This window comes from Thamnophis sirtalis, unplaced genomic scaffold (genome assembly GCF_051295495.1).
Source record: "Thamnophis sirtalis isolate CommonGarterSnake01/CBP01778 unplaced genomic scaffold, rThaSir2_p1.2 scaffold_3, whole genome shotgun sequence".
In the NCBI taxonomy this organism is placed as follows: Eukaryota; Metazoa; Chordata; class Lepidosauria; order Squamata; family Natricidae; genus Thamnophis; species Thamnophis sirtalis.
In genome coordinates this window covers 65,208,359-65,352,537 of record NW_028261383.1, presented here as the reverse complement: position 1 = coordinate 65,352,537, position 144,179 = coordinate 65,208,359, and the positions used below count along the sequence as shown (strand labels likewise).

General features: G+C 37.1%; 2 protein-coding genes across 22 annotated transcripts; one reads left to right on the top strand and one right to left on the bottom strand.

Moving 5' to 3' along the window:
* Positions 1-1,842: 1,842 nt before the first annotated feature.
* Positions 1,843-35,114, bottom strand: DENND6A (DENN domain containing 6A). Its single transcript, XM_014057182.2, has 20 exons — positions 34,747-35,114; positions 31,696-31,734; positions 31,576-31,618; positions 27,934-28,046; positions 26,164-26,244; positions 24,908-25,013; positions 24,536-24,615; positions 23,222-23,284; positions 20,003-20,058; positions 18,787-18,909; positions 17,197-17,292; positions 14,332-14,426; positions 11,606-11,671; positions 11,451-11,515; positions 10,543-10,632; positions 9,724-9,777; positions 9,528-9,637; positions 8,456-8,558; positions 8,057-8,131; positions 1,843-4,620 (listed from the first exon to the last, which is right to left on the bottom strand). Exons 1-20 carry the CDS (start codon positions 34,933-34,935, stop codon positions 4,495-4,497), a joined length of 1,773 nt encoding a protein of 590 aa, XP_013912657.2. The 5' UTR covers positions 34,936-35,114; the 3' UTR covers positions 1,843-4,494.
* Positions 35,115-54,790: 19,676 nt separating this feature from the next.
* SLMAP (sarcolemma associated protein) lies at positions 54,791-138,566 on the top strand. 21 transcript variants are annotated; one of them, XM_087709013.1, is made up of 25 exons: positions 54,791-54,923; positions 55,095-56,466; positions 92,897-93,044; positions 94,285-94,357; positions 95,029-95,065; positions 99,235-99,297; positions 101,674-101,769; positions 101,949-102,020; positions 104,345-104,485; positions 106,360-106,497; positions 109,395-109,563; positions 109,649-109,699; positions 110,137-110,187; positions 114,937-114,999; positions 119,805-119,861; positions 123,761-123,841; positions 124,035-124,094; positions 124,803-124,925; positions 125,498-125,572; positions 126,529-126,849; positions 128,025-128,142; positions 128,810-128,981; positions 131,949-132,083; positions 135,331-135,420; positions 136,771-138,566. In XM_087709013.1, exons 2-24 carry the CDS (start codon positions 56,269-56,271, stop codon positions 135,412-135,414), a joined length of 2,526 nt encoding a protein of 841 aa, XP_087565139.1. In that variant the 5' UTR covers positions 54,791-54,923; positions 55,095-56,268; the 3' UTR covers positions 135,415-135,420; positions 136,771-138,566. The 21 variants fall into 21 exon arrangements, with proteins under 21 accessions (XP_087565139.1, XP_087565138.1, XP_087565136.1 ...); XM_087709012.1 differs by having other exon boundaries at positions 119,802-119,861; XM_087709010.1 differs by having other exon boundaries at positions 119,802-119,861; positions 124,800-124,925.
* The last annotated feature ends 5,613 nt before the right edge of the window (positions 138,567-144,179 follow it).

The following is a 144,179-nucleotide window of genomic DNA, read 5'->3' as shown; positions in this document are numbered from 1 at the left end:
CCAGTCGGTGGTTGAATTTATGCTCTGCAATAAGCCATGATGTGGGAATGTATCAGTTCACACATTTAAGCCAAAATCAAATGTATTGTGGTTAAGCAGAGCATGACTCAGCCCAATGGGAAAACACACTTCAAGTGTGAACAAAATTAAATTTCCATTCTTTGGAAATGTTGCAGCAATAACCAACCAACCATACTTCCCAACATCAGGAATTTCCTGCAGTTACTTTCTTGCTTAGTTGTTTAAATTGAAAACATTTAGCTGAAATGAATATGCAAGTTGCAATTGTGTTGGAAGCCAGAGCTGTCATTAAGTTGCTTGTATTACAGTCAAAGCAAAAAGCAATTGGGATTACTGAATGGATCCATAAGAGCTCTGCCAGATCTTCCTGAACCTGACTGTTGCCAAATTTGGGATAGTGGTGGTGATGGAAAGCAGATGTGATGCTATCAGCACAAAACACAAGCAGATTTTATCCTTCACTTCTTTGTCCAGGGAATCCAAAGGCTTCCATCAGTGGCCATTTTTGGTTTGGCAGGTTATGGAGCCCAGTTGATACTTTTATTTGACAAATGTTAATATGAGACTAATTTTGAAAATTTCCTCAGCCCTAGGAAAGAGGCAATGGCAAACCACTTCTGCAAAATCATGCAAAGAAAGCTCCAGGGGCTAATCCAGGCAGGCACCAGGAATCAACACTGACTGAAAGGCAAGTGCATACACACACAAAAATGAACACAACATCCAGTATATACAAGATCCTTGTGGCAGCTCTAATTATCAATAGGTGAAGGACTAATCAAGTTGCCGTGTCCATCATACTACATGCTCAGCAAGACACCTTAATGAGACAACATGTGGCCCTGTTCCCTTCACATGACTTCTTTGTTTCCAATTTATTAGCTACCTCATTTTGGTTTAGCAATTGTGGTTAGATAATTTAAAATGTAGCACAAACACAACCAATATGGGCATTTACAGAGGAAGGGAAGTGATGAAACATGTAACGACACACTAAATCCAGGACAAACGTACTTGCAGGAGATGCCAGGATACAAGAACACAAGGGCAAGGATTTTTATCATGTCACCACATGTGCCATCATTTCTGCATTACAACTTGCTGCCTGCAGACTTTACTGAGAGCCAGTGATGAAGTCTTTAAAACAGCTTTCATTTTGGAATCTATTAACCTGATTACTGTAGGCAATAAAAACCTACAATTATCAAGCTTTTCCTTCCAGAGAGAAATCCCTTAAAGATTCAAGAGGAAAATCAAATAATGAGAATACTGCATGATTTACTGAGGCAAAGTTTGGAAGCCATAACCAAAAAAAGTTCCAACAACAACTGTATTGAAATTTAAGGACAAGTTTCGTATACAGAATTCATTTTTAAATGTTACAAGCTTTTGCTTCCTATTGCATCTTTTGCAATTTGACCCCCATTTTGGCAAGGGTCTCCATCCATCATATTCATAGCTGATTTACTACTCTTTTTTCTGTTACAAAAAACTTGTCACCACCCTCATATTTTCAATTTGAATTTAAAGGCTCTGAGTACTTTTGAAAAGTTTAAATGACATGATGACAATATTAATAATCTAGGGCTGAGCTGTCAAACTCCCTGCCCATGGGATGCATCATGCACTAACCATGCCCAGTTTAGCGAGGGGGGGAAGTTGTGATATGTCACATGACACTGCCATGATGAAGTTTGACACCCCTGATCTAGGCGGGCTAGAGCTGAAAATACTGGCATAGAAGTTTATTGAGGTTCCTTGAGTGTCAGAAGTACACCGACCAAAGGTTTTCTATCACATAACACACTGAATAAACGTAGAAAGTTTCTGTAAAATGATATTTATTTCATTTAAAAATACACTTGGAAAATAAGCTAATGTAGCTAGTTCAAATGTACTATGTAATGCTTCAGTTAATGAAGATTTAGTGTCCATTATTTAAAATGTGCAAAAAGAATGTGTGAGACAATAATGCAATAGTAACATAATTGCAGAAGTCAGCTTTTTACAATTCAATTTCATCTTGATTTGGAATTCATATAAATGAATATTAAAATACATTTTCTTAAAAATACAGAGGGCAGTTTGGAACTAAATCTAAGGACTCTTAAATAATGGTACAAAATGTCATTCAGAGGCAATTCTCTACAAAAGGCCTACATGTTAATCTTACTCAAAATGAATATTCAGTGAAAGCAATAGTTATGAAATCTCTGTGTTATGAATGTACATACGTACATATAATTTTGGACACAGAAGAACAGGTTTAACATTCTTGGAACAAATCCTCCAAGTCCTATTTCACATACGTTATAAAATGCTTGTTTGAACAAAAAAGTTATACATTAGCAATAATTTATTGCCTGTGAAAAATGGCTCATTGTGTGAACTTAAAGAGTACAGACAGATGTGATTTGCATAACCTCTTTCAAGAACTGTAAGTTAAATTAGTATAAAGTAATAATGAAATACTTAAAAGTTTTACAACACTGGAAGAGACAGTAATTTAATGCAAATTAATGTTCTTTCAGTAGCTATGCAGCAGACATAATTTGGAATAACTGTTAGTCCAGTCCAACATGAGAAAACTACATCTATAGTCTTTCCTTTTGGATCAACTGCATATGCATGAATCTGCATAGAATCTGGGGATTGTTTAATCCAAAAGAGTACCTGTACTTACATGATGTGCAAATTATTTCTGTTAATGAACACTAGTATTTTTCTGTTACTTTCCTATTGCATATGATTTTTTCCCCCTGAAGTTGGCAATTTACTGCGTTTTATGGCCGAAAGTGACTGTCATTTTGGATTTTCAGAAACCAGTGTATAACCTAAGAGACTACAGCGACAAAGTCTGGTTTCCATTCATCCACAATCGTTAGTTGAGTAGGATCTGTGTGATGCAATACAGTACGGCAGAGGGGGAAGAAAGTAACATGGCAGCAAGAGCATGCTCACTTGTCACCCTTACAGTTAATGTGTCATGTGAATTCACATAAAACATTAGGCCGACTTTGAGGAACCTCTTTACATTACGAAATGTCAGAAGGGACCACTTAACTTATACATTTCACATAAGGAAACAATTTTCCCCCAATATAGTAGCCCATTTGGTGTCTAATGATTTCTGTAGCCTGATGTGTGTATATTCTCAAAAGTATTTTAATGTATATTTACATACTTATTTGATATGTGTGGTATTTTACATAGGACATGTAGAATGAGTATGAAGGCTGTGTGACTGCTTCTTTTATATCAACTTTGGCTCATTTTAATAATATCTAGAGATGGGAGGTAAGGACTGTTTCAAAAGTTTCCCCAAGAAAGTGATTAGTGGTGTTTGAAGTAAAGAGAGGCAGCTGATCATTGCATATAGCTTTCTAATTACTTACACTTTGAAAATGGATGCTAATACTACAGTTTAATTTTAACTGCAGTACTACAGTAAGGCCTACTGCTGTAAAGGTCTAATTAAAAAGGCCTTTAGTGAGAAATACCCACTGAAATCTATAAAAATTGAGGAGAGGTAAACTAATAATAGTGTGTTTATAGGTTTCTAAAAAAGAAAGATATTTTAAGAAAAAAGCATTTAATTATGTTATGGTTTTAGCTAATTAACTTCTAGAATTAGTTATATGATCAAAGAAGTAATGTACTGTATGCACCAACAATTAGCTTGATTCAGGTGACACAAAGCAGATGTGACTAAAAGCATATATTTCCCTTTTTTCCTTGACCTCTTTTCCCCACCATGAACTCTCCTCACCCCCACATTAATTAATAACATAATTTGCTAGAGAATCTAAGCCAGATAAACTGGGACTGCTGGAATCAAGTGCCTTCCAAATTGCGGACTAAAACCAGGATCTGAAGGGGTTTCAACCTCAGTTCAGATCTCTCATTGCTTATAATTTGAACAGGATATTTATCTGACTACAATTAATGGAGGCTCTCAAAAGATAAGTAGAAGAGCGGGAGGCCTGTACAAAGTCACAAGGTGCTCCCAAATACCGAACCATAGCTTGGCAAACAGAACTGTGATGTCTGAGAAGAGCTGTCAAGATTAGGCAGCAATTTGAGATTGTATTAGGAGATAAAATAAGAAAATACCCACTGGAGAATATAAGCTATCATCTTGAAGTGGGCAGTGTTCCAAACCAGCAGGAATATTGCTTCCCCTGAGTGGAATAAATTGGGCAGAGCACCACCAGCTGAAGCAGCTCTGCAACGCCAGCATTGCACATCCAATTCTAAAATACATTAAGATTCAATAAGAGCACTTAATTTTACACATAATTGACACTATCTTCCTTCTGTATTCAAGTTGAGTGTTAAAGTCTGCTTTAAAAGGCTTTTTAAAAAGCATTCATGTGTTTCCATAACAAGATATTTTTCATGATTGCAGTTCTCCAAGTCTCCTCTTTAAGCCTTTGAAATGTGTGATATGATAAATATGGCGGTATTCACTAGTCACACAGAACCAGTTTTGGTCAAAATACCCTGTAAATCTTCCGGCTGTGCAAGTATAATTGAATCAATGTGCTTCTTTAACTTTTCGATAGTTCCAGGTTTCACAGGCAAGTTTTCTCCATCGGTCTATAATTATAAAAATGCAAATTAAAATATTTTACTATGTTATCACTGCTACATCTAATATCTATCTTACCTATTTCTAAAGTTCAGTAGTAAAATAAAAGATCAAAGGCTCAACATTTCTAATATTTCAAATAAATATTAATATGTCAAATGAATGTTGGTATAAAAGTATAAAAGCAAAGAAGGGTCTTTTTCTCATCTGTGGTAGACATGTGATCAAGCAAAAAAAATTGGAATATGATTCATATTTTAATACAGAAAAATTTGAAAATGGAGATAAAAATGAAATCAGAACTTAATAGAAAAAGAACTGGAGAAAAAAATTGGAACTTTGCTCCCATATACCGTTGGCATAAGTTGACAGCAGAAAGACTATTGTATGCACAAAAAAATGGAAGGACACTTCGATTCCTACCATGGAAGAATGGTTGCAGAAGTTGAAATGGCAAAACTGACTACTTTGATTAAAGTAAATAACATACCGTATTTTTTGGACTATAAGACGCATCGGAGTAGAAGACGCACCAAGATTTTGAAGAGGCAATTTTTAAAAAAAAGCTTTTGCACTCTGCAGATGTCCCAAAAAACGGCCCATCTTTCTTTCAGAAAAAGGGCATGAATAGCCTTTAGGGGGCTTGTAGAGTGCGGGGGGGGGGGGGGGTTTGAGCAAAAAATGGTCCGTTTTTTGCAAAAATGGGCCCATTTTTTGTAAAAAAAAGAGGGGGGGCATGCATAGTTTTTAGGCGGTTTATAGAGTGTTCCTGGGGGTTAGGGGGGCAAAAGTGAGCAAAAAACGGACCGTATTTCACTCATTTCTGCCCTCCCCAGGCTCCAGGAGCACTCTGGAAGCCTCCTAAAAGCTATGCACAGCCATTTTGGTGAAGGGGGCAGGGTTTCAGGAGGCAAAAAATGCTGTATTCAGTGTATAATAGCAATAGCAGTTAGACTTATATACCGCTTCATAGGGCTTTCAGCCCTCTCTAAGCGGTTTACAGAGTCAGCATATCGCCCCCACAGTCTGGGTCCTCATTTCACCCACCTCGGAAGGATGGAAGGCTGAGTCAACCTTGAGCCAGTGAGATTTGAACCGCTGAACTGCAGATAGCAGTCAGCTGAAGTGGCCTGCAGTACCGCACCCTAACCACTGCGCCACCTCGGCTCTAAGATGCACCCAGATTCTTAGCCTCTTTTTTGAGGGAAAAAGATGTCTTATACTTCAAAAAATATAGTAAGTACTTTTGTTTCCACATGGAGACCACTTCTGAACTTCATGTTCTATGTGGAAAAGAATGAAACGCTGACTTTGAGTTTCACATATTAGACCGATAGATCTTTATAGAAATGGCTTGTTTTGATGTTAATTCCTTATTTTACTTAAGAGGGGGTCAGAAGTCAATGCTTCTTCCCCATATCTTTCCTCACTTCTCTTCCCCCTTTCCCCTCACTGCTCTTCTGTCATTCAGAGGCACGGGATAAGATACCACCAATACGCGGACGATACGCAGTTGTATTTGTCCGCCCTGTGCCAACTCAATGAAGCGGTGGACGTGATGAACCGGGGTCTTGAAGCCGTTAGGGACTGGATGAGGACTAACAAGCTTGTACTCAACCCGGAGAAGACCGAGTGGCTGTTGTGTTTCCCTCCCAATAATTTGGCTAGTGTTCCATCACTCAGGCTGGGGGGCCAAATATTATACCCCTCAGACAGGGTTCGCAACTTGGGAGTCCTCCTGGACCCACAGCTGACCTTCGATCACCATCTGTCGGCTGTGACCAGGGGGGCATTTGCCCAGGTTCGCCTGGTGCGCCAGTTGCGACCCTACCTGAACCGGGAGGCTCTCACAACAGTCACTCGTGCCCTTGTGACCTCTAGGCTGGAATACTGCAACGTGCTCTACATGGGGCTGCCCTTGAAGAGCATCCGGCGACTTCAGCTAGTCCAGAATGCGGCCGCGCGAGTGATTGTGGGTGCTCCTCGGTTCGCCCACATAACACCTATCCTCCGCGAGCTGCGCTGGCTACCTGTTGATCTCCGGGTGCGCTTCAAGGTGCTACTTACCACCCATAAAGCCCTTCATGGTAGTGGATCTGGGTACTTGAGAGACCGCCTCCTGCCAATTACCTCCTCACGACCAATTAGATCACACAGATTAGGCCTCCTCCGAGTTCCATCTGCCAGCCAGTGCCGACTGGCAACTAAGCGGAGGAGAGCCTTTTCAGTAGTAGCTCCGACCCTTTGGAATGACCTCCCTGTGGAGATTCGTACCCTCACCACCCTCCAGACCTTCCGCACAGCCCTTAAGATCTGGCTATCCCGCCAGGCCTGGGGTTAAAGATTAGGATCCATCCCCACCCGAATGATGAATGAATGTTGCTTCTATTTTTAATTATGTATCGTCTGTTTATGTCATTATGTGTATCCCCTCCCTATAGGTTGTAAGCCGCCCTGAGTCCCCTCAGGGAAAAGGGTGGCCTATAAATAAAAGCAATCTAAATCTAAATCTAAATCTACTTTTGTATTTTATAATATTCTATAACTCAATAAAAATGCTTATATAAAAAAGATTTCTAATATTTCAATTTGGAAAGATATTTGTCTGAAAGTGGAGTGCTACTGTCAGTCGCTATATGGAGAACTTTATTCAAATATTTGGACTGATGATATCGGGTACCTTTTACTAATTCATTTTGACAGATTTTCAATGTTTTCCACTTCATGGAAGTAAACTTAGTTTTACATTAAATGGAAAATAGATTTTCCCTTCAACTGCATTTGACCAGCAGATGGTGCTGTGAACAAATATATTATTCCAATAAGCACTTTTTTTAAAAAATTGCATCAATACACATTTGGTAGTAATGAAAATAAAAAGTGCTACACTTTTATACACTGCAAGGAGGACAGGCAATGTCTGGGGGATGTTAAAATGGGATGTTAAAATGCACCCAGCTAACGCCTCCTTCTCTAGCTGAATTTCGTTTTAATTAATAATATTTGTTTTAAAAAATGGGAAGCTGCCATGCTGCACATTAACAAGAAACCTCCTGGTAAAATGGGTAAATGGGGTTTTTTTGAGCTCAAAATTTCATCAACGTCCATTGGTCTAAAAACAGTTGCCTATTTCTCCATCTAAGGAATTAGAGCAACTTGTATGTTTATGTGAAATAGCATTACACATGTTCAACAAAGATGCCAGGAAGAAAAACTATCGACAGGGGAGTAACAATGCTGGTTAGAAGGAATTGGGAACCTTGGTTATGGGTCATCAAAAGTCCTTCGCATTATCCTTTCACGGATGGGAGAATGGACAGATATACAATATGGTTTCCTTGAATCATTCTAACAATTTATGTGTCAACTGGAATAATTAAAAAGGCAGACAGCATACAAACATTTGCAAAGGCATAACAATTTTTTTGCAAATAATCTACATACCAATTTAGTTTTTAATTTTAGGACTAGATCCACTGTTTCCACTTCAGTATGTTTCTGACTCCAGAAAAGCAGGTCCTAGAAAAAGAAAAAAATGTGCCTGAAAATTAATTACATCCATAAATATTACATCAAACAAGATACAAGAAAAGCAAACCAATTCTAAAACAACTAAATTATTAATGATTTTAATACTACTCCTTATACCAAGATTCTACAATGTAATTTAAAATCAGTGGCGGGAAACTAACTTCAGCATTTCGTTATTTCAATTTCTTCAACACTTATTTCAATTTGATATGCACATTTTTCAACTGGACTTTCAAGTAGTGTATAAACACTGTTTTGCACTTTTACAATGGATAGATGAGAAAAATCTTGATGTAAAGCCACTGATCTAACCTCATTACACAATGCTTCCAAATGCAGTGCCTCCAGCTTCCGTGTCATTTCTTTCCGCCGTGTCCGAAACCAACCATCAAAATTGTAAGATTTCAGAAAATGCCTATAAGACAAAGGGAAAATTTGTTTCACTACAGAAATATTCTGCAGTCAAAGCAAAATATCTATTTATTTAATTTCCAAATGATATGTATCCAATGTGAACATAAGATATATTTTTGAATTGCTTACATTTGTATGCTGACAAAGAACCCTCTTGTAATACGTGTCTATTATATCTCACAACAATGACTAATAATTAGTGTTAGGGTTAGTGATAAATATTGGTTTGTTACTTCTATATAAACTGCCAGAGGAAGAATGGACTGATTCTTATGAACTTCAGCGTTATATTGCTTTGAAGACATACTGTAACATTTTGAATGTGGAAGAAACTTCCAAAGAACTATCCCACAAACCAAAATACTATGAACTGAAGATGTTTCAAGAATGAATGATATATAGATGCAGATGCACTGTTTAACATACTATTGGGAAACCTGTTTTTAAATAGCAGATGAGTCATGAATTTCCTATCTCTCCTTCATCTACATACTCCATTCCCAAACTATAAAACAGTTAAAGCTTGTCTTATAAGGGGCTGAATAACTGATTTAACTAGCAACTGGAAAGAATGGCCCATTATGTTTTGCGCTGGTATACTCTTAGCATGATTAGTTAGGAAGCATCAAAACACATTCAAATACCTTAGAAATAATAGTCTCCATAACATTTTGGCATTAGCAAAATAGATTTTTTTAAAATATGCATTTCATAAGCAAGAAAGAACAACTGTAATGAGATGGTTCCATTGTGTGTAGGATGCTGCTTCATTCTCCTGCAATCTTATTCATACTTATATTTAATTCTTGTTTTAAATATGTTTTAACTGCTTTATTGTACACTGCCCAGAGTCATTTTTGTGAGATATATGGCTATATACATTTGATAAACAAAATTTAATGTAGCTGTACACGGCCTACTAGAACACAATGAGCATCCTGCTAAGGCTTTTTTAGTACAACAAAATTACCTGTACAATCCGATCCAGTCCCCCTTTAACCGAGAGGTAAGCTGAGGCCCCGTTTTCTCAAGCGTTTTCATAAACTCCTCTTTGCTGAATGGCTTCAACTGTGGAGGACTCTATGAGAAGACACAACTATAAGCTAACAGGGCATGGATTGTGAGTGCATATAGAATAAATTCTTAGCTTCTAAAAATATTCTCACCTTCCAAGGTGATATGCTTTTTTGTAGAGGCATTAAACTTGCTACGTATCGTTCCTGAACAAAAACAAGATGTAAAAATAAGATACTGTACAGAAAGGGAGGTATTAAGCAACTCTAAAATTGTGTTTTATTTGATTCAAAAAAGTGACTAGAAGAGCTGTTTTGAAATAAAAAGCGTAAAATTGGCATCATGCTAATTGTAGCATCTATTCTATGAAAGACCAAATTTTGAAGTGCGGCCTTGCACAATAGTACATGTCTAAGTACAAGATTTAGTACTTTTTATTCTGAAAAAACTCTTAGAATTTTGAAATCCTAAAATGAACTATGACATAGACATAGTACAAAATAAGAAAAAATAGCTGTGTTTAAAGTTGTCTTGGAAGCACAAGTAAGATCCAAAAGAACTTATTGATAAATATGATTTTAATTCAGATTTGGATTCCTTTAAAACAGGGTTTCTCAACCTTGGCCACTTTAAACTGTGTGGACTTCAACTCCCAGAATTCCCCAGCTAGCCATGCTGTTTGAGGAATGCTGGGAGTTGATGTCCACACAGCTTAAAGCGGCCAAGGTTGAGAAACCCTGCTTTAAAAGAATGTGGCAACTAAAAAGAAACTTTCTTTAGAACTTACCATAATCATTGACTGCATCCCGGACTATGATTTATTTATTATCAAACAGGTTTTGTACAATTATTTCTTTATTTAGAAAGAAAGTCTACTGTTCAAACTGTCTTCATTCTAGTTCTACAAATAAATGATGAAAAATACAGCACCCACTGAGAAACAAATAGGTTTCTCATTTATATCCACTTACTAGGGGAATAATGAAGCTTTGAGTCAATTCCAAGAAATAACGACGAAGGATTATGTTTTGGGCTTCTGCAGGACGCTTCTGTTGTACTCCCTGAAAAACAAGCAATTATGCTCACTGCAGATACACTCAACTGAAATGAATAAGCAACTGTTAACGTACAATGTTTATATTCATAATATTATACAATATAATGGGGGGAGAGAATGTATGCCAGAATTTCTGACAAATTATTTAAAGCCACAAATTAAACCATGCTATAAATCTTTAACATAAAATAAGGATAAAATGGGGCCCACTGAGGTTCAAGACTCATAACATCCAACTCTTGCCCTGTGTGTAACACAACAATAGAGCGCAAATTTGTGAATAATGGAAAACACTGTGATGCTGATATTGTTGAGGGTCAAATTCCCATAGAAATAATCTGTTGGGGATTGCAAGGTAGATGAACCTGAAATGAGCAATGGGTAGGACCAGAATACAGACAAGATTGATGACACCTTCTTTGACATTATTTTTAAAAAAACTTTCTGCACACTCTTCTCTCTCAGCCAAGTAGCCAGTCACAGGGAAAGGACAGTTAAAATGTTTTAATTATAGGTATCTTGCAGCAGGTGGACCGAGGTGAAAATTAGTTGAAAGGTTGTTGCAGCTTTAAGGCCACAACTCAGTCCTTGAGTACCTCACCAGCATATAAATACCAAACAAGACAACAATTCAAATAACAAAGGGACATGGCCATCTTCTGTTCTGTACAAAGTCAGAAGTTCACAGGAGGGCAGTGCCTAATCAGGGAATATGTGAAAATAGAACATTTTTGTTCAAAAAAAAAGGGAGAAAACAAAGTAGATAAGCATTGTCTCTGTCCAGTATCAATTACTGCTAATACTTCATGTTTGAAACAGTACCTTTTGTAATTGTTTTATGATTTCTTCATCTTTGTTTAAGTATGATTTGTATGATGTATAAACACCTAGGAAGGAAAAACACTAATTTTATATCTGGGATTGTCCCACATAAGACTCCAAATTGGAAATTTATAATGTAAAAAAAAATGTATTACCTGGTTTGGAATCCAAGGTTTTTAAATTCTTCAGTTTTTTTACTTTAACCTGCTTTGGAACTTCACCTGCCAGATCGCATAAAAAGGGCATCTTTTAACGTTCCAGGATGCTCATTTTCTTAAAAGTAATTTTTGTATGCTAAAAATCTTTCCATTTTAGGTAATGCTGACATAAACATGGCAATCTGATTCCAGGACCCACAAGCGGGGAGAAGGGAATACAAAAGATAATACCTGCTTCCAACGTTTTTAATGATCAGGTTGCTGAAAATCTTCCCTGATAAAATCTCTGTGCACAGATGTTAACCATCCAGCTCCCAAGATAGAATAAAAAAAAAAAAAAGAGCCCTGACTTGGGGTGGAAGGAAGACCTGAATGGACTCACTATTTTGGTAGATCTATTGAGAGGGCCAACCATGTTAGCCCACATCAGCTCTCACACTATGGTTAAACAGGCAAGATGGTGATGACACCAGCATGATCAAACTTTGTACATGCAACGTATCAGTTGGATTTAACCACTGTTATCCACACCACCTTGACAAGGAAGCATGCTTTATATTGCGCTGCCCTTGAAAAATAGCAAGAAACTGCAGTTGATACAAAATGCAGTGGCCCATGCAAAGTACAGCTGCCGTGTGTGTACCACACTTATTTTATCAACGTTTAACCCAGTGGTGGGTTTCAAAATTTTTTAGAATCTATTCTGTAGGTGTGGCCTGTTTTGTGGGAGTGGCTCGGCGGTCATGTGACTGGGTGGGAATGTCTTGGCAGTTATGTGACTGAGTGGGAATGGCCAACATGGAAAATGTGGTGAAATTCACTTAACAACATCCTTGCTTAGCAATCAAAATTTTGGGCTCAATTGTGGTCATAAGTCAAGGACTATCTCTGCCTTCCTCTGCACAGCAGCCTTGTCCTAGTAAACTTCTTCTCCTTTCTGGCAATTTTCCTTTCTGTTAGCAGCACCAAAATAATCCAGATGATATAAGGTTTTCTGCTGGGGCAAGGGGTTGGACCAGATGACCTCCGAGATCCCTTCCAGCACTAGATTGCTGTGCTGTTTCAAAGCACTTTCTAAAGCCCTGTCTAGTGCCAGGGTTAACAGTCCGTCCTTCCTCTCCCTTCTCTTTCTCTCTCTCTCTCTCTCCCTTCCTTCCTCTTTCTTCTTTTCTCTATCTTTCTTTCTTTATCTCTATCTTTCTTTCCTTTGTCTCTCACACACATTTTAGAAATCACATTTAAAGGACCTCTAGAAATCTTGTTCAAAACTGATTGTACTCCGTGACAAAAGCTCTAGCTCAGATTCGTTAACTTGACTATAAATGATCCATGTAGATAATTTAGGGTTTTTTTTAAGAATGTGGAAATGAGCAAAATAATATAGAGAAATAAAGGAAGGAAGAAATAAGGAAGGAAGAAGGTTGGAAGGATGGAAAGAAAAGAAAGGTGTTCAGTTCTTAATATTTGAATGTATCTTCTTAATAAACATACTAGTAATAATGTATTAGAATATTTCCTTTCTCCCAATCCTCCCTAAAAATTATTTGGGGTCACATGCAATTCTTCCTTCTTCCACCTCCTTCTATTCTCCTTCCTTCCATCTCATTTCTAGCTCCTTCGTTTCCTTCCCTCCTTCCTCTTTAATGGGGGGTGGGGGTGGCTGGATTTTGGGTTCTCACGCTCCAGTTCCCCTAAAAATCCACCGCTGGCAAAACCCACTTCTTCCTTCCCAATCTGCTGGGTGTCAAAGCCCCAGCGATTCTCCTGTTAATTTGATCAAAGCAGCGGGGAAAGGGGGAGGGGGAAGGAAGTGAGTGGAAAGTGGATGGACCCAGGCGCTTCTGCGCACACCTTTGGAGACAAATAATTGGGAAGGGATTCACTCCAGAAGCTTATAAAATCTCCCCACCACCTCCCAAATAGGCGTGTGTGCATACACACATTCTCCTCCTCTCTCCCCTCTCTCCCTTTCTCTTATACTGGATTGACTCCGAAATTCTTAAAATCTCCCCACCAGCTCCTGAATAGGCATGTGTGCATGCACACATTCTCCTCCCTCTCTCCCTTTCTCTTATACTGGATTGACTGTTCCGATCGGCACTTGAATCAGCTGTAGCCGCTTGACAGGGTAATTACTGGCCATGCCACGAGGTGATTGATTTTGTATCAATATCTCCCTGAGGTTTTTCTTTCGGCTGGCAGAAGGAGAGCGAAGCCGCTTCAGCCACTCTCTTCCAGAAGCCCCGCTGGGACCGAAAAGGTGCCCTTTTGGCCAGGAAGAGATCAGCTGCGGATGTGGAACCATGCGTAAGCTGAGCAGAAGGAATGGCCCTTCCCCACTCCAGACCAACTTGTATAAGGCAAGACAGGCAGGCGGGTGGGTGCGTGACTCTGCCTGGGAAAACGTAGAAGGTGCAGAATCAGCTCTGCCAGAAGGCAAAAAGGCTTGGAGCTCCCTCCGTGCATCCACCAGCCAAAACCTCCCAGAAGGCTTCTGCTGGCAGGCGAGTGGGGGTGGGGGGAGCAGGCCAGGGGAGTGACAGTTCCGTTACGGGGCCCCTGGAAGCCCCGCTACGGGAAGGCATGCTAAATTCTTTCAACCGGTACGGGTGTACCAGACAGAAACAGCTGAAACCCACCTCTGATTTAACCACAACAGAAGAATGTAGGTTTCACTTTCTGTACACCTCAAAACAAATCGCCAATCAATTTAAACACTTTACCTGAGACCTTGATATCTCCTATTCGAATGATGTGCGGCCAATGCTGCAGCGTTTTAGCAAAAAATGGATTTGTCACTCCTAATATGACAGAAGGCCTGTAATACACAAGGTGCTTAAATGAGACCAGTGAGAGATGGAAACTTGCTAAGCCCCAGAGGGGAAGGCATAAATAGAAAATATGCAGCATATTTTATATTAAGTTCAGATCCAGTGTAGCCCTTTCCCAAACAAAAGGGCTCATTTTGTATATTCATATTAAAAGAATTTCAGTTCAGTGCCAATGACAGAAGCTGTTGTTCACATAAAGGACTGTAATTTTGCAAATTCCTCTCCAGCTTGCTGTGCTTCCCACATGCTATTTTTTAAAGCCAATCTGGGAGTTATGAACAGAGTTGGAGGGGGAAAAAACTATTTCCCAGTTTCTCTTAATGAGACATGTTCATGTTTATAGATCACCCATAAAGGGGGTCTGCCAGAGATTTACTCCTCAAAACAGTGACAGCTTCCTGAGCCAATTTTGTTAGCTGAAATTTGAACAGAAAGGGGAGAAGGGAAGAGTTGGTAGCAAGTGCTGGAGGGTGAAAGCCCTTGTAAACATAAATGGTGGATAAACACATTGTCCAAAGCCATGATTTGCTTGATCAGACTCTGTCAAATCCAATACAATGGTTTGAACTCACACTACACACCAAGCCATAACAGTTTATAAACCACACTGGATTGGGATTCGGAAGGCACAGATATATGAACGCCCCTTTCCTTTGCTGAAAGTGCACAAGCAACACACAAGAAAACAAAGGAACCCCAGCCTTTTCCTTTATTCCCTACCCCCTGAACTGAAAAGAATGTGTGTCCTTTTCTGCCTCTGATCCTCAACAGAATTGACAGATTCGTATTGTTTATTATTACCCAACTTAGTTCTGCTCTTTTCTTTCTGGGGACATTATGGTTCACAGCTTAAGCAAATGCTGTCCCCATTAAAGCTGAGGAGTACAACAGATCCCCAGAGAACTAGCTGCCCTCACAAGATCTGGAAGATCCTATTTCCATGCTCAGACCCTTCCCTCGTGACTGAATCCCAAGTGAGAGCCTGCCATATCCCAGTACATTCCATGACCTAGATCAGATGCATGATGGTTTATTCTCAGCTGAAAGATCTTGCTGGTTATTCACCTAGATTTTGCACATCAAATTGTTTAGTTAACCATGCATATATATCTCTAGAAACTGATGCTAAGATCAGACAAATGTAGACATCATTATAAAACCCAAACAATTGTAAAGTAAAAGAGCAAATGAGATTGGAAATAAAAAGAAATGGGAATATTTTTTAAAATGTAGAAAATCTAAGTAAAATAATGCAAGCTAAAGTGATTTTTAACAAAGAACTACAATAAAAGCAACTAAACTTAACCTCTATCATGAGAAAAGGGAAAACCAATGTAGTAACTTATCGTACTTGATAAAATCATTTACTTGGCTACATTTTTACCAATTTAATTTTAAATTGAAATAAAGATAAAGAAATTGAGATAAATGAAATGCAGGTATCAACCTGCTGAATTGGCATTCGGTAAACCAGTAATATTGCATGATACCTTTAAGTGTTGATTCAACATGTAAGGAATGGTGGAGCCAGCCTCCCCACCCTCCATAAATTAGATTGGCGATGTAAGTTAAAAAACTGGTCTCCTTGCTTATAGCCAATCGCTTCTATCAACTCTATAGATGATTTCTTTCTTCTGAACTGCAGTTCTGAAAGTGGATGATTCCCTTTTACAAGGAAACTTCTGCATGCATTTGAAGGCTCCTTGTGGTATACATCCATTTATTTTACCAACAGATTAGGAGATGGTTGGGGCTGGTCACTGTTCCTTGCATGTTGAATTAAAACACTAATGTAATATCTCAACAAAATCCCAGGAATCAAATTACTAATCATAAACCTGCTGCAATGTTTTTTCAATTCCCAGAAAAAAGCACATTATCAATACAACAACTGGGAATAAATGCAAACCTATACTAATCTGGGGGAGGAGCGGGAAAGAACTAAAAATGAAAACGAATAAGAGATTCAGTGTTAAGTTTATCAGACTCAAGAATCCTCCCATGTTTCTTAATAAATCAGGGCATTCTAGGGCAGCTTTTAAAACAAACATTACTTTATGTTTTGATGAGCTTAACTTTAGTTTACTATAAACAGTTTAGACATGATTTCATCTCCCTCTCAATTTATCAAGAATTTCAACCAACAGTCCTAGTAAATTCACACACAAACAGAATAATCTTTTGAAAGTAACTATAGTGGAAAACTCCATAGATGTGACAACTGGAAATGCTGCCTAGACCACAAAGAAGTGTAGACCCCAAAACAAAATATTCAGAGAGATGTCAGCTTGGTTTGAAATAACAGTGTATGCTAAGCCACAAGTTGCTTGATCTTTTACTTTTGTTTAATGGGGTCATCAACATTCCAAACATTGCTTTGTTTCAGTGAGGGTGGTAAGCACAACACAATTTAATTTCTAAAAAAAACTTGCTCAGAAATATGTTTTCCATATTTGGATATTTAATCATTCTGAATAATTTTTTTAAACAGTAAAATTTACTAAATAAACAACAGTTTTTCTTTTTTCCAATTCTCAATTGAAATTCAATTAATTATGGATAGTAGAACTGAATAATACATTCCTCCGTTAAAACTTCCTCTTTAAAGGTTCCTAATCTTTTCAATCAATATTCCACCACCAAACTCAGTGAGATACTTTTGAGTAGAAAGGCAAAAGGTCCTTTGTCAACCCAAAATTATATCATAAAAATTATTCTAACAAACAAGCTGTATAACATAACCATACATTTACTTACGGGGTCTGTGTACGAGTGGTATAGTCTTTGAATTCACTGTCATGTATTGTAAAATAAGGTCTAAAATCACTGTAGTACTTCAAAGGTGAGATACAACTGTGAAATGAACATATAGGAGATAAAAGTTTCAGTTTATTACATATTTGCTAGCTAATCTCAATAAAATTTTCCAAGTTGTAGCAATTTTCTACTGTCTTTCAACACATATTTTCCTGAACAGCTAAAGCAATTTTACAAGAGTTTGTCAAATGTTTTGAATTTAAAACACCTCATTTCAAATTTGAAATAACTAAGATTCAAAACATTTTGCACACTACTCTTATTAACAGTAAACAGGATCAGCCATTTAGTGCTGGAAACAATTACTGAGGGAGTGTCCAGTTTTCTTTTGCTGGATATATTCAAACAGACATTGAACAACCATCAGTCAGGGATCTTTTAATGTGGCTTCTTGCACTAACAGGATGTTGGATTTGACTATCTAAATAGTTTTTCAAATCCTAGTTTCCAAGTCAAAACCTGCACATATAACGAAACAGTTGTATATGTAGAAAAACTAAATTTAACAGGTTGGAAGGAATTCCAAGGTTTGCAAGAAACAAGAACAAAAACAAAAAGGGTAGCTCTCTTAAGAGAAAGTTCAAGGAGGGCTGAACATAATATAGCAGAGTAACAGAATAACAGAGTTGGAAGGGACCTTGGAGGTCTTCTAGTCCAACCCTCTTCTCAAGCAGGAAACCCTATACCAGTCATGGCTAACCTTTTTGCTGTTGCGTGCCCACACCCATAATCCAATGCACAAGTTCCCCCCCCCCATGCATGCGTATGCGCCAACACACGGCCAATTTAGAGCCTAGCAGCCTCCCTGAAGCCTCTTGGGACCAGAAATGAGGCACGGGAGGGTGCACTGCACCCCTGTGCATGAACAAGTGACACTCCCTTTCCCCCCGTGCATGCATGCATGCATATCTCCTGCATGTGCCCCACGCCCCGCAAATGCACAGCAGAGACCCGACAATCAGCTGGACGGCGGAAGGCAAGCATACATGCATGGTGGAGCTGAGTTGGAGCAACAGCTCCCGTGTCTGCAGAGAGGGCTCCGTGTGCCACCTGTGGCACGTGTGCCATAGGTTTGCTATCACGGCCCTATACCATTTCAGACAAATGGTTGACCAATCTCTTCTTAAACACCTCCAGTGTTGGAGCACCAAAACATCTGGGTGGCAAGTCATTGTTTTAACTGTCAGGAAATTTCTCCTTAGTTCTAGGTTGCTTCTCTCCTTGATTAGTTTCCAACCATTGCTTCTTGTCCTGCTTTCAGGTTCTTTTGGAGAATAGAAAAAGCAACCAGTTTTATGGCTTATGAAATCCGATCCAAGTTTTTCTTTTCTTTTTAAAAAAATAAATAAATTGTATTAATTTTTTATTAATTACATTTCTTAGTACTTAATAAACATCGTGTTGTCTGGGTAGTTTTTTTTTCTTTTTTAATGAAAAGTTAAAGGCTTTTATCCCCCTACAACCTTTCCATTCTGTGATTCCCTCCAAGAGCCCCATCCTATAGCTTTTTAAAATACTCCATATGTTTACCTCACAAGCGCCAAGACAGTTTCTGAAGATTCTGATGGTGATTGTGCCATGACAACTAATGGTTCCCCTAACAACACTAGTTCCCACAGCATCTGGATGTGAAAGAACACCGGCAAGAAACATCTGAAACAGATTTACAAAAGTAAATATTTTTTTCCCTTGCCCTACTTATATAAGAGACAGCAGAACCAAAATTTGCAGTTGAAATATAACTTAGCTTGCACACTCAAAACTCTTAAGGAAGAATAATTATTAAAACTTCTTGGAAAACATAGAAGTAGAAAAGCTCTGCAGATAAAGTATGATTTGAACTGTATGGTTCAAACCATAGTTACCAGGTTCCTACTTTTAACCAGCTATCAGGACAAGATCAGAGCTGCCTTCACTCATATTGCAGCATTCACAATGGGAGATCACACAGAATATTAAATTCTCAAGAAATGACTTTCTGACTTCTTTTACTGCAAAAAGAAGTCACTTTCCAAAATACAGTATAACCATTTGCATAAAGAGAGCAAAGAAAACTTACAACAGGAATTGCTTTCCTAATTAGTGGATAGAGTTCCTCTCTAACCTCTCTAAACCCACCTGTAGGCTCATTTTACACAAAAAGAAATCTGACCAAATTCAAGTAACAGTATGTTAAAGTTAATGATTATAATGTGCATCAACCAAGGATAGGTAATTTTCTTGGACTGGAGTCAAGAACTTTAAGCAGATGCACAAATGGACATGGTATATGTCTGTCATCACCCCTCCCACCTCCTCCCAATTTTGCCCCCACCTCTACAACACATGGTGGAAAAGCTGTAATCCCTACTAATCCAAAGCGTGGGTAAAACACGTATTTTCTCATTGCTATTAGAAGCAAGATTAAAGTTTATTTAATTTTAAAAGTTCTTCAGTGGTGATTGCAATGAAAATGTTGTCTCTCCACAGTTAAAAGAAAGGAAATAGCTATCTGTTTTTACTGCCAAATGGGCAGTGCTAGTAGAAGAGCCAAAAATGTAGGAAAATAACATTATGTGTGAGAGCACATAAACAGCTACACATGACACAAAGATGCATGTAACGTAAATTAAATACATGTGTTTCATAGGCTATCTTATCTCAGTGTCTCTTTGCCAATTAATCAATTCATGGTTTCATTTCCTGAAATACTTTGATATAATGTGCGAACTTCAAGTAATCAAATCAAGATCTTTTTCATTTTTACCTAAATAGATCTACTTCATAGACAGATGGCAAAGCAATGGAGATTTGTGAATCTGCCTAAAAAAGAAAAAAAAACTTTTGATCAGAATAACAAAATAAACAATTTTTAAATAATAAGCCGATCACATAAATTTGTAAGAATGCCTTCACTAGATTCCTTACTTTTTTATTTCTCTACTTGTACACAATCTCAGTTACAAAATTACTCTGGGCAGTTTACACTATAGAATTCAAACAACTAATAAACATAACAAAAGGATCAGCTCAAAAACAGAATAATGCATGGCACATAGAAGAAAAAGGTCAACTAAACAAACTTAGTTCCAACAAGCATCAGGGAGCCAATCACTACATCTATCCCAGGGTTTGTTGAAAGAACCAGATTTTTATGGCTTTAAGCCAGTGTTTCTCAACCTTGGCAACTTGAAGATATCCGGACTTCAACTCCCAGAATTCCCCAGCCAGCATCTGCTGGCTGGGGAATTCTGGGAGTTGAAGTCCGGACATCTTCAAGTTGCCAAGGTTGAGAAACACTGCTTTAAGCCATAAGAAGCCAAAAAGTCAGACCCACGCAGACCTCAGAGGAATGCTGTTGCTCAGCATCTACTGAGATGATGTATCTCCAGAGTCCCACAAGATGAAGTGCTTTACAGCTGGGACCTGGAGTGTACCAACTCATCCAGAACTTACCATCTGGACAGAAATAACAGTAGAAAGACTGGCCTATTGGTAAACAGTGAATGGTTACAAGCTTCAAATAGAATACATAGAGTCCAAATAGTAGGTGATGATAGGGTGATTGAGTAAAAAGGCTTTTCAGGAATGGACAAAACTTGCACACAAGATGGCCATGGCTACTACAAGTCTCTAACACATATCTGCTTCTGAACAACTAGATTTATTCCACTTCAATCTTTTCTTTAATGAATACACTACAGCACCCTTCCCCAGCTGCATGCTAAAAAAATTCTGAGTTGAAGTTTGCAGATCAGAAAGGTGCCAAGCGAAGCCAACATTAAAGCTGCTAGAAAAGCTCCTTTGGGGAATTTTATGCTTATTATCCTCTCCTTAACTCAGCTTTCAAGTACAGTTTTCACCCAGATACGATACACATCTGAGATGGGCAAATCTCATCTTGCTGCAGTGAAAGATGGACAAGAAAAATGGGTGGAAGTTTTACAGTGAGAGATCCAAACTGAAACTAAGGAATTTCCCAATTGTGAGACCTGTTAAGCGATCAAATAGCCTGCCTCTTGAAGTTGCGGGTGCCACCATCATTGGAGGTTTTCAAGAATATATCGGACAGCCCTTTATTCAGAATATGAGGATTTCTGCAATGGGCAAAAGTTTCGACTACAATGCCTCCCATCTCCTTGATTCCATGAAAAGAAGGTTTGGGAGCCTCTTATAGCCATTTGAATCCTGCAATACCCCGATCAGAAGTTTAATTTAAGTCCTATTAATAAACTGTCCTCATTAAATAATCAATACATACATTGATATACTTTGTCACATTGTTTTCATTTTCTTTAACAAAGCTACCTTTCACTGCCCTATCCTGCATCTATAGGTTATCTTGATCCCTTTGATTAAGTCTGGTTCAATCCTTTCTTGCTCCTTGGTGCTGTAGCAGAAAATACAGGTTGCTGCTACGCTCCAGCCACACTTCCTGGTTTCTGCTGCTTCCACCCAAGGTCTCTCCATATATTTTCTTGACTTTCCTTGACTCCCCTGAACTCAATTATGCTTTGCTGCCTTCTCCTACTAGGGGCAGCTGCTGCTCTGCTTGTTTTCTGCAGATATGGCTGGCTGTTGACTCTGACGGACTGCAGCTGCACTTCAATCAGCATAGCCTTCAAAGTCGCCTCCTGGATCTCCTATATCTTATCATTTCAATAGAAGTGGGGAGAGTGTGAAGGGAAAATTAACCAATTGTCCTTGTTTTTCTAGCTTAATCATCTAAGACTTCAACTTTTTCTGCTGTGGTCTCCAGGGAATTTGTCCCACTTGAGCTCCTCCTGGCATCATGCAATTGGACTCAAGTCTTCTGCAGTAAGATGTGTCTAGAATTTCCTCTTCAGCCTCCCACTCTCCACTTCCCCAAACATAGGCTTTCACAAGCTGCTGGCTGCCACAGCATCTTTGGGGTTGTTTCTTGTATTTTTATTTTTGTCTCTTTTCATCCTCTTTAACTTTTTCTTTTTTCCATCTTCTAATACTTTGAAATCCAGCCCTATCTCTCCTGCCAGTCCAGCAAGTTCCCTTTCTGAAACTGCATAACTTTAAAAGAGAATGTTTCTCTTCTCTAAGCCCTTCTATCAGAGCAGAAGAGAGGAAAGGAAACAAGAGTTTTCACCTCCACCCCCATCCTCTTACAATATTATCTGTTTAACCAGAATCTCATCCTCTATTAATTGGGCTTAGAAGCAGCTTTGTTCACCTTGTAGGTGACCGAATTGCAGGATTAGGAATCGTTCTAAAGGCATCACAATATTTTTCTCACTCCTTTCAGGCAAAAGAGATCAGGAAAACAATGTGTAGCAGGCTGAAGAAATAGGAGGGCCTGCCACATTTTTTTCTCTCTTACAAGGCAGGAAGTTGATTTTAAAGGGATGGGCTGAAAATAAATGACATCAGCAAGATGTATAAAAGTGAAAGTATTCTCTAGAACAGTGCTGTCAAACTCCCTGCCCACAGGCCGGATGTGTCACTCACTGGCCATGCCCACACCCAGTTTAGCAAAGGGGGGGGGGAAAGTCCCGATACGTCACGTGATGCTGTCATGATGATGTTTGACACCCCTGCTCTAGAATGATAAAATCCCTTCAATATTTATCTAGATTCTATGACATGGCTTTTAAAATATGAAATGTTTGCAGAGTAGGATCCACTCACAGGAGGAGTTCTTAATAGCCAACTTTTGCCTCCTTTGTTTTCCTTTGAAGCTGAATAACTTATGTTTGCCAAATCTGAAATGCTTCCTTCCTTCAGCTCCCAAGACTCATTGTTGACAAAGAAACTCGTTTTAGAAAATATTATAATATTAAGTTGCATTATCTCATTTATCTCCACCCAAAAAGATAAGTTTTCTTTTTCTGTTATAGTTTTCCTAGCTTGCTTAAAAAAATATACTCCAGAATTACCAACTAAAATACTAGGAAATGAAGTATTTGAAGTTAGAGCTTTGTATTGAGGGAATATTATTTTGCTAGTGAACTACCTGATGTGTCATCTGTAATACTTGAGTAGTTCCAGGCGTGTCGTGACAGGTAGGAATCCGCACCTTAGGAAAAAAATTATATGCATTCTTCATTCACTGCAAATGTTAACTTTAATTAGCTTTAAGATTTGAGATATTGTTCAAGAAAGCAATATTTTGCTAGATTTACCCGTGAAAATATACTGCTCTAAACAGTTCCTTCTGTTTGTGTGTGTGTGTGTGTGCATGCAGGTGTCAGAGGTGGGTTCCTACTAGTTCAGACCAGTTCGGCCAAGTAGATAGTAATTCGGCCTGCCACGCACGCAAACCGGTTCTTTCGGCGGCGGTGCCGTCTTGATTTTCAGTTCTGCACATGTGCAGAATAATCTTCATTGTAAAAGTTACTTTTTTCCCCTTTTCTAACGATGTATGCACGTGCAGACCTTTTTAGGTGCAAAATTTTTTGTGCGCTGAACCGGTAGTAATGCCGGCAGCAACCCACCCCTGGTGTGTGTGAGAGAGTCTATTAAAAATCAAAGTCTAGCTGTACCAATTGAAATAGCTGTCTAAGTTGTTGAAGAGGTGTAAATGTTCTACTTAAGTAAATTCATCAAAGACTCACACAAAGATCAACTAAATAACCACTGCAGAGTTCATTAAGAAATGACATGCAGTAATTAATTAAATTCAATGCTCAATTAAAAGGCCTCATACATCCTACAGAGCAGAGGTGGCATTCAGCAGGTTCTGACCAGTTCTGGAGAACTGGTAGTGAAAATTTTGAGTAGTTCAGAGAACCAGTAAATACCACCTCTGACTGGCCCCACCTCCAACTATTCTCTGCCTCCCGAGTCCCAGCTGATAGGGAGGGAATGGGGATTTTGCAATAACCTTCCCCTGGAATGGGGAGGGAATGGAGATTTTATAGTATCCTTCCCCTGCCACGCCCACCAAGCATGCCATGCCCATCAAGCATGTCACACCCACCAAGCATGCCACACCCACCAAGCCATGCCCACAGAATCAGTAGTAAAAAAATTTGAATCCCACCACTGCTCCAGAGGCAAATAAATGCACCTTTTTAAATTACAGGTCTAAATTGAAAACAATATTTAGAAACACTGTTCCTTTAGGATTTTACCTATACCAAGTTCTCCTTTAGGCACTCTTTTCCTCTCTTACTTGTGCAAGTATGAAATAAATATACATTTAGATGACTAAGACTTTATTTTTAAAAAGATGATGCTTTATACCTAATAAACATATTACATACAAAAACAGATATTGTTGGCTGAATTCAAGCAACAAAGAATAATGGAATAAATTTAAAATTACCTTAATCACAATGCCCATAATGGGCAAATAGAGTGTTTTCCCTGGGACTGGTAGTGGCCATCGATCAATATCACTACAAGCTAAAGCAAAGGAGAAGTAATCATATTTGTAGACTTTATTAACAGTGCTCCCTAACATTTGTGAATAAAAAGATTTATCTATTGAATTAAATTTATTCAGGTTCATCAGATGATCTGGATCAGATGACAAACCGGCAACAGCATCCTCACTAATATGTCAGAGGTAGCAATTTTGAAGTCAAAGTCAGTGTTCTTCCACTAATATTCACAAATTATAGACTAGTGAAAAGTTGTAATTAATGTCACATTTTTTGAAAATATACAATATCACCAAACCATCAATATTACCAACCTGCTTCCAAGAAAGGTTCATTTTTCTCAAAATATTCAGGTGCAATTTGTTCAAGAACAGTGTTAAATAAGTGGATATAAGGCAACTTGCTAATCAGAACTAAAGACTGTAAGAGAAGCAAAATAATTCATAATTAGTTTTTCCAAAACCACTATAATTTATATTAAGTATCATATTAGTTCATAACTAAATTCAGTTATTTTTTCTTGTAGGAAGCCAAAAGGAAATGTCAGAAATTGTGGTTCTGACTGTGGAGCACTGTGGCTCACTCAGCTTGTGTAGTCACAAGCTGAGTGATCGGATCATAATTATACACTACAATGTATAATTGTAGTGTATAATCCACATTGTAGTAGTGGATACACTACAATGGCTGAAATTCTGAGGATTGGTCATAAGTCTCCCTCATTCAGTGCCATCATAACTTTGAACAGTTGCTGAATGAATGGACATACCTGAGGACTACCTGTATGTATTTACTTTTGAGGGGGGGCTGTATATTCACAAGTTGATTTTATAAGCTAATTGGACCAACATTTTCCAGTGTGATTTAGGTGAGAATATTAAAATAAGATGATCTCACAAGAGTTTAACTATTTTTTTAAACAAATACATTTTAAAATATTCTTTATTTAATTTGGGGAACCATGGATTGCAGCCACCTCAGCTAATGTCCATGCATTTTTTGATAGTACGTTTCATATATGAAAATAATGATAAATGTAGAACAGGACAATGGGTTAGGTAAGGCAATTGGTTTGTTGTGTTTTTGAATGTCTTTGAGTCAGTATCCTTACAGTTCTTCTGGCAATATTTCAGAACTGTTTTGCTCTTGCCCGTTTCTCAGAGTTGAGAGAGGTGGACTGGCCCAAGATCACCCAGATGACTTTCTGCCTAAGCAGGACTAGAACTCCCAGTCTCCCAGTTTCTAGTCTAATTCTTTACACCAAAAAGTTATCACTTATTTTGCTTAAGGATATCTAATTTCATTGGCTATGACCCAAATATATATTGCAGATAGCAATATATCTGCAGGACTAGAACTCCCAGTCTCCCAGTTTCTAGTCTAATTCTTTAAGTATTCTGGATTTTCAGATTAGCCAAGGTAATGTGTTTATAATTGAGGAGTGAATATTCACGCCTCAATCTTAAACATATTATAGGCAATATTTTCCACTGATTTAAATGGAGCTTATTTTTTTGTCTTGAGTATATTTAGAAGATAACCATGAACAATTCAGCTAAAACTAAATTACCTTCTGAAAATAACCACGTTTTAACGTCTTGTCTTGTACTTGTCTAAAATACACATATCCAGAAAAATATGCAGGATCCCTCTGTAAAGAAAAAGAAAACATCCCAAAACACAGAATCTGAGTAATGCTATATACTTAGCAGGTGTTCTTTAAGAAACTTTGATTAAAATCACAGGAGGATTATTCAGGATATTTACATTTTCAGACATGAGGTCACTGGAAACATTTTATCACACACATCTAGCTCATGTCTATGAAAATTAAGAACCTACAGGAGCTAACATTCCCTACACAAGTAGCCTTTATAGGTAGTCCTTGACTTATGACCATAATGAAGCCTTCCCATTACAGTCATAATTCACGACAGTCATAAACCAGGTCACTTTTTTCAGTAGTCATTAAGCAAATTGCCATAGTCATTAAATGAATCGGTGGTATTTAAGCGAATGCTATGGTCATTAAACTCATTGTTGGCTACAGGGAATTTTTACTGAAAACTGGAAGTAAACACCAGCTTGGGGCAAAACTGAATTGTAAATTGTAGTCACAGAACCATGAGACACTGCAAATGGCCAAAAATGCAGGCCAGTTGTCAAGTGCCAAAAAGGGTCTAGGAACTTTGGAACTGGGTTATAATATCTTTAGGGGAAATCCATTATAAATCTGAATAGTTGCTAAGAAACTGGTTAAAAATTAAGGGGTACTTTTTTAATATATACTTTGTTTCTCAACATTTTTAATATTTACAGAAGACAAACAAGCGTGGCACGACAAAACCGCGCTCGTCAAAATAGCGGTGATAAAACCGTGTTGCTAAAGCCGCGACATCATCACCGCGCGTCATCACCGCCGCGACAACAGCACGGCGACAGAAGCGCGCTTTAAAACAGCGCGGCGGTAAATTAAGGTTAGTATTAGGTTTAGGGGTTTGCTTTAGGGTTAGGTTTAGGGTTAGGGTTAGGTTTAGGGTTTAGTCTTCGGAAGGTGCGGATTTGCCCTCTGCCCTTATGTCAGCGCGGTAAGGTTGCATTTGCTTTAGTGATTCGGACTGCGCGGATTAGGGTTCGCGCTTATGTCTCCACGGATAAGGGCTTCGCGGTATTGTGGTGGAACCACAAACAAGTACTGTTACATAGATTATCTACAATCTGTGACATTATTATGTCACTTATGATAAGTTTCCATGAAGAAAAAGCAATGCTTCTTTCCCCCCTCCCAATTTAATTTGCACTATAGGCATTTTTGAACCACAAGTCTTTATAACTTTTACATAATTGTAAATTACATAATTGTATGTAATGTTGGAGATACAGTACTGCACTAAAATGTTAACGTGTAGCTTTTAAATAGTAAACAGAAGTGTTCTGAACTTTTATCCATTACAATTTGCCAGCCCCTGAAGGGCTCGGGTATGTCCTGAGATCAACTGGAGATCAATAATTCCCAGAATCCTCAGAAAAATTCAGGAAGGATTCCCTGAAATCTAAAACAGCTGAATATAACAGCATTATAATAAACCCCCCTCAAAAAAACACCTCCAATTGTAGACACAATTAAAGCTGTTTTAATTAGTAGTATTTCAGCAGAAAGGATAATTAATATGTTCATTATTAAAAGTTTTGAAAGTTATTGGCCACATGATGCAGGACAATGCAGCATGTCTTATCAGGAACAAAACTTAACAATTCTACCATTAAATACCATCACAATAATTAGAATTCGAAAGACACTATCATGCCTGGACAAGATAAAACATCCTACTTTCCCAACCTTCAAGTAAATTGGTAGATCTCTGTCCAACTGATCCAGCAAACAGTGCCACGAAAGCTTTCTGCTAGAAGACTGCCGAAACCTAAAACAAAATTGTGTGTTTCCAAGGCAACCTAAACCAAAAAGGAAAGAGGAGAAAAACAGCAAAGGACTATACTGAGATGATAATATTTTTAAAAGGGTATATGTAACTAGCAAGTGCTTTTAACAAATATTATTAATTTTTGTTTAAATGCTCCTTAAATGCCAAACACAGTTCTAGGTAACTCCATGCATAGAAATCAAACCTACAGTGTTTACGCTCGAGAAAGACAGTGGTATTTTCTCCTAGAAGACTTTCTACTTGACAAAGTCCAAGTATGATGCTGTCCTCTCTTGTTGAATGTAACACAAATACTATGGTTGCTGCAGATTGTACCTCTTTTTCTCTGCCAATAAGGAGTGTCTACAGATTACAGTAAAAGAAAGTCTAGTGTAATCAAACCTTTGCCTGTTTTTAGGTGCAACCCACATTAAAAAATACACTCTGTGGATAGCCCTGCTATCAAGAGAATACAAGTTTGCACCTTCAGGCTGGCTTTCTATAGAGTTCTCTTTTTTGCCCTGTTGGAGTTACTTAGCTTCTAAAGAAGACCCAAGTAAACTGGCAGAAAGAGAGCAAATGCCAGTAATCAGTGCTGCTACTCTAATACTGACTGTTTTTTCCCATTGTCCTGCCTACTACTGATGTGGTGCTATATGACTGCTCATCTCCTTCTGCCTAGATCAGTGGTTCCCAAACTTGGCCACTTTAAGACTTGTGGACTTCAACTCTTGAATTCTGGGAGTTGAAGTCCACAAGTCTTAAAGTGGCCAAGTTTGGGAACCACTGGCCTAGATGACTTAACAAGAACCTGTAACAGCAACCGAATTTGAGTTGCCAATTAAAATCATTGCAGATTCAAGCTTTACATCAAAATATTTCAGGGTAGCACTTTGTAGGAAGCACCATTTTAACTTTAATGTGATTTCAACTTCATTTCAAATCAGATGAAACTGGAAATCCATATACACTTCCCCAAATGGAAATGTCAAAAAATACCAAGGTATTTTCTAAAAACTTCAAGAAAAATGAATATATTCCACCCAAATGCTCGTGGTGTAAATTCATACTTAACAAGATTCACACTACAAAAGGTTTACACAACTGATGGCTACACAGATTTCAGTATTTAAGAATCACCTATTTGTGTAAAATTCTAATCATATAAATTAAAAAACATAAGCTAATAACAGGCCTTTTCTCTTTCTTTAGCCTCAACCTGATCCCCACAAAATACATTTCACTAAAACTGTTAATAAAAGAAATCTTAAGATATTGAGATGGGTGGCATCTAAACTTAATAAACAAATTTGATTCATAATAGAAATAATCATTTTTAAAATTTCACAAGGCGGAAATAATTTAAATTATCTTCATAAATACCTATAAGGTAAGATGAGAAGCCAGTGGGGAGTTATATAATTTGATGAAATATTCTTGAAACTTCATTAAATAATTGTCATTCAAATTGACCCTTATCCAACATATTTGAGCAACCAATTTTAATCCAAAAATCAAATTCAATCAAAACTATTTCTGGTAAATGGACTACATGAAAAAATATCTTTCTCTCAAATACCAGTAAATAATTGCAACATAGCCTGACCAAGGCAGAATACTTGCATAAGAATATTCATACAAAATAATTAATTCTTACATTCTTACTTTGAAACATTTTGTGATAGAACATTTTTACATACTTGGGGAGTCCAAGCCAAGCCAAGCCAAGCCGAACCCTCTCAAGCATATTCTAGGCTTTTTCCTTAGAGATTCTACTATTGTTTTCACAATAATGGTAATAAAGATTATTTTTATTTTTGAAAAATTAAAAATAGTCTAAAATATTTACCAAATTGCTGGCAAAAATAGAAACCCTGTAATCTATATTCCAGGAAAACATCTAAAGCTTTTGTTACAACTGGCAAGTATTTTACATTTATTTAAAAACATTTTAATACATTCAGTAATTTATAAACAGATTTATTTAAGTAACCTCATGTTTAGGTCCCAAATTAAACTACTGCTCTAGGCTAGGGATTAATCTGAATCCTTTTGAATATTGCAAAATATTCTTAGCTGCTGGTATCCAGTTAACTATGATTATGCCAAAAGGACACAGGTACCTGTTCTGATGATTCACAGCAGTTAAGTGATTACAAACATGTAATTTGTTTCTTCCCATTTGTTTCCCATGGATGCCCACATTCTTATCATTTGTAACGTTATGTGTTGCCCTCAAAACAGTATAATCATCTTAAGATTGTTCAAGCAACCAGGCAAACACTATGTACTTTGAATATATATAAAATTTCTAAAATGAAAATTGTGGTTTATCAAACAAAATATTGAATAATCTCAGAGTTAAAATCTGTAATCAGTTAGAGCCATCAGCTACAATTCCTCATGTAAAATTCCAGGTTCAACCACTCCAAATACTTCAAGATTTTTTTTTCACGTGCGCTACACGCATGCAATTTTAAGTTATTGCTAAGTGATTTCTAATCATTACGGTATCTGCAAAACTCTTACCCTCAGTGCAAACTGAAATTATTTTATTGAATGGATATAAAAAGTTTCCAGCACTATACTGTGCACATTATTTAGGAGCAAATCTCACAGATTCCAATGGGACTTGCTTCTAAATAGGTACACACAGGATTTTACATGCAATCTTTGTGTCTAGGACATTTGCAGTGCATGTATTAGAGGGGAGGTATCAATGAAATCAAAATGACAGGTGCAAAAGTGCAGTAGAAGCCCCACCCTTTTTTATCCTTTTGACATTAATGAAATACATTAAGAAGGGATAAGGCTTTGATTGTCACATTGTCCCCACCATTTTGATATTATGACCCTCTTCTGGATCCTTCTTTTTGCAACTCTGCATTGGTACGGTTGGGTTTACACTCAATGTTAAATTACAATTTGCTTAACCACAATTACTGACTAGATTAAAGCTGGCTGGATTGGTACAACATGCTACATTATAGTTTACTACCTAAATTGCTTCTCATAATATGCAATATTACAAAAAATCAAATAGCTTTATGGCTTAGTACAATGTATGTCTTAAGCCTATCATGAATATTAGTAGGACTTTGTGAAGCATTGAGAGGAAGTTTCTGGAGCAAGCAAAATATTTGTCAAAATTTCCTGCTGGGAGTATTGAGGCTGCCACATTTCTTAGAAGTTCAACATTTCCAGGCCTTCAGGGAAGACACGTGCATGTGCAGAAGGCATTTCTGCTGGAAAAGGCTTCCAAGCTGTGACCCTGAACTTTTAAGAAATGCAGCCTTCTGAATACTGCAAGCAGTTGTGGAGAAAATCCTCTTCCAAATATTTTACATAATTCTGACATCCAATTACACCTTCTACACAACAGCTTCCTAGATGTTGACTGTCTGTGAAACTTTCAGATAAAAGGGTATATTCTTATCCCTCATACTTCACTTCATAAAACTCTGAAATAAAGATAAAACAAAAATAGTTATTGCACAGTTCTAGCTAAACAGAAATATTTTATACAAATATATATGTAAGTAACATACATATCTGATTACCTGAATTGGAATCTGGGAAAGACAAATAGCAAATATTGGTTTTCTAGGGGAGAAAAATAAAAGTTACATTTTGGAGGGGAAAATATATTTTATAAATGTCTTCTTAATGGTCTTACTCACCTCTTTATCTGTAAGTTTTGAATGCTGTGGATATATAACCTGTAAACGAGAATTTTCATCAGTCGAGAAAAGAAAGTATTCTATTAATTTATCACATAGTACACAGGACCAGGTATCAATATGACTGGGCCCTGGTTATTACCAAAAAGCAGCCCACAACTGCTAACCTATATTCTTAATTCAAAGAGACTACATATTCAACATCATATGCATCCAATAAAACTTTTCCAAACTAATATTTCCCAAAACAGTTCCAACAATAATGTCAAATAAAGACTTGACATGCTTAAAAGATTTTATAACCAATTTTGACTGGCTTCCTAACACAGATTAATACTTCACCTTAATTATTACAGCATGTGAAAAGAAGTGAGAAACTGCCATACTTTTTATATTAAACCTATAGCATTCTTTTGATTTATAAAAATGTCTTTTACTCTTACTTGGGCTTCAAACCGGTATTTTTAATGGGGGGGACAAGCTGGAGAAGTACTCTTTTTGTGCCATCCTGTCCTTAAGAAAAGCAAAAGCAAGATGGGGAAATTAAGAGGATTAAGGGAATGGCTCGATCAACTTAACCGATTAGACTTCTGAACTTGTTATAATATGTATGGGAAATTCCAAATCTGCTCATCAAATCCAAAAGCTCACCAACTTGGGTCCTAGATTACTTAATGCCCAAAAACTAGATTAATGAATGTTGTTGGGGAAAAAAAGACTTATGAGATTGTGACTTGTAATCACAAGATGCTTATAATTTCATTAAACTCAAATTTAAGATTTATTTAGTAAATACAAGTCACAAGTCCTTTTTCATCTAACAGCTCTCAGAGCTAATACTTAACAGTGGGCTGGGATTTGTTTATACAAAACAAATAAAAATGGGGCTAACTAATCTATTTACTGTATAGTTGAAAATTATAGCAATTGAAATCTTCTAAGGGTATCAGGTTAGGAAACACCACAATACTACAAAAGTGATACAGTGTGAGAAAACTGTATACAGTTTTCAATTTGTAACATAGATCTATGGGGACATTTCATAAGTAGAGACAAGGGCAAATAAGAATGGTAAGTTTAACGATATATTAAATGTCACTCTAAATTTATCAACACTATACTATGCTGCATTGAATAAAATTAGCCTTTATCCCTATTTCTTTTGAACAAAAAAACCCATAGTTTTATTTCCAGCTAAGTCAGTCCAGAGCAAACTCATGTTTAGTAAACTTAGTATGGAAATTAACTGGCCTGATTAAAGCTGATTCATATTCAACTCCTGCCACATGCTCAATTATTCCTGTTTGAAATACAAAACCTAGTATAAATCACAAATATTAGCTTAATACAAGTAGCAACATACGGAACATTATACTTTCAATGTGGCTTCTAGGCAATTCATTTGCAACTCTATATTCATTCAAATCCCAGATTATCTTCCATTCTTCTGTCTAACTCTATTCCATTCTTCATTGGCTAATCTTATCCCTTAACGTATGGTATGAATGCTCGAAGGCACCCTGCACTCATAACAGAAGAAAAGCAAGACCTGCAAATTGCTGCCCCTGTGATTGCACTGCTTGTCCTGGGAATTTAATTAAACATAAACATATCTTCATATCTGGAAGGCTTACTAACTTAGGAAGCTCAAACTGCCCAAGGAGCTGCTGATTCAATTCTACAGAGGAATTACTGAGTTTGTCATCTGCACCTCTATAACTGTCTGGTTTGGTTCTGCAACCCAACAAGACAGACACAGGCTTCAGAGGATAATCAGAACTGCAGGAAAAAACAATTCCTGCCAACCTGCCTTCCATTGAAGGCCTGTCCACTGCATGAGTCAAAAAGAGGGCCGAGAAAATATTTACAGACCCCTCACATCCTGGACATAAATTGTTTCAATTCCTACCCTCAGAACAACCCTATAGAGCACTGCACACCAAGACAACCAGACACAAGAACAGTTTTTTCCCCAAACGCCATCATTCTGCTAAACAAATAATTCCCTCGCTACTGTCAAACTGCTCAAGAAGGCTGCATTACTATTAATATTAGTCTTCTCATCGTTCCTATCACCCATCTCCTCCCACTTATGACTGCAAGACTAACTTTGTTGCTTGCATCCTTATGATTTAGATTAATATTGTTTCCTGATTATTTGTACCCTATGACTATCATTAAGTGCTGTAGCTTATGATTCTTGATGAATGTATCTTGTCTTTTTATGAACACTGAGAGCCTATGCACCAAAGACAAATTCCTTGTGTGTCCAATCACACTTGGCCAATAAAGAGTTCTGCTCTGTTCTGTTCTACTAAGTAAGCCTAAATTGTGGAATAACCATCAGCAATGAAATGCAACATGTGGGATTGTTCACGCAGGTTCCTACATTTTTCAGGGATGTCTCTAAAAACTACAGCCATTCTGAACACCACATTTGGACAAAAAAAAAATCCCATATCAATAAATCATTACCTAAATTGCCATAAGCAACCTAGAGTTCTTTAGAAGGGGAGGAATGAAACCAACAGGCAAATCTATTTGAAAGAGGGTTTTTTTCCCTCGAAATACACCGGTATGTTTATTTTCCAGGCTGTATGAAAACACCGCTTGTCTTAAAAGACTCCAGACAGAAGGGTTCCTTATCATTCAATGACAAGGTGTCCCCCCCCCCCCCGCTTAACTCCATAACGAAGTGATGGTGGTGGCCCTGGCTGCTCTTTTGAGTGCTGCATATTGGAAAAACGCTGCGGAATTCTTGCGCTAGTTGTTTGGTGCACACCGAAGGGGAGAAGAGAGAGCGTTCCCTCCTCGCTTTCGGGATGCCTGGCCTCTGCAACGGACCAAACCCCGTTCGGCGCCGTCTCAGCGGTCCGCACCTCCTAATAAAAGCCCAAGGCAGGAAAGGCTTCCTTCTCCTGGGTTTCTTCCCCGGGCGACCTTCGGCAAAAGAAGCGCCGCCGCTTCTCCGCAGAGCAGGGCGACTCCTGCCGAGGACGGGCTCGGGCGAGCGGCATACCGGACCTAGCCTTCTCCGGGCGCGTCACCCACCTCCACAGCTTGGCCGAGCTCCAGATCAAAGCCCACCACGCACACGCAGTGCAGCCAGGCCGAGAAGCGGTCCCAGGGCAACACCGGCGGCGGCAAGGACGGACTGGGCGAGCCGTCTTCGGCTTCCTCCGCCCCCGGGGAATCCGCCAATCCTCCGCTTCCGCCCTCGGCCGGCTTCTGCAGCGACATGGCGCTCGGCAGGGTTGCACCGGCGGCTGCCTCCGCCTCCGCCTCCGCAGTCAGTCTCTACTACAAGCGGCCGAGCTCCTCTCGCCCTCAATTTAAGACGCGGCTGGTGTCGCTTCCTAGCCCCGACTCCGGAGGAAGAAAGACCGCATGACGCACGTCTCTTCGGGGCCACCGCCTCCCCCCACTCTCGGTGGGAAAGTCCACAGCGACTCGAAAGGAGGGAAATGGAAGAGTCCAAATGGAAGCAATGAGGGGGGGGAGGGATGGAGCGAAGGGCGGGGACTGAAGTACAATTGCGCGGAGAAAAGGAAGTTTCTAAACCAATGTGGTACAAAGGGAAGATGTTGAAAAGTCCTCTGTCCTCTCCCTTTTCATGGAATGCAAGATTCTTGGGAAACAGCAAGGGTGCTGTGGATGCAGGAAAAGTCCTTTTGTTTTCAGCATTCCCATTTGAGTTCAACCCAGAACTCAAGAAAGCTTTAAGAACTTGTTTCTTAAATCCGACACATTGGTACTCCAGCTTGGATAAGATAAAATAACTTTGTCTTTTTTTTTTACTACAAGAACACACACCCCACATTAAAAATGAAATTATGTTGCCTGCTCTCAAGAGAAAGTGTATATCTAACAAACAAATACATAATACTTATACTACACATGGTATTGTAGGAAGTTAGCACCCTGCCGTCCCCTAGGAAAATGAATTATTTTAGAAAATATTAAAAAGGGCAGAATATTTCCCCTAAAAGAGAGGCAGAAACTCAGCCCCCACACCTTTGTCAATAGGCCAGTCTATTTTACATAACAAAGATCTACCTCTTTCAGGCAGAGCCATAATAGGAATACCAAAGCCCTTTCATTACATCATCATCCAGCAAGAGTCAACCAAGTTTAGGACTCAGGATGGCCTACAGAGTTGCCCCTGCATGGCCCCATGGGAGCCTGACAACCAATCAGAATACAAGCTCAAATTCAAAAGCCAGAGGGCATAAAACCCAGAGATGCTCTCGGCATCTCTTCGGAAGACTCTTCCCATTTTTGCCCAGGACCTCAAGCCATGTAGTTCTGTCCACCATTAAAACCATTTTTCCAAACAGCCACCATTGTTTCCAGTGTCTTTCTCCCCATTTGGACCTGAACCCAGATGGACAGTTCTTCCAACACTATATACGTACATAAATATACACCTGCTCTGTCTGTCTGTCTATTAATCACTGTCCATTTTGAATACTTAGTGGAAAGAGGAAACTTGAGAGTTCACAAGATTGTTGCTATATGGAACAAAACTTGTCTGCATCTAGATGTTCTGCTTTGGATACCACGAAGTCTCTTCCCAGAAAGTAACAAGGAAAACAGGTCATGAAGAGGACGTGTAGTATCCCAGACAATCCTGCGGACTCTGCTCAAACATCACTTATGTGCTATGTCCTGGATAGATAGAATTTTCTGCCATCTTCAACACTTTCTGCACCGCCTTCCTGTCTGAAGCAGTAATGCTTCCAAACCAGACAGTAATGTAATATGATAGGATGCTCTCAATTGTCCCTCTATAGAAAGCGATAAGGACAGTAGAAGGAAGATGAACTGGAATATCCTGACATTTGGTCTAGTACTTTGCAGCAAGGCAGGATTCCCCTCTCCACTCTTCTGATACTTTCTAGATGGGTAGGCCTTTTCTCTGTTGATTGAATACTGCACTGTAATTAAGTACCGTGTTGTTTTCTAGGCTTCATTTGGTAAAGCGCATCAGCATCACAGCTACAGCTATTTGCATGCATGTTGTTGTTGTTAGTTACGAAGTCATGTCAGACCCGTCGCAACCCCATGGACAACATTCCTCCAGGCTTCTGGTCCTCTACCATCCTCTGGAGTCCTGTACGCGTGCATAGAAGATAGTTTTGTGTGGCTAAAATCCATATCCACTGGAGATAGCTTACTTACTGATTCTTCAGGCCCTACATAATACAATTAATTTTCTAATAAAATAAATGGAAGTTGTTGTCCTTCAAGCATTCTGGTTGGCTTTACAATACAATAGGAGAGTTGGAAGGGACCTTGGAGGTCTTCTAGTCCAACCCCCCCATTTTCCAAAAGATTAAAATGGGATATGCTGAGGCATTTATTTGTATGGTTTGGGTTTAAGAGTGCTGCATCAGCAGGGCCATTCAATTCCGAAACTATGTTTAGGGATCAGTCTGCTTAGGAAATTCACTCCTGTGATTGAAACATTCATACTGAAAAACCATCTGCATGATATGCTTACTTATCCTTGGTTTATTCTTTTTAAAAAACCTCAATTTTCTAGATTGCTATGTTACATTGGACCATAAACTAAACCTATTGTCATGGCTCAGAGATGCATAGCATTGTTTTCCTCTAGTTTTTCTACATCATTCCAGAACAGGTAAGACAATGACTGGTTCAAAGTTTTCATTTCCATGGCTAAGGTACTTTTCTAGTAGAAGTCACAATCACATAGTAATGTAACTATGGGCATGTTTAGTGTATTTCCCCATAGCATTTGTGCCCATTGGTTGGTTATAATAGCAATAGCACTTGGGCCACTTTATTCACTACTGAATATAGTATTCAGATAATTTGCCAGAAAAGCATCCTCATTCAAGGTTTCGTAATTGTATCTGTGTCATTTAGGATTAACAGTTCATGCAAAAGTCAACCTAAATCCCATAGTGGAAAGGGAAATGACAGATTCTGGGATAATTGGAAATAATTGACATCTGCAGCATAGAAGCGCTATGAGAGAATCTGCCTTTGATCTATAATATGTTGTAAATAATAGTTACTATGAGTAAGAAACATGATTGTGGTTCGTGTGCACTTTACATAATGAACTTATGAAATCCTATTTCAATGAATGGGACTTGGAATTCACTCAAGAGTTCCACAGTGGGTGTATCTTGGCTCAGGAAAAATTACCATTGCAAGGTTATTTGAGATTTCATTGATGGAAATGAAGCTTCTTTCAGAATACGGAGAACAAAGTTGGGAGGGACTTTGGAGGTCTTCTAATTCAACCCGCTGCTCAAGCAGGAAACCCTATACCAGAGTTCCCCAACCTTGCCAACTTTGCAGCCTGGACCGGGGGGGGGGGGGAGAGAGAGAATATTCACACACTTGAGCATTACTCACATAAGTGGAGATGCGTGTGCACATTTGCTCACCACTTCAGGATCCTGGGTCCAAATGGCTCAAGGCCTGGGACCCCTGCCTATAAGACTTCAATGATGAAGCACCCACAATTTCTGGAGGCAAGTGGTTCCACTAATTAATTTCTTTCTCATATAAATGACTACAATTTTATAATTCTTGAATGAATGGATCTACTTGTATGTTGAGCAATTTATGCTTTTTGCATTGCTGTGCTGTCTAACAAGTTTTCTTTCCCTTTTGTAATACAAATAACGGTGGTTTTTTTTTTTTTTACAAAAAAGCAAAATTAATTTAAAAAACAAACAAACAAGAAGTATTGGCTAGCACAGTTAGATGCCACAAAGGTGCTAGGATACTATCTAAAATAACAAGTCAACAGCAAACCAGAGCTGATTTTGGTTTCTGCATCATCTGACACTATTCAAATGGACAAACGACCTACCCATTGCTGGCACCAGATGGAGCTTAATGTTTACTCTCAATGTGAAATGTCAGAGGATAACAAGACTAAGGCTTCTTAATAGTGAAATCCAGTGATGAATGAGGACATGAGATTAAGCCAGGGGTTGTTTGTTAAGCCATAGGTATTGGGTTCAGAAAACACACTAAGCTAAAGTCACATAATAAGGTGCAGTGTAATGTGTGAATCCAGTAAAAAAAAATTATAATAGGACTAAATTATGAAATAATTGTCATCCACACATTGCATTAAATAAATCTGAACAAATAAAAGGACGATAATAAGATGAAATGTATATTACAGGTATTCTAGTTTCTGATAATCCTTCCAAAATTGCATTCATGATATATTATCAATTCCTGCTATTGTTTACTCAAATATTTTTATTGTTATTGTGCCAGGTTGTTAGCCTTTCTAGAATGGCGTTCAGTAGAAATGAATTCTTACACAATAATAATTTATATTTCTATCTTTCAATCTACTCTCTTATTTCAAGTAAAAGTTTTTTTTACCTATTTATAATGTTGCATTTTTCAAGGACTGAAATCATTAAATATTCGGCACTTTAAAAACAACTTACAATCAACAGTTAAAACTTTACCATTTTAAACATATGGCTGAGACCCATTACTGTTACACCTTTCACATGGAGAATAGGGATGAGCAATGCCATGGACTGTAGTTGCTAAGGGGATACTGTACTCCAAAACATAGACAGGCCTGGGAGGAAGAAATGGGCAGAGTCAGAAAGCTAACAAAATTTGATTTGCTTTCAAGTTTGATTTTAAAATGATTACAATTTAATGTAATTAAATGCAATTAAACTTATTACTCCTCTGCTCTGTATTAATTACTGTACAGTATAGAGATAATTTGAATTTAAAATGATCCCCTCCCTCTTGGATAAAAATCCTCTGGAAAGCTCAACTTTTCAATCTTGGATCACCAATTCTAGCTGAAACTAATCCTAGAGGCTTCACACACTACCCAGTAGATGTATGTAAAAAGTATATTAACTGAGTTAATAACTGCCAAAAATCGGTAATTGCTTGAAGAGAAACATCTTGTTCCTACAATTGTTTTCATCTGACATGTATTTACAAGATCTGGCTGGGCCTGGTGAGAGGTGGCCCTTTCGGAAATATGCCGAACTAGATTTAGGGTTTGGCACGAGCTGAGACCCCACGGCAGGGGAGGAAGGGTATCAATTGTAATCCAGAAATCTCTGGTAGCCATCAGGGACCCTGCTCCACAAGTTGCTAGTTGGAGACTGTTAGATACCAGAAACATTGGTAATGGTTTACACCAAGGTCCTCTGTTCCGGCGGGAACAGAGATTCAATCTGATTGGTTGAAGGGTCTGACAGCTCCCTATAAAAGGGCTGCTGTCAGACTGAACCTTCGCTGGATTGTACATAGTTGACTTGTGCTAATAAAGAGCTATTTGTTGCTCTGAAGCCTGAGTGTGCCTTCATTCACCCGATCTAACAGAGACCATGTTCCTGAAGTGCCGAGGTGGCGCACTGCTTAAATGCAGCACTGCAGGCGGTTCCACCACAAAACCGCGGATGACAAAATCGCGGTCGACGAAAGCGCGTATGTGACGTCATCACAGCGCGACGAAAAAGATCGAAAAATGTAAAAATAAAGCAAAAAACTTACCCTAACCCCCCCCAAACCTAACCCTAAACCTAACCCTAAACCTAACCCTTAACCTAACCCTAAACCTAACCCTAAACCTAACCCTTAACCTAACGAAAAACCTAACGCTTACCCTTAACCTAACGCTAAACGTAACGCTAACGCTCTAAACCTAACCCTAACCCTTAACCTTATCCCTAACCCTAACCCTTAACCTAACCCTTACCTTTATGTGAATCGGCTTGCTGTAATTTAATTTTTATTTCAATTTTTCGATCTTTTTCGTCGCGTTGTGATGACGTCACATACGAGATTTCGTCGACCGTGCTTTTGTGGAACGCGGTTTTGATGGGTCACGAAAAAAAAAACACCCTGTTACCCTCCTACATTGTTCTTGAATTGCTCTAAACTTTAAGCAAAATACTTTTTCTGCCAGCTCCAGTAGCACTAAATTGTCCAAATCTTTCTCCATCTGTTTATAACTTCTGCTTATTTTCCAAAACTTCCATTGGATCAATAATTTGTTTAAAGTTTGTAGCCAGTTGCACTACAGATCCTTCAATCGTCTTAGTTTCTTTCAAATCTTTTTTTATTCCTACAAGATCTTCTTCTGCTTCCTTTTTAACCACTGCAGTCATCTTTTTGCCAAATTCTTCAAACATTTTTTGAAATAAATCTGATGAAATGACCTTGTCTACAAGTTGTTCTACTGAACCCTTCCCTCCTTCTCCTAATGTAGCAGCTTTTCTTGCAATTGTTATTGTGAAAAGCAAATGTGTGTTGATTTTTAAATTCTTGTTTTGTTTATCAAAATTTTAATGATTGACTGGGCTTGCACAATGCCTTAAACTATAATTCATTGTCATCGTGGGTGGGTTTGTATAACTTGCTAAACTAAAGCAAAACCACATTTTAAGTTACTGTGGTATGTGAATCAGATCATAAATACGCACACAAGTAAACTTTCTATTTTCTTTCTGGGTCTTCACATGCCATATGTTCTTACTCTGAAAGATAATAATATTTTGCCCACAAGTAAATGTTACTGCAGAACCACATCTTAAAGTATATATTTTATTTTTAAACAAGATATATTGATTACTGTACTATACAAGTCTAGTTTTAGCTCTCTGAGATGCATTTGATCAACATATTTCAAAAGCCCCTTTTTACTTTTCATAAGTCAGACTAATAGAATTTTTTGGAAACTTATAGCAGGGTGATACTCCTAAATCATTTTAATGTGTCTTATCTATTTTTTTTCTTTCTGAAAGGATAAAAATAGGTGCAAAAATGCGGATAATCAGTAGCAATGTGCCAGGCAGCAGCAAAGTCTTAACTAGATTACTGAAAGCAGAATTGGTTGTCCATACATAATTTGTCCAATACATAATTTTTTAAAATATATTATTGCCTAAATTCAATGTTTTCTTTTGAAAAATTGATTTTACTTAAGTCATATGTCGCATAATACTTTAAGAACTGACCTATTTTTGTACACAGCATTATGAAGTATTTCTATTAATTTAGAATCTAAACCCTGAGCTTTTCAATTATATAGTTTTAAATTTTAATCTCCACGCACATGCATACACACAGATTTATATTTAATTTTTCTCATTGCTGACAATAGCTGAATATCAACTCTAGAACCTTTTTTGCGTGAGGTAGCAATTCTCTTCTTTCTTTTATCCTGTGTGTGTGTGTGCGTGCGTGTGTGTGTGTTTTAAAGGAGAGACGCTGTAATTATAGAAGCAAACAGGAAATAACAATTCTTCCCAGAAAAAATGTACTCAGATCAGCACATCTGGGAAACATCCATTCATCAAAATATGCATTTTGTATAAATACAAACAAAAGTGCAAGATTTGTATATGTCAAAGCGACTTTATTAATCTTTGTTGGAAAAAGCACCTTTGTTCAACATTTCATTAAGACCACACCAAACCCACTCAAATTCAAACTTTTTTTTACTACATATTATAATATTTTAAAATGCACTGCTACCAGTAGGAAATCTCATTTATACCAATATTGATGTTATCATTTGTATTGAAATAATATGAAATGTTTAATAAGGGGAAAGCAGGAAATAGACTAATTTTTAATCTTCGCCTTAACCAAACATAATCAATTTCTCCAGGACTTTTGCAGAAAATGTGATTAGCCAGAGGGGAATTTAACTTAGTTAAGAATAATATGTTTAATTTTATGTTCCTAAAGGAGTCCATTTTTAATTTCCAACTTTTCTGTGTGCCTGCTACTATGTATGGATAAGAACCATCAGAACTGGCTCCTAATTTAGCCACTTGCTAAATATTTATGCAAATGAGGATATATTCTAATTTTCACAAAGCTATCAGTTTCACCTATAAGCCTCAAAAACATTTTTGAACCCTCCTGCAAATGTCTTCTCCTCTGCTTGTCACACAGTCCTGGGAACTTTTAATGGAATACTGTGGAATATCTGCTAATGGAAGGAATACTACTGTAGGCAGCTGTCTAGTATTCCTTCCAGTTGACCAAAAGAGAGTACAAGATGTAGTAGCCAGCCAGGGGCCTATACCCTACCCTGCTATTTGCTTTGCAGCATATCATGGGATAACGATCAAATGCTGTTTAAGTCATTCATCTGATTAGTTTCCTAATAGCTAATCAGAATTATTTGAAACTGAGTAATTATGTTATACACAATTACTTATTGTGACCACCTTCACACCGCACCCTTTGGCTCTCTGATGCCATCTAATGGTTGCCCAGATTTTTCCAACCTAATGTGATAGTCCTATATTGTATTGGCTCAACCTGAAAACAGTGTTGAGATTTGCTTTCTCTTCCAGGATCTGGGAACAATCATACAGATGGATGCTCACAAGGGCATCATAAAGCAGAACTGTTTCTGTAGATCTTTTTTACACATTTTTACACATTGTATCTCATTATAATCCCAGTTATTTTAACCCCAGTTGGACCATTACAGTTTGTTTGAAAAGTTAGACAAAATAATTAGAACTGTCATGACATGTGAACAAAACAAGTTAGTTCTCCTCTCCTTCACCATTAGTTGATTTTAGTTAGAACAAGAAGTAATATTATAATAGTGATATTATAATAATGGCAGATTCAGTCAGCTGCCCCGTTTGAATTCAGCTAATATATAAACTTAATGTAATTTTAAGCCACTGTTAGGAATCATAAGAAAAGCAAATTTTGTAACTTTCTCTTTGTCAATGAAGTGAATAGTTTTGCTAGCCAGTTAAACATGATCTTGCAACAGGTGTTATATTAAAACTAAATAGACAGTTATTTTATTTTAGATATTTTTATGATAGCTCACTGTTCACAGATGGGCATATTTTCCCCAAATTAAAACAATTGATATATTAAATTTCAAACTAAATATCTATCTTTTCTAAAATTAGCTAATTATCCTGAGATTTTGAGACAATTTAATGTCATTCAAATGTTCCTATTCTGTGACATACAATATATGGAGTCTCCTTATCTTACTGAGATGACTGCTATGTTAATCTTGTTATCTTATCATTCTTGGAATGGGTGGCAAACGTCTCTATCTTTGTTTTGCCAGCTCCACCTGAATGAATGTGAACTAGCTATTTAATTATAGCAAACAGCTACTGAGGATAGCAAATAAAAATCTGTTGAACAACATTTACTTGTTTTTCCACATTGGATAGTATAATTATATTCTACATGTGTTATAATTAGCTTCTTTAAATCATAGAATATGAAACTCCAAATTCTTATGAATTTCCTTAATTACATTTGTAATATTTTTTATTTTACTATGTTTTAGATAACTTTTAAAAGAATAAGGCTATTTTCCTGCAAAGAGCCTGAGTGTATATCTAATTATCTATATCAAGCAGGAATAAGGGATCAAGTAGGTGCCACAAAGTTTCAAGATCCAAGATTTAATACAGATATACCTTTACTTATGATCAGTCCAGTGATGGGTTCCGGATCCGGTATGGTGCAACCGGGCCGGGCATCCACCACAAGAATGTACGCAGTGCATGCGCACATACGTGCAATGCGCCCATGCATACTTACTACCCACGATAATCCACAATGCCTCCACGATGCTCCAACTGCTCGGTGGAGTGTTGCACAGGTGCTGTACGCTCCGTGCGCATGTGTGGAAGCCCCAAAAACTTCAAATACTGGTAAGGAGCACGGGTGGGTGGGCTCTCTGGAGCACCATACCAGAACGGTACCTGGTACTCCCAGCAGGCACCGGTACACCCGTACCGGGGTGTACCAGTTGTAACCCCACACTGGATCAGTCACCTAATGATGTTCAAAATTATGATGGGGGCTACCTATGATCCAGATTCAAGGTTCCAATGATTGGGTTCCCCTTGTGGCCACATGACCAAACTTCAGTCACTCAGCAACCAGGCCCAATTTATGTCTGTTTGTAATGTCCCATGCATGCATACCAATACCTAGCATTTTCTTCTGTTTTTTGGCAAAACTGCACCCATAGCAAGCCGTTGGTTTACTTCATGACAACAACATTTGCTAAATGACCACTGCAAACAAAGTCATAAAATCAGATTTGTCAACCCATTTTTATGACTGTCATGAATTATGACTGTGATGGGTAGAGTCAATTATATCATATGTCTATACAGGTTTGTATTTTATTAATAACTTGAATGTATGACTAGAAAGAATACTTATCACATATGCAGGCGATTAATAACATAGGAGGAGGATAGTTAATACTCTATAAGATCTTAAAAGGGATCTTACAGGTTGGAGAAATAGGTTGAAAGGTTGAAAGTAATAGAGTGGGGCTATATAAATAAAACAATTAAACGTACCAGGATATACAAAAAGAAAAACCTTGGGGTAGTAGTCTGATTACTACCATGTTTTCCCCAAAATAAGGCAAGGTCTTATTTTCTTTTGACCTCCGAAATAAGCGCTTGGTCTTATTTTCAGGGAGGTCTTATTATTTTTGAGGTGCAGGAGGAGGCGAGCATGGTCACCTCATAGCTGCTGCTGTGTTGCAATATTTGGGGGATGTTTTATTTTAGCGCATGTGCTCAAAAGCCCGATTAGGCTTATTATCTGGGGAGGTCTTATTTTCAGGGAAACAGGGTGGCTAAATACAAATTTGCAGTGACTGCCAAAAATGCAAATGCAATTTTAAGATGTAGCAATAAAGGCACAGTTCCCAATAAAGGCACAGTTCAGCAGAAAAAAGCCATTTCTTTTCTGCATTAGTGGGATCCTACCCTGAGGATTAGTATTGGTCACTGTGCAACAAAATTGTATGAGGAAAGATGCCAAGAGCCATGTACCATGGTGCTTAAATGTTTATGAACCTTTTTGAATTTTCAATTTTTCTGCCCTGTCATGTGATGAAAATTGTAATCAAGGTGTAAATACAACCAGCATGTAAGTAGGAGATGACCAAGCTAAGCCCAAAGGAGGGATCAAATGCATAATTAGTCTTGTGTCCCTTCATTTCCACAAGAGATCCTAGTCCAGCCTACCTTCAATTCCATTAACTCTTAGCTATCTCGTCTAATGGAGATTCTCAGTCATCCAGGTCATGGTTGTCCCAAAGGTGCTTTTTCAAGAGGCAACTGGACTTTTTCTTGAAAAAGCATTTTTGGGTCTTAGTTATCACCAACTCACTTTTTCTGATAGTAGTTATGATTCTTCTAGAGTTTTACTCTGCAATAAAGTTATATATTCATTTAAACTGCATGGACTCCTGATTTCCTGTGATTGACAATGTATTTGTGATGGTTGCACTGTTCTCGGGGTCATGTGATTGCATTTGGGGCCTCCCCAGTTGGCTTCTGACCAAGCAAAATCAGTGGGGGAAGCTAGATTTGCCTAAAGATCACATAATTCACCCAACAACTGCAGTGATTCACTTAACAACTAGGGTGGGGGAAGGTCATAAAATTGAGTGCAACTAATTTAACAACTGCCTTGTTTAGCAATAGAAATTCTGGTCTCAGTTGTGGTTATATATTGAGGATTGCCTGTGTGTTTTTGACTCAATTATTATTAGATAAGAGTTTTAGGATTTGTGTGGAGAACAGATCGTGTTTTAGGTCATATTTATGCAGAAATGTTGAAATTAAAAAGAGTTTTACAAAATTTTAAGTGCAATTGGCTGTTTAGCCTTTGAATAGGAGACTGAGAGGGATTATAATCTAAAAATGTAGCCCATGGAAGAATGCATGACCTGTTTTTATTCTCCTAGAACCTGATTTAAGTTTAGGATAAAAATTCTGTACTCAAAGCAATAACCTAGAGAGGTAGAAATTTGGACGTATTCCAGATAATTAATTTGGATTCCTCCACTGAGAAGGGTGTAGGAAATGATGGCCTAAATTTTCTCTTCCAAATTTGTGATTCTTTGATAAGGGAAATTATACCTGCGGTACATTGTGCAATTAATGCAAACATACTTGCAGAACTGGGTTTCAGTTTCCCACAGATAGAAACACATATTTATTTCTACATAACATGTTTGAAACTACATTTATAATGCAAAAGTTACATTTCTAGAAATGAGCCCAACATTTCTATTGAGACATTTGTTAAGTCAGTTTTGCCATATTTTACGACCTTACATGCCACATTTGTTAACTGAATCATGGAAGTTACTAAGTTAGTAACATTGTTGTTAAGCGAATTTGGCTTTCCCTTGACTTTGCTTGCCAGAAGATTGCAAAAGGTGATTACATGATCCCAGGACACTGCAACCACCATAAATATGAGTCAGTTGCCAAGCATCTGAATTTTGATCATGTGACCATGCAGATGCTGCAACAGTTGTGTGAAAAGCGGTCATAAGTCACTTTTTTCAATGTTGTAAATTCGAACGGTCATTAAATGAACTGTTGTAAGTCAAGGACTACCTGTAGGTGTATGTGGAGAGAGCTGAGGTGGCGCAGTGGTTAGGGTGCAGTACTGCAGGCCACTTCAGCTAACTGTTATCTGCAGTCCAGCGGTTCTAATCTCACCGGCTCAAGGTTGACTCAGCCTTCCATCCTTCTGAGGTGGGTGAAATGAGGACCCAGACTGTGGGGGCAATATGCTGACTCTGTAAACCGCTTAGAGAGGGCTAAAAGCCCTATGAAGCGGTATATAAGTCTAACTGCTATTGCTATTGCTATTGCTATGTATCTGAAGACTGGGTTGAGACGGTAACAGTTCATAGGATTCCTTAGGGGAGCACTCATCTGTATACACTGTAGATCAATGAGTGAAGCTTGATAAAGGACATTTCTTTTGTTCGTAGGAGACTACGATCCTACTGATAATGCTGATCAACCACTTCTGACAGCCATCACTGCTAGCTATGCTGGTTAGGGATATTGGGTGTTGTAGTTCGACAACAGCTGATGGGACAAGATTGCCTATCTTTAGCTATGCCTGCATGTGTGTTACAGAATTATAAAGAGAAATGCATCAAGCTTATTCTGTTGTAAGAGGAGAACCATGTTAGTTTATGATGGCAAAAAAGGTTGTTTTCTAACGCATTTTATTAAAAGGCAATTTTATCAGCAGGCATACAGTTCACAAAAGCTTATGACTTTTAATAAAGCGCAAATAGAAGTGGTGCTATCAGACTCCTGAGTTTACGCTTATGATAGCATAGCCTCAATGCAGCAAGGTACCAGTCACAAGCCTGGAACAAGGTCACAGAGGCTATGGCTTTTAGGCTACTAGTTGAAAGTGTGTTGTTTTAAAAGGAAATGCCTCTCAGTTAACATTTGTTATGAAACCTGCATTGTAGAGTGCTATTTATACCCTTATTTGTGCTTATGAACTTTCGGTTACAAATTCTGTGCTGTGCGAGTAAAACATTTGACTGGATCGACCTTTGCTTTGTGCCAACTTGGCTCTTATGATAATGTGAGCTCATAAAGTGGCATGGATGTTGTCCAAAACATTCCCACTCTTTGGAGAGTAAAATGACTAGCATGTTTGCTAGGACTAACAGATCTGGGTAGCAAAAGTATGGATGATGCCTATGTGACAATGAAGAAATGAAGAAAACCCTGTTTGCTCTAATGTACCAGTAACAGTGTGGGTCTTCCAGCTCAATTCTGCCAGCTGTAATATTTGCATCGTGCATCGTGAAGGAAAAAAAGTGGTTTACTGGGTCAAAACCTCACATGGGATCTATAAGAGCAGTTGTAAGCAGTAGACACTTGTTTCTTTTGCTGAAATTAATACATTCGTTTGCAGATTCCTTCCAGATAGAATTCAAAGTTCTGGTATTGATTTTTAAGGCTCTGAATGATTGGGGCCGAGATATTAAAGGATTGCTTTTTCTTGTATAAACCTGTTCATTTATTGACATTATTTTTAATGTGTTGCTTTATTACTCTAAAGAAAGAAGTGAAAAATATTATTTAAAAGAATTAAAACATACTGATGGATAAACATATTTAAAAACAACAGACAACCAATGTTTAAACCTTAGCCACATGGTAAAAATGGATCAATTTGTCAATTGAATCACTATAAAAAATTCATAGGTAAAGGGTATCATGTCACATATCAACAAGCCAGCATTTAAACTGGGTGTAATAAGAGTCTTTGCAGAGTCTTTCTTATCTGTGCTCAGTGTGTTATCGATTCAGTTTTTGATGAATGAATTCCAGATTTTCAGTACATAATTTAATGAATAATTTTACACTTTCTCTTTCTAACATCATATGAATATTCATATGAATATTTCAGAAATATGTCACTACAGAATAAACCCAAATTATATATGCCAGTACCCCTTTATTAGATTAAGTTTCCAACAAGCTGAAATTGTCATTTAGTCTTTTATAAATATCCTTTAATTGATAAGCATAAACTAAACTCACAAAATGTTCTATTGAATTATTTTCATCTAAAAGTCATATAAAGAAAGTCAGTTTGATCTAGTGGTTAAGGCACCAGGTTATAAAGCAGGGGGGCATGAGTTCAAATCCTGACTTAGCCATGAAAGCCAGCTGTGTAACTTTGGGCCAGTCACTCTCTTTCAGGCCAACTCACCGTCTAGGGCTGTTGTGGGGAAAAATAGGAGAGGAAGGTGTGTTGGACAGCTTCTTTACCTTATTTGTAAAAATAATAAAACGTGAGATACAATTAAATAAATAAGAGATACAATTGCTTTATTTAAAATTCTATTTATTGATTTGTTAAAAGAGAGTATGTCAACTCTACAAAACTTCTTGCAGATATTCATTTTACTTTAATACTCCTCAATTGTCTTCAAAATATGGAGTTAGTTTAGTAGCACTGAAAACTCTTTCCAGTGTAATATAGGTTTTAATTTTATTAATAAATTAATAAAAGTCATAAAGCCAGAGACAAGGCAACTGCAAGTTGTGGAAAAGAACATGAGTGAAAAGATCATGAAGGAGATGAAAAAAATGTTGAGGAGAGGGGTAGGGAAGCTTCATATATACTGTGTTTCCCCGAAAATAAGAGAGTGTCTTATTTTCTTTTGACCCCCGAAATAAGCGGTTGGCTTTATTTTCGGGGAGGTCTTATTATTTTTGAGGTTCAAGAGGTGGCGAGTATGGTCACCTCTTGGCTGCTGCTGTGTTGCAATATTTTTGGGGAGGGCTTATTTTCAGGGGAAGGTTTATTTTAGCAGTTGCACTCAAAAGTCCGATTGGGCTTATTATCCAGGGAGGTCTTATTTTCAGGAAAACAGGGTAGGTTAATAAAGCATAGGGAAAAGATAGGTAATGTGGTGCCCTCTAGGTAGCTATAGAGAGCACCAAGTTACCTATCCTTTCTATGCCTTCCTTTAAAACATCTGACTCTAGGCCAGGGACATGCAGTCAGGGGAGGCAGGGGAGGCAGAGCCTCACCACTGTCATCATGAAAAGAAAAGAAAAAGGAAAAGGAAAAAGGCAAGAGCTGAGGTCTGTCTGAGCTAGTTGCTGCCAGAGTCACCGTGGATGACTCTGCTTAGTGCTTAACTGTTTAAAAAAGCCTCTAAAAAAGCGCCCTCTACAGAAGGCGGCAGGAGAACGACGTGTCTCATCTAGTCTGACTTTTTATGATCACTTGAGCAGAGTTAAACAAGTGTTAAAAGCCGAACAATTCCTGACGTAGATGAGGCACGTTGTTCTCCTGCCTCCTCCTGTAGAGGGTGCTTTTTTAGAGGCTTTTTTAAACAGTTAAGCAGAGTCATCCACGGTGACTCTGGCAGCAACTAGCTCTCCTCAGCTCTTGCCTTTTTCCTTTTCCTTTTTTTTCTTTTCATGATGGCAGGCAAAAGCAGAGTTGAAATCCTCTCTGAAACAGCTGGAAAAGGTATGTATGGGTTGGAGGGAGGGGGAGGAATTCAAACGTCATCCTCCTGGTGCAACTTTGTGTGTGTATGTGTTTGAGAGAGGGAGGAGGGAGGGAGAGAGGGAGGAAGGAGGGGAAGGGAGAAGAAAAAGAAAAAGAAAGAAGGAAACTTATTTAGCAAAGGAGAAAAACAAATGCTGTCACTTTAAATCGGAACTGAGCATGCCTGGCTGTGGAATTCTGGGAGTTGAAGTCCACAAGTCTAAATTGCTGCCTTACCAGCCATAAACCTCACCGCACGTCACTGCTCTAGGCATATCTAGAGTCAGATGTTTTAAAGGGGCTAATTTTGTTCTGTTCACCGACAAATGCGCGCTTGACAAAAGCGTGCTGACAAAAGCGTGGTGAGAAAAGAGGTCAAAATCGCGCCCACAGAAGTGCGCCAATAAATGCACGCTAATGAAAGCACGCCATCAAGAAACAACACGAAAACAACGTAATAACCCTAACCCTAACCCTTACCTTAACCCTAATCATGCTTTCGTCGGTGCGCATTTATCGGCGCGCTTCTGTGGGCGCAATTTTGACCTCGCTCTTTTCTCGGCGCGGTTTTGTCAGCACGGTTTTGTCGGGCGCGCATTTGACGGGTCACGATTTTGTCCAACGTATCATTGCTATTTTATCTATGTTTTATAACAATGACTAACTTTTCTGGTTTTATACATCACAACAGACCATAAATTGACCATCTCAGTTGACACTGCATAAAACACTTAACTGAATGTAATTGCTTCAGAAATGATTAAAAAAGAAGTGCTTTGGATCTTGAATGAGCATAACACCTTTCGGTAGCTCATTAAAATCTGAGTGTCTTTTTTCAGATTTTTTTGTGCAAGTGTGAAAATGATGTTGCTGCTTAAGAGCATCCAGAAGGAAGGGCAAATGATGAAAATGGCCTTGCAGTGAGGCAATACAAGCTCTGCCTCTTCTGTGCAAGCTGTGCCTGTTATAAACAAGCAGGCATGGAAGAGGTAGAGGTTGCATTGCAATGATGTGATGTTATGTTCAACTTTTTGATAAAAGTTCTCAATTCTCAGGATGCCTTTGCTACTGCTGTAATGCAGTAAATTATTAAAGCAGTATATGTTGCATGCAATTCTTAAAAATAGCAGCATATTTCTCAGACTCTCATGGAAGCCGGGAAAAAAGGTTTGCATGATTTAATAAAGCATACCAAGGTGCTATGTTTGAGCAAAGTCCAAAGCAATTCTTCTGAAGCTGTGCACTTAGCGTAATGCATTTAGTTAGGTTGTAGATTAATGCGCTGGTATGAACACAGCTGGCTTGTTTATATGACAAAGTAAGGCAAATTCAGCATTAATCATCATTAAGGGCCCCACCTAGCAAACTACAGACATGTTTTGACAATTCACTGTTTCACTTGGTAACCTAGTAAATTTTGTTGCGCTTAGTAGGTCAATCATTCCTTTTTATTTGTTTTTATTTATTTCACTTATTGAAACAAACAAATCATGGTAGTTCAGTGAGGCAATATGCATGCAAAACTAATTCACTCCCTAGCCTCTTTGTTTTGAAAATAGCTCCTTGTGCACCTGGGGATGGAAACAGCAACGAAAAACAGACAGAGGAAATACTATACATGACTACTCTGGTTTGCGATTGTATTGCTTTCTGCCCTACAAAATGTTTATGAGGAAAATAATTTCTATATTGTAATTTAACCAACAGTCACTTGGGCATTTTGCAATCGACATGTGTTTAACATACTTGCATTGGCCCAGAGTCCCATAACTGCCATTTGCCACCGTGCCAGCTGGATTCCAACAAAGCAAATTCAATGGGGAGGAAACTGAATTTGCTTAATGACTGCAAGATTTACAACCACAGCAAAAAAGCTGTGGTAAAAACTCTGGTAAAATCATTCACTTAATGACCATTTCACTTAGCCACAGAAGTTCCAATCCCAACTGTAGCCATAACTCCTAACTGTATATGAACAGAAACTAGACAAACGTGAATTGAGTCTAGACACTGTGATCAAATCATTTGTTATTCACACTAAATCACAAAAATGGATCAGTAAAGACCTATATGGATTCTTAATCACATTTGGAGCTTTATCTGAGGCTTAATGCATCATATAATCTTGAAATTGTTACTATTTTGGACATCTGAAACTTAGAAGTGAAATCTTCAACTTGATTTTAAATTGCTTTTACATATCTAAAACTGGACTTGCTTAAGATTTAGATATATTACCATATTTTTCTGAGTATAAGACACACCTCCCCCCCCCAAAAAAGTGGGTGAATATCTGGGGGTGTCTTATACACTGAATACAGCATTTTTGGCCTCCCGAAACCCTGCCTCATGGATCCCGTTTTTCATAAACATGGATGTGCAGAGGGTTTGGGAGGCCTGCAAAGTGCTCTTGGGGGCTGGGGAGGGCAAACACGAGCAAAAATGGGCCCGTGTTTCACAAAAACTGGGCTGTTTTTGCCCTTCCCAGCTCCCAGGAGCACTTTGCAGGCTTCCCAAACTCTCTGCATGCCCCTTTTTCACAAAAAACGGTGTGTGCAGAGGGTTTGAGAGGTTTGCAGAGTACTCCTGGGGGCCGGGGAGGGCAAAAACTTTTTTTAAAAATTTACCTTTTCAAAATCTTTGTGTGTCTTATACTCTGGTGCATCTTACAGTCGGAAAAATATGGTAAATAAATCTCTATTGTTGTAAAGAATTATATATATTCCAGAAAGGGGAGAAGTAAGAAAATAGCATATTTTGCATTTTGCAATTAGACCCTGACATCAGGATTGTAATCTATATGGAAAAAAGGAAAAGTGTTGGCAACGATTTTTAGGAAGGACTGTGATTGAGGGAGGATGCTTACATTTAAGACCAGCTATTGTGATTTGAAAATACTTGAGCAATTGTAATTGGGATTTTATAGTTGTTACAAAATTATATATATTTAAATAGGTGTGTTTACAATGACATACTTAACCATTGTTACCTTATTGGATTCAAAGGATATGAACTATGTAATTACTCATTAGCAGAGCTCATATAATCTAGACAGGTATTCCATATTCAATGTGTTCATGTCAACAGAGCCAGTGTTTAATTTTTTAATTAACTGGTTTGAATGTTGAATATGAAAAAACAGATTAATTTAAAAACAATGCGATAAATATTACCAAGTGACTATATTTGCATGACAGTCATAAATTAGTTATTTTAATTTAGCATGTTGTGTGAGCGCAGTTCCTGGATCAATTAATGCATCATGTGAATCCAGGAAATTGGGCTGAATAACAATCCAGTTAACTATAGGCGTGTTGCACAAATGCAGCCTTTTTCGTTCAGTGGAACTTACTCTCCCCATGAACAAAGCAGAATTGGACTCTAGCCCAACTAATTTAAATGATGTTCTGTAACCAGTTATCTCCTGCCCTTGTACCGTTGTTTCCTCAACATTTAAGTTTGACCTTGGTTTTGCTAATGTTGCTCTTGTTGATTTGTACTCAACCTTCCAGTTCAAGATAATTTTAAATACTGTTTGGTTTGACATGTCTGGTATCATTGATGAAAATGCAGGAGGCATTTGTGGCAAAGGGAACGAAGGACTAAAGAACTATCTGCAAACTGATCCGCACTTACACTGGAATAAATCTCAGGGATCGTATAAACTGCTTAATAAACAATATATATATACTGATATAATAAGAAACCTCTATTCTATATGAAATTACTCCCAGGCAAATCAATACTGGACAAGGTCTCCGCCTCGATTTCTTGCTGCAACGATTTCGCAATTTTTAAAGGTGTCAAATAAAAGTTTTCCCACTCGTTCCGTGGAGTAACGATATCCAATTTTGCTTTAGATTTCCCGTCTTCTCAGGTAAACCTATTGGCTGCCCGCTTTTCCACCCCTTGCCATTCAACATGCTTTCTCCCCTACCTCCCTTCTTTGGGGGAACACCCACCCCCCACCCCCAGTATTTGCAGAACTTAAATTTCCTTTAGGGGCCGGGGCCTTTCCATTTAGTCCTCTGGTGAGCTTTTACCCTTCTTCTTTTTTTTTAACTACCCGGAAACAGCGCCAGCAGCGCATTCCCAGAGTACGGGCAACCGCGGCTTGCCAGTCTCCAACCAAGAGCTTCAGCGATTCCCTCTGCGCATGTCTCCCTGTCGCGCGTTCCCAGTTTGCACCTGCGCAGAACGGCTGGCCGGCCGTCAGCCTTTCTTTTGGTCAGGCCCATTGCAAGGCAGCTCCACCCCTCTCATTCCCTTTTCCCCTCCCCGGCAGCGCGGCGGCAGCGGCGGCGGCGGCGGCTGCTACACCGGGTAGGTTTCCAGTCAGTATGGCCGCTCCTGCTGCTGCTGGGAAGGTAAGAGCGCGCGGGAGAGCAGGCGGGCGGGCGGAGGGCGCTGAGGCTCTCGCGTCCCGCTGCCCTTTCGCCCTGGCGCGCCTTGAGCGAGCCGAGAAACCCCGCGAGGGGCGGCTGAGCCGGGGCCCGCCTGAGCTCCGGAGGCTGACCGGGTTTGTTTTGATTTCACAGGTCGAGGGAAAGTTTTCGTGGACGGCGGCCGCTTGACACCCAGCTCGTAAGGCGTCCGGCCTCCAGGCCTCTCCCGGGGCGGTAGCGGGACGGAGCTCCGGCAGGGCGAGAGCAAAAGGCGCCTCAGGAAGGGAGTGAAATTTTTCGCCCTTTCGCTGCCACCTGCAGTTCCCGAGTCTTCGTCGCCCGCGGTGCCACCGGCCTTCGCCCTCCCAGTTTCCTGAGGAGATTCTGCCGCCGTTTGCCCCGAGACCTCCACAGCGAGAGCCGCCGGACGGCTTTCTCCCCCTTTCCCCGATAAGTTATCTGCGTCGGTTTAGACCCTCAGTGGAAGGGACCCCACTAGAGCCCTGCTTTCACCCGACGTCCGCATCTGGCTGATCAGCCTCCTGTCCGTTTCTCTCTCTCTCTCTCTCTCTCTCTGCTGGAGGAGCCCCGTGTTATTCAGTGGCTCGGATATGTAGCCAGGTGTATTGCGCTAAGATGTATGGGGAAATACTTGCATTTCCTTCATGATCGCACTGGGGTTTCCGTTGGCTCCTTGAAAATTGGAGCCTGGGCCTATGCTGCCTAGGGAGGGGGAGAACCTGGTTTTTTTTTTAGCAAGGCATCCTCCCTTTCCTGATCCTGCTGATGTGTGAAACGATGAACCACAGACTTATCCCTGGATCATTCTCCAGTTCTTAACTCCTGTCTTGTGAACCTCTTCAGTCCCACTCTCTTGAAATTTTTATTGCTTCTCTGGTGAAGAAGAGCTTGGGCAAGTGATTACGGAAGAGGATAAAAGTGCGCACATCCCAAACAAGTATTTTTTGTGTGAGTCATTCACTTGGATTTATAACTATCTCCACCTTAATTTGAACAAGTTCTGTTTCTCTTTGGAGTGGTATATGCTTATTCACATCATTGAGGGAGATGGATTAAAGTGGAACTTCTTAAACTTGCTACAAACCTTTTTTTTAAAAGAAAACAATGGGGCTTCTCTGTTGGATTATTGCCTGCCTTAGTTCACAGACTGGAGGTATGAGTTGTTAGACCTTGATGGCAGGTAATGTTTGTCCTGCTTTAATGTGAAGTATTGTGGGAGCTTTGCTTATCAACTGTGGAGGGGGACTTGGATCAAGAAGAGTTTCTCTTCTTTCCTGGTTGGTGTGGCACCACATATCTATCCTCAATGCCTTCAGCCTTGGCTATCTTTACTTGCCGCCCGAACTCTCATCCATTTCAAGAACGCCATGTCTACCTGGATGAGCCTGTCAAAATTGGACGATCAGTGGCTCGATGTCGACCGGCTCAAAATAATGCCACCTTTGACTGTAAAGTCCTGTCTAGGAATCATGCACTTGTCTGGTTTGACCACAAGACTGGAAAGGTAAGACATTTTAAATTTCTCAAGAAAATTTTATGAACATGCTTTCTTTAATATTAGTTACTTTAGTGTTGCTAATTCTTTGAAGACTGAAATTTTGATTTACATGTTTCAGATTTTATTAAATTTTGCCCAAAGCATTGGTTTTTAAGAAATTTATCAATAAATAGGCCATATTAGCTTGTAAAGTGTTTTTAAAAATTGTTGAATTTATTCTGACAACAACCTTCTCATTGCACTATTATATATTTGAAACTAAGAAATGTGCAGATACTGCACATCCATCTCAAACAGTACTATTGACTTATTGTCTCCAACACTGCTTTATAGTACTATATAATTTGATGTCTGAAGATAGCAGATATTTTCATGCCTGATCAGAAGTACCTTAGTCATTAGTTCTCTAATAAATCATTTAATTTAAAAAATGAATCATTTTTTATCTTCACTATCTACACTTAGATGGTTTTTTTTATTGTAATATGATTTAAAATTGGGCAAATATTCCAGTTTTTAAAAAATGAATGCTGTAGCTAATGATGCAGCTAGTTTTTTGCTTGTCATTCTGAGGAAAGTAATACTTAAGTGAAGTAATTTTTTAGTATTCTGAAGCTATAATATAAACCTCCAACTTTACATGGCAAGCAGATGCACATTTTATTGAGGATTCCTTTGGGTAATTGTTATATTCACCCTTCATAAAATATAACTGATTGTATCTGAGCAATGTATCTTTATTTGCTTTGTATGTTTTAAAATATATTTAAGCAAGAATGTTCCAGTTTTAAGAATACACAATTTAATTTTAAGTATTTAACACAAAAAATTGGAAATACCTGTACAGGGTATTGTAGTTTTACATTCCATTAGTACCATAATGGAATGTGTACCGGGGGTTGCATACAAATCAAACTTTTTAAATCAGTGGTACACAAGGTACCGTATATACTCGAGTATAGGCCGACCCGAATATAAGCCGAGGCACCTAATTTTACCACAAAAAACTGGAAAAGTTATTGACTCGAGTATAAGTCTAGGGTGGGAAATGCAGCAGCTACCGATAAATTTCAAAAATAAAAATAGATACCAATAATGCCATTGCCCATTGAATAACATATACAGCCTGCCTGTGCCCATTAAATATACAGTAGCCATTGTAAAAATTTGCCTTGCATAACAAATTATTATCACACAATACCGGTGTATTCAATGAAATACTTCACTCACCTCATGATGCTGATGTCCCGCTGTGATGATGATGTCCCGCCTCCTATGACACACAGCACAGTGATTCCTATCATTGGATCACTGTACCAGAGGAGGTGGGACATCGCTATGTGGCTGCTTGCCATAACAAGGAGGAGGTGGGACATCGTTGCAGAGTGGCAGGAGGGGGAGGAAGGGGAATCGTAAGATAGCCCTGCATTACATTAGAACGTGAGGAGGGGGGATGGTGCAGTGCACGCTGCGCGGCAAACTGACACAGAGGGAGGGGAAACTCACAGGGGCGCTGGGCCATTCACGAGCGTCACCCAGCGGCATGGCCCTGCCCCTTTTTCTCCTCCATTTCGGGCAAATTTTTCACTGACTCGAGTATAAGCCGAGGTGGCTTTTTTCAGCCCAAAAAGTGGGCTGAAAAACTAGGCTTATACTTGAGTATATACAGTAAGTCGTAACTAAGATTTTGGTGCGATCAAATTTGTGATTAATGTCATCTAAAACATGTCAATCATTTCCTGAAAGGTACAATGAGAAGTCTAGGCTTCTTGTGAAAACTTCTTTTTTCAACATAAGACTTATGTTGGATTGCATAGGCATTCTGTACTATTTTAGCTTTAGCTTGTATTAGAAGTTTTTGTGGCATAAAGGCAGATACTCTTTAAATGTTAAGCATGCCATAATACCTATCTTTCTCAAGTAGAAACTAAAGTAGAATATTCAGATATTGTAATATGTTCACATCAATGCTTTTGCTATCCAAGTTACATTCATTAAAGTACCAGTAGTCATCAATTTACGATCACAATTCATCCAAAATTTTCCTTTGCTAAGCAAGATAGTGTTAAGTAAATTTTGCCCCATTTTAAGACCTTTCTTGCCACCATTATTAAGTGAATCCCTTTTAAGTTAGTAACATGGTTGTTAAGTGAATCTGGCTTCCCCATTGATTTTGCTTGTCAGAAGGTTGCAAAAGGTGATCACATGATCAGGACACTGGAACTATCATAAATTCATGTCAGTTGCCTAGCATCCAACTGACATGTGATGCTACAATGGTCATAAGTTTTAAAAATAATCAAGTCACTTTTTTCAGTGCTGTTGTAACTTTGAACAGTCATTTAGTGATTACAACCAGTCACTAAATGAATGGTTGTAAGCCGAGGATTGCCTGTCCTATTTTTTAGTGACTATAAAATAAGTTTTTAGTGTCAGGTATTAGTATACATTTATTATTTTGAAAACACTTACACTCTTTTGGTTTATTTTAGTGAAAGCTATTAATTAACATATTAGCAAAAATTACCACCTGGCACAGTATGGCATGGACATGATAAGGATGCTTATTTTCCTGCACATTATGCAATAGGAAAAAACAAACAAACTGAAAGTTGAATAAGTTGTAACATGAATGTCATGTGACTTTAATGTAGAGTAACTTGTATTTAAGGTGCAAATTAACAGTTCAAAATATAGAATCCAGTCACACTTTTTGTAATATGTTAAAGATCAAGCGTTTCTAATGATACTAAGAAGCTTGAAAGACACTAAGATATTAATTCAAGACCACCAGGGGAAATGGTAATGTATCAAAGCAACCATCCCAAGATATTCACAAGACTTAAGAGAAATTCTGGTTAAAGTCAATCTAGGTCTTTGAATTATTTTAGTAGTGAAAATTAACATTAAATAAGGAACAAAGTATTAAAATAATACTGGTTAATTTGTTTGTATAGTCTGTCTTCAGTCCTAAAATCAAATCTTTCTAGTTTGACTAAATATGCTGAAATACTTCTGCAAGTGTGCGTCTATATTTTTGTCGTAATTTATTCTATACATTATTTTAAAACTATACTACAGTGTTGTATAGTAGCAGATTGTTCAGCTGAGGTACAATTTCTAGTTTCAATATGGCTACTACAATCTTGGAACAAATAAGAGATTTTGCATACTCTGCTTTATTTAGTTATCCATTTTCACCTCAGAATCAAGTGGATGCACTTATTTGACTTTATCTTCCTACAGGTTATCACAGGTATTTATCTTAGTTCACAGTGTGCTACATGTATCATCTTTACCTTTGCCCTCTCGAACATACCATATTTTTCACACTATAAGACGCATTGGACAATAAGACGCACATTAGCTTTAGAGGAGGAAAGCAAAAAAAAAAAATTCTGCCTCCCAGCATCCATCTGGTATTCATCTGGCTAGCATCCTTGCACGAAACAGCAAGCAGCCTGGTCAGCTTCAGCATGTTATCGCAGCCTCAGCACATGGCTCATCAGGGCTTTGCTCTTTTCCGGCCACTACCAGTCAACTGACCTGTGCTGCTGCCGGTGCCGCCTGGGAATGCTGGAGTCTTCGCTGCCGAACAGCTGATTAGCGGTTGGATCAGCCTCTTGCAATACCACTGATCAACTGTTCTAAGTGGTGGAGATTGCTGCCACTGCTAATTGCCGCCATTTGGTAGCGGCGATCGGCAGTGACGGCAGCAATCCCTGCTACCTAGAACAGCTGATCAGTGGTATTCCAGGAGGCAAATCCAACTGCTAATCAGCTGCTTGGCAGTGAAGGCTCCAGCGTTCCCCGGCAGTGGTGAATGGTGGTGGTGGTGACAGGAAGCAGCAGGGAATGCCACCATCGCAACAACCCCCTCCTCCCACCGCAATATTTGCTCTATAAGATGCAGACATTTCCACCCACTTTTTTGGGGGGGGGGGAGTACATCTTATAGTGCAAAAAATACATTAATTCAATATTATGAACTCTTGAAAATAGGAATGGAGAACAGTGGAGCTACCATACAGTTGTAAACAGTTAAATTTGGAAAGCATACATATTGTAATGGTTGCAATGAGATTGAGAGCTGTTTAATCTGAATTTAAACATTAGGTCTTTTAATGCTTTTATAGTTGGTTGCTGTTCTCCATGATGGCCTTGAAAGATAAAATGGCCACACTTGTACTCTATTTATCTGGCATAGTCACAATAGTGATAAAGAGTATTAGGTGCTACCATAGTTTTAACTAGATTTTTCACTTTGCACAAGGGTAAAAAGACAGATTTCATATTATAATTTGGAATCTCTGGCACGCTTTGGCCCCAGATATCATTGGCTTCTGTGACCGCTGGCACTAGAATGATTTGCCTAATCTGTATTCTCTCTTGTGTAGCAGATATGTTGGCAGAAAGATGATCCTTGCTATGCTTATATTTTACATATTTAGATTATATTAGCACTCTGAGCAAATATATTGTATCTTATACAATTGTATTCTGTGATCATTAATCAGTTGCTCATTATCAAGACTATGATGATCTTGGAATATCATTTGTCCATTACTAAATATTCTATATATTATATCTGAATACTTATGCACAGTAAATTAACATCAAACCAGAGTTCAGGCTTTTGCCACATTTATACCAAATCTGATGAATGGTAAATCTGTAAGTATTAAACATTTTAAGAATTGAATATGTCTGATTTAGGAATATTTATAGAAATACCTAACATGTAATGCACTACAATATCTTAAACAACCAAAGTTTCATCAATAAAAAGTCTTTATTTTGGGATAAAAAGTACAATATTTTGGTCAGATTTAATCTGTGTTCGTAAGTGTTGAAAGCGATTTCTTTTTCCAGATATTGAATGTTCTCAGAAGCAGTGTCTAGTTAGTAATTTACAGAGAAAGCATTAGTTACAAGAGGAGAAAATTGTTCCTCTTATATTAAATTAAAACAGCTTTACTGTTAACTTTGGAATTTGGAAGAGAAGTAACATCAGCAATTAATACCTGGGAGATGTTACTGCCTACTGATCAGGATTTTCCTGCAGAGATACTAATGTGGTCATTGCTGCAGAGCTAATACTGTAATTGTTGGAGATACTCCAGTATATTCTCTTCATATTGTATGATATCGTTTACATACAAAATCTAAATACGACCTTACCTCATTGTTCATTTAAAACATAATTGTATGTAAATCAGTATTACAGAAAGTAATAACTAATAATATGGAATATTTTTGATATTTAATATTAATTTCTGTAATTCTCATTTGTACATAAAATTATTGATGTTATTACAAATGATTAGTAATACTAATATCACCAATAATATTATCACAAAATATTTCATCCAACATTTTACATAACCTAACATTAAGATTCTGTGCCCAGTCCAAATAGGAAGTGACTGTAAAATGAAGCTCAGTAACCACACATACTAATCCAGCCTAGCCTCATGCAACAGGAAGGGATTATTATGGAAGCTGTCAGTGCTTATTGTGGTGCAAGCAGTCAAGTTCTGAGAGAGCATCTCTCTGAGCATCGTCCCTACCTTCCTTAGTATAGTGGTTCAGGAAAGAATAAAATACATTTGTAACTAGCTGGATACCCATGCTGTATCCAGCTAGTTACAAACTGTAAGGAGCCCCAGGCTACTCCTGAGTGAAGGAGTGGAACTTAGGTAATGGAATGTGAGGCAACTAGCAGTTGGAACAGAGTTCTTTTCAGGTGGGGAGGGTGAGTAGAATGCCTAAACTCACAGCCCGCAGGCTGGATGAGTCATGCACTGGCCACACCCACACCCTGTTTAACGAAGGGGTAGCAACAGAGCATGTTACTATAAAGCAGCTGGCAGTTATAAGAAATACTGATGATGTGATGGTCATTTTAAAAAATCCTTTTTTACCGAGCACTTAGAAGCCAAGAGGAACATATGTGCTGAATTTCAGGCTTTGCAGTTCTGGAGATTTTGTGATGAGTGAGTGGCATTTGACTTTTATATATATAGATTAAATTGTTGTCAAACATTCATGCTTATGTCTGTATACATATTGGAATATATTGAGAGAACCCTAAATATTGAGGTCAGATTAAATTTAAATGAGAAAATTAAATGAGAATAATAATTAACCATAGATGTTTACTACAAATTTTACTATAAGCTTTCACAGGAGAGAAGAAAGATGTATTATGCTTGCTCTGCATGATTATATCAAACAGATTGATATAACTGCTTTATAATTATGATGGAAATAGTAATTCTGTCAAAATTGGAGTACCATAGAATTCGCTTCAGTGTGGTTGGAACAACCTGTTCTGAACTCAGAATCATAAAATGTTTTGTACATCTTTAGTATTTTTATTTTATTTCAAAGTAAGGGAAAACAAATACTTTTTTATTCTGATTGACATGTTGGCTAATGTTAGATATAGGGTAGCCTCATGTATTTAACATTTGGTACACTGAATTAACATATCACACACAACTATATTGTGATATGTTTAGGTTCACACATTGTACTGCTAAACCTAACTGTATTATGATTGAGTGCTTTGCATATAATCCAACCAATTTTTTAATTAAATAAATGGCTGTAGATTAGCTTTGTACATTGTACTAAGCTATGACTTTCAGTCATGATTTATTGAACAAACTAGTGGGTTGATTTGCACATAATGGTGAACTATAAGACAAGGTTTACCAAAAGCTGGTAGTATAATAATCGACTTCCGTTACAAAATTTTGTTATTTCCAGATCCAGCTGTTATCAGTCAGTGATGAAGAAATGATAGCTAGTTAACTCATTATGAAGTTGAAAAACATGCTATTTAGATATGCATAATATACAATAATGGTTTCCAGATGCAGGTACAACGAAGATTTGCCTGTTCTGATGAATGATTTGCTAATGAACATTGGAATTGTGTAATTATATATTGAATATAACAATTGAAAATTGTCCAAAGTACTTAGATTCAAGAAGAACTACAGACTTCACTTAGGATTGCAACAGTTTGGGATAGATTCAGGTTGGGGTTCAAGAAATGTATCTTTTAGGAGAAGAGCAGACAGAGCTGATGAGCAGAGTTAAATATGTTATCTTTACAGATGCCACAAAGGATCCAAGTCCATTCCCCCACCCCTGAATTATGTTGAGCCTATCTAATGCCAATTTAGTGCTGACCATTAGTTGAATAGATTGAATAAATCTTCTGTACTTCAGCTTAACATATGGTCCTGATACTTTGAACCCAACACCTCTGGAGATAAGTAAACACTGGACACTTTGCTTTAATGTTGGCTAATTAAGTCTCCTACAGAGAAAAATGTATCTGTTAGTCACTTGAAGTTGAACAAAGCAACAACACTCACAGGACTGTAAAAGACCTAAAAGGTCTTCTAGTCCAACCCCCTGCTCACTTATACTATCCCGGTCAAATGGTTGTCCAGTTTATTTTTGAAAACCTTCAGTGACAGAACACCCACAACTGGGAGGCAAGCTATTCCATTGATTAATTGTTCTTACTGTCAGAAAATTTCTTCTCCCTTCTTTGTTAGATCTCTCTTGAAGGAATACCATCATCATCTCCTCACAAAGACCTTGATTCTGAATGATAGTTATACAAGTGATACAAGTTCAAAAATAATGCTTTGACCTAAGGATTTAAAACTCAAAACATCATACATGATGTCTGAGAACTGGTTCATTAGTTTAAAGATAACATTGAAGCCTTTTTGTATGTTGATACAAAAGTCCTTACCAAGTCAAAACGAGGAAATGAATATCAGATAGTCCATTAATCATACATTTAATAAATAAAGCCACATTTCCTATAAAAGAAAGTCATTTCATTTTGGCAATTTAGCTGGCATAATTTTTAATTAACTACTAGAACAATATTTGGTTTTACATCCTGAGATGAATGCATCCTTAGTCTCACTTGCAATTATTCATGTCAGTCATGATATCAATATTCATTTGTTAATTTGAGAAAACTATATATAATTTTCTCAAAAACTATAGAAAACTATATATAGTTTTCAAACATTGCTAGTATTTTTTTGCAGAAGTAGTATATAACTTGGCAACTTTTTCTGGAAAGAAAATTGTAGAAATCTGTCTGTCCATCCATCTCTTCCTCTCTCTCTCCTCTTCTCCTCCTCCTTTGGAGAGTGACCATCTGAGGAGCCTCTGCCTTGCTGCTTCCTTCTCCTTGCTATGACTTCAGAGAGGTGCAGCTCTGCATTGAGGCACTACCACAGCCAGGGCTGGAATGTGCTCCAACCTCTCTAGCTCCTCCTTGTGCAGCCAGGCCTGAACAGTGAGTTGACAGGCCATTAACTTATTGGCACACAAGATAGTGGTGATCCACTATAATTAGAAAGCTAGATTTTTGGTTCACAATAAGTTAATAGAGAAGACACATCTTTTGGAAAATAGTCTGAAATTGCACAGAGGGTTCTTACTTGCCTAGGGAAGTATCAGTAGGAGAATGATTAAAAAAATAGAATTAATGCAGTGTCTAACTAGAGCAGCTATCTGTTTCTTAATTCAGTTAAGCTGAATTATGTAGTCCTTTGTCCCTAGGCTTACCCTGTGTACTTGGGATACCTCCTCCAATCATTTATCAACCTGCTGAAGAGACAATGCTTTCTTCCTGCTTTCTGAACTCAGATAGAAAAACATCTTGTTTCAAATCTCTAGAGGTCTGCCTTTTCAAAGATCAAAACTTTTTCTGTTACCTAAGAAGGGATCTTATATATACAGGGTAAAGGCCATGCCTAAGAGTAGGTATGCATTCAGTCTCACAGTTCCTAGACTAGCAAGGAGACTAATACAATATTGTGAATGCTGGTGGGTTATTCACATCATAGGTATTTAATTATTTATTTACATTATTTATAAAAATATATAAATGTATGTGCAGCTGATATTGGGTTAAGTAAAAGTCTTCTCCCAGTTGTTTCTCCCTGTCTAATTCAGTCAGGGATATTTGACCTGCTGCAAGGGTTGTCCACTGGGGACGAGGAGATATGTCTTGTCTGCCGCTTTAATTAGTGCCATACATATTTATTTTGTATTTTTTTAATTTTTAAAATAGTTTTATGTATTATAATGTATGTCGCCCAGAGTCACTTGTGAGATAGGAAGCTTTAGAAATCAAATAATATGGTTCATGTAGTAATGCTATCAAATACAATACAGCTCAATCTAGGACGGGTCATGTAGTGATTGTTTGAAGTTATGATGGACCTCTTCAAAGCTACTTACAACCCTGTTCAAAAATTTGGGAACCAGAATGGCTACTTTTTGCATGCTCTGCAACTGGCCAGCCTTTACAGCTTTTTGGACATGTCCTGCAGGCATTTGATTGTGATTTACAAAGTTTTTGCCGGAAAAAACGTATTTACTTCTGGTTTCTGACAAAAATATGGCCATGATGAACAATGGATTTGCTTAACAACTGTGCTGTTTGCTTAACAACCATGGCAAAAAAGATGGTAAAATTGGTCAGTCACATGATGACCCACTTTATGACTGCCCTGATTTATTCATAATTGCCAGGCTCAGTTACAGTCATAAGTCAAGGATTTCCTGTATTGTTTGGGAACAGGAACCATTTACTAATAAATAAGGCACTGAATTCACTTTCTATTTCTGTGAAAAAACATTGATTCCCCCGCTCTTTTTTCTTCCATAATAATTTCCTTCCTCCACCTCCTCCTTCCCCCAAGCTATTGACACTTTTAATCTCTAATCCTAACCCATTTATATCAATCCATTATGTAACAAATTGCTTAAATGGCAGAAATTATTTCTGCCTTAAACTTATGGGGCTAGAAAAGAATGGTCTGGAGTTTTAGTGCAAATGCACTATTCTGTTTATTTTTTCAATGGTGATGTAGATTAATAGTATGTTGTGCTTTCTGAATAGCAGTGCTAATATCAGCAAAAGTTAGCAGAGAGGATAATACTGGCAGAATTTGATTGTGCCTTTAGAAGTTGGACTATTCAATAAAATATGAAGGGGTTGGTGTGATAGAATGGCCAAGTATGTTCGATAACAATAGTTGCACACTGATGATTTAGGGTTTCTCAGACATTGGACTGGGCATGTGTTGGACAAGCTTTTGTGTAGAGATAGATGAATGACAGTTGGTCGTACCTGAACTGTTATTTTAAGAGGTGTTTGCAGGATGGGCCAGGGATGGTATTATCACAGCCAATTGGCCACGAGACAGGGTGGAAGCTGAAGCCACTCCTCTGGGCTCCTCTCCTTTGACTCCAGTTTCAACACAGTATGTGCTCCCGAGATCCTGAAAACAAGTCACAAAGGAGACACCTCCACCCCCCAATACTGTCTATCTAACCTAGGGTGGGAACTGGCCCATCCTGCAAACACCTCTTAAATGACCAACTGTCATTTTCCAGAGTGGGTTTGCAGGATGGTCCAGTGATGGGACATACCCAAGTTTCCGTCCCATAGGGTGGGCTCTCACTCATCTGACAGGACCTGTTGCAGGACCCTGCGGCCGAACGCCGCATCAGAGGATGCGAAAGCATCAGTCTGTAGTGTCGGATAAAGGGCGACGGGGAGGCCCACGTAGCTGCCCTGCAGATGTCTTCTATAAGGGCCTGGGAGGCCCAGGCTGCCGAGGTGGTTCCGCTCCGAGGTGGGGCGTGCCGTGATTCCGGCTGGAACCGGCAAGTTTTGTACCTCGTAGGCGAGGGCAATGGCCAGATGAATCCACCAACTAATGGTGGACGGGGAAACCCTCTTCCCTAGCGATGAGGGTTGGAACGATACAAACAGAGCCTCAGACCTCCGGAACTCATCCGTCTTAAGTAGATCCGTAAGGCCCTTCTTACATCTAAGAGGTGCCACCTGTGCTCCCACTCCCTGACTGGATCTGGGCAGAAGTCTGGGAGAACCACCTCCTGGGCATGGTGGAAGACCGTGTTCACCTTGGGCAGAAATGTCGGGTCAAGGCGAAGCACTACCCTGTTGTGAAATCTGCATAGATCCTCCCTGGAGGAGGGGGCTCCCAGTTCTGATACTCGCCTAGCCAAGGTGATAGCCAGCAGGAACACAACCTTACAAGTGAGTAGCTGCTGGCTGACCATCCGGAGCAGTTCAAAGGCTTGGCCATAAGGGCCCATAGCACCATGGGAAGATGCCATGTGGGAAACCTATGGACTGGTGGTGGATGAAGTTGGGCTACCCCCTTGAGGAACCTCTTGACTAAAGGCAGTGGAGTGAGGCCCTCCCCAGGAATCACCGTGGCTAGTGCTGCTAACTGTCTCCTAACTAGCTAGGGACAGTCCCTTGTACAGACCCTCCTGGATGAAATCCAACACCTGGGGTACCGAGGTCCTGGTAGGGGTCACGTGGGCAGTCTGACACCAGAAAACAAACGTCAACCAGGTGGCATCGTAAATCTGATTGGTTGAATGTCTGTGGGAAGCCTCGATGGTTCTGATCACTTTCTGGGGCAGGAGGGTGTCTCTCAGGCGCTCCCGCTCAATCTCCACACGGCCAGTTGGAGTCACTGTGGATCTGGGTGGATCAACTTCCCCTGTAGTAATCTCACCTCCCCCCGGGGAATCCTCCACGGTCTCCCTGCCGACAGGCTCAGCAGGTCCGCGAACCAGGCTCTCCTGGGCCAGTAGGGGGCCACTAGGATTACCTCCACCTGCTCTCTGACTGCCTTCTGGATGATCCCGGGAAGGAGAGGCAGGGGGGGAAAGCATACAGCAGCCCGACTGGCCCCCTGGAGTGAAGGGTGTTGACCACCTCCGTTCCTCGAGCTGGAAACCGAAAGAAGAACCATGGCAGTTGAGCGTTGGCTGGAGTGGCAAACAGGTCCACCACCAGTCTCCTGAACCTCTGGCAGATCCTCTGGAAGAGCTCCTTGGACAGACTCCACTCTCCGTTGTCTACCGTCTCCCAGCTCAGCCAATCCGCCTGATGGTTGTCGATGCTGGTGATGTGTTCTGCTCCGATAGAACTTAGGTGTTTCTCCGCCCAGTATCCCAGTGATAGTGCCTTGGAGTGCAATGTTCTGGATCGTGTGCCCCCCTGTCGATTGATATACGCATTTGCTGCAACATTGTCTGTTAAGATGAGGAAGTGGTGACCTTCTACCGAGTTTTGGAATCATCATAGGGAGAGGTGGACCACCCAGAGCTCCAGCAAATTTATGTTGTGTCGAAGGTCACTCTTTGACCACCGGCCTTGTGCCAGCTGGGAGTCTAGTGTAGCCCCCCAACCGAACAGGCTGGCCTCTGTTGTCAATATGAGGTGCTCCTTCTCCCTGAATTCACAGCCCCTGAGCAATGCTGGGGACATCCACCACTTGAGAGATATCAGCATCTGCAGCGTTGCTGGTACATTGAGTGTCAAGTTGCTGGAATCGGCCCTCTGATATGGCAGCAGCCTCCATTGGAGTGTCCTGACATGTAGTCGTGCCCACGGGACCATTCCGATGCATGAGATGAACTTTCCCAGCAAGCTGGAAAGAAGGGCTACGGGAACACAACAATCCTTCCGGATCTGGTTAATTAACTTCAAGAAGCTGGACCTGCGGTCCAGGGAGAGAAAAACCTGACCCAACCAGGAATCAACGACCGCCCCTAGGTGGAGGATTTGGGTGGCTGGAGAGAGAGTACTCTTCTCGAAATTAATCGAGAACCCCAAGCCCTGGAAGGTATCAATGACCTGCTTGAGATCTGACCTAGTCTGGGCAGGAGACGCCTCCTGAACGAGGATGTCATCCAGGTAACAAAAGAGCCTGATGGGAATCTCCCTCAGGTGGGCAGCCACTACCGCTAGTACCTTGGTAAAGGTTCTGGGGGCCGAAGCCAACCCAAACGGAAGTGCCCTGTACTAGAAGTGAGCCCCTAGGTAGGAGAAACGTAGGAAACGCCTATGCTCAGGGAAAATGGGGATGTGCGGGTAGACTCAGTGAGGTCGATGGATGCCATATAGTCCCCCTCCTAAATCCCTGCCAGGATAGACTTGAGAGAGGCCATTTTAAAGCATCTGTATACCAGGAATTGGTTCAGGCGTTTTAAGTCTAAAATGGCTCTCCATCCCCTCGATGATTTTGGCATTAGGAAAAGGTTAGCGTAGAACCCCTTGCCCCTCTGGTCCCCAGGGACCGCCTCTATGGCCACAATGTCGAGCAGGTGCTGGATGGCCTTCCACATCTGCAGATGCTTATCAACATTCCTGGCCGGGGGAACACCTGTAAACAATTGGGGGGAGAGGAAAAGAACTCTAGACGGAGACCATATGTCACAGTACTGAGGATCCAGGTATCTGTGGAAATCTGTGCTCAGGCATCTGCGAACAGAGCCAGGTGGCCTCCAATGGGTAGGGTCGTAGGGACTTACTTGCCCCAGCGGAAGGAGTGACCCCCCCCAAAAGGGCCCTTTGTTCTGGGGCTGGAAAAGGGATCTGTCCCAATTGAATCCCCTGTTGGGTAGCCTATCCAACCTGTCAGGAGGATACCTGCTCTGGTGAGTTTCCTGCTCCTGTGGTCACTGTGCAGACCTGCAGTAGTAGGGCATGGTCCTCTGCTCCACCTTCTTGGTTGATGATGGTAGCACCTTTTTCTTGTTCTTGTCCTCCACCAGGATTGGGTCAAGGGAAGCTCCAAAGAGGGAGCCCCCTGTTTAGGCTGCTGAGGCCAGCTGCCACTTTGCCTTGTTGTCCGCCTGCCATCCTCGGAGCCAAAAGAGGCGACGCGATGCAACGAATGATGCCATAGCCCTGGAAGAAAGCTTCATAGCCTTTAAGGTTGCGTCAGCCAAAAACTGAGCAACTGTCACTAATTTGTTTAGGTCCTGGTGTAGACGGACATCCTCTGGTGGAATGCGCGCCAGGATCTGCTCCATCCAAAGGATGGCCGTACGACAGAAGAATGATGCAGAGGCCACCATCTTAATGGCCCAAGCCGATGACTGGAAGGTCTTCCTGAAGATCATCTCCGCCTTCCTGTCCTCTGCCTTCAGGTTGTCTGCCACATCCTTGGGTACCAGCGAGGCTGGGGCAGAAAAGGCCATCACAGGTGGATCCACAGAGGGCATCTGCAATGCTTGAGAGGAATCTGGTTCAATGTTATAGAACCATCTGTCATTACTGCCTGGAGTAGGGAAAACCCCGGGTGTCTCCCACTGCCTCCTAACTATTTCCAGGAATAAATTGGGAGCTGGGATCTCCTTAATAGTTTTTAGCTCGGAATAGACTGGGCCCTGGGGTTTCTTTGCCGGCTCCCCTTCTTTTGTCCCCTTGTCCCCCCCCCCAGCTGTGCCATGGCATGTGCTCTGTGTAGGAGGGACAGGAAATAGGGTAGGAGGGAACAACTCAGTGAAGGCAGGGGGGGTCAGGCTCCAGATCCTCCTCATCCTCAGAGAGATCTGGGTCTCACTGTGCCTTGTCCCCCAAGACTGACCCCTCGCTCACCAGGGAAGGGGACCCAGGAGGACAGACCGGCAGGGTCGGGCTGGGATGATGAAGAACTGGGGACCATGACCTCTCCCTGAGGTACAGGCTGAGGCACTTGGCGCTGCATGTCTGTAGCCACACCTGAGGCAATGGCTCTTTCAATGAGATTCTGGAGGCCAACAGGCAGATCCTCCATATCTAAGGAACCCCAGCTGGGTCCCACTGGCACCTGATTAAGGCTGGGTGCCAGGAAAGTCCTGGATAGGTCTCTCCCTCCCCGCTGTGTCTCTTGAGAAAGAAACTCAGCCTGATTTTGTACTTGGTCAAGATCCTCCATGGAAAGGGGGGGGGAATGGGCGCCCCCACTGCACTCCCTCAAGGAATCTGATGACCTAGGGGGAGAATCCTGCCTAGAAAGACCCCCTAAGGGTGATCTGAACCTGGAGGGGGAGGGGCTGATCCTGCCCTGCAGAGCCCTCAACCTCTCTGCCGTGGAAAAGGTTCTCACTAGAGCCCTGTGCCTCCTAGCTTCGTCTCTTTGGCTGGCACGGGAAAGGCGAGTGTCAGCCGACACTCCTGGAAGAAGCAGTGGGACGCTGCCTGGAGGAAGTCCCCTCTCCAGGGGACATGGGGGGGAAGGGGATCTATCCACTATCACGCAGCTACTTACGACCACTCCTCATGCTTCCTGTGGTTCCCTCCTCACCTCCACCCCGCAGCCAGAAGGATATCGGTCCTCACTCCCTTCGCTGCAGGCCCTAATCTTTTAAGCGCTGTAAGGGCTTGTTTCGGGGTTGTCGTGGCTTCTTAGGGAGTCTGCTGCTGTTGCGCACCTTACCAGCTGCTTCTGTCGCTCTTGGAGCTTCTGCAGCCTTCGCGCTCTTCTGCGCCCTCTTTTAATCCCGCTGCAGCAAGGCACGCTCTGTACTAGGCTTCTGGGCTGTCGGGCTGGAAACCAGAGCCCTTTAGACCCCACCGGCTCCAATCTGCCCGCTCAAGGCTCCATGTGGTTGGTGGCCAAAATTGCTGCTGGGACAGTGACCCAGCCACTGGAGCCTCCAAGCCTTGAGATTTAACCCTCGAGTAGCTGGAAAAAAACCACAGCTATCGGCAGGGACTTACTGGGAGGTAAAGGAAGGGTCTCCTTGTGAGAAGGAAGCAAGCTGAGTCGAGGATGGTCCAGAAAAGGTAAATCAGATCAGGAATCAATAAATTTCAACCTCTCTTTGGCCAGACTGGATTGAAACTGGAGTCGGAGGAGAGGAGCCCAGAGGCGTGGCTTCAGCTTCAACCTAGTCTCAAGGCCAATTGGCTGTGATAATACCATCCTGCAAACCCATTCTGGAAAATTCACCTGTTCTCCTTACTCTTGCTTTGTTTTCCTGTACTGGGATCACTAATTGTAATATTGCCTTGCTGTAAAACGTAGAGGGTATAGGAGTATGACCATCTCACAGCTTCAACCAGACGTAGGAAATTGTCATTGCCATTCCTGCTACAATCCTTCAGATAGGATTGGGACCTTGCCAACTCTCTTAGCTCTTTCTTATGCAGCTCCATGTGTTAACAGCACCTTGACAGGCTTGGGCATTTCATTGTGAGTCTAGCCTCTGTTGCCTGAATGCTATGTTTCCCATTCTAAATCTATAATAGGAAGGAGCTATTGCAGTGGTGGTAAAAAATGCTAGTCTGCCCCAGCTAGGGTTACAAGTTTGAGATCCTTGCCATGTTTTTTTGTCAGCCTAATTTTCAGTCAATCAATCACTCACTTAATCAATCAATCAATCAATCAATCAGTGTTGGCCTAATAACAGACTAGTAAGTTGCTTTTACAGTTATTGCTCTCCTGCTGTATATGAACCTACAAAATTAGTTGAAGCAGTGGTGAAATTCATTTTTTTATACTACAGGTTTTGTGGGCGTGGCTTGGTGGGTGTGGTGTGGCTTGGTGGGTGTGGCAGAAGAAGGATACTGCAAAATCTCTATTCCCATCCCATTCCAGGGGAAGGATACTGCAAAATCTCCATTCCATCCCCTCTCTGGGACAAGTCATAGGTGGCATTTGCTGGTTCTCTGAATTACTCAAAATTTCCACTACCGGTTGTCCAAACTACTAAATATTTCCACTACTGGTTCTCCAGAACCTGTTATAACCTGCTGGATTTCACCGCTGAGTTGAATATATATATATATTTAAAATCACAACCCCTGGTATGCCCAAATATGGGAGGAAGATCACTACTTCCATTCTCTGTCCTTCGGCTCGTCACAAGAGACCATAGAAACCCAATATTTTTTACTGTTGCCTTTTTGTTACATTTGTTAAATTTGTGCTGATAAATAAATAAAGGGAGACTAGTATAGATATATTTCAAGCTATTTAGCTCTCATCAGCTAGCCATACCCATACACACACACACACACACACACACACATGTTTTAATCTAATAATTAATCTTTTCTCCCTGAATTTTAGATTGACTGGCACTGTGCTTGTGAAATTATAAACGGAAAGGCATCTGTATTTATTTAGGCTTTCAGTGCTTTGCATATAAAATAATTCAACTTAACTGGATGAAACTTTAATTACAGCAAAGACAGGTTATGTAGCATATTTCTTTTGGGTCTTTTGTGTGTCTGTATATATGTGTGGAAACCCCCTCCCCCTACAGAAATCATAATGGATGAGACTAGTAACAAGGAAATAAATTGCAAGCAATGGTGTCTTTTGGAACAAGTCATTAGGGCAAAAGGACATAGTAGATAATGATTTTATATGCAGTTGCTTTCATTTTATCAAAAAGTATGGGTTTCTGCAGAAACCTGATAAGGCTAAAGTCATTTAAAGAGTGTGGGTTGGAATGGGGATGGATCTAAAGATATGGCATCAAATGTTTTTGAGGAGAGGCATCATAGACCTTCTGGACTAATCCATAGCTGTTTCTTCCTCCACAAATAGAGAAGGTTGTCTTATCTCCGATGAAACATTCAAAAATTGACAGTTTCTTAACACTGTCAATTAACAAGGAATAATTGCTAATAGCAATATAACATTAGGAAATGAATTTGTTAGATACATTTGAAATGGCAAGGGAGAAGGAGCATATTTTGTATATTTTAGCATATAGTTCCAATAGAAAAGGATATCTGTAACTTGGGGTTCAATGGACGTGGTCTCTATGCTTGATTGTTTGCAGTTACCATCATTATCTGTTATTTAGCTCAAGGAAGAAATGCCTGCAAACAAACAACTAAATCCAGAGAGCAACAAGAATTCCATATAGTTATTTTCTGAATTTATATGTTTAAATTATATAAAGGTTTTTGCTGAACAATCTTATGTATTTAAAATATATAATTACCTGAAAGTAGACAACACCTAATCAAAATTAGTGGACCAGAGGAATGCCATCAATATAATTTACTTGGACTTCATCAAGGCATTTGATAAAGTAGACCATAACCTACTACTAGATAAAGTAGAAAAATGTGGGTTAGACAGCATCACCACCAGATGGATTCGTAACTGGCTGACCAACCGCACTCAATGTGTAGTCCTCAATGGAACTGCATCTACATGGAGGGAGGTATGCAGTGGGGTACCCCAAGGTTCTGTTTTAGGCCCAGTACTCTTCAACATCTTTATCAATGATCTGGATGAGGGGATAAATGGGGAACTCATCAAATTTGCAGATGACACCAAGATAGCAGGAATAGCCAATGCTCCAGAAGATAGGTTTAAGATACAGAAGGATCTTGACAAACTAGAACATTGGGCATTAACAATATGAAATTCAATGGTGAAAAAAGTAAGGCAAGAAAAACAAAATGCACAGGTACAGTATAGTTGGTACCTTGCTCAATAATAGTAACTGAGAGGGATCTTGGAGTCCTAGTGGACAACCATTTAAATATGAGCCAGCAGTATGCAGCAGCTGCCAAAAAAACCAACACAGTTCTAGGCTGCATAAACAGAGCGATAGAATCAAGATCACGTGGTGTTAATACCACTTTATAATGCCTTGGTAAGGCCACACTTGGAGTACTGCATTCAGTTTTGGTCGCCACGATGTAAAAAAGATGAGGAGACTCTAGAAAGAGTGCTAAGAAGAGCAACAAAGATGATTAGGGGATTGGAGGCTAAAACACATGAAAAACAGCTGCAGGAACAGGGTATGTCTAGTTTAATGAAAAGAAGGACTGGGGAGACATGATAGCAGTGTTCCAATATCTCAGAGGCTGCCACAAAGAAGAGGGAGTCAAACTATTCTCCAAAGCACCTTAGAACAGAACAAGAAGCAATGGATGGAAACTAATCAAGGAGAGAAGCAATTTAGAACTGAGGAGAACTTTCCTGACAGTTAGAACAATTAATCAGTGGAACAGCTTGTGCCCAGAAGTTGTGAATGCCCCAACACTGGAAGTCTTTAAGAAGATGTTGGATAGCCATTTGTCTGAAACGGTATAGGGTTTCCTGCCTAGGCAGTGGTTTGGACCAAAAGACTTCCAAGGTCCCCTCCAACTCTGTTATTGTATTGTATAATATGCTTGTAATCTATATTTAAAATTTTGAAAATTAAAGTAGAAAGTGGGATATAAAGTTAATATTAAAGATGAGAAAAAAATCAGTGTATCTGCTGCTCAGTGAAACAAATGCTTACAGGTAATCTCAAATGCTTATAGGCAATGCATAAAAAGAAAAATGTTCACCTTATAGTTTAGTTAAATTTTAAGTGTTCTGTGATTATGAAGAGCAAGATAAAAAGGGGAAGGATTGAAATTTGATACAAGAAAAGGAATACTTGTTTTCTTTTGAATATGCTAAAATTTCTAGCTAACTGAAGAGATGTATGATTGGAAGAGAAAAACTACTATCTTTAAAAGGGGAAACAATAATCAGGGATTACAGATCAACCAGTAACATTTATATCTGGGAAGATTTTAGAACAGATTGTAAAACAATCATTCTGTAAGGATCTTGATTTTTAAAATATTTTATTACTTGATTTTTTAGCCTACCTAAAATTTAGAATGCATATACCTAATGTTTCTATCTTCTGTTTTCCCCACATCAACAAGCCAGTGTGGTTGGTCTAGGGAAAGTGATTGGCCCAAAATAGTACCAAAGTGGGGCTAAAATATTGGTATGGTGACAACTTTCTTTATTTCAGCAAAACATTTGAAAAAATATTATCCATGACATTCTGATTAACATGCTAGTTAAGTGTGCACTTAATAGTATGAAAATGTAGTTTTCCTTTTTAGTTCTGCGATTCAGTCATATCTGAAACTTGGAATTTTCAGAAATTAATTTTCTTTGCCTCCTTTCTAGGACTGAGAAGGTGACTAGCCAATTGTCACCTAGCTGGCTTTGTGCCCAAGATGATACCAGAACTCAGTCTCCAGGTTTCTAGTCTAGTGCCTTAACCACTATACCAAGTTGGATCTTAGTGGATAGCTAGTTAGTTAAAATTGTACTCAGCAGCCATAGATAATCTGTAGAGTGAGTCTGTGATAAGAAGAAAAAGGTCAACTAATCTCCACAACTTTAATTTTAACTCAGAACAGTTAAAATTAATTGAAAATTAACAGTTAAAATTAACTGATCATGCACACAATTATGGTGAACTTAATTTCACCAAGTCATTTATGCTGTGAAAACACCTAAACCCAACTAGTTAGATTGTTTTTCATTCTTAGTTCACCAAGAAGACTAGCTGTAAAATAAAACTGGTAGAAAATTAATAACTAAGGCCTGATGTGCAGAATATACTGTACCTCCTAATACTAATTGCTTAAAATGTTTAAATCTGTTGCCTGTTAGGCCAGTGGAGAAGAAGATAGTGTTTGAAAATATTTTTTCTGGTTCAGAGGCCAAAGGGATATTGGCCTCTGAACCAAGGCACTTCTTGGCCAAGGCACTTCTTGAAGAAAGTAGCAGGAAATATATATTCTCTGATTACTTTTGACCTGGTGACTGTGATATGTCTGGCCACAACCATTGGTAAGATGATTATTCCGTTAATGACTTTCATGGCCCTATGTCAGTGCTGACATCCTTAGATATGCAACTTCATATCTAATCTATCATAAAATCCTTGCTCAGGGAAACCCATAGGACTTGTGCTGCTATAACCCATGACTTCTACTGCTATGGTAAACAGCATCCCTAGACTTCATCACTGATATATGAAAATCTGGGGGACAAACATATTTCTTGAGGCAGAATTGGTGTACAGTTCAAGGATTCTATAGGATTTGTGGCTCCTGCTCAAAGAGAAGATGGTATCTGTGACCGGGAAGGTTTGCAAAATTTGTTTATTCAGTTTGTATAGTGTGCTAGCCAATTTGTATAGTTACATCTTGTGTGCCAATTATATTTATTCCTTAATTGTAATGTGCAGCTTCATGGTCACCTGTGCTGTAGTCATCACTTGATTAAATTGTTGTAACATGCATGACATGTGACTGTCCTTGATGAGTGTTTGGAAGTGTAAACTGGTATAAAACAGTGGTGTTTTGTGATTTGATATACTACAATATGCCATTATTGCTATATGAGTAGAACTGGTTTAAAAGGGGTTCTGGATTCATTTCAAGATCTTAGTTGCCCTCTAAAACCCTTTGTGGACTGCTTATCCCTAGTGGTTTCAGTACATCCTTCTAGATCTGACAGAGTGGGTGTGCTTTAGTTCCCATTTGTGAAGCAGCAGCATCCTGTGGGTCCCAAGAAGCATTTCTTTTCTATCATGGCTTCTGTTTTGTGGAATAGTATCCCTTTCAAGATATAGCTGACCCTGATACTATTATGCAGAAGGCTGTTAAGATCTTGCTTCCCAATCACTTGGGCTGGGTTGTTGATGGAGGTCTAGCATGGCTGTGGTTTTGCCAATATGTTGACAATTTCCTTAACCCAGTTTCTGAGCCACCTGGCTCTTAGTGGTGTTATTGCTTGTGTTTTAATCTATTTTAATCTATTTATTATTAAATTTATCTTGGCATGGGGTTACTCTGGCAGATTACAATAGTACAATTGTAGAATTTAAATTGATAAAAAGTGTAAATATAAAACAATAAAAGAGCAAAAATAAATGATGAAAGTACTGCAATACGAATTAAAAGATGGCCAGGGAGGTAGCAGCATGCACAGGGCAGATGGGATCAGCTATTAGCATAATAACAATCTACAGTGGTTTTTGGATTAATGTCCTATAGTCGTAAATCTGTGTCAGTTGCCAAACTCCCAAAATTAAGTAATGTGACTTGGGGATGACATTTTGCTTCCTGTTGAAAACAGATTCTATTGCCTGCCCACTTCCAGATGGTAAAAAATTATCCATTGTGATAGTTATGTATCTAGTGATAAGTCTTTAACATTCAATACTTCTTTTAGAAACTTAGTGTTGGAAAGAACCTTAAAGTTCTCCAATGTGGTTGCGGGAAGGTCCAACAATGGGATTATCATGTCCTTATCTGCCCAGAGACTAAGTCATTTAATTGTAGCCACGCCTCCTTGACTCTCCTTGGCCCCAGTTTCAACTCAGTCCAGCCCAAGGTAGAACATAATTTCTTGGCTCTTTCTCTCTCACATCACTGTCCGCAGACAGGTGGCAGTGCTGTCTACCATGTTAGTGGGTGAGGGATGAGAGCATCTGGCCGGCCAATCTTAGACCTCCAGTAATTCATAGATTCCCCCCCCCCCCCGGAGACTTGACCACGATTCTACAGGCTCTCTCACAAAGGAGCCCTTCAAACCTTTGAAGACAGTTAGCCTTCAGTTTTTGACTCTTAAGGTAGTGTTTTTGGTAGCTATGACATCAGCTAGACTCATTTCAGAGCTGGGCGCTCTTTGGTCAGGGTGGACCTTTGCATATTCCACCCAGATACAGTGGTACTCTGCCTAGACCCCACCTTTATACCAAAGGTCAATTCTCTATTCCATAAAGCTCAGGAGATCATCCTTTCTGACTTCTGCCCGTGACCTTCACATGATAGGGAACGGATGTGGCATAGATTAGATATTAGGAGGGCACTCTGTATCTATATAAAACAGACTGCCTCTCTCAGGAGAACGGAGGCTCCTTTTGTATCCTTCCAAGATTCAACCCTAGGATCCAGGGTTACCCCTTCAGCCATAGGTCGTTGGCTGAAGGCATCTATAGCACAAGGCTCAGGATTTACCAGTGCCAAGTGGGAGTACAACCCACTCAACCAGAAGCGCCGTGGCTTCAGCGCCGTGGGTTACCCAGGGTCCTATTGAGGAGATCTGAAGGGCAGCTTCCTGGGCTTCACCATCGCCCTTCATATGGCACTATAGGCTCGATGCCTTTGCATTGATGGAGGCTTCCTTCGGATGAAGGGTTCTTCAAACAGTGCACACTTCATTGGGAACTCCAGACCAGTCAGTTCCCCACCCTTAGGACAGCCACTTTGGTATGTCCCACTGTTGGACCCTCCCGCAACTACACTGGAGAAGGAACGTTGGTCCTACCTGACACGTTGCTTCTCAGTGGGTTGCGGGAGGATTCAAACCCGCCCTGTAAATAGTAGGTCCGTAATTCTGGGACCCTACACAGGGTTTTGTTCCACTATATCATTTGTACCCAACTGCATCCTCATTGAAACTGAAGCCAAGGAGAGTGTGGCTACAATTTAATGACTCAGTCTCTGGGCAGATAAAGGACATGATAATCCCATTGTTGGATCCTCCCGCAACCCACCGAGAAGCAACATGTCAGATAGTACCAATGTTCCACTTATTTTGCTGTAGTTTTTTTCCTTCCTCTGTGGCTATAAAGCAAAGAAGACAGGACCCTGAGGGAAGGAGGAAGAGCCTGTGCCAAGATAACAATCAGATAAAAGTAGCAAAGGGCCCGAGTATGGGCAAGAGTGAGTAAACTTCCCAGACAACTCCCCTGCAGTTCCCACAAAATAAAGGGAAGATTATTAGTTTAGTCTTCCTTGAAGAACTGATAGTGGCTGGTTTCATTTGGTGTGGATTGGCAGAGAGACATTCACACTTGGTTGTCATTCCCTTTTTGTTTAACATGAAACTGCTGGGTGGGGTTAATTATTGATTTCGGACCATTTAACATCAATATGCTGATGGTACTCCATGCATATAGACCCTGAGTTGATCAAACAGTGCTGTCAAAATCTGGAGGTTGTGCTGGTCTGAATTGAGAGGAACAGAAATAGGTTCAATCCTGATAAGACTGAATGCCTGTGTTTATTAGGGCCATCCTGTTCTGTGGATATTCCATCGTTGTTTAATGGGTCATGCTTCCCCATTTGGGACTTCTATGTAATCTTGGGGACCTCTTGGACTCACAGCTCCTGCTCAAAGAGCAAGTGGCTACCATGGTTATGAGAAAACCAAAATTTGTACAACAGGTTCATCTAGTACCCCAATTGCTCCTGATCCCGGGTACTTGAGAGACCGCCTGCTGCCAATTACCTCCCACAGACCCATTAGATCTCACAGGGTTGGCCTCCTTCGGGTGCCATCTACAAGCCAATGCCACCTGGCTATTACCAGGGGGAGGGCCTTCTCTGTGGCAGCTCCGGCCCTCTGGAATGAACTCCCCGTAGGGATTCGGACCCTCACCTCTCTCCAGGCCTTCCGAAAAGCCGTCAAAACCTGGCTTTGCCAGCAGGCCTGGGGGTGATGAGTTCCCTCCCCTCTCGACATGTATGGTTGTGCGATTGTTGTCGACTTTTATTATTTGTATTTTGTCTTTTATGTTCCCCCTTATCCCCTTTGAATTGTTCACCGCCCTGAGTCCTCCCGGAGAAGGGCGGCATACAAATAATAAAATACAAATACAAATTCCAAAGGTCTTTCACACAGTCACTTCCAGATCACCTTTTTATTGGATTACTGTACAGGTAGTATTTAGGTGTTTAGGACCATAATCGACCCTGAAATTTCCTTTGCTAAGCAAGGCAGTTGTTAAGTGAGTTTTTCCCCATTTTACAGCCTGATTTTTCACAATTGCTAGATAAATTGCCTCAGTTGTTAAGTTAGTAACATGGCTGTTAAGTGAATCTGGATTCCCCATTGACTTTGCTTGTCAGAAGGTCACAAAAAGTGATTATATGATCCTGGGCCACTGCAACCGTCATAAATATGAGCCAGTTGCCAAGCATCTGAATTTTGATCACATGACCAAGGGGGTGATGCAATAGTTGTAAGTGTGAAAAACAATTAAAAATCACTTTCTGGTCCCATTGATTAACAATAGCATTTTTTGAGAATCTTTGTCTGTTATGGCTCTTGCCCTCCCTGATCCCTACCACCCATATAGGTTTGGGGGGTTTTTTTGTTTTGTTTTTTTAAAGTTCTTTTCATTGACTAATATTTTTATGTATATTCCTTTTTTTTACAGGACTAACCTTAACTTACGATCATAATTGAGGCCAAAATTATGGTTGTAAGACATGCTGATGATTTGAAGGTCACCATGTGACTGCAACTGATTTTACAACCAGCTTTGCAGTGGTTGCTGTGGGTGGGGTTTTTTTGTTTTGTTTTTTGTCAAAACCCGGAAATAAATGCAGGTTTCCAACAAACATTGTAAAGCGTGATCACATGACCTCAGGATGTTGTAAACAGCTGTAAATGCAGTTTTTTAACATCCTTTTTAGATAGCAGTGCCCAGAATTGATATGCTATACTAAGTGAAGCCTGTTTAAGCAAAGTAGAGAGAGACAATTACTTTCCATTCTTCTGTTTATACATAATCAATATGTCTTATTATCAGCTGCATCACATTGCTGTCTTTTATTCAATTTTGCCATCTTTTCTTCTAAAATGTTAGCCAGTCTTCTAAGTATTATGTAAATATTTAAATATTAAGAGATAATTGCTTTCTTTGAATGATATGGCCATTTTATATAACCTTGTTACTCCTTATTTGTTTGTGCTGAAAATAGGTAATAGGTATATTTGTTATATGAAACAGCATAAAAAGGGGAAAGTAGTTATTCCACAAAACTATTTATAAAGTTCTTATAGAATATTTCCCATGAACACAGTACCCAGTTTTTAGGGACTTTTTCCTTATTGGGTAGCAAAAACATGTGAGGAAGTTGTAGTTCTTCTTTTTAAGAATTATTTGTGATAAAGGAGTAAAATCTTGTTTCCTAAGTATTTTTGTTTTGATTATAAGGGAAATTATTCACTTCATTAAAGAAACACATCATTTTCAAGATATTCTTGTTGCGTTTTTGCACTAAGAACTATAATTGGAAAGGCCGCACCCTTCTTTAGTTGCCTCTGTTTCCAATTAATTACTCATATTCCTGGTGGAATGCTTAAGTTGCAAAAGACAGGATGGAAAATGATTACAAAAGTTAAATATAAAATCTTTTTAAAAATCTTAACATATAGGACATAATATAAATACATTTTAAGCTAATAAACACAGCAGGAATTCAATGTGTATTTTATATGGACAGTTATGTACACACATACTTGGTTTTCAATATGGTCTTGTTACAACTGATTTTTAAAATCTTTTGAAAACTATAATTTAAAAACATCACTGTATACTGATTAACAAAAATTTGCATGCTGTAAAGAAACAGAATCTAACATTTTGAAAAATAAACTTGCTTCTGGGATGTAAAATGTCTTAGTAAATAAAAACAAAGCAGACCCTAAGTTAATTTTATTATCCTAAATAGATCAATTTATAAATAGAATAAATTCTGAACCAGTATGGTAAGGTAAGGTAAATCTTAAAAACCAACACTTATCTATATCTATAAACACATTTGTATTAGAATAATGTTTATTAAAACATACCATATTTTTCAGAGTATAAGTCACACCTTTCCCCCCCCAAAAAAGAAGATGAAAATCTGGTTGCATCTTATACATGCAGCATTTTTGGCCTCCCAAAACCCTGCCCCCTTTAAAAAAATGGACGTGCAGAGGGTTTGGGAACTGTTTTTTGCAAAAAAACAAGGCATACATAGGCTTTTAGAGGTTTGCAAAGTGTTGCTGGGTCCTGTGGGAGAGCAAAAATGAGCAAAAAATGGCCCATTTTCACTCATTTTTGCCCTCCCCAGCCCCCAGGAGCACTTTGCAAGCCTCTCAAACTTTCTGCATGCCCCATTTTTCACAAAAAATGAGAGATGCAAAGGGTTTGGGAGGCCTGCACAGTGCAAAAACTTCTTCTTAAAATTTACCTCTTCAAAATCTTGGTGCGCCATATACTCTGGTGCGTCTTATAGTCCGAAAAATAGGGCAAGCATTTTGTGGAATATGGCTATATCTTCATAATAATAGTCTATGTAAATAAAAATGTTATGGTTGTTTGTTCAAAATCACTAATCTTTGAAAGTTCTTCACCGATTGCTTTGAAATTTTGACACAATGTTGCATTCGAATAAGCGAATGTTTTTATATACGTATATTATATAGATGTCACACCTGTGACAGGTAAAAACATGATTTTTTGTAAAAACATGATTTTTTGAAAACCAGCGCCATTTGGTGGACGTAAAAGCAACACATGCTATGCTAAATATTTCATGATTCCATTTCAATGTTTCCAGCGCCATCTGGTGGATGTAAAAGCAACACACGCTATACTAAATATTTCATGATTACATTTCAATGTTTCCGATTGCATTGTTATATTGAATTTTCATAGATTTTGATTTATTTTCATTTTGATTTAATTATTTTGTGTGACATTGCGTTGGAATTGAGCTGTGTCATTTACCATAGCATTCATTTAGTGAGTATAGTATATTTGGAACAGTTCAGCCTCTCTCCAGCTTCATCCCGACGGTTCCTTTATATGTGTGGCTGGGCTGCAGTTGCACCCTTTCCCCTTTCCACCCCTCTGATGAGCTTCGGTCATTTCCACCAAGGGGAGCTGAAGCCCTTTGACCTCCCCCTCCCCTCTCTCCCCTCCCCTCCCACCAGGCCTTTGCTGTCTGCGGCGGGGCACCACCTGCGCCATCCCTCGGCCACCTCCCTCCGCCCTTAAGCTGGCCTACCCCCAGCCAGCCCAGTGGAGCTCCAGAGGAGGCGAAGCGCCTCCTCAGCCTGGCCCCCTCACAGCGAGCCAGCTACGGCCTCGCCAAGGCAGCTCCGACAGAGTGGCTGCGGCGGTGTCAGCATGAGGTGCAGCGGGGCTGGGGTGCCCCCTGGGCGCCCCATGAGGCGGCACACCGAGGACTCCTCCTCCTCTGAGATCCTGGACGTCTCACTCTCCCGGGCCACCGACTTGGGGGAGCCCGAGTGCAGCTCCTCCGAGGAGCTGCTCAAACAACTTCCATGAGGTTGACAGCCCCGGCACCATCTCCCCCAACCAACCTCGCCCACCCAGCAGCCCCGAATCCTGACAAACGGCAGCACCCACCTTCTGCCCCACTACGCCCAGACTGGGCCACAGCAATGCATGGCCGGGTACAGCTAGTACTAAATAAGTTTAACATGTAAACTAAAATAGGCTTATCATTCAGGACAAATTAAAATTCTTATTTCTCAATAAGGATGGAGATAGCATCCATGCATGGGTTGACACTGTCCATGCTCTGATTGGACTGAGTCTGATTACTAATTAATTAAACCCCATATAACCCGCTTCCATGAGTGGTACCACCCAGTTTCCGACTCAGTCCATTCTGGGACAGTTGTGTTATCCTTTCCATCTCTGATACATATTGCTATGAACCTGATTAATTCAAAATTTCTGCTTTCATTGACTGTGAGTACTGCCAGATTCAGGGCTCTGAAGCCTGACTGCCGGCTAATTGCAGGCATGCGTGAAGTTCTCCCTCGCTCTGGCTCACTGTTCCCTCTAAGGTGCATGCTTGCACGGCCGCATACATGACTGCAATACGCCACTCAGTAGTTTCTAACTGCCATGCAGCGTCACGTATCTGCTGGACACGAACTACAGAGCGGCTACGGAATCACAATCAAAAACCCCTCCAGCTAAACCTTTCCTACTGCAGTACATTGCCGCCTGACTTCAGGATTCTCCCTAATCAGTGTGGGTTGAAAAGAAAAAAGGGAAAGGGGCACTTAAAGGTTCAAAACACTGGAGCAAACACTTCAGAGGCAACAGTTTTCACGGGGAATTAGAAAAGAGCCCTGGAGTTTCGCTGCCCACCCAGTCGGACCTCGCTTTCCATGTGTGCTGCGTGATTGGGTAATTTGCTACTGCCCGGCTCCCCGGTTAAATTTTTGCTTGTGGGGGAGGGGGAAGCTCCTTGGCCTCCGTCTCTTTTTCTCCCTCCTCGGCCCCACCTGACTTCATGATTCTCCCTAATCAGTGTGGGTCGAAAAGAAAAAAGGGAAAGGGGCACTTAAAGGTTCAAAACACTGGAGCAAACGCTTCAGAGGCAACAGTTTTCACGGGGAATTAGAATAGAGAGCCTTGGAGTTTCGCTGCCCACCCGGTCGGACCTCGCTTTCCTCACATGCCACGTGATTGGCTAATTTGCTACTGCCCGGCTTCCCGGTTAGATTTTTGCTGGGGAGGAAGCTCCTTGGCCTCAGTCTCTTTTTCTCCCTCCTCGCTTCTCGGGGCTCCACCAATGGGGGAGCAAAGCCCAGCACCAGGCTTTGGGCTAACACAGGGGTCTGCAAAGTTGGCTGTTTTAAGACTGGTGGACTTCAACTCTCAAAATTCTGGAAGTTGAAGTCCACCAGTCTTAAAAGAGCAAACTTTGCAGATCCCTGGGCTAACATGATTGATGCCCTCGGAGTCGGAAAGAGGCGAGAGAGCCCGGTCACATGACATCAGCTTTGTGACCACATTGCTGAGTAATAAAAATTCCAGTCCCATGTTTTAATGGAGTACCTATATTTGATAACTCATTGGTATTTTCAAAGTCATTGAGAATATTTTTGCTTTTAATCTAATTAAACTTCCTATCTGTCAGTTTAAAATAGTGACTTCCATAGTTAAATCATTTGGAGCAAATTAAAACCACTACTTTATAAACAAAAGGAAGGTGTTTTTTTTCTTATTTGTTATGGTATAGCCATTTTAACAATCTATTTATATTTGCAAGTAGTATGGAGTTTAGAAATTTTTTAGAATTAAAACCTTAACTACAATATAAGTACTTTAAAGTCATTCACGCAGTTCATTGGGTTGTAGGAGGAGTAAGATTTGAAAAAAGTGTGGCTAAAATATTTTTCACTTCATTTTTTTAGAGTTTGGGATAATGCAATTTCCTATTCTGTTTAGCTATTCATTATTAGAATGTACTTTTTCCAATAGCAAGTAACTTCTGTGTGAGCATTCATGAAAAAAAAATAAGATTTTATGAGTCAAATTATTTTTTCATATTAAAAATAATAAAATTTAATGTTTTGCTATTAGTTTTGCTATTAGTTTTGCAGTAGTAGTAAGTTACTGAAACCCCCTGTACAGAGAGGAACAAATTCCCACAAATTTTTAAACAATCAGCAAGCATTGTTGAACATGCAGGCAATAAATCCTTGAGTTTACAAATTAATGATGGAAGAAAACTGTTAGATGTGAATGAGACTTTATGTATGGAGATTTTAATAATTTTACTCATTTAAAATAGCAAATTGCATATAATACATTCACAGAAGCATACAGTATATAGACAACTTTTGCAATTGAATGTTAACTCATTAAAATGAAGTATATCAAGTGAAATTCATTAAAATGAAGTATATCAAACATTTACTATTTTAATATTACTGGTATTAAGTGCCATTCATTTCAAAGCTATTTTTTATTTAATCCAAAATGAATTTGAAAAGATAATTGTAATAATTGATAAACCCTAACCCTATAGGTACATCATCAGTCAGTGCTGATGTTGAAACGTAAAGCTGGAGTAAATGTTGCTACGAGAAAAAAAGTGCAGCTGGAAGTTTAAACTAGAATGGTTGGGAGAGTTAGTAGAGACTGAACTGCCAACTTCCCCTTTGTATTGTAAGCCGCCCAGAGTCCTCCGGGAGTGGGCTGCATACAAGACTAATAAACTATAACTATAACTAGCTATAACTTTATGTAGAAAACAGTTAACAAAACTGGGTGACATCTTCACTTATCGTGAAAGTAGTGACGACATTGTTTGCCAGATATGCCAAGAAGCTTGTACAGGCAGTGCATTCACCACTGGAAAATGATGGAACGATTGGAAAATTGATTATTTGAAGCGTCATATCAATCAAAAGATTCACCTGGATTCGATAACTAAACTACGATGCCAGAAACCTGGAGGGCTGCCGAGGCTACTGACTGAAAGTGCAGAAGACAGAGCGAACAGAAAGAAGTTTCACTGCGCAGAAATGCCAATGCTGATGAAGTCAAAATTAACCGATACTAGCACAGATCATAATCCCTTTCAGGATCAGGTCCCCATTGGAGGCAGGTTACTTTTTTTCACTGACCAGTGGGATGCTACAATTACTGATGCCTGGGTTAGGACCACGGCCAGGTTCGGTCTGACCCTGGAGTTAGTTTCCCCTCTCCCATAGTTTTTCCTTTGTTGCCCTGTTTCTAGCAACCCCCAGAGGCGACTTCTCATGCAATCAGCCATCCAGCACCTGCTGGACATTAGAGCCATACAGGAAGTCCCTGCGGACCAGGCAGGCTGTGGGTTCTATTCCATTCTATTTGTCATACCAAATTCTTCGGGTGGTGGTGGTGGAGGGCCTTCCTTGATTTGAAACGGTTGAATAAGTATGTTAAGTACAGATGTTTTAAAATGCATTATTTAATGTCCATTTTGGAAGGTATTCTCAACAGCTATTTTCTTACTTTGATCGACCTCATGGAGGCGTACTTGCATGTACCCATCCTGAGGGAGCATCGTCAATGCTGAGGTGGCGCAGTGGGTAGAGTGCAGTACTGCAGGCTACTTCAGCTAACTGTTATCTGCAGTTCGGCAGATCAAATCTCACCAGGCTCAAGGTTGACTCAGCCTTCCATCCTTCCGAGGTGGGTAAAATGAGCACCCAGACTGTTGGGGGCAATATGCTGACTCTGTAAACCCCTTAGAGAGGGCTGAAAGCCCTATGAAGCGGTATATAAGTCTAACTGCTATTGCTATTGCTAATTCTTACATTTTTGTTACCAGTCATATCATTATCAATACAGAGCATTACCTTTTGGCTTTTCTTCTGCGCCCCAAGTTTTTACTAAAGTGTTGGCGGTCCTAGCGGCCCATCTGCGCACCATTCCTATCAGGGTACAATTTTATTTGGATGACATATTGGTACAGTCAACCTCCAGTGACAGGGCTGTGGGTGATCTCCATCTCACGCTGAATGTGTTAAGGACTCATGGGTTTTCCATCAATGAGTTTAGAGCCACTTTACACCCACAACTTGTATTCTACATTTAGGGGCTTGGATAGATACTGTGGCAGGGCATGCTAAGGCTTTGTGAAACTGATTTAAAGAAAGGTTTTGAAACTAATTAGATTATTTGATGTGTGAAAAAGTGTTTTGCTTATATTTCAGTGCAAAACAGGACTTTGAAAGTTGATTACTAAAGCACATGATGGCTTTGAACTTTCTGTGTGTGAACTGTTTTAAATGAAATTAAAATTTGTTACTGAAGGTGAACAAACTCATTTGAAGACACTTGAAATGGATTTTAAGGTGGACTTAAAAATCATAGCTTACAAGAGGGTGGTGAAAATACTAGCTGTATAAGTGAATTGGATGATCATTTAAAAACAAAACAAAAACCTTCTTACCAATTAATGTACTAAGAGCAATGTGGAGTAGGCTTTTATATTGAAATATAAGAGAATTGCTTCCGGTGAAAAGATGGCCAACTAATTACATGGTAAGGGAAGGATCCCTGAGAGGTTTCCCCTGAAATGTAGCTTCTTCAACTATCAACAGAAAAAACTGGCATTCCTTTAGTTTATATGACTTTCCTGGGTTACAGAAAGTTCCAGAATTATCCCTCAAGATTCTCTGATACAGCAAAAGATCTGCAAGCAGCTTCAGGAGCTGCGCTTTGAAGCAGCTTGTGTACTGACACCTGAAGGATCAGGCTACAGTCAGTTGGTGATTGAAGAAGCAGCCATTATTCTTTGACTAAACATTATTCTTTGACTAAACAGTTAAGAAGGAGGAGGAACAAATTATCAGAGATGTATTTGAAATTTTCAAAAAATAAAATACATCAGTTTATAGAACAACTAGGCTCCAAGGATGTTAAAAAGACTACTCAAACTTTTTCAGAGGTGCAAATATGTGTATAAAGTAATCAAACCACTGAGGCAATTTCACAAATAGTTGACAATGCAGAAGAGTCAACTGTAATTTTGGAATATAAACCTGACACCAATTTTTATTATGATGGTTTAAGTAGAAGTCTCCCAACACAATTGAAAGAAAAGCTTCAATGCAGATTGCCTCTTATCCTTCCATTGAGGAAGCATTTTTAAAGGAACATTTCTAAAATGGAGCCCCTCAGATGGAAAAATGGCCAGATCCAGATAGTTAAGAGATAGACAGTTATCACCATTCCTATGGGATATATGGCTGTTTTATTTAAGAAATCAGCTTTATGGTCTTTAAATTTGCTAATGAAGAGAAAGTGTGTCTTTTGAAGTGAAGATACTCAACTGAAAACTGGAAAAGAACTACATAGAAAGTAACTAAATTGTAATTGTGATGAATATCTCGTGTGATACTTGTCAATTCTTATGGAGAAGAGTGACAAATTTTAGGAAGGAAAAGGTTTTAAGTACTAATTTGTAGCTATGGAGACAAGTCTTGCAGTAAGATAACTAACTAGCTAGATGCATACATATATACAGATTTACTTACAGAATGTTTTCTTTTAAAATTCTTATTCTTTTAATAAATAAAGTTAAATAAATAAAAGTTTATGAATCCTGTATTCCATGGGACCATTTACTTCTGATTTTAATTTAGGTAATTTAATGTTATGTAGTATATTTTAAAAATTCTACTTAAAGACATTATTATATAATAGGTTAGTGTTTTCCCTATTACTGAACATTTTATACAATAACAATATATTTAAATACCTACGTATTTTATGTATAATTTGCTTGCTGAAAGATATTAAGTATAATGTTCTTAAAACTCAATAAAATTATTTTTGAAAAATATTTTCATTAGTACAGATTATAAAATAAAAAATTAACTTTGTGGTGACAGAAGTAAGTTAGCAATCAGTTCAGTTGATTCCCATAGAATGGAGGGAGGGACATTTGGTGCAATTTATACATTTATAGCAATGTTATAATAAAATTTATAATCCCAGGTAACACATACTTTTACACTCTCACTCAATTCCCTGAATACTTTTTTATATTAATGACTAAACAAGTATATAAAAATACATTGAAATCTAGAAGCCTTTGATAAATGAGTATTTAGGTATGGGTCAATATTAATTATCTTTCCACCTTTCAGAGGCTTTGTTCCTAATGGTCAATGAAATGTGCAGTGATTTGAAAATAGCAGAAACAGTTCAGAATGAATAACTTACCCAGTCACTAGAACCTATAATAAAGTATATCAGTTTATTATATGTTGAATCTAGTATGGATAGCCTCCAAGGGGACTATATCTACCACACAGTTCTAGGTCTCACCTAGGAAGAACCTTCACTAAGAGATACTTAATGAACTCATCTCAGGTAGACATTTTGACAATAGATACGAAACATCTCTGACCACTTACTGAGTCGAATCCTTTGAAAGTTCTGAATTCTGAGTCCATGTACTACTTGTATTTTGTGCTATATATGTACAGTGCAATTGAGAAAAGCCATTGTATTGCTCTAGTAATATCTATTTCAATGAATTAACAGTTCAGTTGACTCGGATTGGGTTTAAACTGTCATAATAGATAAAAAGTAAAATAAACGACATCCAACAAACTTTTTACTGTAAACTACAATTGCAGTTAGGCAAAATTCAGAGACAAACTTGTGTTTAGATTTTTTAAATGCAGGAATATGTATATTTTTAAGTTATGAGCCTCGAGAAGGAGTGAAATAGAAGTCTTGTAGAAATACTTTGTTACATTCTTATTGTATTTTTATAATTTTATTATTGGCATGTAATCTATGTTGTTTTGCTTATAGAAACTAGATGATACTATTATTTCACACAGTTTTTTGAGAGCTACAATGTGATATAATCATTAATTACAATTAATTATAATAAAGTTCAATGTAGACAATTTCAGCTTTGTTTAAATTCCATAAATAACAGATGGTAACAATTAGGTAATGAACGTAATAAAAATAATTACATCCTGCAATATTTGGCTATTCTAGTTTTTAATGCAGACTTCATTAAAGCTAACAAAAAATAAAATATTTCATTTATTAAAATGTTTACACTAATATTATTTATTTTTGGATAAGCAAAATGTTACAGCCCAAACAAACGTATACACTAACAATTCATATATACAATTTATTGACTCTAAATGTGCCCAGTATTTCTGAAATTATTATAAAATTGATCTAAAATATTTTTGCTTACCAATTTAAATTGTGATTGTATTTGTTTAAGTGTTTAGAGATGAACATGCCTCAAACTTTTAACACACTTCTACTGCATGTTGTCGGACATTGTGTGCTCACAGAGATGACATTTCCATCAGAATTGATCTAAAATGAAGCTACTGGCGTTTTGTTTCAGTGGCATTCCTTGTGGAGCTATCATCTGCACATATCTGCCTGCTTATGTGGGGAGGCCCTTAAGGCTGCAAAACTAAACCTAACAGAAGATGTAGTGCATTGATATTTCAAATAGGATATTTGTGTAAGGACTGCTCTGTTAAATGCTTTATTACACATTGCGGTTAAAAAGTGTAAGTGTGGGGTTCTTCGTGCTCTCTGATTTTGGTAGTTTTCTTGCAGACATTTCATTATCAAACTAGGTAATATCATCAGTGTTAGAAGGAAATGGGAGCTTGTTTTTTTTCTTTCAAACTTGAGCTACAAATATTCTCTTTTATTGGCACCAATATAAGTAAATAGCTTTTGATGTGAAAATATTGGGTGATCTTGTATGAAACATTTTACTTTCATTAATTCTATGTTTTATAAAATCTTTTTCCCCTCACAATGTTTATTTTGTAAATGAAATTGAAAAAAAATGGGTGGAGGACATTAATGGATAAAGCCTTTCTTACAAAGTACTGTTATTCTTAATTTTGTTTCCTTTCACTTTTTTCTTTAATTTTAAACATACTTGTTACGAAGTGAAAATACAGAATGACTGTAGCTCTTTCACCCATGAATAGAATTCCAGATACTTACATTGATTTTTAAAACAAACTTCTATAAATTCTACTACTTTGCTGAGGGACAGCACTGTGCTCTCAGGGAAGTAGCAATAGCAATAGCAATAGCAGTTAGACTTATATACCGCTTCATAGGGCTTTCAGCCCTCTCTAAGCGGTTTACAGAGTCAGCATATTGCCCCCAACAACAATCCAGGTCCTCATTTTACCCACCTCGGAAGGATGGAAGGCTGAGTCAACCCTGAGCCGGTGAGATTTGAACAGCCGAACTGCAGAACTGCAGTCAGCTGAAGTAGCCTGCAGTGCTGCATTTAACCACTGCGCCACCTCGGCACCTGATGGAGAGTTGGGGTGAAGAAGAAAAAAAAAAAGAAAATTATTCAGATGGTACATAATTTATTAAAGGTTATAATAAGGCTAATTTAAACATAAATTTCTAGATAACAGAATAGAGGTGAATGCAATCCAATGAATAGGTGATCAACTGTGGGATTCTTTCATTCTCAAAGTGTAAGGGATAAACTCATTTATTACTCTGCTGCAATTATAATATAGATATTATCTGTAGTGCACTTGAATGATCATAAATATCCTCTTTTAATTTTCAATTAGTGAATTGTCTGAAATTTTAATCTTAAATTTGACTTAAACTTTAATACGTCAGAAAAAAATACAGACTTTTTCTGTTTATCTTATAGTTCTATCTTCAAGACACTAAAAGCAGTAATGGTACCTTTATAAATAGTCAGAGATTGAGCAGAGGATCTGAAGAGAGTCCACCATGTGAAATTCTGTCTGGAGATATTATACAGTTTGGTGTAGATGTAACAGAGAACACACGGAAAGGTAAGAGTCTGGATCACTTTCTTTTCTTCTGCCATTGTAATATCAAATACATTTAATAACAAAATAAGCTTTAAACAAATAGAGACTATGGGTGTTTGAGCTTGATATTGTAAAGAATTGTCTTGAATAAGTTTCTTCAAGAAGTGAGGCAAGTATACTTCACTTTCTTGGATGATGATGCTCTCCCCATTGTCCAATGGTTATTCTAACTCAGCTAGTTGGGATAAGTACAATGCTGATTTAGAAATCGGCCAGATTGGAGAAACTGAGATTTTATAGACTTCTTGGTATTCATGAGAGTTGACTTAGGTCAGTGATGGCAAACCTTTTTGTAAAGGCGTGCCAAAATTGTGGCCACACCCACAATGGAATGTGCCCCATCCTTCTGCACATGGGCGCACGACCCCCCGATGCATGCGCATACTCCCCCCCGCACGGGAGGAGTTTTCTCCCTCCCCAGGCTCTGGAGGCTTTCCTGAAGCCTGGGGTGGGTGAAAATGGCCTCCCCCAGCCCCCAAAGGCCCTCCAGAATTCAGAAACGGATTGTTTCCAAATGTCTGGTTGGCCTGTTGGGCCTGTTTTTCGCCCTCCCCAGGCTCCAGAGGCTTTCCTGAAGCCTGGGGAGGGCGAAAACGGTCTCCCCTGGCCCTCAGGAAGGCCGAAAATCAGCTGACATGCCAGAGCTGACAGCTCGCATGCCGGTAAATATGGCTCTGCATGCCACCTGTGGCACGCATGTCATAGGTTCGCCATCACGGTCTTAGGTTATATCTGGTCATGCTTATAGTTGGACCTAATCAGTAGATCTTTTAATCTGTGACAGTCTACCTCTAGCATATCAGGTGAGAATGGGTTTGAGAGGCATCATTTTACATTAATTCCTTTCTTTCCTTTGAAACCAATTACAGAAGGTGACACTGGAAGCCTCATATTCAAACCTCTGGAAATTAGAATATCATAATGAAATTATTGGACTAAGCTAGTGAAATTGATATTTTCATACCACAAGGTGGGAAGTAGCATAGGACTTAGGTCTTCCTGATGTTTTTAAATGGCTTGCTATTTTTTATTTTTTGGGAAGAAAGAATTTGAATTTTCTTTTCCCCGAAATGTTCAGTTTTCATTTGTGTATTGCTTTTGTTCTGTCTAGGTAACATTTTTACAATTATCATAAATTGCTTTAATAATGTAATTTTTAATAACCGGATACTTAGAACTTAAAGTCTTTTTTTTTATACAGTCACTCATGGATGCATTGTCTCAACAATAAAACTATTTCTCCCTGATGGTATGGAAGCTCGTCTACGGTCAGAGTAAGTGCAACTTCAACGTTATTTTAATGCCCAATATATTCAGATATTAGAGAAATTCCCTATATATAAGGACAGCCTGTTTTTTTCATTCAAGAATTTTAATACATGAGCCATGGCTGGCATCCATGCCGCTACCCCTTCTATTTATTTCATTTCCATCCTATTTTTTTTTCCTTTTTGATGTTTCTTGATAAAAGGAAGGAGGCAATTTTGTAATTTTTTTTCTATGTACAGTAGGTCTGCATTTTTATGTAAGACAATGGTTGATATGTGCAGATAGAAATCAGTAAACCTGATATCTTGATTATTCATCAATATGCTTTTTCTCTTAATGCTCTCCTTTTTTGGGAGGGAGTTTCTTGCAAATATACATGTGCACATATATACAAAGCATTACGTTCATGCTTTATTGTTGGTTTCTCTATAATTGGCATCATTGGTTTTGGCAGCCATAATAATAGTTTATTGCATGTCGGATTTTGTTGATTTTAGAATGCTGTGTGTGTGTGTGTGTGTGTGTGTGTGTGTGTGAGAGAGAGAGAGAGAGAGAGAGAGAGAGAGAGAGAGAGAGAGAGAGAGAGAGAGAGAACGAACTAACTCAAGGTTCATTTCTTCTTTGCTAAATGTGGTGGAAATATTTTTTTAATTGATAGCTTTTCCCCCCTCTATAGTGTCATCCATGCTCCATTACCAAGTCCTGTTGATAAGGTAAGCCTTAGAACATTTCTCCTTCAGTACCCCAGGTTGGCAAGAGAGACAGGATATTTCTCACAGATCAGAGCTATGATTTATTGTCTTACATACTTCCATAACCCTTCAAACTTTAGCCACTATTAAACAAACTAATGATACTGTAGTATAAATGTCGATGCCTTTTTGTGGTATTCCTGTTTAAGATAAATATACATAAGTAAAAAAATTATTGGATGGCCAGTGCTTCCTGTTATGCTTTTTGCCTATTGTCAAACCTATGTAATTATTTCAGATTACTTAATGAAGGCAGATTAACATCACTTAAATAACTATTTCACTTGCTGTTGTACAAAATATATTAAATGGCATGCAATAGACTTGAGTTACGGTATCAAATAGATATTTGTATGCAGACTATAATTTTTGAAACTTCATGTCATAAGTTAATTAAAAGATTAAATTAAATCTTTTTAATTAACCAAAATTAAATAATTAAATTTTAATCCTGAATTTTGTTATCTGCTGAGAAACTAAAATAAAGCATTGTTATTGTATAGTATATTGCTTACGTTTTACCTTATTTAGAATGTATGGAGTATCAAGAGTTGTAGCAATAACAATCTAATTATAAGTACCTTTGATTTTTAATCTTCATACTAATAGAGGCTAGGTTAAAGACCTATGTGGATTTGAAAGTTGACTTTTGCAGTGCAGGTACATTCTGGTGTATTTTGCAGTTGGCTATGTGAAAATGATTTCTTGAACATTAAACATTCCAGAACAATGACTAACAGTATATTAAGTACTCTACCAAGGTAATAAGCATTTTACTAGATTATTTTCTTCCATATAAGGAAGAAAATTGAGCCCAGAGAAAGCCGCATTACTTTTTTTGTAGTCTTTTATTAGACTTAATACAATGTTATATATGGCTTCTCTTGGATTTATATTATCTGTATAGCTAGATAAAGTTGTCAAAACTATTTCTGTATTATTAAAAAGGGATTTTGATAGGCATGTGATGTAGAAGTCATTCAATGTTCAAACTCATTTTTATGAATGTTGTATCTTACTACATTTGATTTTTCCTGTGTTTAATTCGCCTCATATAAATTATTCTGAATACAAACAATATTCACCCCAATTTTCTTTGTAAATGTTTACAAATTCAAAGTCATTTCTGATCTTTTTCTTATTGAATCAAAATAAATACAGTGGTGCATAAAGTTTTGAGAAATCTTTTGAATTTTGAGAATTTCTGCATAAATATGCTAAAAGGTTGTCTGTTCTCCAAAGAACTAGATCACGGATGTCAAACTCTCTGTGTCATGTTGCCATCACGTGACATTACGTGATCTTTTTCCCATTCGTAGAGTTGGGGTGGGCATGGCCTGCACGTGACACATCTGGCTTGTGGGCCTCCAGTTTGACATCCCTGAACTAGATTAAAGAGAACCCAATTAAACAAATGTATCAAAAACATTGCATGTTCATTCATTTACTGAGGACTTTAGTGATTTTTTAAAAATCATCTCTTGTACTATTCTGAACAATTATATCCATTTTCTATATAACTTTGATGATATTACTTAGCCTGGTAATGAAACATCCATAGGAAAATAAGCAAGCTAAAGACTAAATATGTAACAATTAAACACTAATATGTACTCTATTATTGGAACATAATACAGTCCTTTAGACACTTGGAAATAGCTTATCATACACATAAAATCTGTACTTCCAAACATTCTTTATGGGTTTTTGCTTCTAGGCTACTTACCTAATTTTAATTACAGTCCTATGATAGTCCTATGATAGTCCTATGAATTTGAGAATTTGACAATACCCTTCCTATAATGTGGTGCCCAAAATTGGATGCAGTATTCCAGGAGTAGTCTGACCAATGGAGAAAACAGAGGATCAGTGACTTCTTTTGATTTCACACTATATTTCTTTTGAAATAGCCCAAGATTCTTTTTTTTTGCAACTGTATCAGGCTGATCTGCCAAGACACCCAGATCCTTTGTGAATATATTTCTGTCAGTATCATTCTTCCAACCTACATTTTTGTCTTTGATTTTTCCTACGCAAATGTGGGTCTTTCTGTTTTATCCCTATTGAAAGTCTTACTGATATCTGTTCTTTGTTCTAGTTTATCACAATGTTCCTAAACCTTGATACTGACCTATAAGTTGTTTGCTACATGTCCATGTTTGTGTAATCTGCAAATTTCATAATTATATTTAACCCTTCATATAATTTATAAATTTGTTGAACAGCATGGGGCTTAGAATGGATCCTATGGGATATCGCTTCTTTTTTTCAGAGTCATTGTTGTACAGTCATTGATACAGTCTTCTCTGTACCATCCATCCATCCATCCATCCATCCATCCATCCATCCATCCACACTATATTGCCAAAAGTATTCGCTCACAACTGCTTCTGATTATGTGGATGGGTGAGCGAATACTTTTGGTAATTTACTGTGTCTGTCTGTCTGTCTATATCTGTCTGTCTGTCTGTCTGTCTGTCTGTCTGTCTGTCTATCTATCTATCTATCTATCTATCTATCATCATTTATCCTTTTAATTTTGAAATGGCATGTCTTTTTCACATGGGGACTCTAATGTTTCCCATCCTCCTTACTACAATCTCACGGGAGATTTTGTCAAATGCTTTGCTAAGATCAGAGTATTTTTACTCTGAGTAGAGTTTATCTACCACATCCCAAGGTGGCGCAGTGGTTAAATGCAGCACTGCAGGCTACTGCTAGATCAGCAGGTCAGCGGTTCAAATCTCACCGGCTCAGGGTTGACTCAGCCTTCCATCCTTCCGAGGTGGGTAAAATGAGGACCCAGATTGTTGGGGGCAATATGCTGACTCTCTGTAAACCGCTTAGAGAGGCCTGAAAGGCCTATGAAGCGGTATATAAGTCTACTGCTATATTGCTATCCCCATTGCCAACTAAACTATTGTAATTAAAGGAGAATAGATTGAATCGGTATTACTTGTTTTAATAAATTTCCATTTTGGTTCCTACTAAATACATTTCCCCCTAAATGTTGGCGAATCAATTTAATAGTCTGTTCCAGAGCTCCCCCCCTCCTTCCCATTATTTGTGGTCACCTAAGTTTTCTTTTTATTTTCTGTTACTCTTGGGTGGTGGAGTCATGTAATTTCTAGTATAAAATGCATGATGTAAGATAAAAATTTTGTGTTTCAAGTCTGAGAGCTCAACATATAAAATGTTGATAATTAATAGAATGTGCCTAATTGCTAGTATATAATTTACATCCATAGTGATTACAGCCATCATCCATTTCCTATGCATTCTCTCAGCTCACACACAACTCTATATTGCTTCAATTTCTCTTTTTATAATATCTTGATTTCCAAAATAGCATCATTTTCCTCCAAAGTTTGCCATTACTTTTACCTCTTGAGTTACCTTTCTTTATTGCTTATTAGTGAACTAGAAAAACAGATCCCCCTGTATCTTCTTTACTCTTCTGTAAATAAAACAATTTTAGGGACCTTTCCATCTTGGCTAAGGTTATCAGTCTACTAGCAGAGGTCCATGTAATTGAAGTTTACCATGATTATGTTTGCCTTCAAAAAAATTATGGGCAGCATTGTCTGGTCAATAAGGACTTTATCTAGATTATGTGTCTAGTTTGGTGATCAATAGCACATCCAAAAAAATGTTCTTCTGCTTCAAGAGTCATCTTTACTTTAAAGAATACATTGCTTAAAGTAGCAATATATTTTTACAGGCTCATACTTTAAGAAAAAGCAGAGATCTATGCTTGACCTTGAGTGGGCTCTGAAGCACTTTTTGCAAATAATTTCTGCTATATGTTTTGCTTTAATTTGACAGACCATCAACAGTGACATATCCACTGGATATAATATGAAGAAGTTATTTGTAAATTAAAAAATGGAAGCTACATAATCAAAATAAGGGAAATTTAATGTAATATTTTATTAATGTAGTATTTATACACATAAAAGCAAATGTGTTTTAAGTTCCTTGTTGCTGCTATCTGGAGGTTGTCTGAAATTTGGCAGCTGAGATTTGGTAGCCCAGAATTTATTTAATATGTAAATATTAATATAAGGCACTAAAGAAATTAAATCTGACATGAAATGAATAATAAAGGCTTTTGTTTTCCATTTTTATAGGTTGCTGCTAACACTCCCAGCATTTACTCTCAGGAACTGTTTCAGCTTTCTCAGTATCTTCAGGTAATATTATATGTACAGTTCTGCATAGACTCATAAACATCAGATTTATAAAACTATATTATAAAATTTAAATAAGAGCTTTAATATGATAGTTATGAGAAATTATGGTGAAGTCTGATAATCATATACAACTAACATTCTCACGTAAAACTTGAAAGACTGCTAATCTAAGACCCCAGGTGCACAGCTAAATAATAGCAGAGCATTAGTCATGGTTTGTCAAATTAATTATATTAATCTAAACATGTAGCTATCATATTAATAACTATAGTGATAAAATGTTAACATTCCAATCTCCCCCCCTTGCTGGTTATATTTTCAAAGCTATACATAGCATGGAGCCTGTTATTTGAGGGACTGCCTCTCTTCTTCTTGATGGATACATCTAGCCATCCTACTAGACTCAGCAGAGAGACTGTACGTGGGTCCCATCTAGTGGAGTATTTCATCTGACGGGACCCAGGAGGGGAGCATTTTCTACCATGGCATGTGCCCTATGGAGCATCATCCCCCCAAGTTTAGATTGGACCTGACTCTACTAATTTTCCAGAAATCCCTTAAAACCTGGTTTTCCTATTGGGCCTGGGGATCTCAATAGAAACAGGGTCTCAAAATAGCTATATTGTCTGTAAGATTTTGATTACACTTTCATGTATTTTATATGCATAGTTTTTAAATGGTTAAATTGTTTCTAACATACTGTTGTAATTGTTAAGTAGCTCTCTTTGACTTTGCTATTTTAATTGTGTGATTCCCCTAGACTCATGTATTTGAAATGTGTGGCTTTATAAATTCAATAAAATACTTTTTAAAAATAATCTCCAGTTGTCTGTAAAAAGACATTACATTTCTGCTTTCTTTTGGTGACATTCAGGTGGTGGTTATATCTTGGTCTAGCAGCTTTTTATTGTAGTTGAAATCATAAAACCATAAAGTTTTGTTTCATTTTGTGCTAATTTAAGGATAAATTCAAAGTATTATTGTCTACATGGCCTGTTGAAAAGAAGAGTGAAGTATGCCATCTAGTGGTTGTAATCCTTTCATAGGAAATGGGTATTATTTTCAGAGTGGTGATGTTTGAAACCTGAACTTCTTTTTTTCCTAGTAGCAGAAATAGCTGAAATATATATATATATGCTGGTCTTGTTGTATTCGGGTCTTTTCCCGTGTAAGATTGAGATTGTCTTGGCAATGTTTTGGCGAGGTATCAATATGGCAACGTTTCGGCGAGGTCTCACTCACCATCTTCAGGCTGGGTTTTGGGCTTAAAGCGTGGCAGCTCTGACTATATATATATACTAAATACATTATAAATACATACATATATACATACATACATACATACATACATATATATACACACACACACATACATACATACATACGTACGTACGTACGTACGTACGTACGTACGTACATACATACATACATACATACATACATACATACATACATATATATATATATATATATATATATATATATATATATATATCAGGAAATTTCTGCTAAGAAATATATATATTCTTAACATGAATACACACACACACAACACAACATGAAAGGTTTACAACAAAAGGAATACAAACATTTGTAAATGGGCCAAACGTAAGTTTTACATATATATCAGCACTCATATATCAGCAATCTTCAATCTCCTTAAAGCAGCCATATCTTTCCCTGAGTGGTTAATCTATTGACTGCCAAGCTCCAGTGGATTCCAGGGCTGTGCTGCTGTTTTGCACAGCTAGAAGTGCAAAATATATAGATATAACGATTATATCTGAGCTTTAGCATGCATAAGGTGGTCTAGAATCTATGAAGCAAATTAAAATAGTGCATCCATTGTATTGAAGTTATTCTGATCATTATACTAGAGAGGAAAAACTGTTACCAAGTTGATACTTACTACTGTTTCCAGCAATGCTTATGCAGATAATTATGGCTAGGCTGAAAAAAAAAAAGATACATGCTGAGATTTTCATTGCGGCATTTTTGCGCAAACAAATCATTCTACTGTGTTTCTGAATATCATGTCATATAAGATTGATCATATAAAATGGATGCTTGTATAGATATCATATATGATGTTCTCTGCTTACTAGAAAGAAGGGGACTATCATACCTTATAAAACTTGTTCATGTGCAAAGTATTTGAAACCAACCAGAAAAGAATCATGCATTTTAGACATGAGCAGTGCATTCTAAAAGGCAACATTCCCATTTCAAACTGTTACTTTTAAATTTTTCCTTAAAATAAACATCATAAATATATAAAACAAAGTTAAAACAGCATCCATGTAGAATTTTAAATATTAAATTATGTTATAATTTGCTGCCATTAAAACTAAAGAGTTTTGTTGTTGTTCAATGCAGGAGGCCTTACATAGGGAACAAATGTTAGAACAGAAGTTGGCCACCTTACAGCGGTTGCTAGCTGTCACACAAGAGGCATCAGATACAAGCTGGCAGGTATTCTCTCCATTTCCCTTCCTCTTTTCATTAACTAAATACCACACTTGCTTATTTATCAAAATCACAAAGCGCTGCTTATTAATTTAAACATTGTGGGGATATTATGTGAACTTCTATTGTTAATATTGTTTCTATGATATTACTAGTATTGATTGTTTGAATTTCTTTTTTAACAGGCTTTGATAGATGAAGATAGACTTCTATCAAGGTTAGAGGTTATGGGAAACCAGCTACAAGCTTGTTCAAAAGTAGGTTCCATAATCAGTTAAAACATCTAGCATTTGGGAGCTTACTAATATGAAAATATTTATTATTTGTTTAGTGGCAAATACAAGAAGACCCTTGCTAATTTAGTCCAAAGACCTATCTGTTCCCTTTTCCCACAGCGGCTACGTAAGTGCTTCTGAAAAGTTTACATACAAGGAATGAAATATTCCCACATTATGCTGTTTTCCCTTTAGCAATTGTTATTGAGTAACACAGAATCTCTGGAGGTTTATCAATAAAAATGTGTCATATTCCTTAATACATGTTTCCACAATTAACTGTTTAGAAGTTAGTTTTAATCATTTTTAATCCATCTAAACTTGTGAGTATCATCATTTCCAGCCACCATCTTGCCATACTAACAGAAGTATTCAAAATAAGTTGAGCTTAAAGATCCTGTTGCTGTTTCAGTATTTTGTTTTTACTCTGTTGTTTTAATTGTAAGCCACTTTAAGTTATGTTGTAATAGAACATAATAGAATAGAAATCAGCTTTATTAAAGGTCTCCAAAGAAGTTAAGGTTCCACATATACAACACATAATTAAAATGAGATTAAACCACTCCACCCTTACACAATTCTAGCTATAGCCAAATCATTTCCAATCATATTGAGGTAATACTTCTCATCCAGGACTTCAACCAACTCTCTTACCCTCTCCCTAGACTTCCCACACCCTTCTTTTCCCTTTTTGGAAATTTCCCCTTCAAATCAACTGTAATGCTAAAGATTCAGATACTTTTCATATATACAAATATGTATTTTGGATCATTTACCTCATAAATGAACAAGTCTAATGTTCTTTTTAAATTGAGTTATCTTTAGTTTTAGGACTTGGGTGGAGAATAACCATGCTTTAAGTCACATTTCTGCAGCAATATTGCAAATTCAAAAGACTACACTAATTTGTAAGCACCACAATACAAAAATTGAAATTCTTCTACATAAAATAGAAAGTTGAGATCAGACGTACACAGTTCAATACTTTCTGATTGTTTAAAATACTACTTTAACATTTGCATGTAAAGAAAAATGGAGGGGTTTATATTATAGCAGTTTTAAAATTTTAAGCCATAATAAGATCACCAAATAATGCACTGATGATTTAATCATTAATTCAAATGGAATTCTCCCTTTCTACAACTTATATTTGAAATAATATTTAGACTTAGGCATCAGAACCCTCCCCCCCCCAAAAAAAACCCAAAGGAATAAGCACTTTTTACTATAAACAAATAAGAGAAAATCAGTTAAAAACACCCCATATATCAGATCAGTCATATAATTGTAATAGAAACAATATCTGATTGGAACTGTTAATTTATCTATGAGGCCGTATATCCCGGGAATCGGTGGGTGTTTTGGTTTTTATTAGATTATTAACTTCCAACTCTCATAGAATGGAAAACAAGGGCACAGAGAGATACAATTATCACATAGAATCCTGTAACATTGTTAATTTTTTTGTTTTGATTCTGAGTTTTAGAAAAACATTATGGACTAGTGCAGATTTAACATTGTTGAGACACTGGGAATATATACATCTTTTTCATTCTTTTTTACTAGTTAATTATAACCTTTTCACTTTAAAATTAAGGAAAATGAAAATACACTTTAATTATGGTTAATTTTAAACTTAATTAGCATTTAATTAATGCAAATGAATTAGGGTTAATTATAATTCAGTTATAATTCAAAATTACAACTAATGTTACTCTGTATTCAAATTTAAGTTCATTGAAATCTATGTTAGCATTAATAGCAGTTAAATCTGTGTTGATATTTTCCTTAATCAAATTTAAGAAGTATTTAATTGTCTGTCAAATTTATACATTGCCCATCTCATTTACTCATTTACTCATTTAAACCTCCTAGAGTAATCACCTCTAGGAGATTTAAAATTATGTATTTGAAATGAGCAGGAACAAATAGTGTATTCTTAACATTAATTGCTGACATTTAAGCATGTTCAAAGTGAAGTCAGTTTTATGTGTATATCCTTATGCAGCCTGAGACTCTGATTTCACAGGATTTTTTAATAAGAAAAAAATGATTTGTTGTTGAAGTCAGTTGAATGAACTGACATATTGGGGTGATTGATAACTCCGAAATCACGAAGTGGCAAATACTGGAAATTTAAAGATTTACTTCTTGGACAAAGCTTTTAAATGAAGTTCCAAAAAGAATCATATATTTTATAACATTAAGAATATAAACAAATATATTTTATAACATTGAGATATAAACAAATATATGGGGTTATATAAGAATTATGGGCTTAAAATCTCTGCCATGTTATATTTCAGAATCAAACAGAAGATAGTTTACGAAAGGAACTTATAGCATTACAAGAAGACAAGCATAATTATGAGACAACTGCCAAAGAATCCCTGAGGCGGGTCCTTCAGGAAAAAATTGAAGTGGTCAGAAAACTCTCAGAAGTAGAGGTATTTACTAATTCCATTTTGCCTGATTTTAAAAATATAAATACGGTGTTGAGATCATGCAAGTAAATCTTTAGTGTGTTTACTTTTTATAACAATTTGTTTGATTTGTGTTTGTGCTGAGAATTCTAGGATGCTCTGCAGATTTTTTTATCATAAGATTTTCCATTCAATTGTTGGTGTTAGTGTTAGTGTTCCCAGAAAATATTGGGTCCATATGTTGGGCTTATATAGTCTCTGATTTTAATTGTTTTTCTATTTAGGTACATATATTCAAATCCTCCATTTATTTGTATGTATTTAATCTTTCCTAGGCAGGGGATTGCTGTTAGTTCTTAGGATTGATCCTATCAGAATACAGCATGTTAAGACCTTCCAGTGAATAAGTTGGGGGTTTAGGGGGGTGGGGGAGGGAGCACATCAAAACTAGAAAGTCTCTGCAAGATTGTTTCCGTCAGATAATTATGCAAGCAATAATTAGGTCCTGTGTAAAAGATAAGAGTTTCAGTTCTCCACTCCCACTTCTTCAAATAACAAATATAGTATATTGCTTTATGGCCTATATACTATACTATACTACTATACTATTTTGAGATTATCTATTTGTCTGCAATAGTATTACAGCTTGCCTTGCTGTACTAACTACAGCATATTTATGGTACTAAATATCCTAAAGTTTTCAGTTGAAGCTTAACTGTTATTCTAGTTAGTCCAACTTTGGTATTTTTTGCTTTCAGTTCTTTTCCACCCTGTAGATATCTTTGCTGGGTAAACAGATTGCATGCTGCTTTGCTCTTCTTGCATAGTTATAGTATTTCTATTATAATCTCTCTTCAGTGATGCTGAATCAGTCTGTACCCTGCATCTTTTTTCAGCAACTCAGGACTACCTAATTTAATTTTTACTTGCTAGCCATTTTCCCCCTCCTTCTCTCTGTATGTAATACCACTCACTTCTGCAAACTCCTTAGATGATTTTAGTCTCTTTTCTTCATCATAGACTCTGCAAAATCTTACCCAGCCTCCAATTATTATTCATAATCAACTCTGTTTATGGTTGTATGCTGGGAGATCTTATACTAGTAGTATGACATTGCTTCTCTTTGTTCTGTCACATAGATATTTAATAACTGTAAATACATGGTATAATAAGATTTCTTAATGTCTTAATGATTTTGAAGTCATTTACTGAAACACATAATTTGTTCTGTTATCCATAACTACTTGTTATCTAAATTCACTGTTCAAGTTCATTATAAATATAGTATTAAGTGTTTTTAATGTTTTAGAAGGAAGTCTAAAATTATACCAATGTAACAAGTATACTTTCTCAATCAATGTGTGTCTCGAAGATGTAAAATTAGGCAATGCTTCTTGTAGCACTGCCTTTAAATCTGAGAATGAGGTACCTAAGATTGGCCAGTAGTGATTTAAAACTAGCACAACTAATTAATGAAGCTTGAAATTATTCTTGAAGCTAATGAAACCACAAAAGAAAAGCAGATAGGCAATGCCATCGATCTTGGATATTAATCTTTAAATGTTTCTGTTCCTGATGTAACTTTTTAAATAACTTTAAAGTTGTAATTCAGTGATGACTTTCATCATTAGTACTTAGCCAGTTATTCCTAGCTTCTACTTTAATAAACAAAGGTTGTAATTTTATTCATATATGTTCTATAAAAATTAAGATATTACAGATATACATTAATTATTACCATCAATTTTGGATGGTATACTTGGCAGAAGAATATTTTAAGTGATGCCCTATGCATTTGTTGGAAAATTAGGGTAATTATTATATAACTTGCTTTGATTACAAAAGTTAGTTCATAAAATAACTTTTCTGTTTTAAGTGGTGTTTCTTTCTGCTTGCAGAGAAGTTTAAGCAACACGGAAGATGAATGTACTCACTTGAAAGAAATGAATGAACGGACTCAGGAAGAATTGCGGGAATTAGCTAACAAATACAACGGAGCTGTAAATGAAATCAAAGATCTTGCTGACAAACTAAAGGTAGATTAACACTTTTTATTTATTATGCTATAACAATTAATCAATGAACGCATACCATGAATATGGCCCTTGGCTAAAGATATAATGTTCTTTCTAAGTTTAGTGACTTGAATTATTAAGTTTTATTAATTATTATTTATTATTTATTAAGAATTATTAAGTTATAGTCTTTAAAAGAAGATTTCTTTATTACTGAGATTTAAAGTAGTATCTGCCAGAAATGAATAGCGTTATGCAGAAAATAAAAGCTGTAAAGATAATTGCTTGAGCATACCCTCTGCAAATGGTGGAGGAATCTTGTCAGCTTCCACAAATCACTTCTAAGCAAGATATTGAAAGTGGGAAAGAGAGACAAAACTACCAAATATCACCATCTCCAACTCATATGTGAAGTTTAAAATTAGATCCCAAAAGCTGTGGATAAAAAAAGTAATATAATCTTCTCTATAATAGTTTTTCCTCATCATCACTGTTCCTTGTTCTAATGCCAGTGCTTTATATACTTCCAGACATTGATGTTATTACCATTAATTCCTTTGTGCTAGGCAGTTTGAGGGTTTCAAAGGTGTAAAAATTTTTAGGCAAGTATCAATCGACATCAGCCTCCTCACAGACAAAGAAGAATAAAATTAAGGTTACTTCTTAGTAAAAAGCACATTCAAAACAATTCTGAGCCTAGCTCAAGTGAAAGCAGTTAAGTGGGCAGAATCAGTTCTAGAGAAGTATGCTGAGCAGTTGAACAAATGTATTTGTAGCTCAGTAAAATGTCAGAAATGGTAAAAAAAGAAGAAGAGGTATTTCTTTTTTCAGTAACTAAAGTGCCAGATATAATGGTAAATTGTGTTCTCTGAGTTCATCTGAAATAGCATTTCATTCACTGATCCTTCAAGAGAAATGATGACTGAACAACTTCACAGATCACCTTTATAGATATAACTCAGAATATTATTTCCATTTTCTATAAGCAGACAAATACATGCCATCTGCCATTTTAAAATGCAGTTGCACCTTAATTTATTGACTGCAAGTCTGGCAACTATTATTGTGCACACAATAACCCAAATAAAAGGAGAAAAAGTTCCACTTACGCATTTCTTTGACAATGCAACATTATGCAAAACTTGTTTCTTTTGGACTGAATGTGTCCTGGATACCTCATTTTTTTGTATGCAGTATAATAGAGGATTCTTGTCATTTCTAGATAGTGTCTTCCTCCCCATGTCCATTCTGTTTCTGATGTCTGTCTGCTAACACTACATCTTTCATATGTCTGCAGCTACTCATGTAATTTGCAGCTATAGTTAAAATCCATGTGGCAATGGAGTTTCCTTATAAAACTGCTATGCTGATAACTACATAATTAACATGGGGTATTTAAATGCAACAGATGAAGCTTAAGTTCCTTATCAACTCTGCAGCTAACTTTTCTATCAATTGCTCAGATTTTTTTTATAACACAGAATGTATTATGAGAATATGGCTAGCAAATTATTTATATTCTTTTTATAGTATACTAGCTGATAACCAGGTGTTGCCCGGGTATTTATTTATAGGAGGAAAATATCCAGATGAAACATAATTTCTAATGTTGGATTTCCCCCCTTACCTGAGGAAGCCCTTTTATGGAGTACTGTGAAGCCATTACCATGGCAACTCCACTGCACTATACAGTAGAAGCCATTTTACGGCAATACAGTAAAAGACATTTTAAGGCACAACATGTTGTATCTTATCACCCTGAGAAGTGTTAGGTATTTTTTTCCAGAGAGTAAGTTATCTGTGTACCAAGTTTTGTTGAAATTGCTTGAGGTGTTCCAGAGTTATGATGGAATGCGCGTGCGCGCGCACACCCACCCACCCACCTATTTCTATATACCATATTTTTTGGCGTATAAGATACACTTTTCCCCCTCCTAAAAGAGACTGAAAATTTGGGTGTATCTTATACTCCGAATATAGCCCCGCTCACCCATTGGCCCCTATATTTCGGCCTCCGTGCATCCTCTTCCTGGCTGCAGAGATTGCCACCAACAATGGCTTGTGTTTTTGAGCTCCGCACATTGCGTTTTCAGCCTCCAAATGTTCGATGCACGGTGCCCAAAATGGCTATCTGAAACAGCTGCTGCCTTCTCTTGCTCCTTCCCCGCTTTGTCTGCTTTAGTCACTGGAGGATCAACTGTGCTTTTGGAGCTGTTTTTCAACCCAAATACGAGCTAAGTGGTCTTCTGTGCTTTGCCTGCTTTTCTAATTGCTGCTTAGAAGCACAGACCCCATCATCCCCAACCTCAAAACCAGCGAGCGAACTAATGTGCTGTGTGCTGAAGCTGACCAGGCTAAGGACTAGCCAGATGAATATCTGGTAGGCAGAATATTCCCCCCCCCCTTTTCCTTCCCAAAAACTAAGGTGCATCTTATACTCTGGTGTGTCTTATACTCTGAAAAACTGGTATATAGAAGATGATTCTTTTCTTTGTTTTTCTTTTGTTGTATATTTGTGTTTGCTCTTGGAATTAGAAGCTTGGATGAGGGAATTAAATGAATGATTTTTTAAATACTTTCCTATTGGTCATCTGGAAAGAGGCCAGACACATTGACTTATTGTGTAACTTGCCTATGTTCTGACACTGCAATGATGAGGATGCACAATTGGTTTCAAAATTATTTAGAGATTGGGGGAATATTGACAGTGTCACATGGAAGTCTCCTGAGACATGAAAGAGGGTATTTATGTTTGATTAAAATAAAGCAAGAAGGGTATTGTTTCATGGTATAGCAGTATATACTTTATAGAACCACCATTTCAATTTTGTTTTTAGCTACTAGACAATGAAAACAGTATTAAGTGGTTTCATAAAAGCTTTTATTAAGAGGTGATTGCTTTCTCTTGCTTTGAATAGGTAGCTGAAGGTAGACAAGAAGAAATCCAGCAAAAAGGACAGGCTGAAAAAAAGGAATTGCAACATAAAATTGAAGAGATGGAAGAAAGAGAGCAAGAACTTCAAGCAAAAATAGAGGCTTTGCAAGCAGATAATGACTTTACCAATGAACGGCTAACTGCTTTACAAGGTAAGTCCAGTAGTCCTAATATATTGATGTTACATTTTTTTCTTTAATTGTGAAATATATATATATTTTGGAATTCTGTTTTCAGTCCGGTTAGAACATCTTCAGGAGAAAGCTCTTAAAGAACACAACAGCTTAGGTAGGTATGACCTTAAAGTACTTTGCTTAATCAATTTTTATAGAATAATAACATAGTGTTATAACTCTTGAGCAGTGGGAATATTTTAAAAATATTCTGGTTCTTTATAGCTTCATTTCTGGAGCATTGATAAATAAACATTAGAGGGCTCTGCTTCTAATTTTTCTTAGTGTTAGCTCATGAAACGTCACAAAATATATTAAATAAGAATAGAATATTTTTGGATACAGCTAGGAACCTTGGCCGCAACTGTGTTTTTTTTTTGTGGGGATAATGACATTATTTGAGATCAGGAAAAGTGACAATTAAGTCAAACAGTTTAAGAACCACCAGAAGAAAGCTAAATTTTCAACACTAATTCATCCATGTAGAAAGGCATAAGTGTGCTAGTAAATATATTCTGAATAATTAGAATTAATACAATTTGTTAATTCTAGGCATACAAGTTGATGACTTCGTTCCTAAAATTAATGGAAGCACAGAAAAAGGTAGGGTATTCTCAATGGTTTTCTTCTTACAGTGGTCTGTGCATTTTAGATTATGAACCAGCTTTGTTCTATATAAAAATAAATGCAAATACTATATTTTAAAGATTAAAATATTAAGCATGGACATTTTTATTATATTTTAAAATATTTTAAAATACTGTCCAAATATTCTGCTTTGGGACTAATCCTGCATCTTTCAAATGCCAGCAGAGAAAAAATTTAATAGCAGAATTTTGTATCTATATTAAAGAGTGTGTTATAGTGAGGTTGTCATATTTAGAAATAAATCTTGCTGAATTCACTTGGACTTCCTCCTAGACACAAGTGTATGAGATATTATCTTTTATTTGGCTGTTAATACTGCATTGCAATTGTGGGGAATGTATATTGTTATATTGTTAATAAAATCATCAGACCTTTTTTAGCTTTTTAACTTCTATCTATATTGTTTTTCTGGATTAAAGTAGATGTTTTATTTGCCATTTGTTTTTTTAATTTCTGCTAAAAAAATTACTCTTACCAAATTCCATTGAAGCTTTCAGATATCTGGGCTTTCTGCATAACATTATTGCCATGCTTCCATACCTAATGCAGCAAGACTTATTTATAGTCAGCTGTGGTGATAATATGGTTATAAAAGAACGAAGGTGGCAGAATTGAGGTTCTTTACACTTCCTCTAGGTTTTGGTATTGTATAACTTTTAATCTTAGCTAAAATGAATCTTCTCTCTTCCTTCTACTTACTTATTAAAAGGCTTGATTAAAACAATATCTGCATTCAGTTTAAAAGTCTTATCTGAGTTCATTTTAGCCAGAATTGGTAATTTGTTATAAATGTAGGTTTAGGTTTATTGGTTAGGTTTATTGGTTTTGTATGCCGCTCCCGAAGGACTCCGGGCGGCTCACAATAAACAGGGAAGGGAATAAATAAGACAATACAAACAAAATGTATAATATTATGCTTATTTAGGGAAAAATAATTGGAACATGCATGAAAACTGCTAAATAAATATTATAATAAAAATGGAAGAGTACAATTCTGTCAATTACTGTCTGAAATCTGGATCCTTTTATGTCCAGACCAACCAAAGCGAGATAAATGTTACTAAAAATTAAGTAATAGTGGCTTCTATTCATTAGTTTTCTTTTTGATAGTTATTTTACATAGTTTCTTGATTGTTCAAAAAGCAAAAATGTAAGAGATTAACTATGGAGATAACCAATAACAGCACACAAATACAATTTTGGAACATTTTTGCAGTTTGACAGTCCATTTAATTTCTAAAGTAAAATATATTTAAAATCAGTAGGATTTACTATTTGCTTTCATACTGAAATATTTTTACATCCTTACTTGTTTATTAACAGATATATTTACTTGTTTTGCTGAGTAAAAGGAACTTTCACAACTGACATTTCTCAGACTATTTTACTCCATTCAAAACTTGACAAATTATTATTCACTTTCTCATTAAGTATTATTAGGCAATTTCTGCTATTCTTTTGGTTATATTCTGTTGGCATCCCTTTATCTACTGCCCTTTCATTGTTCATAACTTTTCTCAGTACTTTACTTGCATGTTGCTGTTCTCGCTGTGAGATTCATCAAAATATCTTCTGCCTTAATTTTTTTTCTCTTCCTCTGATATGCCCAGTTTTCTTATTAAAATCTTTTGATGTTTATCACATTCTTTTCATTTTCATCACCTTGGATCTTATAGAGGTTACAAGTAACAGCACAAATGGGATCTTAATTATTTTTAGAACACCGCCCCAACTGCCAATCCCATCTTCTTCTGTAGGAGTTACAGATGCCAAACTTTCAGCCTTATATTTTTTTTTAAAGAGGTGACCACATGGTGGTCTGTTGTTGCCTCAGAACACCCAGTATTTTGGTTCTGTTATATAATATTAACAAGGATTAACAATCCTCTAAAATGGTAATCTTAGAGGATTTCCTTTGGATTCTGCTCCAGGCACTCTATTCTCTGTTCTATCCCTTCCTCATCACCACCTGTTATTAGGCCTTGTATTTATTTTACTAAAACCTCACTACTTGTTTCTATTACAAGAAAAGAGGCCAGCCTTTAGCCTCAGAATTAGGACTCTGCATTATAGTAATTATTTGCAAAAAAACCCAATATTTGCGGGGAAACCACAAACATGTATAATGTAATTTGACAGAGTCAGTACATCAACAAGTTTCTGCATTTTCTTGGCAATATTTCAGAAGTAGTTTACCATTGTCTTCTTCCTAGGGCTGAGAGAAAGTGACTATTCAAAGGCATTCAACTGTTTACAGATTAAGACAGAACTAGAATTCACAGTTCCCTTGTTACTTTCTAGTGCCTTTAACCACTATACCAAACTGGCTGTTTACATGAACATATATCAATGAACACAACTAACTGTAATGTATGCAGAATACGATGATTTACAGTTGAAATTAGAAACTTGAGAAAGTGAGACAAACCGAAATGTAAAGATTTATTTCTGTAAATGAAAAATATGTGCCTGATCATATTTATTATGGATAGACTGTTAAAATGTGTAATATAATTACATAGGTATCAAATGGATCAAAAGGACAAATATTTGGATTTGAATAAGAGAGAATAGTCAGTGGTACGTTAGTACTTGAAAAGTCACCCTCTTTTTGACCAAATGTATTTCACAATTTTAAAAAAGCAATGGATTAGAGATATGACCAATAAAAACATTAGTTAATTATATTAAAGATCAATCTGAAGTATCAAAAACTTCTTAAGTATCAGCCATGACTAATTTCATTTATAAAAGGAAATCTGATTAATTAATATCAACTACAGTATTATGAAAATGATTTAGACATTACTTAATCAGGGATAACAAAAGGTCCAAATACCAAACCTCAAAGTTTTTGCACAGTTGAGGAAGTGAAGTTTGTTCCACGCAATGATATGTGGATCAAGCCAAATTCAATGCATGGTTTCAAGGAGAAAAAATGCCTTTCAAATGGAGAATGAATGATTTATTGTTGCTCCAAGAAAGTATATTGCAATAATATAATGAAGAAAAAATTTACAGATATTCCTTGACCATGAACATTTTACATTGTTAAGATAATGGATACAATCTCCTAATAGCACAATACCAATTTTAGGAGGAGAAAAGAATTTCACAGACATGTTTACAGTACAAAGAAAAAAAGACAAAAAAAGTGGAAGGAACTTATTGTCAGGGAAAATCTGCTAAAAATTTGGAACCTTCTGAGAATAAGGATAAAGCTGGCAATTTTACCATTAATATCACTATCAATTGCTTTTTATTTCAAGGATAATTACAATAGCAATCATATATGCCAGAACACATAACCAAATTCAGAAAACAGTTTAAAAACATGGCAGGAATTGATTAATAAAACTTGGTTAAAGAAGTTTAGAATTTATTTAGAAGTTAATAGAACAATAAAAAGTCATCTCAAGAAAGACGGAAGCACTTTAAGAAAGTTAACGTTAAAATGCTTTTACAGAAATAAGATAATCTGTTGAGACACATCTATAAATTGTTATTGAAATATGATGCAGACACAGAACAAATTAGAAGCTCTATGATTAAATGGATGCAAAACTTCAAAGATGCAATTACAGCAGAACAATGGGAAGGGTTATGGGAAAAAAACAATAAGATGTACTCCAACCCACAGTTGGAGATGATAAACAAGATGAGTAAACCATACAATAATAAATGCTGGACATACCTCAATAAAAAGGAACATTCTTCTACTACATGTGGTGGTTATGTTAAAAAAAAAGCCACAACCAGAAGTATTAGAATACACTGAAATGTTCAGAAATTTTTTAAAATAAAATTTGAAATGAAGCCACAAATCTTTTATTAGGTATAATTTCAGAGAGCAATCTGCTAAATCGCATGCTAACAAAAATAGCATCCAATTTGACACAACATTAGAAAAGTGAAACTCTGTTTACAATATAAGAATGGGAGATCAACATTGGAGTTTATGCAATAATGGTACAGCATATATTCGTAATCAAATTCAAGAAGGAATATCTCTGTTACCTAAAATACATCACATAGCAAAGGAAGTTCAGACATTTGAAATATAATTTTAAGGAAAAAAACGGTGTTAAGGGATGAATTAAAAATAATAGATGAAATCATTTAAAAAATATAAACAACCAGCTTTAATTCTTCAAGAAAAAGACAAATACTTATGTAATGATTAGTGGCTAGGGATAATGGAAAGGAAGGGTAAAGTAAGTTTATAGTTCCCTTTTAAATATTTTTTTTTAATATTTGAGGATTTTTAAAAATTCTGTTTATTTTCTTTATCTCTGCTAATTTTTGCTGTCAGTATGTGAAATGACCATGCTTATAATAAAGCTTCAAAAGAGGAGAAAAATAAACAAATTAAGATTTATTGCAGAAATAGGTGCCCTGTTTTTCTGATTTCATTGAACAGTTGTCCAGTACAGACATTTGTTTCATTGAACAAATATTCAGTACAGACATTTATTAAATTCATTTGTTAAATTATAAAGCTTATGCATTCTGATCATATAAACATATTGCAGATCTTTCATTTATTTGATACACGGTATATCACTTGTACTTACTGCAGAAGTATTTTTGTTTGTGCCTTTTTGAGGCATCCCTTTCCCCTTACTTCATATCTGAGGCTTGTATGTTTTGATTTGAGCCCTCAAAGATGGAGATATAACCTAAAGGTTTTTCTTTCTTTACTAGAGCACTTTCTTTCAAAGAGTGGAGGGGACTGCACTTTTATTCATCAGTTCATAGAGTGTCAGAGTGAGTACACAGCATTCATCACATTCACTAAAAAGCCTGTCCTATATAGAATGGGAATAGTGATAATTTTGTTGAGGAAACAAGCAATGACAAACTTTAAAAAAAAATTCATTACATCGGTTTAAAAATCTCAGGTCCCTTTAATTAACAGAATATATTATTTCACACGTTTAAAGGTGAGCAACTATAATATGCAATATTAATAACTATTGAATACTTGTGATAGGCAATAAGGCATGTGAGAACTTTATTTTTTCCCAACTTTCACACAATAATACTGATATAGATTAAAGAAGGAATAAATCGTTATTTGATAAACAAATCTTGAAAACATTAGGGATTTGTTCTGGCAAACTTTTAGTTTGACATTATACATTCAGTAATGCTAAATCCCACAATCTAATATTGAATCTTTTTATTTCTTCTGTCTAATCCTGTCTGATTATTGGGGACTGCCTGGAGAAATCCCTGCAATTTTCTTGGCAAGGTTTTTCAGAAATGGTTTACCTCCTTCCAAGAGCTGAGAGAAAGTAGCTTAAAGTCCTCTATTTGCCTTTGTACCCAAGGCAAGACTAGAACTCATGATCTCCAGGTTTCTAGCCTGATGCATTAACCACTATATTAAACTGGCTGTTGAATCTGCTTATAATTTCTATTAATTAAAATCTTAATACCACTTGTATATTTAGGATAGCTACTACATACACCAAAACATTCAGCACAAGCTGATTATTCTTTGGAAATACATGGCCCTAATTTATATATTTAACTCACGGTTCACTTTTCTAAACTTAGAAGGATTAAATCCCTTGATGTTTTTTGGCATAGGAATAACTGTCAGAACCAGTAGTTAGCATTAAAGAACAAGAAAAAAAGTTGCAAGCCAGATTCATCATATGTATGGGAAATAATTAGAAGCAAAAAATGGGGAGGGAAAGTGGTATTTATCAAATCTATCATTATAGATTAGCAATAGTGAAACCTCTTACATCAAGCAATTATTGTTGATGATAATGTTGATGATATGTTTTAATATTACATGAACCAAAGTGTAAAGAAAACAGAATTTAAAAAGTGTCTGTTATTAACCTACATATGTAATTATAATTATTATATACATTTAATATATTTTAGTTACTCTACATTAAGCAAAACCAGATGAAGGAAAATAGAGAAGATTACAATTTATAATACTTTCCTTATAGTCCTAAGAATTTACCTAAGTAAGCAAATGCATTAGTGCAAACTAAAGATACGAAATGTTCATTTCTTAGAAGTGGAGGTATGTACAATAGCAAAATTATGGAACACTTCCAGTCATTTGAAGAGATTTTAGTGGTAGATTTAGAGAAGCAAGATCCTGTACCATCACAGAATCCTGAAAAGATTCCATTGGAATCAGATAAAATATTTAAAAGAGGTGTTTCATAAAGTGTGTTAGCACAAACAAAGCATCTCCTTTCAAAATATTATAGCAGAGCACAAGTGTTCTAAAAGATCTAGCAGCTATCTTAACTGCTTGCAGGTGTACAATACAGGTAGTCCTTGACTTACAACCATAATTGAGCCTGAAATTTCTATTGCTAATTGAGAGAGTTGTTAAGTGAACGTTGCCCCAGTGAATCTGGTTTCCCCATTGACTTTCTTGTCAGAAGGTTGGAAAAGGTGATCACATGACCTCAGGAAACTATAACCATCATAAATATGAACCAGTTGCAAACCATCCAAATTTTGATCATGTGACCATGGGAATGCTGCAATGGCAGTAAGTGTGAAAAATGGTCATGTCATTTTTTTTCAGGGGCGTAAATTCAAATGGTAAGTGAAATATAAGTCTAGGGCTACCTGTATGTGCATGCACAGTGGTTTCCCTTTAAAGCAGGGGTGTCAAACCCCATTTTTTCGAGGGCCGATCAGTATTGTAATGGGGGAGAGGGAGACACTGGATGGATGCAGCACTTTGCTGGCCAAAATGAGGCGCAGGGGAGGGCTCGCTGTGGAAGCCGAAAACACCCCTCCCTGCGGCTGGCAGAGGCACTGTGGGTCAGTTCTTTGAAATTTCCATGCTGGCTCCACATGCCAGATTTAAGCACCCCAGCTTTAAAGGCTAAGAGCTCCAATAGAATGGGGGACCCCTTCAAAGCAATTATTTGGGCTTTCCAAAAGACTTGACTGATTTCACAGTTTGGGATTATACTGGTGCACCCTACAATGTACCTCTTTGGAATATTCTGCATAGCCCTAATTTCTAGATGCTGCCAGATAATGAGATAATGTGATTACAAATAAATAATTATAAAAAGACAATTAAAATAAATTTGTGGAAGAAAAAATTAGCTAGCTAGTTAAACTAGTAATTGTGGTTTCTCTTTTTGCCTCCCAGAAATTTAGGTCTCTGTGATGATACATTTTTAAAAAAAAAAATTAAAACCAGTTTCTAATCTTTAGGAACCATGAACCTTTGCTGTAGTAAGAATGACATAATTTTATACATCTAAGAACACAGTTGAGAAGCATATGGGGACATTTTTCAATCATAGTTGCACTTATATTCAGGAAAGGCATATTACACATTCACTACTCGTGGTTCTGCTATATATCAGAGGTCCTTGATGGCCTATTCTTGAAATGGTAATACACTGTTCCAAAATTTAAAAGAAAACCCCTTAGGATTGTCATTGGAAGAATTGTTGTACCGAGTCATAAAGTAATATATTCAGATTCTTTATGATTGAGCATAAGTATCAATTTTGACCACCATTTATTTCAGTAACTAGACTTACACATTGAAATATACCCTGTTCTTTCTTAGTCTGTTTATCATAAACCTTGAAATAGTTTTGTTTAGTTTGAGTGTATTTTCATAGTCTTTGTACATCACATATGAGTTTGAGCATCACATCTACGTTTGTATAGACCATTGTTGAAAAAGTTCTAGAGCTGAATACCACCAATTACATTATTCACAGTCCATTCTGGGCTGATTACTGATTTCTGTGGTTTTATTCTTTTTCCCCCCTATTCATATTTAATTCTTTGAACTATCTTTTTTGTAATTATGGCTCTTTGAGTGGTCATCTGTATTCATTGAATCCATCCCTCAGTCCTGCTACATATGCTCCACAGACCATTGCAGTTGTCACTGTAAAATGAACAGGACCACACGTTTCAGAAGGCAAGGGAGAAGAAAACTTACAGAACGGTTTAAAAGAAGTTTTGTGCAAAAGCATTGGCATTTATGCCATCCATTGCTTAATGCCTACTAAAATTTAAAATCTTTCCTGCATTTGCATCTTACAATTATATTTAATTAATCTTCAATAGACTTTGACTTGAATAAATGAATTTGTTTTGCTGAGCAAATTTATTTGGAAATTTTGCTATATTTCAGTTATTTGGTGGTCTGATTTTATTTAATTTGACAATGGACATTAGTATTTGTAAGTCTTCAGAATTATTTCCAGAACTTCTCACACTTTATCATTTTCTTTTTTTGCTTGTTGTGCCTTCAACATACTACAAAATGTGTATTTTTCCCCAGCCCCATTGTTTTATGCTACAAATGGTTTATGTCTTGTTCTTTTCTGATTTACTTTCTGTCTTTTTTCTCTCCACTGATACTTCTTTTGTCTCTTGATCTGACTTTTCTGTCTACTTTTGTATAGTGCTTTCCTGATTGTGTAAATAAAAAAGAAAGCTACCAAACTCTGACATTTTTCCCTAATTGTCTTAAAGGTTCCATCTAAAAGCCTTTTTAGGAATCATTATTACAGATAATTAGAAAAAGACATAAATATATCTCTCCCTTCAGCTATATATCAGACAGTAGCTGGAATGCTATATATTCCAACTTTATAGGAATATAATATCAGTGACAAAGAAAAATAGATATCTGTCTATGAAGGAACTGTAAGTGGGAATTGTACTACCGCTTACATCTCTGCCTCTTCAAAATTATTTAATCTTTACTTCTGTATTCTTAGTGTTAAGAATCGACTATCAGTTAATTAGTACTTCTAATAAAGAAATGTGACGTATGTTCACATGTTGAATAATACCATATTTTTGTACTAACATCTAAAATCTTTAGATAAAATTCCATAGGTGAAATTTATTAGTGTACATGCATGACCATTTCATGGGGATGGGAGACTCCATAGAAATTGTGGAAAAATTATTAACAAGTATTTTCTTTCTGTATGAGTTATCTTTGATACAATAGCTTAAACTCTTCTGTTCTGAAATTTATTAAAAAGTTTAGATGTGTTGCTTTAGTCCCTTTTGATAAAATATCAGCAAATGAATCATGGATTAGAATGCTATCAGTGTCTATTAGTCCTGATAGCTCTAAATTACTTTTATTATTACAGACAGTATGCTTTTAAGCCAGATACAGAATTCTACAAATGAAAAGGTCCTTTTATGTTTCATTCTTAAGAGTTTTTCATGGGTCTTTACAATGGTGTGGTATGATGGAAACAGAATGTTGGGCTAGTAATCCTCTATCATATGTTGCAGGATTCTGACGGATGTCTGTTAGAGATTCTTTAATTCTTTGAACTAGTATTTGGTGACCTAGATGTCTTCTTCCAATATAATGAATCTATATTTTTGCGCTTCAGTTCAGTGTATTAATATTTTACTAAGGAGTACATAATACTTTTATTCAACTGGAAAAGTCTGTTAATTCTTGTGCAGGGAAGTATGAGGTAATACTGCCCTGTTTAAATTTGGGCATGGAATGTAGATTAGAGACACGTACAAAGAATTTGAGCTTCGATAGTAATCCCTATTTTGTTCAGCAGACAAGCTCATGGACGAAGGACATATTTCCAGAACGGATGAAACAAAGATACTGAAAGGTCAGACTTATAACAATATTTGTGTTTTGAAATATGTATTTTATCTTCAGACCTAGACATTGGACATTTATTTTATGTCAGGGAGACATATTTGAAGAATTATGATAGACAAAATATTTAGCTATTTATCACCTAATCTTAAAGGGCTTCCAAATAAAATATATTTTAAAATGTGAGCTTTAGAGGATTTGAATAAAGAAAAGTTTGACTTTTTTTTGCTTTGGGTTATATTTTTTTTTAATTTAATGTTTGCAATATGGAATTAATCTAGTTTAAAACACTTGCCTATTACAGATTGCAGTGAATTACATAATGTTCTCATGTTTAGATTTTCTGTTCAGTAAATATCAGTAATTGCATATTAGCTTGTTATCAATTAAATATTCCATTTTTTGCTTTTGATTTTGTCAGATTTATTGCCTTTCAATTCTAGAAAATCCCAGTTCAGATCCTGCCTGCATCTGCTCTCCTGTTTTTTGCAAAGTGCAGGGAGCATGCCATATTTGGAAAAGAATGCAGACAATAAATACAAGTGTAATTTAATGCTTGTATGCTAGTATTATCTTGTAGAATGTTGAATTATTTTGCATTAATATGTAGTATATTCTACTTTGAAAATAATTCAGTCATGTAATTATTAATTTTTTATCGTATCCTTTATTTTATAAGTCTAACTAGAAAGAATAATATTATAAAGTATAAAGTACTATATATTATGAACATAATTCTTGATAGATATTAAATTACATCGATGATTTATTATATTTATAACTAATAAATATATGAAATTTAAAAGAAATTGCTTTTAGACTAGTAGGCAAAAGTTATTTTTAAATATAAATACATTAGATGCCAGATCTCTTTCTGAAAAAGGAATTGAAAATTATCAGTGATGAGAAATTTCTCTATCCAAAATCTGGAGGATACCAATAGATCACAATAGGTATCACATTGAAATGATTTAGCAAGGTATAGTGTGCTAGCATTTATTAAATGTTTGGGTTCATTCTTGACTCTTTATTTGAGCTTGTATAGACTTGAACTTCCTATAAAATATTTTGTGAGTTGTAACTGAGATCTAGAATCAAGCTCAAGATTTTGAAAGTTGAATCCTAAATCTGTACTCTGTTAACAATGCAGAATTCAGATAATTTAAACAATTAGCATATTTATTAGGTGTGTATATTGCGGGCTACAAAAAAATTATGTAATCAGGATTGTAAATCCTGTAAATTAAGATTGGAAAGGGATTTTGAAAATGTGGACAAAAATTAAATAGAGTTGTGTGATTCGTTCTTTTTCATGCGTTTGACTTGAATGACTCATCATGAGTGTATACTGAAAGACCAGTTGTTCCTTTTATTTCCATATAAGGAAGTATCATTTGCCCAACTACATGTAACACATTTAAATTAGTATTTTCAAATTCATGGGCAAGCAAGGAACATTTTTGGTTATTTTGAACTTATTTGCAGTAAAATAATTTCATATAATAACAGAATTTAAGAGTAGTAGGTCCTACCCATATTTTAATTGCAATTTATTGTGCAAAAAATCCCAAGGTAGTTTATAGTCCCCAAACAAATAAATAAGTACAATTTGAAAAAAACAAAATAAAGAGTAAAAGCAATTTAAAACATCAGATAAATGAGAAATAGTAATGTTGCATATTGGGCCTTTACAAAAACTATTAAAATATAAAGGGAAGACAGGTTAATATTTGAAAGGTATTCAAGCAAGTGCAAAGGAAGAATTTAAACAATTATACTGTCATAATTAAAAATTCTCTGTAGTAATTATCCAATTAATCCCAGAAGTAAAGAAACCAAGAGAAAATTTTATGAGCCTACAACAGTTAGCATTGCATGGTATTTTCCAGAACCTAGTACAAGCTATTCAGAGTTTTAAAAGGGCTACTTAGAAATTAGAAAATACTTGGATTTAAATGAACTCTAAGGATTGTTTAAAAGAATTCATATGCTCAATACAAGAGAAGCAGTATTTCACATTATTCACAGCTAAATATTTTAAATACTGGTAGTTGGTTTTGTGAGTATGGTCATTAATCTTCTTTAATCATGAAAAGATTTTTTTTCTGTATGACTGCAGGACTCATTCAGTGAAAGTATCTTCATATTTGCAAATTACCATATTTTGCCAGATCTTGTCAAAATAATTATCTGCAAAAGTACTGTAGTGAAGTTTGATTTTGAATGCTTTGTATTTAATATAGAATAGATGAATAGAAATGAATAGAATTAGAATAACAGAGTTGGATGGGACCTTAGAGGTCTTCTAGTCCAAGCCCCTGCTTAGGCAGGAAACCCTACACCACTTCAGAGAAATGGTTATCTAATCTCTTCTTAAAAACATCCAGTGTTAGAATATTTACAACTTCTGGAGGCAAATTGTTCCACTGATTAACTGTTCTAACTGTCAGGAAATTTCTCCTTAGTTCTAGGTTGCTGCTCTCCTTGATTAGTTTCCACCCGTTGCTGCTCGTTCTACCCTCGGTTGCTTTGGAGAATAATTTGACTCCCTCTTCTTTGTGGCAACCCCTGAGATATTGGAACACTGCTATCATGTCACCCCTAGTCCTTCCTTTCATTAAACTAGACGTACTCAGTTCCTGCAACCATTCTTCATATGTTTTAGCCTCCAGTCGCCTAGATGAGCCGAGGTGGCGCAGTGGTTAAACGCAGCACTGCAGGCTACTTCAGCTGACTGCAGTTCTGCAGTTCGGCTGTTCAAATCTCACCGGCTCAAGGTTGACTCAGCCTTCCATCCTTCCGAGGTGGGTAAAATGAGGACCCGGATTGTTGTTGGGGGCAATATGCTGACTCTGTAAACCGCTTAGAGAGGGCTGAAAGCCCTATGAAGCGGTATATAAGTCTAACTGCTATTGCTAATCATCTTTGTTGCCCTTCTCTGTACTCTTTCTAGAGTCTCCACATCTTTTTTACATTGTGGCGACCAAAATCATATGCAGTATTCTAAGTGTGGCCTTACTAAGGCATTAGAAAGTGGTATTAACACTTCACATGATCTTCTTCTATCCCTCTGTTTATGCAGCCTAGAACTGTGTTGGCTTTTTTGGCAGCTGCAGCACACTGCTGGAGTTAGTAGACACATGTATAATATGTTAGTAGGCACTTCACTGCTGCTTGATTTTGTCTTGTTGTTTCAATATTTCATATAATTGATGTGAAGCTTTTGTGATAGAATTTATTATAAGAAAAAAATGAGTTTGCTGAACAGCATTATGGAACATTTAATATTTTCCTAATCAAACTTCCTTTCTCTTTACTGATGTCAATTTTGGTCAATTGTAATGGCTTCTTTAAACCTTAAAGCTCATTATACAAATATGAAAACTTGTAGATGAATCAAGGGATATAGTTAATAGTTTACTAAGATACTAATGGACAAAGAATAGATTTCCTATCAGTGTCTTTTTAAAGCATTTCATTTTAAATTGCTGTGTTGTCTGTAACATTATATGTAATGTATCAACTTATTGTTACTTCATCCACTTAAGTGTTACAAAGCAGCATTTATTCATAATTGTAGCTCTTTTCTTTTCAAGGTTACAATATAGACACTGTTTTAAAATCCCTTTCCTTTGTCCTGCTTTCTTGATTTATACTCAGTACTAGTAAATAAAACAACAAATTTCTCAGTGGATTTCAGTTCGCCAAAGTACAAATTTCAGACACAAGGTTAAGCAACGAATGAACCAACTTCATCCTGCATGGGTGTGTTTAATATTAAATGTATGTTCTGAAAACATTTAACCCAGTTCGAAGAGGAATTTAATCCATGTTAGAATTTATGCTGAAAGTACAGTATCCATATAGTTATACATTTATTTGAATGGAACTAGTGTTTATATTTTACAGAAAATCAGGCAAAAGCTAAAGAAGCTGAACTTTCAGATACTTTGAGCCCAATCAAAGAGAAAAGCAGCGACGACACTACAGGTATGGTTGTGGCATATCTTTCAGTGAACTTGGATTACAGTGACAAATTGTAATGACATTTTTTTTAAAAAAAAACAAAATTTAATAAAAAAATAATTTAAAACAACTTCTTAATTTATTTTTTGTCCTGTGCTGAGTTTCTAATTGATTTAAAAGTATTACTTCAAATTCTAAAATAATTTCACTTTTTTAGATGCTCAGATGGATGATCATGAATTAAATGAACCTATCGCTAAAGTTGCTCTCTTAAAAGGTAAATCGTTATTTTCTTAATATTTAATGTATTTCAAATAGCAAATAATTTAATATTGGAATTAATATTCGTTGGAAACATGGATTGAAAATTTATTTTTGTTCTCTGTGATTTGCTTTTGATGATTTGCTAAATCACAAACTGGTACTTTATCTATATATGAAATGTAGGTAGAATCCAATACAGAAACAAATTAATTTCAGTCCGCCTTATCCTCTAATTTTAATTTTGCACATGAAGCATTATTTTCTTTAATATATTGAGTCCTTAGGACAGTAAGTGTCACTATTCTCACCTCTCATAAATGACGATTGCTGTGTCAAAAGTGATAACTTTCAGTCCATAGTCTTTTTTTATTGTTTAAAAACAATAAACCAGTGTTTCATTCTTGAATAATAAACTCTGAAAAAAATCTGAAATAAAATATCAGCGATACTAGAATTATTTTTAAATATATGTATGAAAAACTGTATTTAAAATCTTAAGACTGATAAGGTTAGAATTAGCAACCTGTTCCTGTCAATTTATATTTTACAACATCTTGCATGGCTTGGGTATATAGATACTTGTCTTATTTGTCTCCTAACCTTTCCCTAATTCATAATGTATAGTTGACTAATTTTATCAGATTCCTATTACTTCACAAAGTAATAGAAATTAAGCTACAGACAAAAATAATGCTTTAAAGAAAAAATGTTCTTTTAGCAGATGAATTACAGGGCGCACAATCAGAAACTGAGACTAAACAGGAAATTCAGCAACTGCACCATGAACTGATTGAAGCCCAAGAGCTAGCTAGGACCAGTAAACAAAAATGCTTTGAATTGCAAGGTGAGATGAAGAGTCCTTTGAGCTGGAGAATTCCCAGGAAAACATTGTACCCCAATACAGTGATTGAAGAGGGCATTTAAGTCTGTGATCTGTTCCTTTTTAATCTAGTATATGATTATACCATACTTTTAGCCAAGTGGGGAAAGGCTGCTATTTTATCAGCACTTAATTGGGAATAAGAACTCAGAAGAACTTAATTCAGAATGTATAGTAGTACCTTTTGGTTTAAGTTTTCAATAAATGTTTAGCTTAAGCAATTAAAATGGAATCAGTCTTTTTCCTTGTAGTCAGTTTTTTCTTCAAAGTACAATGATATCATGAATGTATTAAAAAGTGCATGATATTTTAAACAATTTTAGACAAAGTTTATTAACTAGCACGGTAATAACTTATATATGGTAATGTACTTACATTGATTATGACAAAATTGTAATGACATACTAAACTAAGTAATCTGTTTAAAAACTAATGCCTAATATATACTGTAAAAGTGATAGTGAAAGTCATAATAATTTCATAATGGAAGTTATAATAAAATGGTATATTGAGTATTTTCATAATACCTACTACAGCTCTGTTGGAAGATGAGAGAAAAGCATATCGATTGCAAGCTGAAGAGTCCACCAAACAAATCCAAGTTCTCCAAGGTAAAAAAAAAGAATCTTCAAATATATAATAGAAAAATGTATATGTTGTTATTGAAAAGAACAGAAACTATAATAATTTTCCATTCAAAATTATTTAAGTAGAATTAAATGTCTGTTGCTAAAATGGTTTGCAAAATCATGTACTATCAGTGACAGGACATAAAAATGTGAGATGGACAGCAAAATAAATAAATGAATAAGTAACTAAATACTTAAATGAACACAAATACTTTTTAAGGATGTTTCAAATGAATGATTGTCTTGAGACTCTTTATTCTCTATAGATTATCATTTAAGAACAATAAAATACACATTACAAATATAAGCATTTGCTTTCCTTAAGTAGCAGCTGCTCATTTACTTTAATAATTATATATAAGCTGCAGGAGATTGGTTGCTGTGGAAGCAAACAAAAGTGCTATTTAAATAGATAAACATAACTATAAAGAAGGAAGCTTTGCAACAGTTGGTATGGCTTTCTTGAAGTACAGGACAAGGTTATACTATAAGTACCCAAGTTGACTTCAACCATACTGTCTTTCCAGTGCATTCTGATTATCTCTTGCCATTCACCAGAATTTTGAGAAGCTGGATTAACTTTCTTTTTTCCTATATTGTCTAGGAGTATACTGTATACTAAAATAGATTTCAAGAAACAGATCTAAATTTAGAGAGGTGTTGTGATAAATGTATAAGCTTAATATGATGGTAAAAAATCCACTCAAAAGGTGCCTCCTATATTGATATTTTTGTAATTTTGTCTAAATATTTCAAATATAATAATGAGGGACTCATAAACCTTTGTAAACTTTGTGTTATAATATTGTAATGTAATGCAAACATTTCTTTTACCTTATACAGTAGCATTACTTTCATAAACATATTTTAGTTATATTTGAATGAACTGAATTTATATACTTCAAATTTTAAGATGATATAATTTCTAATGTTTATAGCTCAGTTGCATCAATTACAAAAAGATATTGAACGTCTTCATGAAGAAAAGGAAAATGTGATATCCAGTACACGGAATGAATTGTTGAGCACTCAGAATGAAATCCTGTTGTTGCAAGATGTGGCAGAAAAGGCTGCATCAGAAAGGGATACAGATGTCACTATTTTACAAGAAGAGCTTCAAAAAGTAAGAGCTGAACTTGAACAATGGCGCAAAGAGGCTTCCAAATATGAAAAAGAAATTGTCAGTCTTCAAGCCAGTTTTCAGCTACGATGTCAGCAATATGAGAATCAGCAGAGAGAGGAAGCCACCCATTTACAAGGTATAACAACTGTCTTAATAATAATTTGTATAAAAGTGGGCTTGGGGGCTACATTGCTTTTTCATTAATAAAAATCAGGTTAATTACAGAAATTGAGATAGAGTAAATAAACATTTGAATTTTAGTTACATCGTAGTAATATTGATTAATAACTTGATGAACTTTAAAGTTTGATACAGTAAACAATTTCTTTAGTCCTCAACTGTGATGATGCAACATGTAATTTGAGAGATTTCTACTGTTCAGAAAGATTTAGAAATTTGAATAAAATTGGGGGAAATTTGGTTTAAGTTTACCTTTAAGACTTGGAAGCTTATTTGGTGATTCCAGGCCAGTCAATAAAATGTCCCATGTTTCTTATATATGTCTTGACAGTAATCCATGCCATAAGCTCACTGCAGTGGATAACTATGTTATACATTTTAATTATCTCTTGTAAAGTTATAGAACAATAGAAAAAATGAGTTTTTAAGTCTAATTTTTAAATGATCTGTTCATTGTGTTATGATGATGTTTTCTAAAAGTTCATTCTTTCTATCAAATTCTAAAGATTATTACATTGTAAGACTTTATCAGGATCTTTTAATGCCCTTTTAAAATCAAATCATTCAGTTTAGATTGATATTATGGAAGAACAAGCAGTGATTAATTTAAAAATGTTGTGGCACTTCTTGTGTGAAAGGTTTCAAATAAGGATGTACACAATTTACTAATTCTCCAGATTGTCCCTTAGAAGTATGCTAAAACTATTCTGAACCAATGCTGTTCTGGAGATAGTTTGGTAGTTTCTGGAAACAAATTCTTTGGAAAAGAAGCAATTTGATATGTTTTGGACATGGCATTCTGGACAAAACAGACCTATTTTGGTCTGAATTACCCATGGAATATGTGGAACTATTTTTCATTTTTAGGATTTAATTCTGGAAATTGCTGAGCCTCCCAAATCCAAAGGAGAAACAGACAGTTCCAGAATTCTCCAGAATGTTCATTCCCAAATCAGTGGGCTTCACACATTACTAATTTCAAGTGTTTTGTTTAAAAAAGCTCAGCCCACAAAAACTGATTTGAAAAACCAGTTTTTAATCCAAGGCATATACATTCACATATAATAAATCTTTTAAAATAATTATTTCTAAGCTAGCTTCAAGAATGTTATAGCATTCTTTGCTTTGTAGGTGAGCTTGAAAAGTTAAGAAAAAAATGGACTGTTCTTGAATCTGAATGTCTCTCATTAAAGAAGGAGAATTCTTTGCTTGCATGCGAACTTCAGCGACAGGAGAAGGAGCTGAATAAGTAAGTGCCACTGAATCAAATGGGAAAAGGCCTAAGATGTTAAATTTAAAACAGTGTCTCGTGAGTTATGGGTTAGTTCTTATAGATTTAATTCTATTTCTTCTGAATGTTACAGTTCCTCTAAATCTTTCCTCTTATTAATTGACCTGTTTTAGCTACAATTCTCTTCCTACTCATCCACCTCAACGAGCTATTAAAAAGAAGTATAATTATGTAGGACCAATATGCCTTCTATGCTAGGAAATATATAAATGGTGCCCATATAATTCGTATAATTTCGTATAAGCTTTGCTTTACTTAACATTATGAAAATAAGCCTCCCAAGCTCACTCATTTTCCTTCTGTTTTTTCCCCAGTATAATTAACATTATAGCTATGGTTATTTTTGCCTTTATTGTTACAACAAATGAACTTTATAAACTTTAGATTTTAAATGTTGGGATCTGCTTGGTTGGGTTTTGGTTATAAACTGATTGGAAAATATTTGCTTATGCTGTTGCTGCAAAACAATACATGTACATAGAAGCCTGTACATCAGAACTTTAATTATAAGGATATGCAGTAGAATAATATTATGATTACAAAGAGAATACATTCACAATGCATTAGTTTAAAACCCTTATTTCTAAATATGAAGTATTGTGATTTTTTTAACTTCCTTTTATAGCTCTCAGCAACAGAGTTTAGCACTTACCAGTGATCTGAGTGTTCTGGAGATAAGCCGAAAGGAACTTGAAAATAAAATGGGTTCTTTAAAAGAAGAACATCAGCGTGATGCAATTACTCTAAAAACACTTCTTAATGAGGCAGAAAATCAAGCTAAGGATGCTCAGAATGAGGTAAGCTTCAAACTTACATGGATGTTTGCATTTCTTTAAAGAGGCTTAAGAGTTTGGATACTATTTTGTTCTCCTAACATAGGCCCTTTTATTAGATAAATTTGAATGAAGTGGCTCAATGGAATGGAGATCAAACTTCTTTCTCTCCTCATCTCCCAGTACTTCTTTGAGCAAGAGATTTGAAACTTTTGCTTCAATATTCAGTTAAACAGAATTGTTTATTTCATTAAACAGAGGAATATAGCAAGTGCCTGGGTTATTCAGGGCAGTAAAATATACACCGTTTTAAAAATGATAATATTCTATTTTATATAAAATGGTTGGACATAAAGCATGGGTGGCTGCATTAAATATATTAAACAACTAAGGTGGAATCATGTATTCTTGGTCACTCTTGCTTCATTAAGTATTTAATATAGTCTTAAATTTGTTTTACTTTTTCATACACTGGTCTTAATTCTTTCAGAAACAAACTCAACTTTCCATTTGGCTGGTGTGTTTCCCTCCTACTAATTGGCCAAGTTTTCCATCTCTCAGGCTGGTGGGTCAAACAGTATGCCCCTCAGACAGGGTTCGCAATTTGGGAGTCCTCCTGGACCCACAGCTGACTTTTGAACACCACTTGTCGGCTGTGACCAGGGGGGCATTTGCCCAGGTTTGCCTGGTGCACCAGTTGCGTCCCTACCTGAACCGGGAGGCCCTCACAACAGTCACTCGTGCCCTTGTGACCTCTAGACTGGACTACTGCAACGTGCTCTACATGGGGCAGCCCTTGAAGAGCATTCGGAGACTTCAGCTTGTCCAGAATGCAGCTGCGTGAGCGATCGTGGGTGCACCTCATTTCACCCACGTAACACCTATCCTCCGCGAGCTGCACTGGCTGCCTATTGGTCTCCAGATATGCTTCAAGGCGCTAGTCGTCACTTATAAAGCCCTTCATGGTATTGGACCTGGGTACTTGAGAGACCGCCTGCTGCCAATCACCTCCACTAGACCGATTAGATCCCACAGATTAGGCCTCCTCCGAATTCCATCTGCCGGCCAGTGCCGACTGGCGACTACTCGGAGGAGAGCCTTCTCTGTGGCTGCTCCGACCCTCTGGAACGAACTCCCCATGGAGATTCGAACCCTCACCACCCTCCAGGCCTTCCGCAAAGCCCTTAAAACCTGGCTGTTCCGACAGGCCTGGGGCTAAAGAGCTGTTGCCCCCGTCTCGAATGGTATGACTGTTGTGTGTTTTTAAATTATGTATTGTTATGTTTTGTCTTTTATTTTCTGTCTGTACCCCCCTTCCCTGATTTGAATTGTGAGCCGCCCTGAGTCCCCTTCAGGGGAAAAGGGCGGCATATAAATATAATCAAATCAAATCAAATCAATCAAATCATTTGTGCAAAACATTCTGTAATTCAATCCTTTTAATTTAGTAATATACTTTATTCTCATTCAAATTAGAGTATGTTGTAGTTTCAAGAGAACCTAAACTAGCACATTGGTGGAGAGCTGTCTAATATCATCCTGGTTATGTTTTGAATGACAACACATGAAGAATCATATTATTAACTACCCAGAATCACTTTGGAAAAGGAGATGGGCAGCATATAAATTTAATAAATAAATAAATAATGCATTAATATTCTAATCAAGTGAATTTTAAAAAATATTTTGCATGTTCAGTTGGTAATATGCCAGTAAATACTATATTTAAATAAATATCAGAGATAATAGTAAATCTTTCAGACATTTGATTAGCTCTGCACATCTTGAACGGATTCTTTTAAGTCTAGGAGAAGCAAGATCTGTATTTTAAAGCTATTCAATTAATATTACTGAATTTTTTCTCTTACTGAGTTATCTTAAAAATATAAAATCAAATTTGAAATTAAGGTTTATAGTTCTGGACAGTTTATAGACGACAGTTCTGGTCAGTTAGAGAAGGTAAAATTAAAGTAATATATTCACATGAGGTATATTTAAGTGATCGATTTTATTTGAGTAATTAATTTCTATGATCTGTATTCTCACTTTTCTAATAGTTAATGAATGATGTCATCACTTTTTATCACTTGATTGAAATTTATAAGACATAGTTCTGGGCAAAAATGCTTTTATTCCCTTTTATCATTTTTAACAATATGATAATTTATTAAATTAAATTTATATGCTCTCCAACTCATAGCAACTCTGAAAATAGGACAATAGTTCTTATTCACTGGTAAATAAGTTCTCTTCCTGAAGACTATTTGAGCATGAATTCCTGAATTTGCTTTTATCTGGACTCTTCTTCTAACGTATACTTACCTATAAAACATGTGACAAACAGAACATTTATTTCAGTCATTGACCAATAAAAGTACATTCAACAAAATTGTCCCTAACAATGTAGCAAAACCTTGCTAGTTTTAGAGAAATAATTTTTTCCTCATTGTTTAAAAGATAGTGCAAATCAAAATTATCACAATGGTGTGCATATCACAAGGGCATTAACGGGATTCATATGGCATTTTCCTGTATTTTCCTTCTAGGATAACTATGTTGAGTTAAAGTGAAGGGTCTCCTAAATTTGGGAACTGTGATATTATGTGATATTATGTTTTAGGCACTAAAATTTGGTAATTTCAATTCTATTAAGAAATCATCCATTTCTAATTGACCTTCTATATTTTTGCTTTTGTAATGATATAGCTTATCTGATTCTGAGCTTAAGGTGGCATCACTGGAAAAACCATAGAGGCCGAGTTTCTTTTGGATCACTATTTCTTAGGAAGATTTGTAGTTCTCTGCCAGTATTAGATGCATCAGTCCATTAAGCTTGTATAAAGCATGTGAACCTCTAAATTCCTATTCCAAATCCTTATATTATAATAGAGTAATAATTTGTTAAAGAATTAAAAAAAAATCCAGGTTATTTTTAACTTATTTTTTTAAGTTTAAATATGTTTTTGCTTTTGCTGCTTTTATTTCCTTCAGTACGAAAAGACACAGACCATGCTTTCAGAGCTGAAGTTAAAATTTGAAATTACTGAGCAGGAAAAGCAATCAGTCACGGATGAACTTAAACAGTGTAAAGAGAACCTGAAGCTACTTCAAGAAAAAGGAAATAATGTAAGTCAATAAAGATTGTGTATGCCAGATTTTATTTAATTTCCACTGTGACAATGTTTGGATAAGATATATATGAAAGCAGTTGGTTCATATTTTCTGGGCTATAGATGATAAGAGCATTAAGAAAGTAATTTTAAATTGTTTGTTAATTATCCCAAAATTGAATATTTTTTTCAGATCCAGTTGGAAGGCTCCAAACATTGATTTTCTTTCCTAAATCCCACTCCCCCTATTTTCTCTTTTCTGCATATAATCTGCATTACAGCACCCATTTTGCAGATTCAAAGACATGTTTTATGTTGAATAAGGATGGAATTAAATAGATGGCGGTACAAAAATTAAAAAAGAGATAGAGACGGTGATTGGGATGATCTCACTCACTCACCCTCACAATTGTCCTCCAGATTTTTAATTTTGAGGCTTGAAAAACATGCGTTTATATTTCTTCTTTTTTTACGTTAACAGTTTGGCCAATGGTGACATCTCATTTTGTATAAATATTGTAATAGTATTGGCATCTGAACTATCTTGCTAATAGTAAAAGCCACAAACCATGAATTTCCCCCCAAAAGTTAGTTTTTTAAAATCATTTTAAAGTAACCGAGTTAGGTATATGAGATTTTAGTTCTACTGATAACAAGATTTCATTATGAAAAATATAGAATTATTTGTTTGTTTTTGAATTTTTGTTTATCGATCAAACTTCTTAACTATTCATCTTCCTCTCAGAAGGGTCTGGGCAGTGTATAATTTAATCAATATAATAAAACATCTATATTCTAGCCTGCTATTGATCCTAGTATATCCTAGGATCAATAAATAGCCTTGATAAGCCTCACTTTTGGTAAAGCAATCAATTTGCTCTTTTGCATCTTGAAAAAATACTGCATATATTTTTTTACAAAAAAGCGTTTTCAAAGTTCTGATTATACAAAGAGACAACGGTGAATAAATAACAGGTAGAAGGTCACAAATTCAAACATGTTTGTATGTTCTTTAAAACTGATAACTGTTTACTAAAATGTTTGTTAACTCCTACTGGGAACAGTTTCAAAAATAGTTTGAAACTTAAACATTTAAAAATTATATGGCCTATAGTATCATATACCAGGTGGGTTTTTTTCAGCAAGAGGAAAAATTGGGATTTTGAAAGCATATGACAGGTGTGCTGATAGAATGACTGATTACTTCAGCCACATGCTTAAGTAAATGTAGACAACATAAACAACAGTATTGTGGAATTCCACCGTATTACACATGATGTGCATCTTTGAAGAAGTTGCATCTTTTACTGGACTTGTAAGGTAGCTTCACAAATATAGAAAATGCGTATGTAAGCTAAAATGCAGGTAGAAGTTTGAGAGATAGGTTATGTTCCTTATCAGAAATGCATATGTAAGCTAAAGAAGCTCTTACAAGATGCAGGTAGAGGTTTGAGAGATAGGATATGCTCCTTAACTCAAATATGTATTTTTCTAAGATTGAAGGGCTATCCAGTGAGCTCAGGAAAAGTTGCAGTTATTTTTAAGGAGACCAAACTGATGCTGCATGCATGCATGCACCCGTTCCAAAACATTGCATATACCTAGTCATAAGTGTATTTTATTTCACTCAAGTAAATATTTTTGTGCAAACCACATCTTGTTGCCAAATACTTCCATTAATTTAGTTGCTGGCAGTTTTTTTTCTTAATTGATCTACTGCCTGATACAGGTCTTGCAGTTTTAATTTTATCATTCATAATTTCCATTTACCTGCCTATTGTTCTGAACAGAAATGAATACAATTATATAAATGGAAACTACATTTTTAGAAAACTACAACTAATAGATTAACAAAATCGGATTATTAGGTTTTAAGAATCTCTAAATGTGGGATTAGAATTTGGACTCCCGGTAAATATTAAGCACAAACAGCACAGACAATTGTTTTATACCTTTGATTCTCTTGTGGTTTGGAGAACATTCTGTTTAGGACTATATAATATTCATTGCTGACAAAATAATGCAGTATATACTATAGTATAAGTTATTTTTCACTGCCTGAATGCTATATTTTTCCAATTTTCTCCATTATATTTTTATCTTGGTTGACCTTGAAAAATCTAAGAATTTAACCAGTAAGGTTCTAGTTAGTATTAGGTGCCATTCAGAATGTGGGCTAAATTGAAGACTTAAAAAAAACACCGGAAGAAAGCAATGGCAAACTACTTCTGTATTGATTATAGGAAAAATACATGGATATGTCTCTATAGTCCGCCAACAATTGAACTTGACTTTTTATTTTAGAGAACATAATGAGAAACTATATCAATCAGGCTCATGATAAGAGTTACTGTCTCAGAAGTAAACCTTGGGGTGCAGTTGTTTCACCTCTTGCTGCAACCCCATTATCCTGAATAATTAGTTGCTATTTTAAAATCAGATTTAGATGTTAGCATTTTAGATTCAGATATTACTATACAAAGTGAAATAATATTGCTTGTGAAAATGATGTGAATATGCTTGTTATTTTCCCTGTTGAAAAGTATTGTCCACATGTTTATGTTTAGCCCACAAAAAGTATTATCAAAATTATAATTACACAGTGAGGCATCATTTTGAAGAACTAATATAGTTATACAAAATCAGATATGTTTGTGTGTTCTTTAAAGTGGATATTGTTTTCCACTGGAGATACTTTTTCTTTCATGGAAATGATGTATGTAAAAAAATTATGTAAGTGACCTCCACCAATAATTTGGCTACAGGATTTGTATTTTATTACAGTGATAAATTGGTGAAGAGAAAGATATGTTTGAGGAAGAGCACTGTATGGAGAGAGTTCTGGATCAGTATTTGAAGTTCTGGATTGAATATGGGTGAAACTTTGGTATTTGTTGTACATGTAAAATGTACTGCACACTTATCATCCAGTGAAGCCTTCCAACCCAGCCTCCTCCAAATATGTTGGATTTGCGGGGTAGTGAGATAGAAACTCCATCATTTCTGAAGGGAGATAGTCATCCAGCCAGTTGAAGAAGGCTGCTTGTGGCAAGAAAATAATGTTCCATTTTTCATTATCCATGTTTATTCTGTACAGTGGTGTACTAACTTTGTATGCCAAAGTAGTTGTGTCTTGTTGGATGTCTTTATGTTTCAGTTGAAACAAGAATTGATCTTTGAACTATCCCCCAACTAAATCACCTTTAGCTTATTGATTTTTTTATAGCACAAAATGATCTTAATATCCCTTCCCTTCCCTTTAGCCTTCCATATTTCCACCCGTCCCAGCCGTATTCATCGGCCTTATCCTGGCTTTCCTGTTTTGGTGTTACAGCCCATTGTGGTAGAGAAAGGTACTACAAGCACTATTCAGTCCATGTATGTTCGTCCCTTGTCACCTGTTTGTGCCATTTTTGTAAAAAAAAAAATGCATGATGAAAAGCGAGTACTTGTTTACCTGACTCAAGTCAATTCTTCATTCAATAAGCCATTATTTATAATACTGGCAAGCCAAGCAAACTAATCATTTAACATCTGTCTGTTTTCCCTGTGCTAATGCTAACATTATCCTATTGTAAACATGTTTTTCTGTTCCTTTTCCGGTACACATTTGTCTTACATAAGATGCTGTAGTTAGGGCCTGGAAGGAAACCTAACTATTTACTTCACTCTTAGCAAATCAGATGTTTGCTTGCTTCAATTTGGTTCTTGTATTCCTTTTTTACCGTCAACTAATTCCAACATTTCTCTCCGAATTTGAATTTTTTACATTTTTCTCACTATTGTGGTGACAAAGATGGAGGGGGAAGGACAAGATGAGGGAAATAGGTGGATGGTTTGCATTTCCAATTCTAAACTTGCAGTGGTTTCTATTACTTTCTAAAATGAATTCTGTAAGACCATAAGCATTTGTATAAAATAATCATAATAGTGAATGTTTTAAGGAGTGGACATGAACAATTATACATGTAATATTAACATTGCAGTATTCCTGACTCATTTTAAATATAGGCATTATTTCAAGGCACTTGAAGACATTTTTGAAGAATTCATAATTTGGCTTGAGATTTATCTAGGTTTTTTGGGACAAAGCATAAATGCTGTTAATGGATTCTCAAAGAACTAATAGGAAATATTTGAAAGCAAGAAAGGGCAGTATGCATGCTTCAAATACCTTACATTAATCCTGGGCAGCATAATTTATAAAAAAGAAATTGCAGTTCACATGGAAGATAGTAATTTACCCAGATGGTTAAATTATAAATTATAAGTGCTTATGCACTTAAGAGAGAGACAATTTGGTGTAGTGGTTAGGTACCAGGCTAGAAATTATGAGTTCTCGTCCTGCCATAGGCATGAAGCCCTTTAAGTGACCTTGGGCCAGTCATTCTCCTAGAAAAAAATGCAGTGGCAAAGTTCTTTCTAAAAACCTTGCCAAGGAAAGTGCAGGGACTATTTCAGGAGTCAACATTAACTCAAAAAGCACAAAAACAAAATCATGGACATTTGTGTCCACTGGAATTTCTTTTTAATGAAATTATATTTATTTAATTAATTGAAATCCAGCCAAATTTCCCCCAAAACCTAAATCGGAAGGAAAACATTCTAGGCTTGCCAAGAAAGTTAAAGAAGTAATATCAAGTAAAACAAATGAGAGATTGATTATTTTCTTTTTTTCTTTTTCTTTTTCTTTCCCTACACAGAGCCAATGGCCTTGGATGCCTGTGATGGCAGCTTTGGTAGCTGTGACAGCCATGGTGCTGTACCCAGGCCTCACCAGAGCTTCTCCATGAGAACTGTTGTTGAATCCCTACCCCACCCTCCATCTAGAAGCTGGCATCATTCACACATTGAGGGAATCAGAGAATCATCCTCTTCCTAACCCTTTTTTTACCTCTTAGTCCTTCAGAGTTTGGCAGCAGCAGGGTCGTTGCTTTTACACTGTACAAAATGTATCTGTTATAAAGAGGGAATAAAATAATTATTTCATTCTATGGTGAGCAATATTATTGCTTACACATATATGTAATTCTTAAGATTATATGTCGGAGTCCTAAATACTGTTATGGTGGCCTCAAGTAGGCTTCTTGGTACCAAATTATTTATGATGGTTAGGTGTGTGGGTATTTTACATTAAAAAATTGATTGCCCAATTGAAAGCAATGCATTTTCCCTTATTTGGATACCCATGCCAAATATCCTTTAAATACTTGGAAGTCAATGCAGTGTGCTCAGTGCCTTTCAGTTTGATGTTATTTGTACATTAACATATCATTATTTTTACTTGCTGTGAGTCACTGAGCTATTGGGAACAATTTTCTTTTTTTCCATATCTTCTGATAAAAACAAATATTTTTGTTCAGTAAAGGCCCTATTTTATTCATGACTTGGAGCTTGTATAATTCATTGTCAGCCTTAAAGAGCTCTAGAAAAAATGAGTGAAAAGCCCAAGTCTAGACTGTTTTTGTGTGCATGTGTGTGCCTGAGTGAATTAAGGTTTTTCTGGGAGCAAAATCTTGATTTTCTGATGAACATAGTGCAGTAATCCAATTTTTAGTTTGAATGTAATTTATTAAATTTTATGTATATAGACATTATAAAAACCCAATGTATTTTCTCACCTACCACATTAGGAAAAAAAATTCAGTCACATTTGCAGAACCAAACTTGGGAAAATAGTATTTGTTTCTTTAATTGTACCTGTGTTGGCATAACTTCATGATATGAGGTTCTTGAGTGCTTTTAATGTTAGGGAAAGGGGAAGAAAATTAAATTGGTCCAGCTTTCAAGGAAGAGTGGAATATCTTAATGTGGTGTCCATGATTAGAAGCTTCACATCACAATTTGTTTGACCTTAATCTGAATTTTTCTAGTTGAGTATTGGCTTATGAATAGGAACAATCATAACTTACACCCGACTGTGCTGGTTTTCAGTACATATCAGCTCAGTTTATTAAGATCTGTAATAATATAAAAAGAATTGAAAGATGAAATGATTCAGCTGATAGAAAATTCATAGGAAGATTTTTCTCAACTAAAATTGAGTTGGTTTCAAGGATTTAATGGCAATCAAAATCTAGTTCAATATTTAAATAGAATTTTTAGATTACTTGCCTTTGAGGGTCATTTTTATTTTAAAGGTTCTGTCTTAAGCTATTTGGAATTTGTTAATGGGAGGATCATTTAGATTTAAGGGAATGTTAGTTCACAAATGTAGAAAATGTCATTTTTGTTCATTTCATCGTTTTCAGTTGCAGGAAACTGTAACTCACCCACAACACACACATGCCAGTGGTACACAGTACCTCTTGTATATAGGTTATTGCAAATATTATTCTGAAAATGCTTAACTTCAGAATTACATTTTTAAAAGTAAATAATTGTTTTAAATCTATTTTGTAAAGATATAAAAAAACAATAGAATTTCTGGAGTACAGATTGAACTATTTGCACTAACACATGTGATGTGCATGATTTAATAAAATAACTTTACTCTCCCTATGAATCTCATTTGAATCTTCTTTGACAACCACATATTTTATTTTGGACATCAGAGTTTGATAATCAAAACTTATCATGGTGTTTTTATTACATGCTTATAATGAAAAGATGTATTTATTTGCCATATTGTTTATTAGCTAATTATGAGATTTAATATAGGTGAGTCTTCATATTATTATTATTATTATTATTATTATTATTATTATTATTATTATTATTATGTTTGCCTTTCATTTCGCAGTTTGAAGTGACTCTGAGCGGGGAAAATGAAATCTGATTTCATTTTTACTAGACTCTCAATAGTTAATAATAAAATACAAGTAACATAAACAAGTGTATAAATCATCCATTGAAATACTTAACAAAATCCATAAAATAATAAAAAAGAATCATAAACCCTCAATGATATCATCAAAACCTCCATAGATGCTTCAAAACAATTTAGTTTCAAAAGATCAGCAATGTGAAGGCAAGTGTGATTTCTAGAGGAAGGCTATTTCTTAACATAGGTGCACTTCAAAAAGAAGTCTCTGTGAATTTCATCCCCTCTCAGTTCCCAGAAGTGGAGGACCCCAACAGTTTCTCTCAAGATTTAGTTAAAATCAAGATGTAGGTTAGTTAAAACAGACATTTTGAACTGCACCTAGAAGCAACAGGTAGCCAGTATGGGATCTGATGCAACAGGTAATGTGTTTGTGGTGAGAAGCATTAACCAATACCTGAATTACTACATACTGAACCAACTGAAACTTTGAAGACATCTTTAAATATCCTATTTATGGCATTCTATTAACTTGAGCAAAGCTCATAGCCAATGGCATGGTGAAGATTGTAAATCTGAGTGACTTTATCAACAAAGTGCTGTCCAAACTGTCACAAGTAGGAGAGCTGCCTGGTTGCCCTCTAGTAAGGCAGGAATTACATTAAAGAGCTTCTGGCCAATTGGACCCCTTGATCCAATTCAAGAGAAGTAATGACACTTAGCTTTCTTTATCAATGTGATGCAGGTTTTAAACTAAGCTCAAAGCCATGTTGAAGCAAATCCTCTTCCTCTGCTGGCATTTCAGGGATTGTTTCCACTTCATTTCGCAGAGCTCTGTAAACCAGTTTGGCTCAATGGAAAACCCCACTCTGGAGAAATTATGTCAAGCCCCTATTGTCAATGGGCCACTAAGAAATCAAATAACTGCTTCCAAAGTTGTTTGAGGATCTCCCCAAGCCGCTGCCAGAAAATATCAAATCCATTACCTTTATTGGCTGGTGAAGAGTAAATAGAATGGAATGTACTGTATATACTCGAGTATAGGCCGACCCAAATATAAGCCGAGGCACCTAATTTTACCACAAAAAACTGGAAAAGTTATTGACTCGAGTATAAGCCTAGGGTGGGAAATGCAGCAGCTACCGGTAAATTTCAAAAATAAAAATAGATACCAATAATGTTTTTGAATATTTATTTCAAAGAAAAACAGTAAACTAGCGGTGTATTCAATGAAATACTTCACTCACCTCATGATGCTGATGTCCCGCTGTGATGATGATGTCCCGTGCAGCCGCGGGAGTGATGTCCCGCCTCCTATGACACACGGCACAGTGATTCCTATCATTGGATCACTGTACCAGAGGAGGTGGGACATCGCTATGTGGCTGCTTGCCATAACAAGGAGGAGGTGGGACATCGTTGCAGAGCGGCAGGAGGGGGAGGAAGGGGAATCGTAAGACAGCCCTGCATAACATTAGAACGTGAGGAGGGGGGATGGTGCGGTGCGCGCTGCGCGGCAAACTGACACAGAGGGAGGGGAAACTCACAGGGGCACTGGGCCATTCACGAGTGTCACCCAGCGGCATGGCCCTGCCCCTTTTTCTCCTCCATTTCGGGCAAATTTTTCACTGACCCGAGTATAAGCCGAGGCGGCTTTTTTCAGCCCAAAAAATGGGCTGAAAAACTAGGCTTATACTCGAGTATATACAGTAGTAAGACTTTACTCACACAAAACAAACCCTTGCATTAACTAACATCATTTTCTCAGTAATGTATGTTAAGTCCAGATATTAAGAAAGATGCCAGATGTCTTAATATTTTGATTTATGTTGGAGGTTTTTTAAGAAGAAAAGGGTGATATATATGCCATTTTACTACAAAACAGGGCAGCCCTGCACCAAGTCTCTTGCCCTCCTGTGGTTCATTACCTAAAATGGGTCACCGTGTCTTTTTATTGTGGGCTGCCATGGAACTGCTGATAATTAAATTTTCCTTCTGCATAGGATGTTGCAGCCAGGGGATTTAATGAAGTGAGTTAATTTGACAGCGAATATATTTTCATGAAGGTATGAGATTGATTGAATAATTAGATGAGTTTCAACCACCTTTGAGACCCTCTCTACTGCTCACCTCCAATTCCCAATTTCATAGACACATAGAAAACTGACGGCAGAAAAAGATTGAGTGGTCTACTGAGTCTGCCCTTTTAAGTTTTTTTCTTTTTAATTAATTTGTTTTTAAATTATTTTTATTATTTTATTATTCATTTTTGTTGAGTTCCTTTAATTCCTCTCTGATTTGCGGTGGCCTTGCTTAGAAAATTTAGTATTACAATATAAACTGACTTGCCTCCTTGTGATACAACTGCTTCATCTAGAAAACGTGGCAGAGTAAGTGAAAATGATATAAAAAGATTGAGCTGTGTAAGTAGTAAATTAGGGTTATTAGGGTAATTTCTCTTTTTTACTAATTTGGATTTGTATACAGCGAAATATCAGTACAAAGTATAAAGAACTTTAGATGTAGGTGTCACATTTCTCATTGCTTAGAATAAGTATGCCTCAATATACACTAAATGTGAAGTATTCAAATAAAATCAAATACACTATCACACTTAAAATCCTTTTTAAGCATGTACAAAGTAAAAGTGGTTCTTTAAATATTTGTATATAATAATAAAAAAATCCATTATATAATACCTCACTTCTTAATCATTAGTTATAATTTAGAAGTATAGTAATAATTTTTGTACATAACAGTAAAATAATGAATAGGAGACACGTGATTAAAAACTGAATCAGGGATTATGAGTGAAAATATTCAGGATCATAGAGTGAAAAGGCTACAAATTCCTATTCTTTACTCAAAGAAATGTGAACCATATATTGACTATTTATCAATGTAAATACAGTTCCTTGTATACTGTATATGCAAAGAACATACTTCTCCAGCAGTAGTCACTACACACCATGGTTTATCGCATATAGGTTTTGAGGGACATGTGTAACTTTTAAAACGTTCTAGAGCAGTAGTGGGACCAAAGCCCCACAGGGGGGCAATTTGATTTTTAATGGGGGTAATTTGAACCTTGTTTAAACCAAGTTAATGGCCTTTTAGGCTTCCTCCATGTGAGTAGAGTTCATTTTTTGAGTAAAGTAAGAATTATATGTCACGGGGGAGGGGGCAGCAGGATTTTAAAGATGCTTAGGTAGGGCATGGCCAAAAAAAGGTTGGGAACCACTGTTCTAGAGGTTGGTAGATTTTGGCAGACACATTATTGATGTTCCTAAGCCATAGTATTATTTACCTTAGTTGATACTGATCTCTGAGAATGTTTTGTCTGTCAAGATTAAATCTTTCAATTTTTTTTAATTTTTTCATTCTTCAGTTACTTGTTAATTTAAGACTTGAAAATATGTTAAATATAGGTTAAATATAGCAATAAATTCTCCATTTTGGGCAAGTATTAATTGTATCTTATGGGTTAAGGAAAATAATACTTAATGGACTTTTGTTCTCCCTGACAAAGTTTTAAAAATAAGCCTGCTGCAACTCTTCCTTTTAGCTTCTCTCCACTTCAAGTATGGTATCAGTTTTCAAGCCAGGTTTAAGAAGCTCTGTCTAGATTAACCTTGCCTTAAGTGACATAATTAACAAGAACACCACCTTATCTACAGTGGCCATGTCATGTTGAAAACAATCTCACAAGGAATGTGGGCAATGGTATTTCAACCAGCTTTTATTGGTCTCTACTATGCAGATGCTAGGGCTAATTTGGATGAACAGTACTTTCTTCTTTGCTACAGTAACCTCCCTACATTATTTTCTTTAAGTATAGGTTGCAAACCACCATGCATATTTACATTGACCATAATGAAAAAAAGGTTGCTTATGCATAGTGTAATTAGTTCTCTGAATAGTTATCTATGAATGTGCACAAATGGTCTCTATACCCGCTCAAATATTCCCAAGGCCTTTAATTGGCACTCAAATGTCTTCATGGAAATAAGATATACCCTCCTTTTTACTGGTCTCTGAGCAGAACGTCTGTTCAATTATACCAAGCCTTGACTATAATTCATCACATAGTGAGCTAAATATAAATAAGTTATTCATGCAGGCAAATAACTTTGATGGATATGGAAATATCTTGTTCTTAAAACTCAGATTCAAAAGAATTAAACTAAATTTTATCTGATATTACTTTGAATATGTCACTTTTTAATTTTATGTTATGGAAAATAGTTTGAACTATAGGACTTGTTTATTATTTGCTGTACTTATTCTCTTTCCTTTTTGTGGGTGAGGAATAGCTGCAGATAAACCTGTAGATGTCACTGTAGGTATTCCTTTCTTTGGATTTTATCAGACCCAGAATATAGTTCCAATAGGCGGGTAGAGAGACAGACTTGTATTTTTATTGAATTGGGACACTTTTACAAAAAGAATGTAAACTTTAATACAAACATCTACCTTGTCTGCTAAGCTGCGGGAAAGGGAGAAAGCGGGGGGGGGGTATTTCCTCCAAGGAATTCCTGCATCAGAAAAGAGACTGACAGCATTCATAAGAGGGTCTTCTCAAGAATGTGGGGGCATGCAGAGGGGATGGTAGTAGGAGGAGCTTAGGAAATCTTGCTTGAGAAAAACTAGGGTTATGCCTCATGCCTCTATGAAAACTCCACTAAAGTGATATAGACGAGAAAAGCAGTCTATTATGCCCACTGATGAAAAGTGAATTGAAGTCAAAGGTACTTCACTGCTGGAGTATAAACCACTGTGCATTAATTTATAGTTAGATGACTGACTGCATTGTAGAATGCAGCTAAAACCAAACCAACTTCCTTATGGCTTAACATAAAGTGTTACCATAATCATAACTCAAATGCTCTCAGCTGTAAATATAATCTGGAAATTCCTATGGGTCTCAAGATTTTCCTATCACTGACTCAATCTGCGATCAGAAATCCCTCCTCGGCTCCAAGTGGGGAAAAAGACACTGGAGACATGGAGGCTGCTTGGAAAGATGGTTTATTGTGGACAGGACCACATGGCTTGAGCCCTGAACAGAAAAGGTGATCACATGCTTCAACGTTGGTGGAGAAGAAGAGAAGGGCTGAGGGAGGGGCTCGCTAGGCTTTTTATAACCTGTTCCCACCTCTCTGTTTCCTGTTCCTGTGTAAGAAATGTATTCTGATTGGTTGTCAGACTCCCAAAGGGCCATGCAGGGGCAACTCTCTGGGCTGTGTTTTGAATCCAGGTTTGGTTGAGTTCTCAGATGCCATGTGGTCAGTTGAGTAAAGGGCCAATATTATCATGCTTTTAATCCCGTCCCCCCTGCAGCTGCAGTGG

Bases quoted from the DNA above. Each gene is read 5' to 3' on its own strand.
- DENND6A (XM_014057182.2), bottom strand. From the start codon at position 34,935: ATGTCGCTGCAGAAGCCGGCCGAGGGCGGAAGCGGAGGATTGGCGGAT. The intron at 31,735-34,746 runs GTGGGTGACGCG...TCTCGTTTACAG, and splicing joins AGCTCGGCCAAGCTGTGGAG to GTTATATATCCACAGCATTC. The intron at 8,132-8,455 runs GTTAGATCAGTG...TTCTTTTTCTAG, and splicing joins TGGAAGCATTGTGTAATGAG to GACCTGCTTTTCTGGAGTCA.
- SLMAP (XM_087709006.1), top strand. From the start codon at position 56,269: ATGCCTTCAGCCTTGGCTATCTTTACTTGCCGCCCGAACTCTCATCCA. The intron at 93,045-94,284 runs GTAAGAGTCTGG...TTTTTTATACAG, and splicing joins AACAGAGAACACACGGAAAG to TCACTCATGGATGCATTGTC. The intron at 126,850-128,024 runs GTATAACAACTG...TTTGCTTTGTAG, and splicing joins GGAAGCCACCCATTTACAAG to GTGAGCTTGAAAAGTTAAGA.